This window comes from Pagrus pagrus, assembly GCF_965226575.1.
Source record: "Pagrus pagrus genome assembly, chromosome: 20".
Classification (NCBI taxonomy): domain Eukaryota; kingdom Metazoa; phylum Chordata; class Actinopteri; order Spariformes; family Sparidae; genus Pagrus; species Pagrus pagrus.
The window spans coordinates 1780129-1921498 of record NC_140207.1 but is presented as its reverse complement, the minus strand read 5'-3'; the positions used below and the strand labels follow the sequence as shown (position 1 = coordinate 1921498).

The 141370-nt window shown below is 41.7% G+C and overlaps 8 protein-coding genes across 24 annotated transcripts in view; 5 read left to right on the top strand and 3 right to left on the bottom strand.

Annotated features, from left to right (window-relative positions):
• The window catches only part of LOC311249235 (sodium channel protein type 3 subunit alpha-like), a 170476-nt gene extending 155405 nt beyond the window's left edge, over positions 1-15071 (bottom strand). Inside the window, exon 1 of the mRNA XM_084340113.1 lies at positions 14449-15071. The gene's annotated coding sequence lies outside the window, so the exon portion shown is untranslated. The remainder of the gene's footprint in view (positions 1-14448) is intronic.
• A 4648-nt stretch (positions 15072-19719) lies between these two features.
• Positions 19720-52801, top strand: LOC311249195 (aspartyl/asparaginyl beta-hydroxylase-like). Of its 5 annotated transcripts, XM_084340053.1 has the most exons (26): positions 19720-19962; positions 25016-25216; positions 27347-27391; positions 30316-30384; positions 43182-43235; positions 43740-43850; positions 44188-44229; positions 45215-45250; positions 45663-45707; positions 45935-45964; positions 46055-46087; positions 46292-46327; positions 46569-46616; positions 46946-47032; positions 47464-47505; positions 47588-47685; positions 47847-47933; positions 48025-48175; positions 48765-48901; positions 48995-49093; positions 49186-49275; positions 50710-50847; positions 50934-51069; positions 51282-51373; positions 51641-51774; positions 52032-52801. In XM_084340053.1, the coding sequence occupies exons 1-26, from the start codon at positions 19923-19925 to the stop codon at positions 52180-52182; spliced, it is 2232 nt and encodes a 743-aa protein (XP_084196179.1). In that variant the 5' UTR covers positions 19720-19922; the 3' UTR covers positions 52183-52801. The 5 variants fall into 5 exon arrangements, with proteins under 5 accessions (XP_084196179.1, XP_084196180.1, XP_084196182.1 ...); XM_084340054.1 differs by lacking the exon at positions 45215-45250 and having other exon boundaries at positions 19721-19962; XM_084340055.1 differs by lacking the exon at positions 27347-27391 and having other exon boundaries at positions 19722-19962.
• LOC311249198 (uncharacterized protein) lies at positions 32569-42561 on the top strand. 3 transcript variants are annotated; one of them, XM_084340062.1, is made up of 5 exons: positions 32569-35878; positions 35970-36008; positions 37391-37438; positions 37672-37716; positions 38658-42561. In XM_084340062.1, the coding sequence occupies exon 5, from the start codon at positions 38726-38728 to the stop codon at positions 40379-40381; it is 1656 nt and encodes a 551-aa protein (XP_084196188.1). In that variant the 5' UTR covers positions 32569-35878; positions 35970-36008; positions 37391-37438; positions 37672-37716; positions 38658-38725; the 3' UTR covers positions 40382-42561. The 3 variants fall into 3 exon arrangements, with proteins under 3 accessions (XP_084196188.1, XP_084196187.1, XP_084196186.1); XM_084340061.1 differs by having other exon boundaries at positions 35970-37438; XM_084340060.1 differs by having other exon boundaries at positions 32569-37438.
• A 1114-nt stretch (positions 52802-53915) lies between the features above and the next one.
• On the bottom strand, positions 53916-61935 carry LOC311249216 (clavesin-1-like). 2 transcript variants are annotated; one of them, XM_084340088.1, is made up of 8 exons: positions 61520-61935; positions 59555-60381; positions 58290-58460; positions 58091-58209; positions 57487-57661; positions 57282-57392; positions 56356-56585; positions 53916-56196 (listed from the first exon to the last, which is right to left on the bottom strand). In XM_084340088.1, the coding sequence occupies exons 2-8, from the start codon at positions 59654-59656 to the stop codon at positions 56118-56120; spliced, it is 987 nt and encodes a 328-aa protein (XP_084196214.1). In that variant the 5' UTR covers positions 59657-60381; positions 61520-61935; the 3' UTR covers positions 53916-56117. The 2 variants fall into 2 exon arrangements, with proteins under 2 accessions (XP_084196214.1, XP_084196215.1); XM_084340089.1 differs by having other exon boundaries at positions 61621-61935.
• Positions 61936-63855: 1920 nt separating this feature from the next.
• riok3 (RIO kinase 3 (yeast)) lies at positions 63856-72923 on the top strand. Its single transcript, XM_084340068.1, has 13 exons — positions 63856-64186; positions 65771-65886; positions 66302-66447; positions 66566-66673; positions 66935-67044; positions 67127-67270; positions 67361-67488; positions 67640-67822; positions 68092-68251; positions 68357-68437; positions 70067-70156; positions 70821-70934; positions 71286-72923. The coding sequence occupies exons 1-13, from the start codon at positions 64151-64153 to the stop codon at positions 71397-71399; spliced, it is 1530 nt and encodes a 509-aa protein (XP_084196194.1). The 5' UTR covers positions 63856-64150; the 3' UTR covers positions 71400-72923.
• A 2277-nt stretch (positions 72924-75200) lies between these two features.
• On the top strand, positions 75201-114266 carry LOC311249799 (uncharacterized protein). The gene is made up of 19 exons (XM_084341115.1): positions 75201-75610; positions 75705-75824; positions 76821-76900; positions 77005-78859; positions 80260-80433; positions 81681-81854; positions 85388-85561; positions 86240-86413; positions 92421-92562; positions 94320-94453; positions 95450-95529; positions 95642-97514; positions 98409-98582; positions 100969-101142; positions 103231-103404; positions 106475-106648; positions 110600-110773; positions 111950-112123; positions 112993-114266. The coding sequence occupies exons 1-19, from the start codon at positions 75438-75440 to the stop codon at positions 113000-113002; spliced, it is 6207 nt and encodes a 2068-aa protein (XP_084197241.1). The 5' UTR covers positions 75201-75437; the 3' UTR covers positions 113003-114266.
• Positions 114267-125964: 11698 nt separating this feature from the next.
• On the top strand, positions 125965-135642 carry rmc1 (regulator of MON1-CCZ1). Its single transcript, XM_084340059.1, has 21 exons — positions 125965-126149; positions 126517-126593; positions 127138-127222; positions 127420-127476; positions 127575-127661; positions 129303-129443; positions 129709-129812; positions 130255-130344; positions 130792-130897; positions 131347-131455; positions 131543-131587; positions 131686-131739; positions 131850-131978; positions 132313-132419; positions 132639-132758; positions 133307-133384; positions 133551-133655; positions 133864-133932; positions 134008-134095; positions 134275-134412; positions 135125-135642. Exons 1-21 carry the CDS (start codon positions 126051-126053, stop codon positions 135202-135204), a joined length of 1968 nt encoding a protein of 655 aa, XP_084196185.1. The 5' UTR covers positions 125965-126050; the 3' UTR covers positions 135205-135642.
• Positions 135405-141370, bottom strand: part of LOC311249185 (NACHT, LRR and PYD domains-containing protein 12-like) — a 22684-nt gene continuing 16718 nt past the window's right edge. For 4 of the 10 annotated variants that reach the window (XM_084340027.1, XM_084340029.1, XM_084340025.1 and 1 more), the window contains 3 exons: positions 140118-140291; positions 139922-140016; positions 137176-138606 (listed from right to left, as the gene is read on the bottom strand). In XM_084340027.1, the coding sequence (XP_084196153.1) occupies positions 138527-138606; positions 139922-140016; positions 140118-140291 (349 nt within the window). In that variant the 3' untranslated portion in view covers positions 137176-138526. Of the gene's footprint in view, positions 135494-135779; positions 136791-136905; positions 136973-137175; positions 138607-139921; positions 140022-140117; positions 140292-140880; positions 140924-141370 lie in introns of those variants that run through there. The other 6 variants (XR_014621134.1, XR_014621135.1, XM_084340031.1 and 3 more) reach the window with 6 other exon arrangements.

Genomic DNA, 141370 nt, shown 5'->3' with positions numbered 1-141370 from the left:
TTTTATGAGCGCTTCTTCTTCATGACTGTTGCTGTGATCACAGGGTTTATTGTTATGGCTTCTTCTGCTGCTCTTCCTGTATCTGCTCCATATGATTAGGCAACATAAATGCATTGATACGTGCTGTAATGGCAGCGTGAGAGAGGACAGCATGAACAGAAAGGTCAAACACCTGGAGAGCAGAGCTGACGGAGAGAGAGGAGATGGACTCGGATAGTTGGTGGTGGTTGTTATTGCCACTTTTACTGTGACTGTTACTGACGTCTGTGTTTCTTTATGGCACAAATTTACAGACGATGGAGCGTTTTTAAAAGTGAAGCAGAGACGGAGAAGAGGAGGAAGACACGACAAGAGGAAAGAAACAGTCCAAGAAAGTTTAACGTTCACTGAGAAAGAAAGTTGTCTTCTCTTTTTTTACAGAAAATTGACTTTTTCTACATTTGCAAACTTATCAACACTTATATCATTTGATTTCATGACATATTGATCAAATACACAATATCTTCTGACAGAATTATACAATGAAACTAAACTTATAAAAGCACTCTGATTATGTTGATTATTGCACTGTTTGATTGTATTTAAATGTAATTTCACTGTTTTTAAATGTGTAATTATCCTTAATTAAACGATTAAAGCCATCAAATGAACTTGATCTCATGTTAAATAAAGATAAAAACTGTCTGTTCCTATTCAATGTAGTCATCACGAGGAAAGAAAAATATTTTTTAGAAACCTTAAATACAGCAAAACACCTTTAACATTACAAAAATAGACTTTTTAATTTACATGTCTAATGTAAATCTGTAAGTTTGAAAAAACATAACATTTTAGACGATTGAAAATAACTTGTATCATTATTTTTCATTAAATATACGAGATTTTCTTTTATCCAACTAGTAACAGAACTCGGATTATTTTTATTTCAGCCGTGTTTGATTGTATTTAAATGTAATTTATTATGTACAATAAAGCTAACAGCTGTATTTTCTGTTGCTCTGCAGTGATTTTGGAGCCTGTGGCTGGAGTATAACTGTCCTCTGACAGTAAACTCATCAGAATGTCACTGAAATAAAAGTTGCATTAAAAAAAAATCTTAAACTTCTCAACAAACTGTGTTGAGTGTTTTTTTTTTTCGAGCTGCTTCAACTTTGGAAAATAAATGAGGAGCAACATCCAGAAGTCTCTGTTGCATGAAATTAATTTCACTTTAACTCGTCTCCAATAAATCCTCCACCCCCGCTTTGTGTTTCTGGACTGAAAATCCACTTCTACTATTTCATGTGTTTCAGATTTTTATTAAATGATTCATTTAGTTTGTTTACAATGTGTAAGAAAACAACTCGTGCACGGCAGGTTTGAGTGTAGCAGGTTAAACTCACACAGCACCTCAACATCTCAACTGAAATCGAAGAGTGAATCCTCCACAGCTTCAGATGAGAGTCAGTTTCACGACTAGAACAACATTTAGTGAATATTTTCTCTCATCAGCTGATTTCTCTCTCTGTTGAGTGGATTCGGCCACAGATGAAAATAAATGTATGTAAATGTGAGGCGACTTTCAGAAACATGTCAGACCAGAGTGATCCGATCGAACGGGACAGCTCCATCATTCACACCTGCTCTGTATGCAGATCAACATCACCGAGACAAACAGACTCCATGTTTCTACTCAAAGACAGAAAGAAGTCCATGTAGAACATTTGCTGAATTCACAAGAAGGAACAAATAAGTCAGAATCAGTCAGAGACAGAGTTTCACACAGTTTATAAAGTGTCTCCAACTCAACAACTCACTAAACTGACACATTTGTTAAGGGAGTCTGGGGACAAAGAAGTAGCCTATACTGGTTACTGGTTAGTGTGTTTGTAAAATGTGACATGTTTAGATCAATAAAATGTTTCTTCTTTCATAAATTGAGTGTAAATGGTGAAATCAGTGTAAACAGTGTGTTCAAACAGCTGCTAAATGTTGGCAGGTAAGACTTTAGCACTTTAGACACAGAAGCAGACAGGCTGGTACAGCCATGCTGCCACAAACTGACACTTTTTACAAGGAAACAAACAACTTACTGTTTTCATTTAATGCTGAATTTACAACAAGGAGACAATGATTCACAATCTGTCAGAGACAGAGTTTCACTACGTTACAAAATTTGTTTTAACTCAACAACTCTTAAAATCACCACATTTGTTAAGGGAGTCTGGTGGTGAAGGGAGTGTGGTTCCTTCTCCTCTTCCCAGGTCACATGTGGTCCAGACCACCTCTGAATGTGGTCTGAGTGAGCAGATCTCACATGTAGTCAACACCTGAGCTTCGTGTTGAGTGATGGAGCGAGGACGAAGACATGAAGGACATGAAAATACAGAGACGCAGAAAAGCACAAAGACGGGAAATGAAGAGACAGGTGAGGACGATGAGACGGAGGACAGAGAGGGAGACGGAGGTCTTTGACATGGCCGCCCGTTGTCAAAATAAATCACCGGCTGCAGAGTGTTTTAAAATGCCGGCCTGCTGCTGAGAGGAGAGCAGCGCTGATTTACTGCAACAAGCCTCGATTTTAATCATCAGCAGATCTGAGTCACATTTAATGTTTCAGCTGTGGACTGATGATGATGACGACGACTGGAAACCCACAGAGACCAGCGGCCTCCTCCACATTAAGACCACATTTCCCATCAGCCCTGCTGCTTCCTGCCTCATAAAGATTTTTTTAAAATGATTTTTATTTGTTTACATCAGTCAGCTGCCTCCACAGAAACATGTGCTGATTTTTATAATGTTGTATTTTTTCTTTTCACAAAAACAAATGATAGATTTATGTAAATGATAAATAATGTTCGTGAATATTATTATTGAATTATTACTGAAGCTTGGTTTTCTTTAATTCACACTAATCATGATGTCAGACTGAGTGTGTTGAGCACAGATCACAGATGTATACGCCACATACAGCCGGCCCAGAATGCATTGTGTCTCGTTCAAGCGCCACACTGTAGTTTCATTTTCATGCTATTTCATCACTACGTCTCCTCTGACAACATTTTATTCAACGATTCATCTAAGACTCTGTGATAAATATATTTTTAGCAGCTAAGCTAACACAGCTCAAAGTTCATCCTCATTATTTCTAATTGTTGCTAAAATACCAACCTGATCTCCAGAATAAATGTTTGCCAAGTGCGTTTCTGCAAAACCACAGATGAGTTCAGTCTGAGCGTTTCTGTCCTGTTTGGGTTGAACCTTCTGTTTCTCCCTCGTCAGCGCTCTGTGCTGCTGCTCCGGTTAGTTTTAGACACACTAACCACCTGGTGAGGGTCAGAAAACATCACGGTTTGGATTAAAATACTCTTCCTGTGGAAAGAAGGCGGTTTGGTCTCCACAAAAACATCTGGAAATGTCTCCAGGTGTCCTTAAAGATATGCACTGGTGTGTTTGGCGGCCATGTTGTCTTGTGATATTGTTAATTTTGTTCTCCTGAACCTCTTTTTGCTCATCGTCACATTTTATTTTTGATCTGGTCTGTGGTCTTCCTCCTGGGCGTGGTCTGCAGGGGCGTGGTCTGTGTGGGGGCGTGGTCTGTGTGGGGGCGTGGTCTGCAGAGTCAGCTGGACCAGAGGGGAAACGGAGGGAGCAGGTGTGGGAGGTTGAACAGGTGGAGGAGGAGCGGCAGAGTCAACAGGAGGTGGAGTGACTTCATGTGTCTCTGATAAATCATGAGACCTCCACGCAGACGAACCGTCTCCAAGGTCGGCAGAGTGTGTGTGTGTGTGTGTGTGTGTGTGTGTGTGTGTGTGTGTGTGTGTGTCTTCAGCCCTCAGCGACAGTAAATCTGTCGCTTCACTGTAAATTCTGTGAGTTCAGAAAGTAAAAATGACATAAAATCCAGTTTATTTGTTGTTTGGAAGTTAAAGTTGAACTCTGCTCCTCCTCAGCCGCTGTTCATGTTGCAGACAAGAGACTTCAACCATCCATCCGTCCCTCTGTCTGTCCGTCCCTCTGTCTGTCTGCAGGTGATACACAAATGTAAAGATCTTGTTCTTGATGCTGAGGACCAGAGACGAGCTCATGTGATGTCATGGGGAAGCAGACGTAAACAGAACAGGCTGCCAAACAGGCGACCGCAGTTTGTGTTTGACATTTCTAAGTGTGACACCACCGGATGTTTTTTATGGACACATGGGGACATTCTCAACGTTTCTGACGTCACAAACTGGCTATATTTTTTTTTTGTACAGGAAGTCGGATCATCTCCAGCCGTTTCTGTTGATCCAAACTGGCTTTTGTCACGTGAGGCCAGCAACAAAAACCAGATTTGTGCCGTGTGAAATCAGGCCATCTCCAGCCGTGTCTTTGACAACTTAAACCACCTGTTTTTCATCGGCCCTCTCCAGTCATGGATTTGGAGACCAAAACTGGAAATATTTCATGGAAAGTCAAAACATCTCCAGCCATGTTTTGGTTGACAAAATCTGGCGTATTGAAGGAGACCTGGGGAAATCTGCAGCTGTGTTCATGGTGTCCAAAACAGGCATCTTAATCCAGACCCTGATGTTTTCTAACCCTGACCGGAGCAGCAGCGCCGTGACCAGAGAGAAATACAAAAGTCAACCTAAACAGGAAAGAAACGTCCAGTTTGAACTCATCTATGGTTCTGCAGGTTCTGGTGAGTGGACTGAAAGTACCGATGTAATATCAAACATGTCTGAGGAGTCTGAGCAGGTCATCTGTAAACCCGTCACATTACAAGATAATCAAATAAATCAAATACAACAACAATCATCGTCCGCAGCCTCTGATTGGACGGACAGCTCTGGCTGTGGAGGAGCAGCTGAGTGCAGCCTCATCTCTTTAAGTTCAGCCCGTCTGATTTGGACCCGACAGGATTAGAGAGTGAAGTTACTGAAGTGACTGAACTTCATTTAAAGTGAAGAAAACCCCAAAGTCTCCACTGTAATCAAAACAAACATGGTCGACTTCCCCGCCGCCTCCGCCGCCGCCGCCGCCGCCACGCTCATCCCAAATTATCCACCAGGGCTCCCAGACTGAAGACAGAGTCCACCGGGCCCGCCGACGGTGGTGACACTGGTCGCTATGGTTCTGCTGTTGCTATGGTTACCGCTGAGAGTTCTGGTCCCAAAGCACAGGTTGGTGATCCTGACGAACAGGTGTGTGTGTGTGTGTGTGTGTGTGTGTGTGTGTGTGTGTGTGTGTGTGTGTGTGTGTGTTCTACATTTCAATGATTTTGTGATGATTGAGAAGCAGACACATCCACAGAGTGTGATTGATAACGCTGCCCTGCACCTCCGAGGCAATAAACCATAACATGCACGCACACACACACACACACACGCACACACACACACACACACGCACACACACACACACACACACACACACACACACACACCCTAATGAAAAGATGGAGGAATTTTCTGTCAGCAGTCTCTCCTTCACTCCAGACAAACAGACTGTTACATATGTACAGACCAACACACACACACACACACACACACACACACACACACACACACGCCGGCCAATCGTCTCGCAGACGTTTGAGGCATGTGAGCGACTCGAGGTGTGTTTGATTTACGCTCACAGACACTCGAAGTGGACGTGGAGGTAAATCAGCTGAAAAACTTCCACAACACCTCTCCATCACACACCTGATGACATCACGCCGTGACCCCTGACCTCTGACCTTCATGCCATCGGCTGCTTGTAGTGTTGGAGGTGGAGAAGTTAAATGTGCTGCTGCTGAAGGATGTTTCTGACAGTTCACTGGTCGGTTTAAGTTACTCTGAGTCTCAGTTATAATATATTCATGTAAATTAATCAGTAAATTATTTTCTTTATTACTAAAAAAGTTATTTAAATAACTAGTAAATAATTTTTTTCTTAAAGACCAAAACAAACAAAATTTCATTTTTTTTTCCTTGAAATAAATCGATTACTCAAATTATCACTGTAGCTCTAAATTTTATTGTTTCTGGCGACAGAAACCGTATTTTTCACAGAAAGTCGCGCCATCTTCAGACGTGTGTGCTGACAAAATAAGTGTTTTTATGAAGAACTGGGGACATTTCCAGTCGTGTTTTTGCAGACGAAAACTAGATTTATTTAACAGGAATCAGTTCGTCTCTTGCTGTATCTGTGGCGACAAAATCAGGTTTTTCAAGGAGATCTGGGACATCTCCAGCTGTGTTTTTGGCAACTTCAAACACCTCTTCTTCGTGGGGCCTCGGACGTCTCCAGACGTGTCCGTGACGACAGTATCTGGTGTTTTAAAGGAGAACTGGGGACACTTCCAGCCTTGTTTGAGGAGACCACATCCAGATGTATACGTCAGCTCTCCCACTGTGTGGAGAAGCACCGACAGGGAAGCAGAGCACCGCACAGCGAACAACAGGAGCTTAAAGGTGTGACGCACCTGAAACATGTGGCAGAAACATAATCAGGGAGGTGCTGTGTCGTTCCTTCCTCTCACTGTTCGACAGGAATCATCTGATTTCTCTGAGATTTTATAATTTCGCCGCTCTCCGGCCTCTTTGTTCCTCTGTCAGCGGCCTGACGTCGCCTCCAACACTCACTTAAGTGAAGCGTTGACCGTCAGACTTCTATTAAAGCTGACACATGCTGCTCTTTGGTATTTCACTTCACATGACTCACCGCTGCAGCTGCCTTCAGAGCTGCTGCTGAACAGAAATCACTGTTTGTTTGTTTGTTTAAAGCCCGCTGCCGTAAAGAAGTCTGATATTTAACAAAAGCACTTTTCACTGGAGTTCACGGGACTGTCGGTGTTTAAGGTAACAAAAAGATGACTCAACAAATTCATGGTAATGTAAAGAAACACAGGAAGCAGCTCCTTCATGTGAGTTTGATATGAAATACACTGAAAACTACGACTTTTAAATGAAACTGAGTCCAAAGTGTTCAAAATAATTTACATTTTTACATTTTGTGTAGTATCTGTACTGCAGTATCTGTACTGCAGTATCTGTACTGCAGTATCTGTAGTATCTGTACTGCAGTATCTGTACTTTATTTTCAGCCTCATCATAAAAACTTGATTTTATGTTATTTGTTTAACACAGGGTCGTCAAGCTGCCTTCAACAAAGACAACAACAGGCCTGTAGACCACACACACACACACACACACACACACACACACACCAAACCAACATCAAAGAACTGCACATGAACACACCACGAAGAAGAAGAAGAAGAAGAAGAAGAAGAAGAAGAAGAAGAAGAAGAGAAAGAAAGAAGGAAGAAGGAGGAAGAAGGAAGAAGAAGAAGAAGAAGAAGAAGAAGTTGACTCCACAGATATCGAATCGAACTTTCCAAACAGTCCCTGTGAAGCTGAGCGGGTCGATAGCAGCAGGATGAAGCGAGTCCTAACTCCTGACACTCTGCTGACTGCGGCGTCTCTCCAGTAAGATGGTGGACGCGTCGCTGTAAGAGTCTTTCTGCGAGCTGCTTTAACAGAATAACAGATAATTAAAGTGTCAGCGCTGCGGCTCCGTGTGAGAGGATCACTGAGATTAAAGCAGATCTGTCCGTCCTGACTCAGCCACGACGTGGAGAGGAGCCGTGTGACGACGCTGAGTCACCGCCCTCCGCCTGAAGCTCCCGTCCGGAGCTCAGGTGGTCCTGCTTGGTAAACTGGACCGGGTCACGCTGGACCACTGGCTCTCAGAAACTAATCTCCAAGCTGCTTTTCTCTCTTTCACAGCTCCACATGAGGATGACCACATGCTGCAGCCTGTGGTGCAATGTAACTGGGGATATTTACTCGAGTACTTGTACTTTTTATGCAACTTTATCCTCCTTCTTCTTCTTCTTCTATAGATATTTCAGTGGATTTTAGGGTTTCTCCTGCATTTTGGAGATCAGGAAGTGGCAGCCATTTTGTTTTCGTCTTATTTTCCTCTCTCCTGTCGTGTTTCCCCTCCTCCTACCTCGTTTACTCTCTTTGTTTCAGGCTTTTTGTGACGAGCAAGACGTATTCTAGCCGCCTAAAAATATATACATCTGTTTAACGTTAAACAGCCTTTTCTTGTGGCACTGTATTCCCTAAAATGTCCGTATTCCTACGCACAGGCGGATTATAGTGCCACAAGAAAAGGCTGTTTAACGTTAAACAGATGTTGCTGCTGACGGTCATCTACTGCAGGTGACACATGACGACCTGTGTATGTGTGTGTGTGTGTGTGTGTGTGTGTGTGTGTCAGGTAGCATTGTAAACGTTGTATTGAGTTTTATTAATCTGATCGTTCTCTCAGTAATCACGCTGAATGGATTTATATCTAATGAAGCACGGACGCTCTGAAAAGATCACCGAGCTGACAGACAGACGCTTTTTCAACACGGTAAAAGTGGGCGGGACTTGTCCGACCTTCATATAATGGCTGCGACGGCCACGTTTATTTCACAGGACACGAACAAGAGCGTCTGAGTCTTTCATGGGAGTTAATGGCCGTGACAACAAACCCAAGAACCACAAAGACGACATGAATGCAAAGCAAACGGCGGGCGGCGGACTGTCGGCGCTCGGGAGGGTTTGTTTCGGGCTCCGTGATAAAAAGCTACGGAGCGGCTCTCAGGTTTCATACGGTGCCTTCACTGCACAAAGGTTGTAGATAATAAGCAGGAAGCTGGTTTCAGCCTGCAGGACTGATGTCAGAGCGCAGAGCCACCGCGCTGCCTCGTCCGTCAAACAGCAGCTCGTGTTGTCTCAGCGCCCGGCACAGGAAAGGTCAGGCCTGCTGCTCCAACACTGAACAAACAGCACAACACCGTGTGGGGCGCGCACACACACACACGCACACACACACACACACACACACACACACACTCTGAGATGCATCCAGGCACACACACACATCATTACCTACACACAAGCAGACACACAGACACACCAAATATGGGTTTGGACACCCATGGGCTCACGTAGGCACGCACACACACACACACACACACACACACACACACACACACACACACACACACACACACACACACTCACACAAATGTAATGCATGCGAGGCAGGCGGTGCACCTGTTGTAGGGCTGTGTGAGCGGTGTGGAGGTGTTGACACAGCAGCTCCTGCAGAGCTTCAGCCTACTGACAATCACGTCACACTCGTCTCTTCTGACTGAACGTTTGTCGACCTGTAGCCACGCCCATCTGTGATGTCAGAGCGTGCCGTCACACCCCGTCACACCTTTACATCACCGCAGTGAGGTGACAACAATTTTGACGCCTGATCAACGGTTTCTGTCATTGCCTACTGGACAACAAACATCTTTGAGGAAGTCGGAGGATTGGTCGAGCGAGCCGAGTGTTGGCGTTTGCTCCACCTGCTTTCATCACACAATCAGTGGAGGACGACACAAGCTATCACACCAAACCGCCAGGAAGAGCGTGAACACAAGCATCAGGATAAATGTTGAAGTGCGTTTCTGCAAAAACACGTGGAAGTTAATACTTTATGTTCCACATGTCACAACGCTGTGCATGAGCTCTGGTTAGGTTTAGACTCAAACAACACTTCAGACAAAAAAAAACAAAAAAAAAGACAGCGTGATAATCTCCACTGTTTATAAAATAAATGTACCTGGAGCCCTGAACTCTGCACAAACCTGTGTTTTTTGTATTTATTTACAGATATAGTAAACTGTAAAATCTGACAAATTGAGAAAACCGATCACCTCAAAATCAACAAGTTAAAGTTAAAGTTAAAGTTAGTCATCTACTTTACTTGGTTATTCAGATTCTGGACTTTATTTAAAGTAAAAGGTAAAAGAAGATAAATACAGATGAAAAGTTTTGCCGACTCTGCGTCTGTAAATGCAACAAAGAATAAATAAAAGTCAACACACTGACACAAGATTAGAGCTTAGAAAGTGTATTTTTCACATCTTTGCGTCTTTGTGAACTTAGTTTGTCTTTTATCTTTTAATATTAGAGTATTTCTCTCCTTGCAGCAGAAGCTACATCACAAATCCTTCTCCTTTGTGTTTCCTAAATGTCCTTTCAGCGTGTCGGGAGCAGCAGAGTCCGGACGATCGGCTGTTAACCTGTTTTTATATGAAACATAAAGCCGCTCATCAGCTCGGCTCAGACGTCTCTACGAGCTGCACAAACGGCTCCTTTGTTCGTCTGAAGCTTCTCCTCGGCGTCGAGGCTGAAGGTGCAGCCTGACGTCTGACAGCGAGCCGAGACCCTTTCTTTCAACACGTTTCAGTCTCTTTCACTGGACGCAGAGGATCGGAGGAGGCAGGACGCTTGGCCGCTGACAGGAACTCTCCGAAGGTTGTAAACATGCCACCGAACCCACAGCCAATAGAATCGCAGGGTCAAGGATGCTGTTGACCTCCCATCCTCCTGATCGCTCCTCCACCCTCCAGTCATTCATCCTCAGTCTGTTTAGCTTCTTTACAATCCAACCGAACCAAACTGTCTTCCACCGCTCGTCTTTTTCACCTTCCAACCAACCATCCTCATGTCCGTCCTTCCTTTCTTCCTTCCTTCCTTCCTTCCTTGTCTCCTACCCTATCTTGCTGTCAAACCTCTTGCTGTTGCAGGTGATGCGTTCAGGTGTAAACGCAGCAAACGCATCATCACAATATTTCTACTGAGACGTTCACACTCCCCTCAGAGGAGGTCGTCAACATGAAGCCGCTGTGGGTCATTTTCTAACATGAATTATCAGAACAATCCTTGATGCACAGATGTCTGTTAAGTTTTTACCGTAATGTCACGAGTGTAAGAGGACGATGATTATAAGAAACTCACAAAAATACACAAACTACATGTTTAAATGATGTAAATGTAAAAAAGTTTATGACGTCATCGTTCTCTCTCTTATTTTACAAACTTTAATCACGTGAAGCTCGCCCGGGTTTCTGATTCCTGTAAAAAAAAAAACACCCATAACCGATATAAAACTGATCTGGATCGACCGGGAAGTAGAGCTGCAGCGATTAATCGATTAATTATCTAATATTAAGTTAATCACCAACTATTTCTTCTACATGTGTATATTTATTTTTTATTTGTCCTTGAATTATTCGTCTGTTCTGATTTAATAACCTTCCTGTTTGCTCCCTGAAATGTTTTTCGACACATCTACACGTTCAGTACATGAAATATACTGTAGGATTAAACCTGTTTTTCACTATGGATAATATTATAATAATATTATTATTATAATAATATTATTATAATGTCTGTAACTTGCTGAGGAAAGGTCAGATGTTGATTAAATTATACAGAAGTCCAAAAAAAAAACAAGAAAACTAAACTTGTCTCATCTTACGGGAAAAAAATGACTGGTGTTTTTTTTCTTCTGGTAAATTGATCCATTCTCAGACAAATCAAATGAGCCAGACTGAAACTTAAAGGGTAACTCCACCAATTTTACACATTTAACACGCTCAGTGGTTTAGTTGCATTGTGGGTAATGTAGGCAGCAGGTTTTAAGAAGGAAGAAGAACGTGAGATATCTCTGTTCTGCTGTATCGATCCATAATGAGTCCAACAGTGTGATGAGAGTGCAATGTTAGATCAGTGGACTGCCTTTAAAATCTGCCGCCTACATTACCCACAATGCAACAAGCCACTGAGTGACGGCAACTTCCTCTGGAGCCACAAAAGTCTTTATACTACCGATTTCACGTACGCAGCAGATCCGTGAACACACTTTAATGTGGAAAACTGGCGGAGTTACCCTTTAATGTTCTCAAAGGTCACCTGATGCTGACGGACAGAAAAGAGAAGGGAAAATAAAATAAATACAGGCTACAGACGATTTCAGATAAAAGTGAATATTTTCTGTTTTCTTTCCTCCTCGACGAAATAAACTGAATATTTCTGGTTCTGAGAAACACTGACGGACATTTTATAAACTGAGAAACTAATCGAGTTACCAGGGACTAAAACAGTCGGCGCTTTAGTTAGAAGTCATGTGTCGCTGTCAGGTGAGTGTGTGTGTGTGTGTGTGTGTGTGTGTGTGTGTGTGTGTGTGTGTGGGAAAGGTCAAAGGTCATCAGGTAACTCCAGTCAGCTACAGCCTCAATATTTCTACATTAACAGTCTGAAACTGACAAAACATTACGACCCAAAGCCGCAATGGATTCAGTTCTCCAGCAAAGCACACACACACGCACACACACACACACACACACACACACATGTTACAGACACTGTGGTGACGTCAGAAGACTCGAAGGAAAAACCATATTTAGTCGTTTCGATACTAAAATATCGACCAAGCTCACGAATATTACAGGAGATACGGAGGAAACAGGTACCTTCAAGTCATTAGCAGATATGTGTCACAGTAATTTAGGACAAATAATCTTTAAATAGAAACCTTTCAGTATTTTTTATGCAGTTTTCCTGGATGTTACATGAATATTACAGTTGTACCAAAGTCACAAACAGCCAAAGAGTCACTTCTTTGTATAATCGTCACTTTAAACACAACGGTAACACTGTTGTGGGATGTCACAGGAGATCATCACCAAACACACAGGGACCGAATAAATATTACATATAAATATCACAGTGATCTCAGAAGATGTGATGGACGATATTTACAGCAAGCTCGACCAAACGTCTTATAAAATTAATTAAATTCATTAGCAGATCGCTGTGAAAGCAGAATTACTGTAATTTTACGACAAATAATCATAAAAAATACTGAAAGGTTTCTTTTTATATACTTTTCCTGGATATTATGTGAATATGACATTTGTGCCAGTGAAGCAAACAGGCCAAAATCTATCTCCTCTTATATAATCAGACCTGGTTGATTAATATGAAGTGAGTCATTTCCTTCTGTTAACCTGAAGACATGAAGTAAAGACGACGTTTAGCAGTTTTGTTGCTGTGAGTGACTAAAATCATGAATATTACAGGAGATGAGGAGGATACAGGTACATCAGGGTCATTAGCAGATGTGTGTCACAGCAGAATTATTGTTATTTAGGATGAAATATCCCAGAAAACTCAACCAGCAGCACCAAATCCATCTTCTCTTGTATAATCAGACCTGGTTAACTAATGTAAAGTGTCGTCAGAGTCATTCTGTAAACCTGAAGAAGTAAACACGACGTTTAGTAGTTTTGTTACTGAACGTTCGACCAAAAATGTAAATTCATCAGCAGATATGTGTGATTACAGAATTACTGTAATTAAGAACATTAAAAATACTGAAATGTCCCTTTTAACACGATTTACTGAAGCATTATGTGATAATAAAATGTATAAACGTGTATGATTCACTGAAAACACACAGCTGTGTATCACACACACACAACACTGCCGGACATGAAGGAAAGACAACATGTTGTACTTTTGTTACTATTCAACCAGAACCATGAATATTACAGGAGATGAAGACGACACGGACACATTTAAGTGGTAAAGAGATGATTTAGGACAAAAATTCATAGAAAAAATATTAATTAATAATTTTATGTCCTTGTTCTCAACATTATTTGAATATTACAGTTTTGCCAAAGAAGCAAACAGGCCAGAGTGTATGAGAGACATTTCTTTGTGTTGACTCACTGCACCACAGAAACACTCCAGCTCCTCCAAACATACAGAAATATCAGAAAACATGAAGGAAGGACGATGTTCAGCAGCTTTGTTGCCAGAATCGACCAGCATCATGAATATTACAGGAGATAAAGAGGACGCAGACACAGTCAAGTCACCATCAGATGTGTCACAGCAGAATTATTGTAATTTAATATAAATATTAATAACAATATTAAAAAGGTTCCTACAGACGTGCTCCTCCTGAACATTGTGTGAATGTTGTGCCAGAGACGCAAACAGGCCACAGTGTGCCAGCCCCACATGTATCACGCCTTACATAAACAGACCCGGTTAATTAATGGAAAGTGGTGGCACGGCACGGCTCGGCTCGGCTCAGCTGATCAGGAGCGGAGGTTGCATAGGAACAGAGGAAACTGAGTCTCTGGAGGGAGAAAGTAGCTGAAAACAGGGACGGAGGGGAGGCTGGCGGACTTTAAAGTGCCGGAGTGTTTTTAGGAGCCTGCGTCATCTGAAAATCACTCGGACTGATCAGAGACACTCAGACTGGACACATGACGGCGGCTCCATCCGAAAATTAGTCATTTTTATCATTGAGTCTGGTGTGAGCTGGGCACAAACTGGAGTTTTAACACATTTTAACGTGTTTTCACCTCATGTGGACCACACACGCGCCTTCACCTGGTGCCAAACTAACACAACTCGTGCCGCGTTCATGTGTCCGGTTAAATTAAATCTCCTCTCGGGCTGAAGTGAGTCTCGCTGCGTGTCGCAGGTGTTTTGCTGAAAGGTCAGAGTTCAGCCCCGCACAGACACACAGCGGGGTTAACCTTCACACAGTCACAACACAGAGATGAAACCATGTACTCACATGTGAAACTCCTGCGTTAAAAACTGCGGGTCGGTCGTTGTGTCGCTGTCACACCATCACCGCTCCACCGCGCCCCGCTCACAGCTGCCAGAGCCCATCCGGAGAGGAGGCGCACAGCGGCGGATCCATGAGCGGCAAACTCCGCGCAGAGAACAAAAGTGTGTGGAAGGAAGGAGAAGGCGAAGAGGATGAAGAAGGTGATGATGGAGGTTTTGTTTTTACATCCAGCAGAGTGACACTGATGAAGTGTCCCCTCCAGCAGCAGGAGCGGACTGTCGCGCGTCAGTCCAGCCGGGGAGGGAAAGTGCGCACCGGGCTGCCTCAGTCCGTCCGCCCCGCGTCCTCCCGCATCTCCACAACTTCAGCCGCTTTAATCCTGCGGGAGCGGCTCCAGCGTCCGGTAATCCCGAGAAACACGCTCCTCCACCTCCGGGGGACAGATGTTCAGCTTCTTCTCATCCTGCTCAGGTGTGATAATTAACCAGAACAACGCGCTCCTCCAAAATAAAAGTCCTCCTCGGCTCCAGCTGTTGCTTTTATTTTTATTTTCGGGGGAAATTCACTCGTGAAGGCGGGAAAAGTGGGAAGTTTGTGCCGTCACGCCGGAGTGTTGTGCTGCGGCTCGGCGCGTCTGCAGGTCGGTGGGCTGGTGACTGACCGGCCGGACTCCCATCATCCCCGCCGCTTGATCGCCCCCTGGACGCGGAGAGAGAGAGAGAGAGAGAGAGAGAGGAGGGGGAGTATCGCGAGGTTACGCCCTAATTCACGTTTGTCTCGCGCACACACACCAGAGTGGAGACACACATTAATGAAGGATACACATTTTAAACATTTACCTCTACACACACACACACACACACACACACAGCTGACGTGTATTGATCACCTTTAACTCACTGTAAAGCTGTTTGTTTGCTCTCAGGCTCTTTGTATTGTATTTCATCATGCTCAGTACTACAGTAGTACTACAGTAGTACTACAGTACCAGTACTCCTCTACACACTCAGTATGTGGAGCGTTTAAAGGAACAGTTCACCCAAAACAATGTAACTCAGTCATCATCTCCTCCATGCTGATGAAAGTCACCTCTAAAGAACTGAAGTGGCTGGAGACTTGATTTAAAATGTAAAAACAACCAAAAATACATCAAATGTCTCCACACAGCTCGTCTGCTGCATCACAGTCTCACAAACAGACTCCATGTTTCTACTCAAAGACAGAAAGAAGTTCATGCAGAACATTTGCTGAATTCACAAGAAGGAACAAATCAGTCAGAATCAGTCAGAGACAGAGTTTCACACAGTTTATAAAGTGTCTCCAACTCAACAACTCACTAAACTGACACATTTGTTAAGGGAGTCTGGGGACAAAGAAGTCGCCTATACTGGTTACTGGTTAGTGTGTTTGTAAAATGTGACATGTTGAGATCAATAACATGTTTCTTCTTTCATAAATTGAGTGTAAATGGTGAAATCAGTGTAAACAGTGTGTTCAAACAGCTGCTAAATGTTGGCAGGTCAGACTTTAGCACTTTAGACACAGAAGCAGACAGGCTGGTACAGCCATGCTGCCACAAACTGACACTTTGTACAAGGAAACAAACAACTGACTGTTTTCATTTAATGCTGAATTTACAAGAAGGAGACAATGATTCAGAGTCTGTCAGAGACAGAGTTTCACTACGTTACAAAGTTTGTTTTAACTCAGCAACTCTTAAAATCACCACATTTGTTAAGGGAGTCTGGTGATGTGGTGGTTACTAGTGTGTGTGTGTGTGTGTGTGTGTGTGTGTTCACAAACATCTGCTGCTAACATTGGCAGGTTAACAGAGACCAAACATGTCAGTTACATCACAGTGAGTACTCTGCCTGTTGATGTGGCTTCTTCGTGGTCACACGAGGTGCAGACCACCTCTGAATGTGGTCTGAGTGGTGTCACATCACTCAGGACGGATGTGGGCACCAGCTCTGAACAGTCTCTCGGTTTAGTTTAGTTTAAGATGATTATCAATAATGAAAACAGAAATATGAATATTACATTTCTGGCTGTAGATCCTCCTAACTCCTGCTCACTGGAGCTTTAAGATGATCATTTCAGACAAAGAAAAGATCAGAATGAAAGAAACAACAAAGTATAATATTATTGCATTGAGACACGTAAGAAATGTAAACTTTCATCAAACCAATAAAACACTTCCTCAGCTGTCTGCCTCCGTCTCTGCTGTCCATCGACTGTTTCCCAGCATGCTGCTGTGTCCAGTGAGTGCACAGCATGAGGAGTACAAGAGTCTCCCCCTAGTGTTTGACATCTGTTAGTGTGATGTGACAGATCTTTATATTAATATATTATCATGTCATCTATATTTCATCTCTTCAGGTTTCTTATACACAGATTGAAAAATAATCTACACACCAGACTTGGTTTGGTTTTTATTCAATTTAAGGAACTATTCACACGTTAATGAGATTTTACAGTGTGTGTGTGTGTGTGTGTGTGTGTGTATTTGTGTGTGTTAAGGGGTTAATGCATGGATCATGGCTGGTATGTGACACATGATCTAACTGTCTGTGTGTGTATGTTCACTTCATGTCTTAGTGTGTAAAGACATCATGCATATGGACGTGTGTGTCTGTGTGTGTGTGTGTGTGTGTGTGTGTGTGTGTGTGTGTGTGTGTGTGTGTGTGCGTGCACCTGTCAGTCTGGCTGTAAAGCTTCGATCAGCTACATAAACTCAGACTGACAGCAGCAGTAAAAACAGGATGTTAACTGCGTGTTTTTCTAAGTTCTGCTCCACAAACCTTCATGTTCTCTTCCAAAGATCCGAAACACAAAATGATCCGACTGGTTAAAGTGGCTCGGTGGAAATTCTGTGTTGTTTTAACATTTAAAAGTTGTATAATCGTCCTCTGAAAGCCCAAAGTGTCATTGTGTTATTTCATTCGTTAGTGTTGTCAGAAGAGATTTGATGAACTTGTTTGATGGCGTCTGTCTCAGTTTCCTGTTTTGGTCCAGTGATGCTCTGAATGCTGCGGCAGAAGATCTTTCTTCCCTGTTGAGGACGTTTTCTCAGAAGACAAAGACGTCAAAAGTTAGTTAAACGTACCACAAGGAAAATAAAACAGTCTCGATTTAATACCTATGTCTCTGTACGAGGCTACATGAGAAGCAAACGACCATCAGATGCAGATATGTTGTAATATTAACACTATTAACACAAAGCTTACTTTGTTTCACCCCGTCATCATTTGTCACCAGAGGAGGCGCCAGAAACAACAGAGATAGAAGTCCATTGTTGCAGCTTTAACTTGAAAGAGATAAAACTTGAATGTAAACATTTTGTTAAAGCTGCTGTAAGCATTATCGTCGTTAGCAATCCCCTCTTTTCTGTCTGCGTCACCACACATGGACGACTTCTTTCTTCGTGTCGAGGCCTCTTTCTTCTCTCCAAGCGTTTTCCTTCACTTGGTCTGTTTGGGTATATGAGCCGTCACAGGTAACTTTACTGACCACAAATCTAATTTATTACTTGTTTTAATAGGAAAATAACATTTTAAACATCAGTAGCTTAATGAGAAAGGATTAGTTGATTCGGCTAAATTTCCATATAGTTTGTCCATGGTCTATAATTAGTTATTTATTGAAACTAATTCTTAAAAATAATAATAATAAGTTTGCTTGTAGGAAAGAAATCTGGAACATTCAATGTATTTTCACCACAAGGTTAAAGAGGAAGAGTTGACTGATGTTCTGCTTCATCACTGCCGGTCTGACAAATGTTGTACTACAGCGCCCTCTGCAGGTCGAAGCAGTCGCCGCCTCAGATATCTGATATAAACCTTTATTATATTTCTGAATCTGTCTTCTGCTTCAGGCAGTGTTTTATAAAGTACTCAAAGTCATACTTACATAAAGATATGGTGTTAAAATATTAGTTTGGTAAAAGTGAAAGTCACACAGATGAATAGTACTCGAGTAAAAGTCTCACTTACAGTAGGTATTAACAGTATGAATAAAAGTAACTGATCTGTATATTTACATGTATGTATCGGAGTAAGAAGTACAATATTTTCCTCCAAAATGCAGCTGAGTGGAAGTGAGATGATTACAAAGCACTTCCACAGTATCTGACTACATTATCATCATTTATCAGTGTTTGTAGCCTGGAAAGTAACTGAGTACATTTACTCGGGTACTGTACAGGTACAAATTCAACGAGCTTTACTTGACTATCTCCATTTTATGCAGCTTAATACTTCTACTCCACTACATCACAGAGGTAAATCATGTACTTTTTACTCCACTACATTAGTCTGGCAGCTTTAGTTACTAGTTACTTTTCAGATTACATTTCTGTCCAGTGAAAACCACCTATCTCCAGATGTGTTAATGTTGAATGTGTGTGACAAACTGACATACTCAAGTAAAAGTAAAGTATCTGATATTAAATGTACTTGAGTATCAAAAATACAAGTAAAAGAAAATTATACATAAATGTAAACATGTATGTTTATAATGCACGCTGCTGTATGGGTCGACTGATTATCAGATCTGACATTCAACCTTTTTCTGTAATAAATAAATAAAATAAACTGTTTCATACGAGGCTGCACAGTGTTTATGTCAAACTGTGTGTGTCACTGAACCTGACTGAGACGAGTGCATGAACCAGAGCATTAAACACACACACACACACGCACACACACACACACACACACACACACACACACACACACACAGGCACATGTGGTGGAAGACAATAAGACTTAAAGACAATAGTCCAATACAAGCTGTTAATGTTACAGTACTGCAGGGGGAGCTGCTCACTTTACTCATCAGCTCATTACAGCTGATTACTCATTAAGAGGTGATGGTGAGGATGATGAAAGCTTGTGATAATGGCTTCATCCTCACAGTAAGTGAGGAGGGAGAGAAGCAAAGTTAGAGTTTATAGCAGAAGAAAATGTGTTTGCACAGTTATTTATTTTTCTACCTCATTATGTGATTCAGTGTGTTTTGCTTTTCATTCTGTCTTCTGTATTAAACCTTTACACTTATAAAGTTATATTAAATCAGTATTTGTGCTCATGTCACGTCTGCTCTCCGCCCCAGATGTTTAAACTCTCCTTCTGCTGCCACGTTTTTGCTCCTTTCCAACGACGAGGACGAGGCTGGGAAGCTGCGCTGCAACCTGATTGGTCCAAAATCACCAGAGCCCGCCTCTAGTCCCGCCCGTGAGCTGCTTCCGTGGCTCTGATTGGTGGAATGTGAGGTCAGTCACGGTTACTATGGACTTTGGCTTTGCTGGTATCCAAGTGAGGACGTGATTTCTCGGTGAAGTCGTCTCTTCATCAATGAGAGCAGAAAACACAGAGCAGCGTCCGCTCCGTCCGCGTTTCTGACACATTTACAGCTCAGCTAGCTTCTTAGTTCTCAGCTGCTTCACTGGAAATCTGCATTGGAGAAGTTACGAAGCAATGGTCCAGAGGAAGAACCCCAAAGCCCACTCCAAAAGAGGTCCGTGAGTTACCCTTTCCTCGCCAGATCCTCCGAGCCCGGGACGCGCCTCTGTGCATATTTCCATTTCATATCCAGATATTTGCGGTAGTTTTCCGGCCGGTTAAACCCGAACATGTTTTAGCTTGTGATCGTTTCAGATGCGTTTGTTCAGTGCGGCTGACATAGCGACACAGTATGCGGCGCAAACTACCGCTTTCAGCGCCGGACTGCCGGTGGTTCCCACGGTCTTCTTCTGGCGTGAAGTGCGTCCTGCTGGGCGTCTAGAAGCAGCGTTAACCCGCAGTGAGGCTTAAGATTTGACCAAAGTAAAGATATTTTGAGTATGTTATCCACGCCGAATTGAGAAGTGGATGCTTTACGTTTACGTCAATGGTTTTTTCTCGTGATTTCTCAGGCGTTTGCTCTTCCACTAAGCAAAAACACATTTAATTGGCAGATTTTTGAATAGAGTCTGGTTTGACGTTCTCGCGATACAAGAAAACTGGGCCATTTTAGCCACGTTTTGCTAGCTGTCAAAATACCCTGAATGTAGAGGACTCACTCTGTCTAATTTACCTGAGATTAAATAAAATGATGCTCTGTGTGGATGCCGGCGCTAGCATGGAGCCTGCCCTGTTAATGACGCGAAGCTAACCCAGCTACCGGCAGTGATAGCCTGCTATCATTAGCTAACAAGCTATTAACTTTTTAACAGGCAGCATCATGGTCGATGGCTGATGGTGGTCCAGGGATGGAGTCCACAGCCGCCTCACACAAACCCGCTGTCCTCAGCTTACTGACACGTTTATAAGCCCGACACAAACCTCTCAGGTTGTTCTACAATCATAACACCTTTTCACCTGGATTATTAATGAGTGCAGCAGGTAAAAAAAACACGTTTGTGGTACTGCGTCTAAGGCAGTGTTGAGTTCAATGACCTTCTGCACATTTGTTGACATTACAATCATTCCTGTGGTTGTCACAGTCGTGTTGTGATGTCTGAATAACATCCTAATTAAAGGAGCAGTCTGTAGTCTTGGGAAATACATTTTAATCAGAAGAGAAAGATCTTCTTTTCTGCCTAAACAAACTAAATAATTAAACTCTTTGTTTCCATGATGAACAAACTGACCGTAAAGGTCAACACAGTTTATACTGTTTTACTTTGTTTGTATGTGGCGGACCCTGCCACCTGTCTAGCTTTAAACAGTGTTCTGGGACTGCATTTTCCTCTGACAACCTCATTAATATTGTAACTATTAAAACTCTGAGTGTAGAGAAGTGTAGAGGGAATCTATAACCATAACTGTAAAAAAGCGTTCAAAACAAACAATTTTACTTAATAAATAAGGAAAAGGCAGCTGGGTGAACTGATAAACAAAACATCCACAAGGCCTCTCATGTATGTGTGTTATTATTTGTGTATTATTTATTATTTATTATTTACACAACATAATCATGTGTTTTAATAACATGATGTCAATATTTCATTTCTTTAATATCACGGTTATCGTCAATATCGGTGTATCGCAACATCTCGAAAAACTCATTTAAGTTTTCTGATGCAAAGAGAGAGACATTATTTGCTGTCTCCGTTGTTTTTGCTGTTGGTGTGTCTTTTCCCAATAATCAGTACGAGAGGATCAATAGTTGACATTACCTTTCTGTTTACCGCTTTATTACTTTACTTGTGCATCTTCTCAAACTTCTCAGTGCCTTTTGTTCCCAGCTATTTTAACCAAAGTACTAATAATGGATGTGCCAGTCATCGCATTAGTGCTCGGCGTTCACATCAGCAGTGTGTGTTAAGTGGGAAACGTGCACTCCGAGACAGAGATGCATTACTGTGCGCCTCTGCTCTGACCCACCATCAGTTAGTATGGGAACGCAAGTTACAGCAGAGCCAGGTACTGAAATCATGGTTATATTGGTTTAAATAATTGTATGTAGGGCTGGTCAATATATCAATGCTATATCGTCTTAGATTCTGGACATACAGTAAAGTGATGTTAATATAAAGTCTCAGGCAAATTATTTCCAACAGCTCTTCACCTGGTAATGATTCACCAGCGTTAAACTTCAACCCTGTGAGTTATAACGTGGTCCTCGTCTGCTGTGGGACATTACAACTTCATGTACTGTCCCTTCAGTTGTGGTGACATATCGACAGTGTGCCACATACAGCAGCCTGTGTGTGTGTGTGTGTGTGTGTGTGTGTGTGTGTGTGTGTGTGTGTGTGTGTGTGTGTGTGTGTGTATGTGTGAACAAACAAGTGTCAAGGTTATTCTGTGGGGTATTCTGTCCTCTCTGGCATCTCACACACACACACACACACACACACACACACACACACACACACACACAGTGTCCCTGGGCTTGTCAGCTCTAATAATAGTGGGGATCAGGTTCTGGATGGCCAGCAGACTGTAGCACTGCTGGGAGGAAGAGGAGGAGGAGGAGGAGCTCTTTCTTTCTCCTGCCTCGCTCGCTCAGTCACTTTCAGTCGTTCTCTCCGTGCGTTGCTTTCCGTTGACCTGTTGGCTGTTTGGATGATCACTGATTTGGATTATTTGTTCTTTCGGATTGTTTTTGTCGCCTTTCATCACCTCATTGATTTCTTGTGTACTTTTTAAACTGCTCTTTTCTTTAAGTGCTTTATCTTTCTGAAAAGTTTTTGTAGACAGATTTGTAAATACTCTTTCTTTACTTGAACATCGAAGGCCCATCACTTCATATTCTGAGATATTTTATTTATTCTGATGGAGGCTTAGCGTTTAGCCCACTGTGTATATCTGGTCAGGAGGGTTTGTCTGCACTGGTCCCTGTCCGGCCTGGTTCTGGTCTGGCTGAGACCTGAGACGGTCAATGCAGCGCTACCGCCAGTATGGCTCCTCCTACTCCTCCTCGCCCTCCTCAGTTCCTGTAGAGGAGGTCCACGCCGAGGCGGAGGAGGAGGAGGAGGAGGAGGTGTACACTGAAGAGGAGGTGTATGAGGAGGAGGCGGAGCCCCTGATACAGGAAGAGATGGAGCCCGTGGTCCAGGAGACAGGTAGGATCAGAGTGTGAATAGACCTGGTTTGGTCTGGGCTTGGTTCTTATCTGGCCTGGTTTGGTTCGGTTAGGAGGCGCTAATGAGGAGGAGGTCCCGCAGACGAAGGGGGAAGTGCAGCCTGTCGTAGAGGAGACAGGTAGGAAAGGTTTATGAGCTTGTTTTGGCATGGATTGGTTTGGTTTGGCATGGTAGGTTATGAGGAGTAGAGCTCAATGAGTCATTGGTGGACACATGTCAGAACAGATCTAATTAGGTTTAGTTTGTTTTGCAGCTCAGTCAGTTTGGTTCTTTGTGGGTTTATTGGTTTGGTTTGACCTTGCATGGTGAGCAGCATGCTTTCAATACAAACTCAACACCTACAGCAATTTGTTTCACAGTAAAAGCCCCCCAGCAGCAGAGCTGCGTTGGGCTTTTATTCATGCTAGCAGTTTGTGCCGCGTTGGAGGTCTGAATTTCCTTTTTGAAACGTACAGCTTCTGATTTCAAAGCGTTCCAGATGCAAGACGCCAGAAGTGAACATAAAACTTGGTCGACTGTAAAATAATGACATCCCCTTCCCATGACGCCATTGTTGTGTAACATCAGACGGCTACTCCCTCGTGAAGTCATGGTACAAAAATGTCCTAGTTCTGAGCTGCAGCAGTCTGGACCTTATCATGTATCCCCCTGGTTTTCTTGCAAGACCTTCACCACTCCACCTCCAACTGGTAACCCACAGTGTAGCTCTGGTTGGTGTGATGGTATATGGGCTGTAGTTTCCCTGGTAAACACTCCAACTTCTTCAGCCTCCCTCCTGATGCTCCCCTCAGGGTCACTACTGTTCATGAGCTGCTTGGGTGTAAATATCTATATATATCCCCTTGGGAGTCATAGTCATACCTCTTTTTGGGCTCATGTCAACAGGCTTTTCACTTTCCATCAAAGAACCAGATATTTTCCCACCCAGTGGTCCATTTTCTGCACTGATGATTCAACCAGGAGAGATCTATGTCCATCCAAGACGTGAAGAGCTCAACATTATGTATGAGAAAGTAAATAGGACCTTTACCTCTGATACCGTCTGAATACTTCTAAAATAGCTCCTCACACTGTGTAACTCCATCTCTTCTGTTAACACGTGTTGTATAACAGCCATTTGAACCCATGAAAATGTCTTTGAGACACTTGTCGCATCGCTGCTGTCCCCTCAGTCTCAGTGAAGACACCGTTCCCATTGCTTCAGTGCACTTTTGTACCACACTAAGAGTCTGATAAAACACCAGGCTATTTCTGGTTTCCATCTCGAGCACTGATTAGATGTGATTGTGATATAAAAGCAGACATCTGTTGTCATTAGCTACAGCCGTTTCAGCTCGCAGTGATGGAGGACAAACAGCTGTTGTCAGATCTCTCTCTGTCTCTGTCAGGGTCATGTTGACTCTGTGTCTCTCACTCTATTCCTGGGTCGATCTGCCCAGCGTCTGTCTCCTGCCAGGATCTGGTTATGTGCTTTCATGTTGGTTTGCATTATTTAGCATTTTATCTAATTATTTTCTTAATGCGTTCGATGACATTGTCTATTGCTGATACATATTGCTATCCTTTTATCGCCCAGGCCTAAAGAAGGGGAAATAAATATACTGTTAAGTTGTTTTTGCTTGAACAAACACTTTATTATAATTCCACAAAACACTGACAGATACAAAAATGTATTTAAACTTAAAATATATGTAGTTTTAATAACACTAATTTGAATTCTTCACAGTGTGTATGCAGTATATCATCATAACACACTTATCCGGTAGTTCTTGTTTTTTGCATTAAGGTCTCAGAGTTTCATGTTGTGTTTTCTGACCTGTAAAGTGAAGCCATAACCTGATGTGTGTAACATTGACTCCTCAATCATAGTGACAGACAGCAGTTAAACCAGGTAACCATAGCAACAGTCCTCATACTGCATGCAAAAAAAAGGTGACTTAAATGCAGTGGAGTAAGAAACATGATAAACAATTTTTAATGTGAACATTTTCATGTCCTCAGAGGGGAAGACGCCACCAGTAGAAAGCAAGAATGGAAAGAGGACGGAGAAGGGAGGAGGAGGAGGAGGAGGAGGAGGAGGAGACGCAGGAGGAGGTCCGAAGTACTCCATGTTTACCTGGTTTGTGGTCCTGGCTCTGCTGGGAGTCTGGAGCTCTGTGGCTGTGGTCTACTTCGAGATCGTGGACTACGATAGTGTCATCGGTACGTAAGAGCAGTTTGATCATCAGACACACATTGATTCAGCTTGTTGTGGCTTTTTTACCACCTGCACTGAGGTCAGCAGGGACTGTTCGTGCTGTTACGGCTTGCTTACAACTGCATTAAAGGATACGTTCACCCAAAAATGTAAATTCAGTCTTTATCTACTCGGGTGAAGTTTTGTAGTCCACAAAACATTTCTGGAGCTTCACAGTAAAACAGCGTTGCAGCATTCTCCCCCCCCAAAAAAAGAAGAACAAGATAAAATGGCTTCATACAGCTCGTCCAGCATAATCCAGGTCCACAGAATCAGTTAGCGTACACACCGTCTGAAGTGGGTGCACGAGCTCAACTGTGTGTCAAATCAATGTGGGATCTCGGGACCAGAAACGGTTTGTGGACTACAAAACTCCACCTGACTAAATTAGGTTGTTGTTTGACAAACATAAATATTAATGTCTGAAACAATGTGAAGAAATGAGACAAACTGAAACATGACAAGCGTGAGTGACTTTCATGCTTCAGCCGGAGCAAAAACAAATAATGCCGTGTTGTCACATTTGTTGGCCTCATTTCCAGTTCTCAACTGTGACTCTATGGTTCTCACACACACACACACACAGACACACACGCAGACGCACACGCAGACACACACACACAGACACACACACGCAGACATTGCGCTGAAAGTTTTAAAAAAATGTCGGTTTCACATTGGCGCCTGCTTCTATCTTCATGTGGTTATGACACTCATACACGGCTTTCACAACCTCTTCCTCTCAGACAGACATGCACGCACGCACGCACGCACACACACACACACACACACACACACACACACACACACACACACAGTCACATGAGCCATGTTCATCTTATCTCAAGCTTCATCTCCCATTTGACCGGTGATCTGCTGCATGTTTGACACTTTATTGATGCATCTCACACATTTCTCAGATGGAAACGAGAGATAAGAGCTACTGAGCTCAGGGAGTGTGAGGTGAAGGAGCACTGTGTCTGTTTTATATTCCTAGAGTTCAGGTTAATGACAACAATGTTAACCTACTTGTGATGTGTAAAGTGTTTCAGTGCTGCATTATATAAACCAGAGCTTGACGTGGGCCGGTAACCTGAATTTTACATTTTACTCTTTGGCTCGAGGGGACTTTTTCATGCGTACCCTTGCTACAAGTAGGGGTGTCACAATTCTGATCTTCAACTGAAAATCAGATGGAATGAGCTTTCAGTTTCGATCAGCAAAAATCAAAAGTAGGACCGGTGATTCTCCCAGTCTCTTTTTTCTCTCCATCACCGCCTTCTTGTGCACACTTGAAGAGGGGGAAGATGATTACCTGACTGGCACCAGAGGAAACCCCGACAGTGTCAGAGATGTTGAGTTTATCTTCTTTTACAGAGATCCTTTATTGATTTGTTTGGGAAGAGGGTTTGCTCTGACAGATTTGAGAAACTCTTTGGTGAATGTTATTTGAACTTGCCTAACCCTGACCTGCAAAAAGCAGATGCAGAAGTCTGGCGATGGCATATCGGTCAGTGCAGACAAAAATGTTTAAATATAAAATGGAATTGCATTGTGACCTTTTATTCGAAAGTCAACTCCAGTTGTGGATTTTGAGAATCGTGACACCGCTACTCTCAAGGGTGATGTCTGCTTCCAGCACTTCCCTGGATTCGTGTTTATTCATCTAATAAACATTCAATAATATTCTGTTCTGATTTGCTGCGACAAACAACACAAAAAGGCCCTTTTATGGCATAAAACTATCCAGGAAAGCACAAACATGTTTGTGAATGATCTGCGATGCTTTACAGTAAAAACTACCAAACAGTGCTTTTTCATTTTGGTCACATTTGCAGCAGCTAGATGACTTTTGTGAAGCAGCTGCAGTCTAAATGTAATTTTTGGCAGCTTTTAAAACACTTGTGTTGAAGTGACACATCTTGCAGTCCCGTGTCTTCCCTGTCATTCTGTGTTGCTTTATACTAATTCAGTCCTCTTTCACTGCAGACAGAGGTTGAGATTCAATCTGCAATGCTATAATCTCTTGTGGCTTCTGTCTTCTTCCTCCCGTCTTCTCTTCCTCTGTTCTCTCTGTGTGTTGTCTCTGCATGCAGCCAGAGCTAAGGAGTTTCATATGAACTTTTCTGAAGTTTTGCAAGGTATGGTTTCAAGATTTAAACATCCACCATTTTTACATTTCCATATTACACTGTGTGCTTCCATCAGAGCCATCTGTGTCATCAAACTACTCCAAGAAACATAGTGAGTTGGGTTCAAATAGGATAGATGTGGTTAAAAGAGTTAAAGTCAAAGCTAAGATGGTTCAGAAACTGGATAGAGTAAGAAAATGTACTGTAGGTTGATGAATACTTACCATTCAGGGGAAACAATACAGATGTAGGTCAGTAAGAAGAACTAAAGACAAACTAAGTACCGTCTAATAAAAGCCTTTCTGTCTGTAAATAGAGCATGGTTGATATGATTAGTAGCATCTATTTCATGCCATTGTTATATTTAGTGATAAGTTACCTGTTTCCCCAGACCAGAAACTATAATGGAAGTAGTACCTGACACATTCAACAAACTGGTTTAAGATCAGCAGCTCTGCTGTGAGTTTACACCGATCAGCCAACTTTAAAATCACTGACAGGTGAAGTGAACAACATTGATCATTTGTTTATAATGCAGTGTTCTGCTGGGAAACCTTTGGTCCTGCCATTCATGTGGGATGCCACTTGACACGCAGCACCCACCCAAACTACGTGACAAAGTACTGTATACCCCCTCTTCACAACGGCACTCCCCCGATTGCAGCGGCCTCCCTCAGCAGGACAATGCACCCTGCATCACTGCAAAAACTGATCAGCTTCATCAGGCGTCAATTTCGTCTCTAAATTCCCCAGATCCCAATCCGATTGAGCATCACGGGGACATGCGGGAACAAGTCTCATCCATGTAGGACCATCTCGCAATCCACATTACTCAAAGGATCCGCCAACAATGCCCTGATGAAAGACACCATGGGACAATCCCTGAGGGCTCTGCATCCATGCCTTGATGAGTAAGAACCTGATCCAATGTGGATTGGACCAACCTCCATGGATTGGACTTGTTCCATCACATCCCACGGAGGTCCAATCTGATTGCGATCTGGAGCATTTGGAGGTCAACACCTTTAGTTCTTTGTCACATTCCTCAGGCTTCTGCCAAGCAGTCTTTACAGGGTGGCGGGGTGCGCTGTCCTGCTGGAGGGAGTGCAGTTGTCATGAGGGGCTGAACTTCTGCAATGGTGCCCTGGTATCACACACCACAGAGGTCCTGTTTCCAAACTTCGAGGGGTCAGAACCAATTGTGATCCATAGTGGCTCCTCCATAGAATCGGACTTGTTCCGGGATGCCCAACAGATGCTCAATCGCATTGGGAATTTGGAGGCCGGGTCGAAGCATCCATTGGACGTGTCAGAGCAAGTCTGATCCATGGAGGCCCCACCTCCCAGCCCACAGGACCCAAAGGATCCGTAACCAACAACCCGAGCCACGAGCATGACAAATGGCTTCCAAATGAATTCCAGGACACAAGTTTTTTGAACATTTGATTGTAACGAGATCATCAATGTTATTTACTTCAATGTTGTTTAATTCACATTTACTGATGTCACCAACAAAAACCTCCACATGTTCACCTGAGTTTGTTACCCGGGGCAGTCTGACAAGTGCTTCAGACAGGAAAGGCGACGATGGTGGTGGTGGTAGCGCTGGTGTATCCGGCCACAGACCTATTATAAGAAGAGACAGACAGAGCAAGAGCGCAAGAGAGATGACTTAATGGAAACTGAAACGCATTTTGTTTGGTGCTAATTTCAATGTGGTTTCTTACTAAAGCCAAAATAAGCAAACGGAAAAAAAAGACACTCAGCAGGCAGAGAGGTGGCTGACCTGCGCAGACAACCTGAACCACACGACAGGATCTTTACCAGGGCTTGTTTGAGCTTTGAGCTGTAAAAATACTCTGTTTGCACCCACTTGCTTGAACACTATTTCGTTCCAGCCTCTACCTGCTGGTGGACAGTCAGCCACTCTGACATATTTCTGTTGTACCCCATGCCATTACACATTACATGCAGATCCTTCCAGACATAAACCCACTTGTAACTTATAAAAACAAATCTCATAAACTTGGATTATATGGCAACTGTAGACTGAACACTAAATGCATCAAGCTACCAACTTTAATCACACCATGCACTATAAACAACATCAAGCTCCAAAAACTCAAAGAAAGATAATGTGATGGTTGACAAAAAACCACAGAGACTCGTATTTGGAGTGAATTTAGATTTTGAAATAAGATTATGTGATGATTTCATAGATTGGTGAGTCAGAAAACAGAAGATGACAGACACTATGTGAAAAGTGACATCAGTTCAGACATCGTCGTCCTCCTCCACCACATCCTTCCTCTTCCTTTAGCTTCACTGTTTTAAATGAATACTTCATGCACTTTGACAAACTGCTGCTATTCATGAGCTGTGTTCCGTGTTCTCGTTAATAGTCCAACATGAAACCATTTTTAGGCTTTAGTTCAGGTGTGTTCAGAGTGTCATCTCTGTTTTTAACTCAATACAATACTACTACTAATACTACTACTACAATAAAATGTAGTATAAATATGGACTTGGGTACAGGCCAGGTCAGATCTCAGTTTTAGGTTTTTGCACAACCCCAGTCTCTACACAGGTTGATTTAGACAAGAAACATTTCTTTGTGGTTGAGCTTTTAATCTAAAGCTCCTTACAGCTCCATGTACACATGCAGTCTGTGTTGAGTCCGGGTGCTGTGTAGGTCAGGGGTCACGATAATATCACCATGTTTTATATTTTAGTTATTAGGTAATAAGACCCATATATGTCCTGATAATATCATTTCCATTTCCAATTATGTGCCTTATTACCTATATTATTCACAGCATATTCACCAACTGCATTTACACATTTAAAATATCCATGAGCGTGTTTGTGTCGATGATGGGATGCTGTATGTGTGTGTGTCGCTCAGCCTTCCTCTCCTCCTCTTCCTCCCTCAGGGAAGCTGACGGCCTACGACACAGACGGAGACGGAGACTTTGACGTGGAAGATGCTAAAGTTCTGCTCGGCAAGTCCACTTTAATTCTTTTGACTGTGCCTGTTTTCTCTGTGTGGTGCCTGAGAAGCTGATGTGGTTTACAGTCACGTGACAGTGCCTCAGTTTTAACATTAACCAGGTCGTCTCTGTGGTTTGAACCCTACTAAAGCAGTGAGTGAGCTCAGGCAGATCTGTATGTCAGTGGGTCTTGATTGTGTGTCAACTCACAGTCATGAATTTTCATGATTACCTGTTTTGTTACCAGAACAATCAGCGTCATGATGATGTTGAAGTTCACAGTTCAGTTGTTGTGAGTTTGTAGGAGGTGTAAAAAAAAGACTTGGCAGCCTGTAACTGATAATAATGCTTCACTTTCTGTTTGGTTTTCTTCTTATAGTCCTACTGAACACAAAATAATTCAACTTAACTGTGAATTAACCCATTGAAATGTGGTTGGACTGCACAAAAATATATAGATATATATAAAGTACGTGTCCGTAAAGTCATCAGGTGTGTTGTTTAAATTGGTGGTTTTAAATTCTAGTAAAAAAGCAGATAAAGCAGAGTGACGGTGGACAGCGAGGGTCATTCAACCAGAGGGTCTTTCTGACCTTTCTCACGATCACTGCAGTCATTTGGCATGGGAGTGAATACAAACTGTAACCACTCACATTAAAGACAAAATCCAAGCACACAGTAGCTCAGTTGGTAGAGCGTGTGTCCCATGTACAGAGGCATCGACCTCGATGCAGCGGCCCAGGGTTCGAGTCCGACCTGTGGCCCTTTGCTGTGTGTCATCCTCTCTTTCGCCCTGTTTCCTGTCAATCAAGCCATGAAATGGCCAAAAAAAGACAAAATCTGGATGTTAGTGGGTGTTTTGGGGTATTATTGATGGTCACATGTTGCTTGCCGCCATCAGTGTGCGCAGTTTGTAGTGGAGGAGGCCTGTTCCAGCTACCTGCCAGTGGCAGCTTTTACATTCACCTATTTTTACTCACATTTAACGAGTGTTGGGTTCAAATTTTGGGCCAACGAGTTCCTCTACTGTGTTAACGCTACTCCATGTGTTATTTCAACCTTTACAATACAGATACATCTTTGAAATATTGTTTCTCTCAGGACTAGATTATAAAAACTTACCAACATCAGGAAATACATAAAAACGGCAAGAAAAAATCACGTAAAGACAAACTGAGCAAACTGAACTATTTATAAACAGTGCAAGAAACAAATTGTAAAAGCTGGTGAATGGTTTTCTCGAGTTCTTGAAAGAACCACAGGCTGCTTTTTGTTTTGTTTTTTTCCTGTTCATCTTGTCTAGATTAACCGATATCTACATACCAACGTGAACTGAGTCATGTTTTTGATTTGTTATCTGTTCCTGATGGGTTCATCAGTGGATTCACGTCAGCCTTTGGATATCAGACCTGTAGTCAACTAGGAATTCATTCCAACCTGTATCTTCCTGTAAATGAGGAGCTGATAAAAGTCTGTCTCCTTAAGTTAAGACCCTGAAGAACTGGGCAGAGAAATAGAGCAAAGATGGCCACCTCAGCAGACAGGAAGTCAGAGGTTGCCTGACGAGACTGAGACAGGAAGTTATTTGTTGTTTATGGTCTGAATGCGACTTCTTTAACTCACTATCTCTCTCTTTCCCACATCATCATCCTTTGTTTTTGCCCTATTTTTGTTACGGTTGACCTCCGTTCCTTTGTACCATCCTCCCTCCTTCCTGCCCTGCATCCTTCTTTCTTACCCTCTATCTCTTATTATTTCTTCTCTCCTTCTCATTAAAAAATCCTCCTCCTCCTTCCACTCCTCCTCCTTCTTGTCCTATAATTCACTTCCTTTTGGACTCTCCCTCTTTTGCTTCACCCTCGTTTCTACCTTCCACTTTTTCATCTGCACCTCTGCTCCCATCCCGCCTTCCCTCCTTTTCTCTCTCGTCAGGCTTGTCCAAAGACGGCGGTGGTAGTGCGAATGCCGAGTCGCTTGAGGAGGTTCTTAATATTTTAGCTGAGGAGGGCTCTGATTGGATCTATGGCTTCTTCACCTTCCTTTATGACGTAGTGTCCTCGCCCGTAGAGCGGGGCGAGGAAGAGGAGGAGGGGAAGGAGGCGGCAGCTGAGATGCAGGAGGAGGGTGGCACGACCTCCTCTGATGACGGGGGGGTCGAAGGGGTCATACTGGACCTCCAGAACCAATAGGAGGACAGGAAGCAGAGCCACAGCCCGTAACAAGGCTCCCTGGTCCCACTGCCGACCACTGAGGACCAGACTGGGATGTAGCCCAGTCCAGCTGGAGGAGGATGGGAGTGTGTGTGTTGTGGTGCAGAGGACCTGATGGAGGACGGTCTGGTTTCCACTGCTGGGCCGTACTGGGCAGACTGGTCGTAGAGTCCTGGAAAAGAAACTGGAAATATCAGCCTGTACTGGCTCATGACATACTGTGTGTTAGTATTTTTTGGGGCTTCACAATAAGGTAAAACAAAGTCAAGTTGGGATTATTTTCACAGATAGTATGATTGTAATATGATTCACAGTTATTGGGAATGATAATTTTTGCACCACATTTTTCATTTTCATTTGTCTTTACGAGGAAATATACAATTAAAGATTTTACCACAGATTTACTCACAATAGGTTGATCATGGGGAATTCTCATCATCGGGATAATCGTGAATCAGAATAATTGTTAATGTCCTCACAAGAAAGACTTGAGAAGTCCAGCCCGCTGATGTACAGACGCGTTGTTTCCTGATTTGTTTTGACTGGCCTGAGCCTGTCGCTATGACTGAAGGCATGGCTTCCCCATTACCTCCCCCACAAGAACAACTTAAATTGGATGCGTGTAAATTAAGAGTAGACCGATGATCAGTACTGGTGAATCTTCTGTCAGATCTTTTTTTCAGTCTCCTTGATTTCTAATAATCGGTATCGGCCCGTAGTGTAAATACTACAGAGAGAACGAGATGAGGTTACTGTTGTTTACAAAATGTGGGGTTAAAATGATTCCAGTATGTTTTAATGCAATTTTAAGAGTTTCAAGAATATTTTAAAGATAATCGGGACAATATTGTGAATCACAATCATGGACAGGGTAATCGTGACATTGTCCCAAATGATTTGTTTTCTTATTTCTGTGGTGTCACAGTTCGATTCAATTTTCAATTTAAATAAATGTGTCACCACCGACGGCTCTGCTGTTGTTAGACTAAATGCCCTGACATCTGTCATTTACATGTTTTATGAGGTGCACCTGAATGCACCATGACACGTCGATACTCCATTCTTATGCCTACTTAAATTAATTTTACGACATGAAATATAAAGAAATAACCTTCCTGAACAATAACATTTCCAAATTTTTAGGTTTTAGGTTTCACTCCTCCTTTAGTTTGTATTAATTTCTGTAAAAACCAACTGGAAATACATCAGATCACAGTGAACATTTAGTCACCTTTGCTAAACATATTTTTACGTATAAATAAAAAGTTTTCAGTTACTTCAGTGAATGGCAAGATAATATATCCATATTATATTGCTATCATCATATGAGACTACTTTGATTATAGTTTTATGGTGATATATGCCGTCTTCTGGTTTTAAAGGCTGCACTACAGTAAAGTGATGTCATACTGTTCTACTTGTTCTAATACTTCTTTACCCATTTAGTCATTATATCAACATTACTGATGATTATTGATCAGAAATCTCATTGTGTTCATATTTTGTTAAAGTGCCGATGGTCATCTCTACAATATTGTCACAATATCGATATCGAGGTATTTGGTCAAAAATATTGTGATATTTTTTTTTTTTTTAATAGCCATCATTAATATATGGTAAGATTATCATTAATTAAACTTTAGTTTTCACTGTAAACAAATAATAAAATGCTTTATAAACCATTTATGAAGCAATGATTCATTGTTACGTGGCCATTATAACGTTGTAACTGATGTTTATAAACCTTAACAGTGGCTTAATAGATGACTTATTAGGCATTAATTTACCATTAATTTATGATTATTATAGTTTAAACCTTTGACTTTGTCACCCAGTCCTAGCATTTACTAATTGTAAAAATACTGGTAAACATATGGTGTGGGGTGATGTAGCCTGAAAGTATTGCAGTATCATTTTAAGGCCACATTGCTCAGCGTTACTAAAGTGTGCACTTTCATCACAAAATACACAAGAGATAAACTGTAATCTGTCACAAAATAAAACACACCAGAGCAGTAAAATCATTCATTAGCTGCCCTTTTCTCAAACTAAATAAACGACATAATAACACGCTGCCTGTGGTCTCAGACCGAACGCAGCACGTTTTATCACCTGTCAGGCTTCACACGGCCTCTAGTCTGTCAGCTGATGTTGGACGCTCTGTTGTGTTGGTGTCTCGGTCTTGTTTAAGTGTTTTAGGCTACTGTTAATACTGAAGTTCATAATAATATTCTCATACTGTGTAATGGAATTCACCCTGATGCTTAACAGTAATGTAATCCTGTAAGTAAAAGGTTGAACAGTTGGTTGTAAGGACACTAGAAGCTGCTTACAGAACCGTTTACAGTTGTGTTTATTATAGTCTGCTCAAGTTAACAGACAGTTGAATGAATGAGGTCTGTCAGTCTGTCGGAGTCGGCCGTGCATTCAAGGTGTTTCCTGAAAACACATGAATCTTCATACAGTTGTACAGTTTGGGACCCTGAACATTTCAGATATGGAGCCATCACAAAAAAGCATTGTGGTAACCATGGCGGCCATTTTAATTTCTACCATAACTGAACCGTTGAGATGAATCGTTCACCTTTTCATACAAACTTGACTTCTGGTAAAGTTTGGGACCCAGAACATTTCAGATATGGAGCCATCACAGCAAACCTTGTGGCCTTTTTGATGCCAAATACATAATCCAGTTATGGTGGAAAGTAAAATGGCCGCCATGGCAGCCAAGAGGCTTGTTGTGATGGCTCCATATCTGAAAATGTTCAGGGTCCCAAACTTCACAATTGTACTGAGTTTCATGCTTTAATGAAACATTTTTTTTCACATATCACTGTAGCATTGTTGTCTTCTCTCCTGTCCAACCATATACTCATTTTGTCCAAAATATCACAAAGTATCACTGAACAGGCATTTTGACGAGTCTGTCCAGTTCCAGGGTCATTTATATTGAGCACAATGGCTCCCATGCATGGTTTAAATAGACTGGAGCCATTGTTGGAGTCACAAGTCAAAATGTCTGCTGTGTGACAGGTCTACACTCATCCTCTGTTTGTCACTAACATGAGTAACAGATAACTCTGCTCGTGACAGAATAAACCGAGTGTCAGTGAAGTGAGTGAGTCATGTAAAACTGGATGCATTTCATGTCTGAAGGCAGCTGACGACCTTCCACAGTTAAATAACAGATTTGCGTGACACATGAAGCTGGTAGTTTTCATTAACTTGCTCTGCTGTTTGTTCAGATGAAAAGAAGTTAAAAGGTCCTGCTCTCAGGAGAGACAGGCTGAGAAAAGGTACTGTGCAAAAAGTTGTTTTATGCGTGGACATTTCATCTACTGATGCTCTGCTAAGAAGTCCTGATCTGTCTGTTTCTAAATCTTATAGAGGACAAGAAAGAGGCGAAGAAGAAGGGTAAAAGTAAAGGTACTGCCTCATGCTCCTGTGGTACTGCATGTTTGATCCTGAGTAACTGAATGAATCTGAAAGCATGTGTGACACTGCAGGGTTTCAGTGAGAGACAGTCGACACGTGTGAACATCAAAGTTAGTTCAGTTTCTAAAATTGCATGTTAGGGCTCAGACACACTTCAACGACACTAGCAGCGACCAAGGACAACTGTACAAACAGTCTCCTGGATGAAAGGCCTGTGATTCCTTACCCAGCCATCCATCCCCGTCACCCTCCCTATGTGGGCTTTGTTGCTCTTTATGCTACTCGCCTGACTACCTCCTTTGCTTCGACAGGCTCAAGGAGCCTTCCCTTTCTTCTTAAGTATCTCTTCTCTGAACATCCAATCAGGGTGACTTCTCTTCCAAGTTCAAAGGGAGTTCGTCAACAAAGATAACATTTAACATGTTTAATTTAAGTAAACAGTTCTTTCACAGGTCTTTTTGAAAGAACACAGACAACATAATCTGTTATCTAAACTAGTTGCTCCACTCCTACGTCGTGTTGTTGCTCATCTTTTTGGATAATAGTGGCTTGATCATCTTGTGCCGCATGTTATGTAGATTTAGTGACTGCTGAGCTGGACACAAGTGGAGTCTTCAGTTGGCTGCAGAGTGAAAATGGAGAGCAGTGATACTTGGGTTCATATTGTAGACAGTTCAGTTTCTTCAGTGGCTTGTCAGGCGGTTGAGCCACCTGTGTGATGAATCAGCAAACACTTCCCTTTGGGTTTAATTTCTTCCTCTTCTATGAGGAAGTAAAGTCAGTTGCATCTGTTTTTATTATGCTGCAGGGTCAAGTCAGGCAGACAGAGGCAATTATATGTATCAGTAGATTTCAATGATCTTCTATCCTTTTAGTGTCTCTGCTTGTAGTAGACATGTCAACAAGCAAGTCTGCTTGGATTGGATTTACCATATTTTTGCATGAAATTCGTAAGATATTAGTTCAACCATTTAATTAACCAAAGCTTTGCCTGATTACAGTAAACCTTGCCATTGAGATATGACAATACAAACGCCTCGATTGAACATGAAAACAAGAACAAGAAAAAGCAATCATCAGGATTGTTGACGCAGTCTCATTGACATAAATAAGATGAAGACATGACGGCTCCTCAAGAGTGAAGCCAACACATCACAGTCGCCCCCTGGTGGCTGGCTGCAGTATAGGTCATACATCTGGTCGCCTCCAGGTCTAAAAATTCAAAGTACAGATGATATTTGACTTATGTTTTCAAGTGTTTTGTGTTGAGTGTGTTGTGGTAGCGGTGTGCGTCGCCTGGTGTGATGGTTTGACCTTTGTTTTCTGCACATTGAGCTTCAGTATCAAACAGTTTGACGTGTGTGTCATCCTAGAAGACAAGACGTTAGAGGCCACAGATCAAGAGATAAAACTCCCAGAAGGTAGAGTTGTGTGTCTGTTTGTGTGTGACTTACTGTGTGTGTTAGCTTGTACTACAGATGAATCCTTTGTTGTATCATCTGACTGAAGAAAATAGGTAACGGGAGCTCACTGCGTGAATAAACGCTGTTATATTTGATATCCAGCTCGAGCTCTTTGTCACGACCGAGCTGTTTGTTAAACGCTGTGTGGAGATGAATCCGAGCTGACGGCTGTTTGTTCTCCTCTGTGGTAGACGACACAGCAGGAGAGACCGCTGCTAGAACCAACACAACCAGAGGTACTAGAACCTGCCGCCTGCACGTCTGAAAAAGACTTTTCTTTGGGTCTGACTTGGTATTTTAAGGCATGGCTTTGGTCTAATATCTTAAACTGAAGTGTCTAAAATGATCTAATCGTTTTTTTCACAAATTTTAAAAAACTGTCTTTCCATTATTGGATTTAACCCTTCCAATTTTTGTATTTCTTATTTTATATTGCTGAATGAGTCAAAAACAAGAATCTCTTGTTATTTTCACAGATATGTATTATATATATAAAATACATATATTGCATCTAGATTTCATCATTAGTTTAATGACATCATCACTTACATGTTCAAACTCTTCTTTCAAAAGAAATGGGTATTTTACAGCAACAGCTTGTGTGCTAATGCCTTTAGCTTAGCAGCTACAATGAAGGTTCGGGATTAAAAAGGATAATAAGTTTGGGACCTCGGGACTTCTGAAAGACCTAAAGTACGCTGGTTGAGCTGTGTGGAGTCATTCCGTGTTTTTTACGTTTTAAAACAAGCCTCCAGCTACTTCAGTTGTTTAGGAGAAACCAAAACTTCACCCGACTTTCTGTCAACATGGAGATAATGGCTGGAGTTACATTTCTGGTCGAGCTTATCATTTAAATGTGAACACTTTCTGGTTTCTGTTTTCCTTTATGACAGTAGACTGAACCTCTTTTATCACTTAAACATTATTCACAAATGCAACGTTATTAACATTTAGTTTTTCATGGAAAAACTACTTTGCTCGTTGGTGTGCTGTAACGAATATGTACTACCGTGTACTGGCTGATGATGTCATGCCCCCCTGACTGTGATGTCACATCCATATTTCTAACACTTCCATGTTTGCGGTGTGTTACCACGTTAACGAGTGAGTGTCAATGACCGTTGTGTTCGCTTCATGTGAATGATCCCACGATCATCACCTTCAATCCAAACCTCAGACCGTCCTGTCCGAGGGGTCACGCTGCGCTCCGCTCTGAAGGAAGAGCTGAGGACGATCCACAGGAAGATGGAGGCCAAGAGGATCGCTCGCATCGCTCTGGCCGAGATCAGGGCCTTCCTCGCCGAAGAGGAGGAGGAGAGGGAGGCGGCCTGGGTGCTGAAGGTGAAGACGCTGGAGGCTGGCCAGGAGCAACTAAAGAAGGAGAAGGAGAGGATGGCGAAGGAGGAGGCGGAGAAGGAGAGGATGGAAAAAGAGAAGGCGGAGAAGGAGAGGATGGAGAAGGAGAGGATGGAGAAGGAGAGGATAGAGAAGGAGAGGATGGAGAAGGAGAGGATAGAGAAGGAGAGGATCGAGAAGGAGAGGATGGAGAAGGAGAAAATGGAGAAGGAGAGGATAGAGAAGGAGAGGATGGAGAAGGAGAGGATAGAGAAGGAGAGGATCGAGAAGGAGAGGATGGAGAAGGAGAAAATGGAGAAGGAGAGGATAGAGAAGGAGAGGATGGAGAAGGAGAGGATAGAGAAGGCAGAGAAGGTGAGGATTGAGAAGGAGAAAATGGAGAAGGAGAAGGTGGAGAAAGAGAGGATGGAGAAGTTGGCTCGAGAGAGGGCAGAAAAAGAAAGACAAGAGATGGAGAGATTAGCCAAAGAAAAGGCAGCCAAGGAAGAAAGGGAGCGACTGGAGCGAGCGAGGGCGGAGAAGGAAAAGATGGAGAGAGAGCGCCGGGCCAGGGAAAAGGCAGAGAAGGAACAACAGGAGAAAGAAAGACTGGAAAGAGAGAGGGCTGAGAAGGAGAGGATAGAGAGGGAACGCATCGCAAAAGAAAGAGAAAGAATAGCCAGAGAGAAGGCAGAGAAGGAGAGGCTTGAGAAAGAAAGGATCGCCAAAGAGAAAGCAGAAAAAGAAAGGCTGGAGAGGGAACGCATCGCTAAGGAAAGAGAGCGAATAGCCAGAGAGAAGGAGCGTCAAGAAAAAGAACGACTGGCCAAAGAAAGAGCAGAAAAAGAAAGGCTGGAGAGGGAGCGCATCGCCAAAGAAAGAGAAAGACTTGAGAGAGAAAGAGTCGCAAGGGAGAAGATGGAGCGAGAGAGGGCTGAAAAAGAACGACTGGCCAAAGAAAGAGCAGAGAAGGAGAGGCTGGAGAGAGAACGCATCGCCAAGGAAAGAGAAAGAATCGCCAGAGAGAAGGAGAGAGCAGAAAAGGAAAGACTGGAGAAAGAAAGACTTGCCAGAGAGAAGGAAAAGATGGAGAGGGAACGCATCGCAAGGGAACGGGCAAGAGTTGCTCAGGAGAAGGAGAGACAAGAGAAAGCAGCTAAAGAGAAAGCAGAGCAAGAAAGGTTGGAGAAGGAAAGAGCAGCGAGACAGGAGAGAGAACGGATGGCGAAGGAAAGGGAGAGAATGGAACAGCTGAGAGCAGAGAAGGAGAGGCTGGAGAGAGCGAAAGCTGCGAGGGAAAAGTTTGAGCGAGAACGAGCCGAGAAGGAGAAAGCAGCCCGCGAGAAGGAGCTGATGGAGAGGCAGAGGCTCGCCAGAGACAAGGCTCTCCGGGATAAGATGGAGGCGGAGAGGCAACGCACCGCTGTGAAGGTGGACGTGAAGCAACAAGAGGGTCTGGAGAGGAAAGCAAACGCCTCGCAGCCGAAAGCTCCGGCAGCAGAGGAGAGAAGAGTGTCAGCGGTCAGGAGAGAGGAGAAGATGGCTGACGGCGGAAAGAAGAAATGACACTGAGACACAAAGTTACTGTCTCATTAATGGTGCTACAACTCTGAACTCTTCAATAAAATACTCTAAATCCTTTAACACCAGGTGACATCGTGATATGGGACTATACATGGAGTGATGTTGATGGGTTTACCATGTAGTAAGTCTCCAGGACCCACAGGTGGTTATTTCAGTGGGTCCCACGGAAATTGAGTGGGTGTCCGTTAGCCTGGGCTAAAAGTTTCATATCAGCCAATATCAATATCATTATAATATCATCATTATCATTTTTAAGACCAGGTCAAAAAAAAATAGGTCAAATTCAACAAGTTTATTTTGAAATCAACCACTTTATCATGGCACACAGGTTATAATTACATTAACACAACAATGAAAAACACACTGAAATAAAAATACTGCTGTACAGGCAAGTTGACCCACTCTTCTTAATTCACAGTTTCCTTCCCGTCGGCACTCATTTTCTCACTCTGCTGTTAACGGTTGTGTTTGTGTTTTTCTCCCGGTTGGTTTGTAAAATACTTTTGATCGTGGATTGTGAGTTGTAGTTGCCCCGGTGGTCACATCGACCACTTTGGCTGTCGCAGCTGCAGTGTCTCTGGGCTCGTAGGTAGAGCAAACAGACTGGGTGGTGGAGCAGCGGCGGACAGAACCAGCCTGTCCGCTCTACCTGACAAACCCAGAGACATTCGGGCACAGAGAGGAGCAGCAGAAGGCCGGGAGAGAGGCTGAAGAGGTCGCTGTGTTTACCAGGGCAACAACGGCTCATAATCTGCTGGATCAGACCACAAGAAAAGACATTACCAGAGCTACTGTGTGAGAAATGTTTTCAGATCACAGATGACTTAGAAAGACATTAAACGTGAGTCCGAGGCTACAGATAAAACATACTCGTGTAGGCTGATGTAGAAGTTTAGTGCTCTGAACTTAAAACTTGGCTGATAAAATAAAGTGCCTTCCCTGGATGCATTCATAGTTATTTTACTGCACTCTGCGTCTGCATACCAATCAACATCACTGATATTGTCTCAGATCTTGGATATCATTACTGTCTACAGTGAAGTGTCGTAAGTGTTGGCTGCATTACAGTGATGTCATTTTCTGAACCTACCAGACTTGTTCTAATACTCGTCTTTACCCACTTAGTCTTTATATCCACATCACTGATGATTATCATAAATCACATTGTGTTAATATTTTGCGTGCCAATAGTCATCCCTACGATATTGTCACCATATCGATATCGAGGTATTTGGTCATAAATATGGTGATATTCGATGTCACAGTTTCAGGTTCCAGCGTGTTTGAATTCTGACTTTACTTCAAACCTCTTCAGTGTTGAAAAGGACGAAGGAACTGAAAGATTCAGTTTTTTGTTGCATTGTGATTTCATGTTGTTGTTTTTCCTTTCTCATTTCTATGAGACTGTCTTTAATTCAGATTGTTTGTTTTTTTCTTGTTGTTGCCTCCACTTTTCTGGCCCATCTGGCTCTGATCTTTGCCTGATGAGTTCATCTTATTAAGTTAGTTTCTTCTGAGCGTTGGTTAAAGCTACGACTGGGGCTGCAACTAACTTTTATTGTCATTATTGATTAATCCGTCTCTTCGTGTTGATGAATGGATTAGTTGTTTGGTCTATTAAATGTTAGAAAATGGTGAAAAATCTGTCAAAATCAATGTTTCATCCTCAAATGTCTTGTTTTGTCCACAACTCAAAAATATTCAGTTTACTGTCACAGAGGAGGAAAGAAACCACAAAATATTCATATTTAAGAATCTGAAATCAGAGAATTTAGACTTTTTGGGGTTTTCCATTCATCCATCCATCCCCATCTCATGGAAATCAAGAATACCTTGAGGGAATTTCTTCAAATTTGACACTAATCAATTTATCGTTAGTTAAAACTTCTCGTCAGCTTCCTGGTAACATATGTGCAGTGGAGGCGTGTAGTACATTTTGTCAGCTTTTTTGAGTGCAGGACAGAAAATAAAATGTTGGAAAGTTTAGTTTAATAGTGACAATTTCAAAGATAGACGTCAATTTATGTTTTGCTTTGTGTGCTTTCGTGCCTTGAGCTCAGGGCTTCAGTCTTGCTCTACATTGCACCAACTATAAAATAATTGTGCTTTTCCTTCAAAATGTGAGAAAATCTCTGATAAATAAATCTTGGTTTTCAAATCGAGCTGTGCTTGTCTTCCTTCATGGTGTGTGGAGAGGTGCAGCGCTACATGTTAACCCCTTTTTTAAACATGTCTTGAAAGAGGTCCTGAGAATGAGTAACGAACATCACATCCTCCTCCGTCTACTCAATGCTATCTCTCTTCCTCCTCTGGTCGCTCTTGTCGGCTCCTGTTTCCTTTCCAGAGAACGTTATCAGGGTTTGTGACTCTGACCTCCTCACTGCTGCTTGTGTCGGGTTGTTCTCCTACATGAACTACAGTATATAATCGTAATATAACATGTTTTACTCTGTGAGTTGACTGAATTAGAACACAGCTGTTTTCTTCACGGCGCTGTTACACTTGACTGTAAACCAGCATCAGTTGTGAATATTTTTTGCATGTTGTAATTTTCCTCCTCAAACTGTTTTTGTGTCTCGTCTTCTTGATGAGATCCACAGACTCAGTAGAAAATGTCCTCGGCATCGTCAGAGTTTTGATACTCAGGTTTAAGAAGATGAGAAGATATTGTAGTTGTAATGTCGAGTAAATGGAAAACAAACAAAGAAATCATGAACGACCTCATGAACGTGTGTGCACAGTGTGTCTGATTTCTACACCTGAACTTCTGATCACTGAACAGGGCTGAAAGAGCCGAACGCACCACATGTGAGCGGTTCACCTGAGGGGAAAACAGGTGAGGACACACACACACACACACACACACACACACACACACACACACACACACACACACACACACACACACACACACACACACAGTCACTAGTCCTCTGGGCCTGCTGTCTGTTGTCTCGCAGAGACACGAGCTCACTCTGACCTGATACCTGAGAAAACCATCTGGTAGGTGTTTCTCCTCCTTCCCACCTGTGCGTTCAGACCTGAGGGCGTGTCTGCCTCACCTGACCTCGCTCAACGTAACTCTGATCCCACGTCTGCGTCAGACGAGACTAAAGACTGTGTTACATCCACACAAAGAGTCACGGACAAGCTGAGGCTTCATATCAGCTCCGCCCTGCTTCACTTTCACTCCCGGAGCTAAAATTAAAATGATGACACGTCAAGACATTTAATAAGCATGAAGAGTTTTTACCTTTCTAAATACATCAGCGACTAAATATATCACACATGTGTCTTGTCTGCATGGTGTCCTCCGTCTCCAACGTTTTCAAAACCAAAGAAACTGCAGAAAAGTTGGTTAAAACAACGAATCAGCACACTGCAGAGCCGCAGGGGGCGGAGCCAACAGAGGCCACGCCATCCGAAACCCCAGCTGAGGAGACTGCATCAGGTGTGTGTGTGTGTGTGTGTGTGTGTGTGTGTGTGTGTGTGTACAGTATGTTATAATGTATATTCAAAGACTGTTTTACTGTCCATAAATTAACTAATAAAACTCAATTAAAGCAGATAAAATACTCTTTAGTAATAAATCATGAAGAGATTCAGAATTAATTAGTTGATGTCCGTCCCTCTCCTCGCCACCAAACTGCTTCATGATACAATGATAATATTTGAATAATTTATAATATAATGCTCGTCTGCTTTTAAACAGCAGAGGTTTAGTAAAACAAAAAAATAAAAGTTAAGTTCTGCTGTTTCGATTTCAAACTGTCAGTTTTGTTTTTCAGTTTCAGAGAGCGGGCCCTCACCTGTGCACGGCGATGATGAAGGTGTGTTTGTGCTTTTTCTTTGCATCTCAAGTCAGCACAGATCATCACAGGTTTCCTCTTTAACTGATAAAACAGAAGATGCGGCTGTTTGTGAGCTGCTGTCATGTTTGAACGCTACTTTTTCCTCTTTGTGCTGTTATTATTTACTTGTTTTGGCTTGTGTGTCTGCAACACTGTATGGCCAAAACTATGTGGACACCACTGTCCACGCACCTATGTTTTTTCATTGCATTATTTAAAGATGTATTTTGTGAAATATGGCCAGAAGTTAAAGGCAGGTGTCACACGGCGGCCATTTTCACACTCTGGGTGTGAAGCTCAAATGCTTGACTGCTGTGTTCCAGGTAGCATGACCTATAAATGTAGGAAATCTGACAAGTTCTGATTGATTGACAATGGACAGTGACAATCTGGAGGGACATCGGTCCATATTTCAACTTCCTAGCTGACGTTACAGTCTGATAGTGTTACGATACGTAACGTTACACGATACGTAATGCACATATTTTTTTTATGCCTTCGTGCCGGCAACTACCGAGGCCGTGGTTGGATGCTAACATTAGCTCAGGAATTATCAAATATGTTGCCTTACCCCAAAATATGCGTCGATGTCCTTCCAGGTTTTCACTCTCAGCATCTTTCCAGTTATTGACGATTTGTCAGATTCCCAAAGTTTATAAAACTTTCATCCTGGAAACCATCAGCACACGTTATCTCAGCTTTTGAAAATGGCCGTCGTGTGAATGTTGTCTACGAGCGGGCCAGTTCGAGTGTCCACATACTTCTGGCCATATTGTGTGTGTATAGCAGACACTTGGATTCGTTGCATCAGTCTTTCTAAATGCAAAGTAATCTGCCTGCTGTCTGCCCTCACTGTGAGCAACCTGTGTGATCAGCTGACTGATGATGTCACCAAGGTAACTTTATTACCTGTGTGTGTGTGTGTGTCTGTGTGTGTGCGTGTGTGTGTGTGTGTGTGATCCAGGCTCTAGATTTTATGATGTGGAGTCTGAAATCCAAGGTTGGTCCTGCTCTCACTGGCTTAGCGGCTGCTGCACTCTGTGTTTGGATGTTTGTCTGTGACGCTTCCTGCACGGCTGATGTTGCATGATTTCAGTCTATCGATAACGATTGATTATTTGTAATTAGGTGTTTTTAATAAAGACCAGGAGGGTGAAGGCTGGACTTTGAAGGGTGCTTACGCTGTGTCTGTCAAACTTATTCTTCTTGCTATTATTTTATCATAATTGATCGTTTCTAACCAGAACTGTCGATTGAACTTATCAGTCTTGACTTCTGATGGAAAGTTTCTGCCCCCACACATCCTGTTTATACACTAACAGGGCTGATTATCAGTGCCACACCCATCTGATCACATGTGTGTGTGTATGTGTGTGTATATCTGTATTTTAAGCGTGTTTTGGTGTCTCCAGCTGCCGTCCCTCTCCCGGCGTTGGTGGAAGATGACTTTGTGCCAGGTCGGTTGAACACGGTCTTTAATTGTTTTCTTCCTCTCTTCATAGTTAGACAAACGACTAATGATAATGAAGATGATGATAAAATTAGGATTACAAAAAGACCAATGAGTCTGTGTGAGGTGAAACACACAGTTTCTAGTTTCCCAGCCACAGTCCTCCAGAGGACTCGTGTTGTCAGCCTTCAAGCTGTCGTGAGGTTGAGATAAACTGTGATGTGTGTGTTACAGATGATCCTGGAGACAGTGAACATCCTCATGGTGAGGAAGCCTCTCTGTCTCCGTCCTCTGCTTTTACTACATGATCATAGTTTTCATATTAAATCACTCCTTTACTCTCTCTTATTTCAGAGGGTCGAGCCGACGGCATCGACACGACTGGAGGTGAGACATACAGGATGACATGTAATGTGTTGGCAGCAGCAGCAGCAGTCGTAGAGGCTGTGGTAGTCACTTTACAGCAGAGCAGTTAGAGCTGATCCAACGTTACGATACAGTCACTAGAAGTCGCTGGTCGAGCTTTCCGGATGTGGTGTTTTTGGTACCAAGAGAAGCAGTCGAGATAAACTGCTGATGTTTCTGTTGCAGTTCTGTTGGAGGAGCCGCCGCCAGAGGAGAGCGAAGGTGAGTCACAACAGAGTAAAACAGAGTTGCAGATCCCAGAAAACCAACATCTAACCTACTGTGATTATTTAACCTGCTTCAATGAGGCTTCAGTCATAGTTTCTTTTGACTGTCCCTCAGTACTCCAACATTGCTCCAGCGAGTTTCAATAGACCAAAGGAAAGACCTGGACTGTTGTGAAGTGTCTTGTGTGTGATCATGACTCTGACATGATTGTTTTTCTTTTCTGTTTGTCGTGTAGTGGAGTCGGGACAGTACTTAACAAGCTCCAAGTTCACGCAGGAAGCAGGTACAGTACGGATGGTTTCAGTTTAGTCTTATTGTCTTGTTTTTAGTATATTTGTGTGTTTTTTGTGTTTCTGTCTAAGGCTCTGAATACCCTGAAACATCCTGAGGAGTTTTTTCCAGACAGAAAAAGCTGGAGAGAAGTGGGGGAACATCAGTGACTGTTACTGAGTCACTTTGGAGGAATTTTTTGATTATTTTCTGGAAACATACCAGAAAACTTAGTAAACATGGAAAACAGAGCGTTTTATGTCCTGGAAATGCTCCAACTTTGTTCTGGAAGTCACTGAAATGTCATTAAACTCATAATGTGTGTTGTTCATCTCCCTTCAGAACCAGCTGTAGAAGCAGAGAACCAGCCCGAGCCAGCAGCAGAACCAGCACCTCAGAGTGAAACGGAGAGCGATCCAGCGGCTGATGGTGAGTGTTTGTCAAGATGTACGTGGTAAGAGGCACAGAATGAGAACGTTTCAACTTAAAAAGTAACTTGGCCCGTACGGGGATCGAACCCGCGACCTTGGCGTTATTAGCACCACGCTCTAACCAACTGAGCTAACCAGCCATGAGGTCACATGGTCAGTCATACAAACTCTGGTCTGATAAGTTGAGACTTTATATGGCTGCAGCTGCTGTAAATGCAGTGCTGCTGTTCAGCGCTGCTAAACAGAGTTACAAACAGAGACAGTCGCAGCTGAGCTGGTCTGTCAGCAGCAGTGAAACACCACCATCTAGTGGCCTGAAGGGAGATGACCGCTTTACCACCTTTCACCATCATTTGGCAGCTCGTCACTGGAGAAAATTCTTGAATATGGTAAATATTAGGTGTTGAAGTCTCTTCTGCTGTGTCACAGGAGCAACAGGGAAACAGGCCGAAGAGAAGCCCAAAGAAACAGGTAAAATCTGAAAAAGGAAAAGACGTTATGTTGCATTTTCACCCACGAAGCTTCTCACATTTTAATCTGTTGTCTTTTATAGTTTCTCCTCCAGCAAAGAAGAAGAAGCCAAAGTTACTGAATAAGTTTGATAAAACTATTAAAGCAGAAATCGACGCTGCAGAAAAGCTTCGCAAGAAGGTAAAGTCACGATATCCACTGTGCATTCAGCTGTGATACTTTAAATATTATGTGACATCATGTTGTAGCAGAAGGTGAAGGAAAAATCAGTGTTTCATTGAACTGTCCTGTTAGTTTGAGTTGAGATGATGCATGATGTTTGCTCTGTCCTCTTCTATCAGGGTAAGTTGGAGGAGGCGTTGAGAGCGTTTGAGACGTTGGTGCAGCTGCATCCACAGAGCCCCCGCGCTCGCTACGGACGAGCCCAGGTACTGCACAGTAAACCGGATCAGTACTGCAGCACAGTGAGGTGAAAGTGCTGTGATACGAGCGTTTAATATGTGTGTGTGTGTGTGGCAGACGGAGGACGACATGGCAGAGAAGATGCGTAGTAACGACATGCTGCAGAGAGCCATCAACAGCTACAGGGACGCTGCTGAGCTGCCGGACGTGACCCCCGACCTCCTGAGAGCTGCTCTGAAGAGACGAGCCGAGCGACAGCAGTTCCTCGGTACCGCTAATATTACAGCTACTTCACCCTGTCAGCTACAGGACGAGACAAGATAACATTTGTTTTGCATTCTGAGTTTCTGTACCTTTCACAGCGGTGAGTGATATTTCAAAAGTCAGTTGGCCCGTACGGGGATCGAACCCGCGACCTTGGCGTTATTAGCACCACGCTCTAACCAACTGAGCTAACCGGCCATGAAGTGGACGCATTTTTCCGGAAAGAGATTGCGCAATAGCTCGTTTTTTGTGCTGAACCAAGCAGTTAGGTAAAGGAGATAAAACACCACACCACAGACTGTGAGGTCAGGATTCTGTGTGGGAAATCTTAAATTTAAAATGGTGGTGAGTGATTTCCTAAAAGCAGCCTGGCCCGTACGGGGATCAGACCCACGACCTTGCTGTTATTACCTTCTAACCAGCTGAGATAACCAGCCATATCAACATATCATGAGCAAAATACCCAGATGATGATGATGATGATGAAGAGGACTACTGTCGGTCGTGTCAGATGAGGTCCAGATCTTTTCTGATTGAAACAGTTAAAGGTGAATTCACTCTTCTGACTCTCTCGTGTCTCTCGTGTCTCTCAGGTCGGATGCGTGGCTCTCTGGCGACGCTGGAGAGGCTGACTCAGATCTTTCCAGAAGACATCGGTCTGAAGAACGACCTGGGCGTCGCCCACCTGTTGCTAGGAGACAACAAGGGTGCCAAGAAGGTGTACGAAGAGGTGTGTGTACTGTATGCTGATAGATTCACCGGACCTCTTTCAAGTAGAGGTTTGTCTCTGATTGGTTGTCTGACGTCTGCACTTCTCCCACAGGTTCTGGCGGTTGCCCCCAGCAACGGCTTCGCCAAAGTTCACTACGGCTTCATCCTGAAGTCCGAGAACAAGATAGCAGAGAGTATCCCGTTCCTGAAGGTGAATACTCCACCTCATTATTGATTTTCAAGTTATTTTGAAACAACCTCCCCCCACATTTAACCCAACGCTGCCGTGTTGTGTCTCTGCAGGAGGGCTTGGAGTCCGGTGAGCCGGGGACGGATGACGGGCGTTTTTATTTCCACCTGGGCGACGCCCTGCAGCGGGTCGGAGACAACAGTGTGAGTAACACATAAAAACACACACACATGCAATACAATACACAAGTTATTACTGCTTACCTGCTACAGTCATCCATTATATCCAGACGTAGACGTTGAGCTGCAGTGCTGTCTGTTGACCACAAGATGGAGCCAGAAGCTCTAATTGAAAAGCCTCTCCTGAGTGATATGACCTTCTGCTGCACGGACAAAATAACAGAAACACCTGTGCATTATCATCCAGTCAGATACAACAGCATCACAAACTGCATCCCCAGTGACGATGGAAGACTTCACATCAGTCATAAACTCCTCAAAGACGTGACTCATGGTGCTGCATTGATTTAGATTATGTGGCTACTTCTGATGCTGAGCCACCTGAACCTGATAGTAATGTTTGTAGGTAGAAAGTAGAAATAGTAGATAGAAATACCAAAATAATGATTATTTCACTTGCAGTTGTGCATGTGGTTCGTCTGAGCCATCCCAGATGACAAACTGAACCAGCTTCATCCAGTAACATCTCTATCGTTGAGCCTTTAGATTCATAACGGATTCATGTTTGTTGCACAATTTGATAGTTTGATTCTTTGAGACTCCAGATTTTACACTGTGCTGTGTCTGCAAAAGGCAGTTGGCCCGTACGGGGATCGAACCCGCGACCTTGGCGTTATTAGCACCACGCTCTAACCAACTGAGCTAACCGGCAATGAAGAGCTGTTGTTGTGTCCACAGTCAGAGCTAATATGTTTTGGATGGTCAGTTTGTGGTTCACAGTCTTCAGTCTTCACATGTCCCTCCTGACTGTCCCTCCTGACTGTCCCTCAGACAGATGTTACTTTGTGTCGTGTGAAGAAACAAGAAGTGTCAGAATTTGATGAATGTTTGATTATTGGAAGAAGAAAATGGACATTTCTTCTCTGTGTGCACTGACTTTACTCCTGACATGAAAAGACTTGAGGCGTTTGTGAGAGTCAGGATTACGATCAGTTTAATTCAGCCCTGATGGGGACGTCTCCACATGTGTGATATCTTTATATAACTCTGCATTCAGATGTCGGTACGTTTGCTAAGGTCTCTGACTGAAGTTCACTGTATTAAAGAAGTTGGTGAGAGAGTGTTGCTTCAACAGCTGTTTGACCCGTACGGGGATTAAACCCTCGGTCACTGAAGTGACGTTCAAAGATATTTAACACATTTTCACACAAATTCAGGAAACATGAAAATCATTTGGCCCAAACAAGATTTAGAAAAACTCCCTAACTGTCTGCCTGCCTGTCTGTCTGTCTGTCTGCCTGTCTGTCTGCCTGTCTGTCTGCCTGTCTGTCTGTCTGTCTGTCTGTCTGTCTGCCTGTCTGTCTGCCTGTCTGTCTGCCTGTCTGTCTGTCTGCCTGTCTGTCTGCCTGTCTGTCTGTCTGCCTGTCTGCCTGTCTGTCTGCCTGTCTGTCTCTCCAGGCCTACCACTGGTACGAGCTGGGTCACCAACATGGACACTTCGCCTCGGTGTGGCAGAGGTCTCTGTACAACGTGGACGGACTGAAGGCTCAGCCGTGGTGGACGCCTAAAGAGACGGGATACACCGACCTGGTGAAGGTGAGGGCTCCCAGAGAGTCTGCATGAGCACGAGGCAGGTTTATTCTCAGCGAGACGTTTTAAAGCGGAGCCGTGTTTGTCTTCAGACGCTGGAGAGGAACTGGAAGACGATCAGGGACGAGGCTCTGGCTGTGATGGACCAGAGCACCAGATCGTTCGTACCTGAGGACGAGAACCTGAGAGAGAGGGGAGAGTGGGGCCAGTACACGCTCTGGCAACAAGGTACCACCGACACCGCACACGTGTTCGGACTTTGTTTTAATCCTGTGTTTGATTTATTTTAGTTTCAGGTAGTTTTCAGAGTGAATTTCCTCCCCCTCGTTAAGTGAAGCAGGCAGGACGGGTGGCGGCCACCAAATGTAAAGAATAAAATAATAACTGTCGATTGCAGCTCTGATGACGTTTGATCGGTTTTGTATTTTTGTGTGTTTTAGGGAAAAAAGTTGGAAATTCCTGTCAGGGAGTCCCGAAGACCTGCTCACTGCTGGAGAGATACTCTGAGGCTACAGGCTGCAAGAGAGGACAGGTACACACACACACACACACACACACACACACACACACACACACACACACACACACACGCTGCTGTTCGATGTGTCCGTCTGCTGATTTTTAAGGATTTTGTTGCTAAAAATATCCAGAAACTCTGCAGCTGAAGTTCAGATCAGATCTGAGCTTTTACCCTCTGAACCAGGAACAGAACCCACTGCAGTCCACTTAATCTGCTTATGTTTTTTAATGTGTGTGTGTGTGTGTGTGTGTGTGTGTGTGTGTGTGTGTGTGTGTTCAGATTAAGTTCTCCGTCATGCAGCCTGGTACTCATGTGTGGCCTCACACTGGTCCCACTAACTGCAGACTGAGGATGCACCTCGGCCTCGTCATCCCCAAACAGGGCTGCAGGATCCGCTGCACCGACCAGACCAGGTACCACCCTCCTCCTCATCCTCTTCATCCCCCTCATCTTTTTCATCCTCTTCATGGTCCTCATCCTCCTCCTCATCCTTCTCATCTCCTTATCGTATCTTCTCTCCTTTCCTTGTTCCTTCTCCTCTCTTCTCCTCTTTCTGTCCTTTCCCCTCCTTGCTTCCTCTCCTCTCCCTGTTCCCTCCCATCTCTTGTCCTTACTTCCTTTCCTTTCCCTCTCTCCCTGCTCACCTCTCGTTGTCCTCCGTGTGTCTCAGGGAGTGGGAGGAGGGTAAAGTCCTCATCTTCGACGACTCCTTTGAGCACGAGGTTTGGCAGGAAGCCGACAGTTACCGCCTCATCTTCATCGTGGACGTGTGGCACCCGGAGCTGACGGCGTACCAGCGGCAGACTCTGAGCCCCATTTAGATGAAAGCGAGCGCGGCGAGGACGGAGCCGGTCGTCAGCCGGGTAAGAACAGAGCGACACGTCTAACGGACCGGCTGATTCTTCTCCTGCGGACAAACTGATAAAAACCCTGAGGAGAGTCACGAGGACAGTTTGACCGACGGTGATCATTTTTATGTTTTTGTGGATAAACTACTAAAGTTGTCGAAGAGCGACGAAGGATGTTACCATCGGACTGAAGGTGGGAATGAAAAACAGAGTTACTACTGACTTTACTACCAGACACAACACACGGTACTCGTTACAGCCTGTCTGGACCGGCGCACGGTTCAGTCAGTGCTGGAAATCTTGTGATGGACTTCAAAATGTATTTTCTCGATCTGGAGATGATTCCAGATGTTACAAACCAGCTCTCTGGTGTTTCTTGCCTTCATGTCACTGATTGAAATGTTGAAACACTAAACTTAGAACAGGCTGAAGGAATCTGTTAATGAAACGAAGCCTTAATTTGACCCGACCACTATGCATCACCTCAGTTTATCCAGCCGGGTTTTTAGTTCACTTTTTCATCACTTTTGCACAGTAACAAGGAAACATGTTATCAAAGATGATTTATATTTATATTAAAAATAAAAATGACTGAAAAAATCTCAAGTGTTTGTTTGTTTCTTCCAGACGATGTTTTGTGTTGAGCTGATGCTCCTCTGAAGAGTTTTATCACCAGACCCCTTTAACAATTCAAGTGATTTAAGAGTTGTTGAATGAGGAGAAACTTTATATTTTATTTCCAGGTCATGTGACGCATCGAGTCAAAATAAATGCTCATCCTCTTTTTTTCCCTTTCCTCTTCTTGTTTCCTCCCATCTCCTCTCCTGTCCTTATTTCCTTTCCTTACTTCTCCTCCTCTCCTCTCTTTGCTTCCTTGCATTTACTTATTTTCTGTTTCTTCCCTTCTCCCCTTTGCTCCTCCTGTCCTGTTTGTCTCCTGTTTCCTTTCCTATCTTTTTTTCATTTCCTTTCCTTGTCTCCTCTCCTCTCTTCTTTCCTTTCTCCTCCTCTCCAAGATGTTTTCCTGTACTGGTTGAACGAGACACACCTTTTTTTTTTTTGCTTCTTCTATTTTATATTAATCATTTTATTTTTATTTTTTAATATATATATTTTATGAACCCATTGAGTCAAAATCAAAGCTGACATGTCGTCCTAGACTCTTTTTATATTGGATTTGAGTGCTTCTTTTTTTTTTATAACAAAAATGTTCACATTATTACATAGAAAATGAAATAAAATACTATTTGAAATGAAAAAACTTATTTATTTCAGTAGCTTCCATGTCAGGAAAAAAATATTAATAATAAAAAAAGAATCACCAAAATTGAATCAGTGCAGGAAGACATTTCAGTAAAATCCATTAATCACACATTAGCAACAAAAAAGGTGAATTATTTGAAACCGATTAACATTTTTTGCTACAATTTTCACTAATAAGTGTGAGACAGCATGAAGCTGCTGAACACACCTGTGGTTCAGAGGTGAGCTAACGTCCTCGTACCGCCAACATCAGCTCAAACTGACGAACTGTCGAATATCCAACATGAAACTAACTTCACCGCGGTCGACATCAGGATATTCATGTGCTGCCGTCGCCATAGCAACAGCCATCTCTCTATATAAAGTTTATTATTGTTATTTCAACTGTTCCTTCAATGTTTCCCTTCAAAATAAAATCCCAGCAGTGGAATGAAACAACGGGCTCACGTTGGTGTAAATGTTTACTTCTATACATTCATTGAAAGGAAATACATTACATTACAGTCGCGTGGAGATCAGATCACTGCTCAGTGTAGCCCTGATGATGAGTCAAACACACTGCAAAAGATCATGACAGACTTGGCTTCTATATATTACAAATAATCCACATTATATCAAGATATGTGAAGTGAGAATTATCGGCCTGCACGTGTTCTTGCTCTCCTCACAGACATAATGTCCGACCAGTCGCCTCCGTTGATTTCAGACAGAAATGAAAAAGTCCACCTCGATGCAGAAACTGAAGATAACTCCACTTTAAATATCTCAGGATAAAACTGGCCAAGTGTTACAGTTTTTTGCAGTGTAATAATACTTGTAACAATATTATACAATCTTCAAATAAGTTAAATTCAATAAAAACAATCTTTGCCTTCACTGTCGAGGTTAAAGGTGATCATTTGGCATCCTGCGGTCTCTTCACAGCACCACACGTCTTCAGAAACGTGTCACTCTGGTAGAACAGCTCTTAAACATCTTCATGCACGTGAGCCGGTTATAATATCTGGCCATTTTGCCTGGTGCTTTTATTTTTAAATGCTTGTGCAGAGTTGGTCTAACTTGACGTGATTTTTTTTTTTTTGTTTCACATGAAAGAAAAAAGGTGAAATTATTCTACCGAAGTGAAGTTTCTTCACGCGTCCTTTCTCCGTTCGTTTGACAAGTGATTTGTTGAATTTCGGGACATTCGGGTGAATTAAGTTAAAGTGTTTTGATTCAGTAATTTAAATTCTCCAGCGACGAGATAAAGACCTCAGAGTCCTGATGAACCGCCGCGTCAGCTACCTGAAAGTTTGGATTTCCATTTTTTAGATTCACAGCTTTAAAAAAGTTCTTCAAACATTCACGGCTGAGTTTCACCAACAAGGATCATCTCTGACCTTTTAATTAAATCACAGCTCGTCAGCTGTACCTCTAATTTAAACCTGAATTAAACAAGATAATGTGAAACTGTATTTTAAAGCTGCATTCATAGATTTCCAGCCGCTTGAGGGAAGCAGAAACAAGCAGTAAACATCATAATCACCTCGTTTCAACCATTAAACGTTTTTCCACTAAAAACGCAGCATTCAGCGTTTAATTTGGAAATAATATTTAGATTTTAAAGTCTTCAAATGTCAACAAACATTCAGTTTACAGGAGATCAAACTGAGAAAAGTGGAACATTTCTTAATTAAGTTCATTTTTGGTGCTTTACAGCAATTTATTGTTTATCAATGTTGTCTCTAATTCATGTTCTGTCACATTTTGACAAACACCTCCTTCCTCGCTCTGACTCTCTTCTCAAGTTGTAGCGACAGGTGACCAAATGAAACGCACCCTTACCTGATGATGTAAACACGCAGGTGAAGGTCTCATCTTTAAATATCTTTAAATCTGGTTTCATCATTTTAAACTGAAAGTAAATAAACATGATTTAAGTTAAGAGATGTTCAGATGGATCCTTGCTGGTGCAGCCCGCTCTACATGTTCCTTAGTTCTGATTGTACGCGTCAGCTTTCTTCAGTGACGTGACCCGGCGTTAGTCTGTCGCTCTCTGAGGTTTAAATAAAGTTTCAGCACATCCTCACATCGTGTTCTGACCCACAGAAACAGAACGGCATCACGGATTAAATGTGATCACGGTGTTACATTCCTGCTCGACAGAATCAACAAGAACTCGAAGCACGCGGCCGTGCAGCACAAACACAAACACCTCGGAGCGTGTCGTCGTGGACCGGGACAGCAGGACGGGCCGCTGGCTGGAGGGAGGCTCAGCTGGGAGGCATTAGACGGCTCAGAGACAGGACAGACTGTGTGTGTGTGTGTGTGTGTGTGTGTGTGTGTGTGTGTGTGTGTGTGTGTGTGTGTGTCGTTCAGGAAGTTCAGTCGCTGTCAAAGTTCAGGTCAACAAGACGAGAGGACGCAAGTTCAAATCCACCAGCTTAATACACAGCTGCTGGTGTGTGTGAGTGTGTGTGCGTGTGTGTGTGATGCGATGCTGTGATGTATTTGTGTCTCTAAACGTGTGTTTTAAGTCTGTACATGTGTGTAAATACAGTGTGTGTGATGGCTCTACAGTGAGTGTGTTACCGTCTATGGGTACACTGTGTGTGTGTGTGTGTGTGTGTGTGTGTGTGTGTGTGTGTGTGTGTGTGTGTGTGTGTTCAGTCCAGGGCCAGTAGTGGTGTGCTGGTGTCTCTGTCTGTTTGTCGGAGAGTTCCTGGTTCCACCGCCGACTGAGACCTGAAACACACACACACACACACACACACACACACACACCAAAGACAGTTTCAGTTTGGTTCAGTATTTATTAAACGTTGGAACTGAAACTCTGTAAAAACAAGGATCTAGGAAAGGAAATAAAACAGGAGAGGAAACGAGGAAACCCTTCCTCCTCACCTCTTCATCATGTCCTTGTCTCCTCCTCCTCCTCCTCCACAGTTCTCGCGGACGTGCAGGGCGTCGTAGGTCAGCGTGTACTCCGTCTCGTCGTTGTAGTCGGGGCCCAGCAGCGTTCGGGCCCAGATGCCCATATCGTACGGCGGCAGCGTCCCGCCGAACTCTGACGGCAAACACTCGGGCTGGATGAGCTGGTGGAGCGAGTTCAGGTTGTTACCGTGGAGGAAGATCTGAGGAGGAGACGAGGAGAGGAGATGAGAGGAGGAGAGGAGGAGATGAAAAGGAAAGGAGGAGAGGAAGAGGGAGAGGAGGAAACGAGGAGACGAGGAGAAGAGGTGAGAGAAGGAGACGAGGAGAGGAGATGAGAGGGGAGGAGATGAGAGGAGAGGAGGAGAGGAAGAGGGAGAGGAGGAAACGAGGAGACGAGGAGAAGAGGTGAGAGAAGGAGACGAGAGGAGATGAAGAGAGGTAAAGGAGAGGAGAGATGAGGACAGGAGAGGAGAGAAAAAGGGACACAAGGAGATGGGATGACAGGAGAGGACATAAGGAGACAGGACAAGGAGAGGGGGAAGGAGGAGAGTAGAGGAAACGAGGAGAGAAAGTTGGAGAGGAGATGAAAAAGAAAGCAAAGGAAACAAGGGAAGGAATAAAGAAACAGAAGAAAAGAGGAGAGAAGAGGAAACAAAGAGAAGATGAGAGGGAAAACAAGGGAGGAACAGAGAAGAGGAGGGTGTTAATGATCAAAAGAGAAGATGAGCGACGAAGGAGAAACCTAAGAGGAGAAAAGGTGACAATGAAAGGAGACGAGAGGCAGAAGCAGGAAGAAAAAGAGGAGATAAAGGAGGAGAGGTGAGGTGAAAGGAGGCAGGAGAGGAGCCCAGAGAAGGAGAGGAGGAAGAAAATAAAGAAAGAAGTGACGTGTTCACCCGTTTCCTGGTCTTGTCTTTGAGGAAAGGTTTGATGATGGTGTACATGGCGTGAATGTACCACGGCTGATTCACAAAATGGATTCCTCCGAACCGAGCGGGAAAACTGTCCTGAGGAGACGAGGAGAGGAGACAAGGAAAGGATTAACGGATCAGTCCTGAGGAGCTGTGCAGCTACAGGAGCTCAGTGTTCACTGTGTCTCACCTGGAGGCCTTCGATGGCCAGCTTCAGGATGTTGGGGGTGAGCTTGGAGGCCTGTTTGAAGGAGAAGTTGCTCCAGTCGATGATGAGGATGAACCCGTTGATCTGGAGCTCCGGGTTCTCTATCAAAACCTCCAGAGACAGCAGGATCGCCCGCAGGATGTCGGTGAACGAGTTCCTGATGGAGGAGAAGGAGGACGAGATTACACACAACCCCAACACACCACACACACACACACTGCTGTAGCCGCACTGAGGCGTCTCACTGGAGTGTGTCCTGGTCCTCGTTGGGACGGAGGTAAGTGTTGAAATGGTTGTCTGTTTACAAAAACACCATCGACCACTACTGATAGAAACTGGAGATAGGGTGTGTGTGTGTGTGTGTGTGTGTGTGTGTGTGTGTGTGTGTATATCAACAGTTAATCAATAGTTAAAGGGAGTGTGACGGTCCTTCACGCTGTAAGTCTTAACTACAACTGGCTGTGTGTGTTCTGGTGTATTTTTAGTACAGAAATGACCCATTAGACAATCAATACAGAGACGTGTGTGTGTGTGTGTGTGCGTGTGCGTGTGTGTGTGTGTGTGTGTGTGTGTGTGTGTGTGTTACCTGCTCTGGTCCCAGTTGGAGGCGAACAGGATGAGGATTTTTCGGCCATGTTGGTCTGGAGTCTCCAGTACACCCGGGAAACCATCCATCAGTGCCCGCTTGATACCCGGGTCGTCCACCTGACACAGAAGAAGAAGAATGATGTGTGTTTGAAACCAGCGCCTCAGTGAGCAGCGTCCTGTTCAGTGTGGTAACGGACCTTGAAGCTCTGGAACATGTCCAGGTTCTGCTGTCTGAACTGGAAGTACTGGGCCAGCAGTCTGAAGGTCTCCACCTGGTCAAACTTCCTGGCTCTCAGGAAACGCAGGATGAAGTCGTCGTCCGTCCGCAGGAACCCGATGTCCGGCCGCGTCACGATCATGTCCCGCACCTCCAGAGACGGAAACACGAGGCATCGGTTAATTGTGTTCGTTTGTTTCTTGTTTGGTTCAACAGCAGGTTTTTCCTTGCATGGCTTTATTTGATAGGACAGCTGAGAGATGACTGAGTGTGGGGAAGACATGCAGCAAATGGCCACAGGTCGGACTCGAAACCTGTCTCCACCACATCTTTACAGAGACCTGTCTCCACCACATCTCTACAGAGATCTGTCTTCACCACATCTTTACACAGACCTGTCTCCACCACATCTTTACAGAGACCTGTCTCCACCATGTCTTTTAAGAGACCCGTCTCCACCACATCTTTACAGAGACCCGTCTCCACCACATCTTTACAGAGACCTGTCTCCACCACTTCTTTACAGACACCCGTCTCAACCACATCCTTACAGAGACCCGTCTCCACCACGTCTTTACAGAGACCTGTCTCCACCACATCTTTACAAAGACCTGTCTCCACCACATCTTTACAAAGACCTGTCTCCACCACATCTTTACACAGACCTGTCTCCACCACATCGTTACACAGATCTGTCTCCACCACATCTTTACAGAGATCTGTCTTCACCACATCTTTACAAAGACCTGTCTCCACCACGTCTTTACAGAGACCTGTCTCCACCACATCTTTACAGAGACCTGTCTCCACCACATCTTTACACAGACCTGTCTCCACCACATCTTTACACAGACCTGTCTCCACCACATCTTTACAGACACACGTCTCAACCACATCCTTACAGAGACCTGTCTCCACCACGTCTTTAAAGAGACCCATCTCCACCCCATCTTTAAAGAGACCCATCTCCACCACGTCTTTACGGAGACCCATTTCCACCACAACATCTCAGATCAAGCTGTTGCACTCAACAGACGGACCATGTTCTGAGCCGACAGAGCGAGGTGGACTCTGTGTTTATAACGTCGATGCTTGGTGCTCACACAGTCAAACTTGAACGCAGCATAACACACTGATGGTTTGTGAAGATACCAGAACAGCAGCAGTCTAGTACTTTAAAAACCTGTCATCATTTGAGCTGACTGCCATGAACAAGCTAACGTTAGCTAAGCATGGTGGATATACCTGCTGGATGTCCTGATGCAGAGTGTCCGGGTTCTCGTTCAGCTCTAGACGAGCCTTCTCCGTCGTCTCTGAGCTCAGACCGGCGTGTAGATGCGTCATCATGGTGACTCACTCCGGTTTGGTTCCTACAAATGTGTTTCTGCACAAACTGAAGTCCTTTAGATCAACAGACGGATCCGTTCTTTCCACCTGTGATGTCTCAAGTTTCAGAGTTCTGTTCCAACTTTCTCCACAGTTTGGTTCAGATGTACAATCTTCTGTGGCTCAGTTGTGAATTTGGTTGTTGAAGAAGTAAATGGAGTCTTTGCCCTTTTATCTGTAACACAATCTTATTTGCTGTCTGTGTTTTTTATTTTAAATTCCATATTTATAAAAACAGCATGTGGGACAGTGTTTCAATCAGAGTCGCCAGTAGGAGACAATCGTGCTCGTCTGTCAACAATCGTCTCTGCGCTCGTCTTCTACATCGTTGGTTCGTAGGAAGCTGAAGGTTTTTGGTTGTTGATGCTGGAGTGAAACGCTGACTCGATTTCAGGTTTTGGTTTGACGTTCAGACAGTTCTGCGCTGGCTTCACATCCTTTTTGTCCCGAGTTTCTTCCCGTTCGGCGTCTCACAGCTCCCTCCTCCTCCTGCTCTCTGTCATCTTTCAGGTTTCAGGTTTTATCAGACCTCGTCGACTCTCCGCTGCGTCATGACGAGAAGTTTGTAGATGGACGATTGGTGACGAGTCCTGCTGTTCTGCACTGAGGTCGTGACCTCAGTTGGGTTGTCGGAGAAAGGTCAAAGGTCAGTAAAGGCAACTGGGTCTGATCGGGGCGTCCTCAACCTGCAGGAGAGAGAAGAGACAAACGTTTAGAGAACAGGAAATGTTTGTTGGTTGGATGGAGGACGGTCTCGGCCCAGAATAGACCATGTTGACTGTGCAGGGACTGCAGGGATTTTTCTCACTTTATCCAACAGTTTTTTAAATTTCTCCGGGAGTGCATGAAGCTGGTGGCTGGTAACTATTGGGCCTCGGTGGAAGTCTAGTTTCAAACATTTATTGTTTTTTTTTCCTTTAAAAGAACAAAAAGTCGTGTTTGACGCAACAATAAAATATATTTGATGAGGGGACGTCTCCAGCCGTGCTCGTGGCACAAAATCTAGTTTCATTGACCCAGATGTTGGAACATCTGCAGCCACGTTTGAGATGGCAAAAAACATGTTGACGATGATGAGAGGTTCGGACACTTCCAGCCGTGTTTGTGGCGACAATAACTGAATAATTTTGACAAGAACTTCAGACATCTCATGTCACGTTTGAGACGACAAAAAACAATATGTTTTAACGAGATGTCGGGACAAGAACTCAGGACATCTCTCGCCGTGTTTGGTGCAACAAAAACAGATATTTCTGATATAAAGTCTGGACACTGCAGCCAATGTTTGAGGGGACCAGAACAGGTATTTTAGGCCAAAACAGGATCTTTTCTAAACCCTAACCAAGTGTTTGTGTGTCTGTAACCTCACCTAAAGAACTTGAAGGTTGCAATAGAAGTAAAGTTAATTTATTGTGGCGATTGGTTGGTTTTGAGCTGCGGTCCAGTCTCAATCCTTGGGATCAATAAAGCCTGATCTGTGTTTTATCTCCATCTGGGGGTCGGTGCTTCAGATGACCTCCTGCCCAGCCTCCACACACCCCCGGGCCCCCCGCTCGTCCCCATCTGCCGCTCACATTAACTGTGTCAGATGTGTCCCGTCCACTGACACAGCACCGTGAGACAACAGACACTCAAAGGTCCCACTGGGCTCAGTGCTACATTTACACCAGAGTCCAACACCGAGACAATGAGCACATCTGAGCTGATCGATGGAGACGAGCAGCGATTAATGATAGAAGTGACCCTGTGTGTGTGTGCGTGTGTGTGTGTGTGTGTGTGTGTGTGTGTGTGTGCGTGTGTGTGTGTGCGCGCGTGCATCCTCACCAAATGGTAAAATGTGAGAGCATCCTCCACAAGTGAGCTCGTGTCTGTGTGATCAGCTTCTTCTTCGTGTCTCTCACAGAGGGACGTGATGAAATACTCACGGAGAAGCGACCTGCTAGGTGTGCTGGTTGAATCCCGGCCGTCCTGGCTGGCCCGACGGCCCTCCGGTGCTGCTGCTGCTGCTGATGCTGGGGACGGTGGCGGTGGTGGCCATCGGTATCCCGCGGACAAAAGAGGTTTCGGTCCAAATGAAAGATGAGACGGAGGGCAGATGGATACAGAGCGAGAGTCCCTGAAGGCGTCAGAGGAGATTAAAGTGCGTCCTTGCGGGTCCGTGCGGGCATCGTAGCGTGAGAGGACGGAGCATCACACTGAGATGCGTTTTCACTTTGTGCTCCGAGAAGACGTCAGGATGCTCCGGGAGCGTCAGCTTTTCAGAATAAGCAGCGCCACTTCCGGTCACCACTTTCAAAATTAAATACTTTTTTTTTTTTCTTTTCAATTCAGGTTTTTTTCTCTGAACCAAAATAAATAATTTAATCTGACTGGAAATAACCTACACATCACTGAAATTTTGTTTATTGTGCAAAAAGGCTTTTATTTTTTATTTTTTTATTCTATTCTACTTGTGATTGTTTATACACTGTTTGTTCTCATGTGATGCTGAGTCACATTTCTCCTATGGGGGATCAATAAAGGTACATCTTAGCTTAGCTTAGCTTACCTTAGCTTATTCACATGGTACATTCACCACATACACAAATGAAAAAACACAGAAAAAACTTTCATTTGCTTTCTTTTTTCTTTTCTTTTTTTTGAAAATTAGTTTGTTGTTTATCTTTTAATCAACATAATAATGTAATAGTGTATGGATACTTGTCTAATTACCACTGGATCATTAAAAATAACTCAGTCTCACTTGAGCACAGCTCTGTGTAGAAGAGCAGTGACATCAGTTATATTGTTTTCTTTCAGTCAATAAGCCTTTAAACTGTTAGAAAACTGTTATAATATTTCAAAGTCTAATGTCTGACTGACAAACACAGACAGTGATTTAGACGACTGCCTATAAAACATAAAACACTGCTCAGGTGGCTGTGCATCCGACTTCATGAGAATAATTATCAAAACTTATTTTACCAGACTGATTTTATACTAGATTCAATATCGTTACTCAACATATACAGTACAACATCCTCGGTGCATCCAGGTCACCTCAACAACTCGTTTGTTAGTGACAAACTCCATGCTTTAATTTTGAAGGCCCACTCTGTCGGTTTCCGGCCTCGCTCTCGCTAACCCGGTCTGACTTCACGCACCTGGACGCTGTGACAGCAGCTGACGGCCATGCGCGTTCACGAGTCAACCTGGACAGATTGTAGGTTGTACGTGCACACGCACTGGGCTGGTGCGCGCACACGAGCGCACGCATATATACATAAAAGGCGACAGGAAGTCGACACAAAATAAAATCTATGATGCAGTATTTTTAATTACATTTTTACATCAGATTTATTCTTTATCATTTATTTATTTATTTATTTATTTATTGTAACCTCCTTTCTAATATGTGTAGTTGTCTGTTTCTTTTTCTGTTGTCACCTGACAGGAACTTTAATATTTCATAACCCCAGTCTATTAATTTTTATCTTATATATATTAAGTGTTTATTATTATTAACATTACTGAACCTAACAACAGTATCTGAGAAGAATATTAATGATAGTAATAATAAGAACATTTCTCAATGACACTGTTGTTTTTGTTTTTACTTTATTAGTTTGATTTTGAATTTTAAAAAATTAATGCGAGAAAAATAAATATTCAAACTCCTGTAGATTAAGTCCAGAAGCACAAGCATTATCATAATAATAATAATCCACAATTTTTATAAATGCAGGTTTTATTAGTGGTTTTATTTTGTATAAGTGCTCTCTTTGTGCCTTAAAGGACAAACTAATTAAAACTTCATTAGCTTGATCAATCATTATTGATTAATGTCTTTATTATTCTCATGACTAATCAATTTAATAATTTCCTCCAAAATTGACAGGAAGTTGTGAGGATTTTATTTAAAGTTTAAGATTTTAATCCAAACATATTTACAGTTTTTATAGGAAACAGAGAAACGCAGCAAATTCTCACATTGGAGGAGCTGAATTTGGAGAATGGTTGTCAATTTTCTTTAAATATATATATAATAAATTAATGATTAAAACTGAAGAAGAAAAAACTAATAGATTATTCACTTCAGCTCTGGCGATAACGCTCAACAAAATAAAAGACCTCGGGAGGGCTTTTATTGTGAAGGCGTAATGTAGCCTCTGTGACGCAGTTCCTGTTGTGCTAAAGTCCACTCGGCTGTGAAACACCTCAGTGAGAGCGTCTCTACCTCGTTTATCCTCTCCGTTACTTAAAAACCTTCGTCACTGACCCGTTAATCATCTTTTTGTACCCTCTGAAGTTTATACAACACTTTTCTGTACGTGTCACATCGCGAGACTTTGTTGTTGGTCTCGTTTTTAGGACGTTTCTGTCGCCAGATCTGCCCCCGCAGCGCGCTAACGTTAGCTCAGCGGCTAGCCACCATTCACTCTCCAAGGAAACAATCGATTAATCGTTTTTGTAATCATGGATCAAACAGGAGGCACAGCAGTAACACCAAAGGTAAATATGTCTCCTGGCTGGTCGTCTTCTCCTGGTGTGTCACGTATTTATGTGTGTTGTTCGACTTCACGAAGTCAAACCAGTTAGCTAGCTTCTGTTAGCTTCTGTTAGCCTTCTGATCCAACATGGCCTCTGACAGTCTGCTCCTTAAAAGGCTGAATGTAGCTCGCTGTGAGCGGACACATCCTCAGCAGCTGGGTGCCATGATTGGAGATACTTTGGCACAAGTTACACATTCAAATCAACTCTTTATCTGTCTCAGACACGAGAATGATGACCACAGTGCTACTGACCTTAAATTAAACCCCTCATGTCTAAATCTCAAAGTGCTCTTAATAGTTGTTTTTATTCAAAACTAAATATTCTCTCTGGAAACAAATAGCACAGCTAGCAGCTAACAGTTAGCAGCTAACAGTTAGCAAGATATACAATTCAGTGTCTCGTACAGAAATAGGTCAACTGACTGTCTTCAGCAGGTTTAAGGTTGTCTTTTTGCCATGCTGTGACATGAATCTTATTTTCAGACCATCATATTGTTGTTAAGTGTCTCGATGTAAACATCCTCAGTTTAAACAAATATATAAATATAGTAATTATGAATAATGTAGTTGTGGGCGTGACCCTACAGGCATGTCAGGACATGTCTGAGTGTCTCCTCTGAGTCACTTCTTTTATTGTCTCTGGTCAGTTATGACTCAGTTTATAGTTTAATAACAGTGTAGATTGTAATTAAGTAGATATAAACCTAGAAACATGAAGACAATAGTTATAAACACTCTACAACTTATTTTAACTCCGTACATATTTTTTTTTTAGAGTAGGAAGTCATTGTCTACAATCAAAATACAATGTTTCTTCAGTACATTGGTATTATTGGTTATTGTGATGGTTTTTCTCAGAGTATCTTCAAAAGTCAATAAAAAAAAGATTAAAGCATTGAAATATGTCATTAACATTTTTATCAAATTTGACTACATATAAACATAAAACACAGCGATCCATATGATGTTTAAATGCAGAAACATGAACACAATATTTCTCAACACTCCACAACTTATTTGAACGTGAAATCACGCTGGGACAACATGAGTCAGCAGGTTTTACACTTACTTGTGGAGTACATGCAGCTCGAGTGTGCATGCTGTCATTAAAGCAGAAGGAGGACAACAGAAAGGCAAAGATATTCTGACTTTCCTGGACGTTTTTCAAAGACTCAACTTTCCCTCATATTGTTAAGTTGATAGCAGCATTTATTTCAGTTAGTTTTATGTGACAGTAAACTGAATATTTGAGTTTGTAGGTTTGACACATCAGAAACTGTCACATAAGGCTTCAGGAAGAAGACATTGTTCAATATTTTTTCCAGTTCACTTCAGATCAAAACACAACCTGCAACTAACCAGGAAAATAATCTGCAGTTACATTCATTAATAACTTTACTGATACTAAACGGCCGCAGTGTCGCAGGGTTCACAGACTCAGTTATCAGCGTGTGAAACTTAAGAACCGTGGATGTTTTTCAGCAGTGAGCTGTGTGTTCAGAGTTAAAGGTGTTTCACGAGGTGGATGTGTGTTTTCCTCCAGAGCCCGTGGGGTTCGGCGGCCCCGGCGGCTCCGGCCTGCTCTCTGGCTGATGTGATGAGCGAGCAGCTGGCCACACAGCTGGACGAGGAGAACAACGCCTTCCCTGCGCTCACTGAGTAAGGTTCAAGTGTAACACTGATGCTTCACTTCACCATTTTGTTTTTGTACTCGGGTCTTCTGAATAACAGACTTCTTTTGGGAAACTACGAAGACTGTTGATGCTGATTAAACATACCACGTGGTACCAACACCGTTATTCTGTTAGCTGACACATTTCATACAAATGTTTTTAAGCAAAGGAGAGTCAGTTTTATTTATATATTCTCTTATCATTTAAATGTATGAACAGATTTTATTCTGCAACTTTCTACCAGCTCTGTAGATTAGGTCGGATAAAACAATGTTGGCCGACTAGCCAAGGAAGCTAAGCTACGGAAACTGTGTATAAAAACGACATGACTGAGAGAAACAGCAGCCCGGGGGAAGAGCGATAATGATAATGAAAAGTGATTTTTCCTCTCCGTCCTTCAGCCCTGCAGCAGATCTCTTGTTGTCAGACGAGGCTTCTGATACGACCAGTGACCTGATGCTCGCCAAGATGCTGCAGATGCAGTTCGACCGCGAGTTCGATGATCAGCTCCGCCGGGAGGAGAAGAAGTTCAACGGCGAGAGTAAAGGTACGGCCACAATACAATAAAGAGCAAAATACAAGATTCGATGAGCACAACAGATCAAAATAAATATTAGGAAGAGGAAGAATAACGTGTGAGGTTCTGTTCTGATGTTTGTGTTCAGTGTCCATCTCCTTTGAGAACTACCGGATGGTCCATCCGTATGAAGACAGCGACAGCTCCGAGGACGAGGTGGACTGGCAGGACACAAGACACGACCCCTACAGAGCAGGTAACATGCCTACAGTGGTTGGACAAAATAACAGGAATGCAGTAACACAGTAACATACAGCCCTGAGTAACAACTTCATGTTTTAAAATGCACATGTGGTTTTAGCATCCATCCTGAGTGATCGGATCTCAGATGTATTCACCCGTCTGAACAGCCTCTGTGATCGCTTTAAGTTTAAATCCAGCTCAAACAGACTCACAGCTCGTGTCCATGAGGTGATGATGACACAAACTGTAAATCTGTGTGTGATTGATCCATCAGATAAGCCCCAGACGACACCCAGGAGAGGCTTCACGGGGAAAGGCAAGAACATCACCACCAAACATGACGAGGTGACCTGCGGCCGCAAGAACACGGCGCGCATGGACAACGTAAGACGGCCTCGCGCCCTCTGATACTGACTGAGCATTTGTTTTTTGTCTCCTAAAACATATTGATTCCTCTCCTCCTCAGTTTGCTCCAGAGGTCCATGTCGGTGATGGGCTGGGGATGGACCTGAAGTTGTCCAATCAGGTGTTTAACTCTCTGAAGCAGCACTGCTACAGCGAGCAGAGACGCAGCGCCCGACTGCACGAGAAGAAGGAGCACTCCACCGCTGTACGTAATATACAGCACTCGCACACAACGTAGATGAAATGAGGAGTTCATCTGCTGCCTCACGCTCCAACTCTCTTTCTTTCTGCTCAGGAACAAGCAGTGGACCCTCGCACTCGTCTGCTGATGTATAAGATGGTGAACGCCGGTGTGTTGGAGAACATTAACGGCTGCATCAGCACAGGAAAAGAGTCCGTCGTCTTCCACGCAGACGGAGGGAGGTGAGTGGATCAGCAGGAGGTCAGAAACATGTCTGACAAGAAAATACCTCGAAAAAGGTCCTCAGGGAAAATCTACCAGCTGAAAGCAAACTGTGTGTGTGTGTGTGTGTGTGTGTGCGTGTGTGTGCGTGTGTGTGTGTGTGTGCCTCAGCCTGGAGGAGCAGCCTGTTCCAGATGAAGTGGTGCTGAAAGTGTTCAAGACGACGCTCAACGAGTTCAAGAACAGAGACCGCTACATCAAAGACGACTATCGCTTCAAGGAGCGCTTCAGCAAGCTGAACCCACGGAAGGTCATCAGGCTGTGGGCCGAGAAGGAGATGCACAACCTGGCCAGGTGAACACACACCTCCGCCTACTGGTGCTGCTGGTCTCACACATGCTGGTTCTACTTTTTTAAAGCTTTTTAAACATCCTGTGGAATAAAAACGTATAACTATAGCTATGATGCAAAGTTCATCCTGAGCTACTGCTACTGCTACACTCCTCACACTGTTTCTTCTGCTGCTGCCAGCTCTAAACTCTGTAGTTATTATAAATATACCATCATGTTAATGATACTGAAATCTGATGTGTGTGTGTGTGTGTGTGTGTGTGTGTGTTCAGGATGAAGAAGGCGGAGATTCCCTGTCCGGAGGTGGTGCTGCTTAAGAAACACATCCTGGTGATGTCGTTCATCGGTAAAGACCACGTTCCGGCTCCCAAACTGAAAGACGTGGTGTTGAGCTCCGAGGACATGAAGAACGCCTTCTACCAGGTCCTTCATGTACGTACACGGGACTGCAAGTACGACTCTGCGTACTCACGATGTGTAGTGATGCTACAGTACAAGTAGTAAACATCGTATCCCCTTTAATCTGTCTGTCTGCAGCTGATGCAGCTCTTGTATCAGGAGTGTAACCTGGTTCATGCTGATCTCAGTGAATACAACATGTTGTGGCACGAAGGGAAGGTACGTGTGTTTTAACCAGATCTCCCTGGTGAGGCTGGTTTCCTTCAGTTTCTCCCTGTTTCTGCCTCCTCCGTCCGATCCTTCTGAAACTCTTCCTTGTTTTTCTCTTCCCTTCCAGCTGTTCTCTCTCCTGCTTTTCCTTCCATATTTCACCCTGATTCTTCTTTTCCTCCTGGTATCTGTGCTCTTTTCTTCGTTTCTTTCTTTCTTTGTGTTTTTGCTCCTGAAGGTCTTTAATGAGGTTGTTAAACTGCTGCCAGTTGAACAGGTCTGATAGCATGTGGACCTGAGGTCTGGTGGGGAAAAACATTTTGCCAGGAAAATCTTTAGATTTATATTTTGTGTGAAACCAAAAAACAGAATTTGGCGGGTGATTTTTTTTTTTCACAAATAAAGAAAAATGTCCTGAAAACATTTTTCACTTTTTTAACTTTAACAAAAAAAAATTGATTCATTTTGTTTCAAGTTTTCTGAGAGAAAAAATGTCAAATAAATAAATAAATAATAAAATAAAAATTCACTTCATTTCTCAAATGAAAAAAAAAAACTCTGCAGTCTCATTTAGACGCTTGTTAGCAGCCGCCGTGTTAAAGGATAAGTACCGTTTTTTACAACCTGGACCTTATTTCTGGCAAAAGATATGGTCATTTACTCACCCAGATAACTTTGGTGTCATTCGGCGTCGTTCGGACGAAATTAGATCCAGTGTAGCGGCGATATATCCATATAATGGGAGAGACGGGGCAGCGACACACAGCCTCTATATAACGCATTATCTGCCACGAAACTAGTTAATTTCATCAATATTTTGTTACGATATGCTAGCGCTATTAGCCTCTGAGTCCGGGCTCGTCCGTTATCAACATCCGGGGTCAAACTAGCAGCAGCAGCTACAGGTAAACAAGGCGCGCTGTCGCGGGTGCGCGCGCAGCTCAGAGACGACATCTTCCAGGTCAGAGGTAGTAGATCAGCCTACAGACCCCGGATGTTGACAATAGACGAGCCCGGACTCAGAGGCTAATAGCGCTAGCATTTCATAACAAAATATTGATGAAATGAACTAGTTTCGTGGCAGATAATGCGTTATATAGAGGCTGTGTGTCGATGCCCCGTTACTCCCATTATATGGATATATCGCCGCTACACTGGATCTAATTTCGTCCGAACGACGCCGAATGACACCAAAGTTATCTGGGTGAGTAAATGACCATATCTTTTGCCAGAAATAAGGTCCAGGTTGTAAAAAACGGTACTTATCCTTTAAGACACGTTAAGCAATTTATAATTAAACTGTGGGAGGTTTGATGATGTGTTTTTATATTGGAGAACAAAACATGTAAACATGACGGCTGGTTTCAGAACTTATTTCAGGCTTTTAACCCAAAACCAACTCAAAAACTGAAGACAGAGACGAGGGGACAGGAAGTGCAAAGATGTGAACTGATTTCAAGGTTTTCAGACTTTGTTCCAGCCGTCGTCGTGCTGTAACTGTTCTGGGTTTAAAGGGTTAACTCGTCAATACTCTCCCTCTGTCATGAGTCAGTGCTGCTCTAATGTGTGTGTGTGTGTGTGTGTGTGTGTGTGTGTGTGTGTGTGTGTGTGTGTGTGTGTGTGTGTGTGTGTGTGTAGGTGTGGCTGATAGATGTCAGTCAGTCCATCGAGCCGACCCATCCTCACGGCCTGGAGTTCCTCTTCAGAGACTGCAGGAACGTTTCCACGGTAACGGCTAATTTAATCCTCATTGTGCGGCGCTGGTCGTTCACAAAGATCCAAAAGAAGAGTGGATTATTTCTTTTAAACATTTTTACACCGAGTTCAGTCTGATTTCTGTGACAGTTGTAGTGAAACAGGTTTATTTTAACATGTTTTAGTTTCTGTCTCTGTGGCTGGACATCATGTTTGAACAGTTGTTTTAATTCATCAGGAACATTAAAAGTCTTCACAGAAGTCAGAAAACATATTTAGTTAACTCAAGTTCAGATTGAAAAATTCAAGTTCAGAGAAAAGTGTTTTATTTTTTCAAATTTTTCTGAATAAAATTCACTGAACAAAAGATCTCCTGGAAACAAAAAAACATTTTCTCACTCTTTAAAAAAAAAAAAACATTTTCCTGGAAGATCTTTTTTTTTTATTTCACCCAGTTTGACAGAAAAATAAGAATTCCTTGGAAAAAATAAAATTATCTCCTGGGGAAAATTTGCTTTTTTTTTTAATAATTCATAATTTCTTGGTTTTAATTTTTTTTCACTCAATGTCACAAAAACATAACTAGACTAGAAAACTAAGAACCAGTTCTTCAGTCAAGTTTTCATGTTGGTTTGAGACAGCTGATTAAAATCCAACTGTGTGTGTGTGTCTCTGTGTGTGTGTGTGTGTGATGCAGTTCTTCCAGAAGAGAGGTGTGAGCGAGGCGATGAGCGTGTACGAGCTTTTCAATGCCGTCAGCGGACTGAACATCCCAGTCGGCGCCGAGGAGGAGGCCGAGTTCATGGCTGAGGTAACACACACACACACACACACACACACAAATTCAACAAGTTTCACACATTGAAGAAAATATATATTTTCTTCAATGTGTGAAACTTGTTAAAAAAAAATTCTTCCAGATTTTTTTCCACAAAAAAGACATTTTAGGAAATTTAGGAGAAAAACTTTTTTTTCACTTTTTTTCTCAGTGTGAAACTGAGCTTGACGATGTAGGAGAATTTTCTTTCCCCTTTTGTGTGAAACAGTAATTTTAAAAAATGTCAGGAGATTTTCTTTTTTTTTTTTCAATGTGTGAAACTTGGCAGAAACTTTGATTTGTGGGTGAACTGTTCCTTTAAACGCTCCCTGTGCTCTCTGACAGATCGTGGCGTTGGAGAAGAGGAACGAGGATCACGTGCAGAAGCGAGGAAAGAAAACGTTCCCCGTGGCCGCTGAGGACGGCGATCCTCCTTTAGAACCCGACGCTGACGACTAACGCCGCCCGGCTCGCTCTCTCTTCACGTTCCCACCGTGATGAAAACGCTGTAAAGAGGAGATAAACGGAGGAGGACCCCGGCGCCTCCCCCTCCGACCCGCCACCACCCTCTGACCCACCCACCGACTGCCTCCTTTACTCAGGCAGGACGGAGCGCCTCCTCCTGGCTGCAGGAGGAACGAGTTTCACCGTGTTGGATGTTGAAGTCGGAGCGTCCTGAGCTGCTCAGAGGCACCAGCAGGGTTTTCTGAAGCTGAGGCCTCATTTCAGATCCTCCTGCTGACACGGGCCCTCACTGATGTTTGTCTTTTAGTCCAGCGGCCTCTCACACAGGACCGCTTCTCATTAAAGTTCTAGTTGTTGAGGTTCTGAAGATGCCTCCAGAGTCGGGCTTAAATTTGGGGAAATGAGGGTTAAATGATGATGAAGACTAAACACTGGTCAATGTGATGGTGAGGAAAGATTAATGAGTTAAAATAATTAAGATTAAAGGGTTAATGGGTCTTCTTGCAACAACTCACCTCTGGAGAGATTTCAGGTGCTGCATAAATCAATCAAACGTTTCAGGACGACATTATGGAGGACTAAAACTGCCCAGATAAATAAAGCATTAAGTAAATGTCTCAATACATTATGATGCCGTCAAATGCACCAAGAAATAAATAATAACTCGTCTACTGCTGCTTTAAAAATGTAAAATAAATTATGAATAAGTAAATAAGTAAATGAATTCATACAAAAGTAAACGCTTGCAGTAAATACCTACATTTATTTTGAGTATTATTCTGGTTCATGTGTTGACATGATATTTATGATATATTGTATTTATGTTTGGTTTTGGCAGCATCAGTCCTCCATATAATGAGGCACAAAACACAAAATACATCAAAAACACTGAAAAACAACAGTAATAACGATAATTAAACAGATTAAACTAGTTTGAAATAATATAAAGATTTGATCCTGAACTGTCTTCATCTGTGTTGCATCAGTCTGCTCTCATTTTTTATAATTAATATTAAATTAGTTATTAAAGAGTTTTTTCTCTCGTCTTTTCTCTGTGATTCACCACTGATGTCATTTATTCTGCTCAGATCTGTTGAAGGGAACAATGTGTATGTAGCGAACAGTCGAAGAGAAGAAACTGTTAGAAAACACCTGAAGGTTTGTTTGTTTCTGTGCTCGGGGTCACCTGTGAGGGGCGGAGTCAGAGGTCACAGTGCAGCGGGGGGTTATGAAATGTTTGGTAACTCTTGAAAATGAAGCGCAGAGAGATTTCATCACTGTCGGATTAAAGTCGTTAAATGTGGACGATGGAAACTGTTTGTGTGTTTGCAGTGAAGCGATGATCAGGAAGCTGTTAGTGTGACGTGCTGCGGGACGTCGGCGTAGGTTGTGTGATTTTCATCTTAATGGATAAAACATGAAGGTTTCTCTTCACATCATGTTGATTTTAATGAAATGTGTGTGTGTGACTCGGTCTGCGGACCAGCGGTGACAATAAAGACTGAAGATTAAAAAACATTTGTATGAGACAAATATTTGGACCTGATTCCTCCTGAACCTGAGCGTGGACAGTAAATAAAGACATGTTTGTGTTTCATCCACAGACACAAGACAAGTGTGATGAAATCCATGTGCACTGGCCAGAGTGAGCTTCCTCTCAGTGAGCTGTACATGCAACATGAGTGTGTCTGCTGTAAGACTGTCCAACACATGGACACAGGAAGTGGGGGTGCTGAGGGGCCTGCAGCACGCCCTCAACAAGGCCTTATAAAACCATCAGCTGAGTGATGAACGTGTGCTGTGTGACTGGATCTCACTATATGCAAAGAAACACGTCCACGTGCCAAATTTACAAGAAGGCCCAAATCTTTAAGAAGTCGTCCCAGTCAGAGTTTCTTCAGACTCATCAATGATCCAAACTGAGCAGTTTTCAAAGGGAGTCTGGTGAATTTCTCTCCTCTTCATCTCCTGGCTGTTGCTGCCTGCAGCTGCTGCGGCTGCTCTGACCTGTATATACGTCCTGTATCGCTGTTACAGTCTGAGTCTGCACAAACTTCTCAAATGTTGTCAGATGTTAGAAACTATTTGCTTGAAGTTATTTTGTAGTGAGTAGAAACGTCCAGCTTCCCTGGTCACAGCTACAATAAGACACACAGCAGTGGACATGAAGGAGGTCTGATGGGAGATTCAACAGCAGATACAGAGCAGACGTGACCTCAGCTGCTAGTTTGTTGCTTTGGACAGCAGGCGGCGCTGCTGCATCAACAATGAGCTGAGACTCAAACACAACAGTGTGTTTTTCACACAGTCACACAGGGACACGAGCTGGACTCAAACCTGTGACACGGACACATGTGATAGTGGCACTCACACATTTACACAGAATTTAAGGGGAAACATGATTCTCCTGCATGCTTCTGCTACTTTTCAGCGCAGCCATCAGGATTATATCTAAGAAATAATATCAGACGGCACATTCACCACTTTACCTTTTACATGAAGGTGATGTGACTGTTGCAGTGAACACACTTTAAATACACAGCAGGCTGCACAACTAAACACACAACAGACTCACATATTTTACTCGCCACTACATTTGCTCCAGAGCTGAAGTTTGTCTGACAGTGATCTGAACTCAGTTTGCTGTGTTTGGTTTATCTGTTAGTTTGAGCTGTTCCAGCAGAGGGAGGTCATCATGGAGACACCTGAACAGAAAAAAGTACACATGTGATTTCCATTAAATGACAAGAGGAGGAGCAACACCTGAGAACAGGGCGGGGACATGAAAGTGAAAGTGTTCAGACTCCATTTTGAGTCAACAGAGCAGCAGGTGGAGGAAAAGACGTCTGAGGCAGGGTGAGTTTTATTTCTACATTATTGTTTTACAGTCAAAGTCTCTGATTCATCTGTGAGTACAGTGGGATTGGCTACAACATTCACATTGAACAAGAGACAACAAGCTCATATTTAAAGAAAACTGAGCAGAGGCAGGATGTTTTTTACTGTGTGCGTGTGCGTGTGTCTGTGTCTGTGTCTGTGTGTGTGTGTGTGTGTGTGCGTGTGTGTGTGTGTGTGTGTGTGTGTGTGTGTGTGTGTGTGTGTGTGTGTGTGTGTGTGTTACTTCCTCCTTCCTCAGTCTGGGTTGAGCCTCTTCAACAGACTTTTCTCGTGACTCTTGTGCTCTGAGCTCAGTCAGTGTTGTGTTGCTTATTTCTCAGACTGACTCAAGTCCAGAAGACGACAGCAGTTTTGTTTTATGAATTTTATTGTCAATATTTTGTCTGCCACTTCAGCTTCACCTGACAAAATAGTTCAACAGTAAAAGTTTTCACTAATAAAGCCTCGATTAAAGTCTGTGTTATGGACTTGGACTTCACTGTTCGCTCATTGAAGATATTGTGTTGTGCCAAAGTAGATCCTGTACTGTCCTGTTGGTCAGAAGGATCCAGATTGCTGTTTCAGTATTAACATATTTTGTTATAACTTAACACTAAGAACTAGATTCTTTCAGACATTTAACCTCCGATATTTAAAAGATGAAACCCAGTTGCAAAGACACAAAATGTTTTCTGTAGAAATTTCAAGTGAAAGATTCCAGAACAATCATTTGATTAGATTTTATTTACATCATTTCCAATTTAACATGAGTTGTTATAAAACTTGTTTGTATTTAAAACGTATTAAAAGCTGTTATTTATTGTACGACTATTCAACACATTTAAAGTAGACAAAACAATTGTTGTCAAAGTGACCTCACTAAAAACCTGAGCAGTGATCCAGGTACATGACAACAATAAAGACATAACGTCTGCAGGCAGGAAGTGGAGACTTTGAGTGGACAGAGCAGGACATCACACTGAGGGACGTCCCTTTAATTAGACAGAGACATGGCCGATCTTTGTAAATGTCACTTTTGTTTAGCATCACATTGGGTGATGAGTCTGCAGGCTTCACCATCTCCATTTTACACCCTCCTCCTCTGCATCTTGTTTCACCTGTTTGTCCTCCTTGTCTTCATGTTGTTCTCCTTCCATGTGCTACATATTTACCTCAGTGCTTTCTGAGGTGCAGAAGATGAGTGATTGTGTGGAGGAAGAGGAGGACGGAGCAGAGTCTCCAGTCTCCAGCTGTCCGTCTATGAAGAGTGACCCGTCCAAAGAACCACCTCAGAACTTCAGTGATGAACCTGGACCCTCAGACACACAGTAAGAAGACTGCCATGTTTTTAATCACCAAACTGTCAGTAACAGCAATTTGTGTATTGACATGAAATAAATACAAGCATGTTGGTGTTTCCAGAAGTCAGTACCACAGACGGAGAGAAGAGTCTCCAGTCTCCAGCTGCCTGTCTATGAAGAGTGACTGGTCCAAAGGTTTTCCTCCAAACTTCAGTACTGAACCTGGACCCTCAGACACACAGTAAGAGAACTGATACTAACTTCAGTTTATATAATTAAATCATTACCATTATATGACTGTAGTTGCCCAAATATAGGACAAAATCCTTTTTCTGTAAATTACATTTTAAAACTTTGTGACTTGTATTATACGTAGGGACGAGACAATTATGTGTCAACATCAGATATTCTTCTTGAGTACACCGGAGTGTTGCATCATGGGGTGTAGCCTAAATATTGTTGGCTAGTGAGATACTTCAAGTTCATTCATTGTTTGTCTGTTAGAGAAATTTAGTCTTAAAAGTGTTTAGTTTGCTCAGTTAAACCTTCAGGAGTTTGATGGCTGATGCAACGTGTTTTGCTGCGATGGAAGAATTACTGATGAATGAAAACGAGCAGAAGTCGTCCCAATGTCTTTACTGCAGATGATCAAATGATCTGTTAAAAAGACAAGAATCACAAGTTTCACTGAATGTCAGGATGAGGAGCACCAAGTATTTTACAGATAGATAAATGACACAAATGAGGGATTTATGTTCTGCTTTAATCACAAGTGAGGATTTCTTCTATATCTTTGCAAAGGAAAAGGCTCCATTGATGAGGGCTGGAAGTATCTCATGGAAACTGTCCCAAAATCTTCACTCTGACATTGTTTTTATCTTCATAAAACCTTTTTTATCAAACACAGTTGTTGAAAAAGGAGGAGGGTATATTGTACTAAGCGTGGCCATGTACTTTGTCCAGTATGGTTTAAGTTTTTAATAGCTGCTAATGAGGTCATGTTTTGTGCTCCTTTTTGTTTGTGTAATAAAATTTCCCATTAAAATAAGTTTGTTCACTAAAATGAAATGATGCAAACTGCTCCACTGTGACTCAGACAAAAACAAACTGTTAGTGATTGGGAGTTCAGTCCAGATTCAGAGCTTGGAGAAGACATACTTATGTTTACAGTCTGTCTTCTCTTTTGTCAGACTGATCTGTGATTTCTAATCTGAGGGATTTTCCTTTATCTCTTCAGGAAGACAGAGGGAAGTGTTTCTGTGGAGGAGCAGCTGTCCTGCTGTCCAGTGTTAGTCAGTCAGACCAACACTGTACAAAGTAAGACTGTCTGCTGATGTCTTCATGTCTGAAAACAGGAACTTTTTGATTTAATCAAGAGTCTTGCTCTCAATTTAAACCCAGAATATTTTCTTCTCTTTCAGCTGATAGTGTTCTGCAGGAGGCTTCAGATGAACATAAGATCAGTCTGAGGAAGAGATGTGAACATGTGACTGAAGGAACTGAAACAGGAAGTGATGAAACAGGAAGTGGAACCCTCCTCAACAGGATCTACACTGAGCTCTACATCACAGAGGGACAGAGTGAAGAGGTTAATACCCAACATGAGGTGAGACAGCTAGAGACAGCTTCCAAGATGGAGGCCCTCCATGACACTCCAATCAAGTGCAGCGACATCTTTAAAGCCTCACCTGACCAACAGAGACACATCAGAGTGGTTCTGACCAACGGCGTCGCTGGAGTTGGAAAAACCTTCTCAGTGCAGAAGTTCACTCTGGACTGGGCCGAGGGCTCCGAAAACCAAGATGTCAGTCTGCTGGTTCTGTTCTCGTTCAGGGAGCTGAACCTGGTCAGAGATGAGCAGTACAGTCTTCTCAGGCTGCTCCATGTTTTCCATCCAACATTACAGAAGGTGACAGCAGAGAAGCTCGCTGTCTGTAAACTTGTGTTCATCTTTGACGGCCTGGATGAAAGCAGACTTTCACTGGATTTCAAGAACCATGAGGTCGTGTCTGATGTCACACAGAAGTCATCAGTCAGCGTGCTGCTGACAAACCTCATCGAGGGGAAGCTGCTTCCCTCGGCTCTCGTCTGGATAACTTCCCGACCTGCAGCAGCCAATCAGATCCCTCCTTCATGTGTTGACAGGGTAACAGAAGTACGAGGCTTCACTGACGCCCAGAAGGAGGAGTACTTCAGGAGGAGGTTCAGTGATGAAGATCTGTCCAGCAGAATCATCTCACACATCAAGACCTCCAGGAGCCTCCACATCATGTGTCTGATCCCAGTCTTCTGCTGGATCACTGCTACAGTTCTGGACCACATGTTGACCACAGACCAGAGAGGAGAGCTGCCCAAGACCCTGACTGACATGTACTCACACTTCCTGCTGGTTCAGACAAAGAGGAAGAAGCAGAAGTACAATGAGGGACGTGAGACGAGTCCACAGGAGCTGACGGAGGCTGACAGGGAAGTTCTTCTGAAGCTGGGGAGGCTGGCGTTTGAACATCTGGAGACAGGAAACATCATGTTCTACCAAGAAGACCTGGAACGCTGTGGTCTTAATGTCACAGAGGCCTCGGTGTACTCAGGAGTTTGTACAGAGATCTTCAGAAGAGAGAGTGTGATCTTCCAGAAAACAGTCTACTGCTTTGTTCATCTGAGCGTTCAGGAGTTTCTGGCTGCAGTCTACATGTTCCACTGTTACACCAACAGCAACACAGAGGTCCTGGAGGCTTTCCTAAAAGACTTCACACTCAGGGACTCAAAACCACAGTCTGTTTTTGAGAAGATTTCTAGGTTTTTTTCTGGCCCATCCCTGGATGACTTCCTGAGGAGCGCCATGAAGAAATCCCTTGAAAGTAAAAATGGCCACCTGGACCTGTTTGTCCGCTTCCTTCATGGCCTCTCTCTGAAGTCCAACCAGAGACTCTTAGGAGGTCTGCTGGGTCAGACAGGCAACAGGCCAGAAATCATCCAGAGAGCCATCAACAACCTGAAGAAGATGAACAGAGATGATGTCTCTCCTGACAGAAGCATCAACATCTTCCACTGTCTGATGGAGATGAACGACCACTCAGTTCATCAGGAGATCGAGGAGTTCCTGAAGTCAGAGAACAGATCAGAGAAGGAACTCTCTGTGATCCACTGCTCAGCTCTGGCCTACATGCTGCAGATGTCAGAGGAGGTTCTGGATGTGTTGGACCTGAAGAAGTACAACACATCAAAGGAGGGACGACTGAGACTGATTCCAGCTGTGAGGAACTGCAGGAAGGCTCGGTGAGTCCAGATGTGATTATCAACATTATAAATCAGTGTAGATTAGCAGTTTAATTCTTCAGATATACAAACTATAAAATAATTAATTTTGAAATAGCGGTTACATTTTTAAATACAATTGTGATTATTTTTAAAAAATGTTTCACTTACCATGAGTGCAACAATGTAGATGTTTCAGTTGGATGTGTTTATAGCTGTCAGGTTGTTGAACTCAGTTATTCCATTTATTTCTAATGATCATTAAATTTGACAGTTTTTCTTCTATTAATCGTTCTTTGGGTGATAGAAGAAACCCTGGTGAAACTAATGAAAGAGGTTTTTTAACCACTATACTGAAGAGTTTAAAATAAGATCTGTATCATTTTTCATGTGATGTTTCTAAAGTCCTTGAGAATTTCTTTCATGCAGTTATTGTTCTCATTATGTCGGTTTAGAGACATTTCACAGTGAGCAAATGGACCAAAAAGTTCCAGCTCAAATTAAAGCTTCTACTTTACCTTTTATACATGACATGAGGTTTCTGTCTGAATTGACTCTTATTTAGTTTTAATCTTTATGTATTTTTGTTCTGTAGAATCAGAATCAGCCTTATTTGTCCAAATATGTGTTGACATACAAGGAATCTGACTCCAGTTCATCATTGCTCTCAGTGTAGTTACACAGAAGAGACATACAGCTGAAAGGAATACACCAAAACTGAACCAACAACTAGATGAAACGTGAAGAATAAAGAAGTGTATGTGGTCAGGACTGCAATGTCCAATAGCATCTGAAAAGACAGTAGGTGTATAAATCAAAATCACCAATGGCAACACCATAAAAGTGTAAATCATATAAGTCTTTATAGAAGTCAACTGTTCTGAATCACATCTGTATTAGCTGGCAAAATATTAATCATGTAAATGTAGATTTCTAAGATGGTTTTTCAAACTTCAAACTCATCCATGTTGAATTCAGGAGGTGCACGATCATTCATCACCATGATTTGTGGAGCCCACATGCTCGACACAAGACGTGCGATGATGTTAATTGTGGCACTCTCAGCCTCATACTAACACTGTGTTGGCATAAACTAATATAACTTTTTGGCCAAAGACATAGGATCAGATCACACTGACACTGTGGACATCATGGAAACCCAAATGTAACTACAGTTTCTCTTCCTTCATCTGCAAGATTAAAATAAAACAAAGATTTAAAGTCTGCAGGTTTTAGAGAGTGATCAGAATAACTGTTTCATGTCAAACACGGATAAGATGAAGGTTTGCTGAACCACTGATGTAAATAACAAATGTCAATCAGAACAGAATGTTTCAAACTGTTTTAACATCAAATGCATGAAGTAAATATAAAGTGTCCTCTTTCATAATAACATTTTTCTAATATCTGTGTCATGACAGACTGTCTGACTGTGGACTCTCAGAGACTCACTGTGAAGTTGTGGCCTCAGCTCTGAAGTCCAACCCCTCCCATCTGAGACAGCTGGACCTGAGTAACAACAGCCTGAATGATTCAGGAGTGAAGCTCCTGTCTGTTGGACTGGAGAGTCAAAACTGTGCTCTAGAGATTCTGAGGTCAGTTCATTGTCTTGTTTTTCCATATATTCAATTCAAACCCTTCACTGAGACTTTAAAAGTTTAGTTAATTAACTCTAAAGATTAGCAGCAGCATAAATCTGAAGAAATGTCAGTTCTTTGAGACATTTTCTGTGAATCTAAATGGCTCCATCCTGTGGTGTTCAGAGGAGGCTGCACTGAATGACTTTATTCAGTGTTTTTATTTTATTTCTTTATTTCATTCAGTTTATTTCTGTACTGTGTGTGTGTGTGTGTGTGTGTGTGTGTGTGTGTGTGTGTTGGAGTAGTCAAAAGCATTCAATTAAATCAAAACTGTATTTAAATTTGATTTTTTCATTACATTTATTTTCTCCAAATGAACAAACCTCTTGGCCTTGATCTGGCTCCATATCCTTTCAGCATCTGTCCTATTTTGTCAGGATTCTGTGAGTGAATCTGACAAAACACTGGTAATTTACTAGAAATAGTGTCGCTGCTGTTTGTGATTGTGTTTTTCTGTATTTGTTCCTCAGAGATGTGCAGCAAACACACACAGGCACAGACCACAGGCTTAAGAAAACCCCTCCCCACATATAATCACACAAGTCTATGGTCCTTTTAACTTCATTGTTACAGAAGAAGCAGCGTCCTGCTTATCACATAAAAGGCTTCATGTTATCAGTTCATGATCTTTATTATAAAGATGCTCTACGTGTACGTCTGATTAGAAAAGAGCCGAGGAGCAGAATTTAAGCGAAAGACATTTTATGTGCTTGAAATGTTACATGTTGACTTTTGACCACTTTTGTGGACTTAGTTTGACTTTTTTGACTTGAAGACTTACATGAAGTCTTTTTACTCACTCTGACGTGTCAGGATATAACCTTTTTGATTAAAACTGCATTAAAATATCATGTGATCTGCTACTTCAGTGCACGCTAACAACAAATATTACTGGGACCATAATACAAATTTGCACACCAGCTTTTTTAATATCCAAGAATTCAAATCATAAACTCTACCACTGACTTCCTCAGTAATGAACTGGACACATTTAGGCACCTTGAGTAACCATATACTTGTTTTGTCACTTTGTGTATTTTAAGTGTTGAACCTGCATCCTGTTGGGTTCAGGTGTTTGGAGTTTCCATTTTCTAAACTTCTTCATTCTGAACCTTCTTCAGCTCTGAACAGATTATTAAACACTGAATGATTTCAAGCAGGAACATTGTCTTCTAAACTTACATCATTTATTCTTTATTCAGATTGAGTCTCTGCAGTTTGTCAGAGATCAGCTGTGCTTCTCTGGTCTCAGCTCTGAAGTCCAACCCCTCCCATCTGAGAGAGCTGAACCTGAGTCACAACAAGCTGAAGGATTCAGGAGTGAAGCTGCTGTGTGATTTTCTACAGAGTCCAAACTGTAGACTGGAGACTCTGAGGTCAGTTCACTGACGCTGTTACTACTAACTAATATTTGAGTTTCCATTCATACATAACTTACATTGATAAAGTTATAGATTTCCTTTGGTTCATATTTTCAATTTTCTTGAACTAAATTTCTTCTTCAGTCACAAAAGACTTCTGTTTCTTCAAGAAACTGTAGAAAATGTTCAGTTAGTTGTTAAAGTTAATTAATGTTTGTAATTTAATCTGTTAACAGAAGAACTGAACTAACATTTGATTTAAATTGATAAAGTTGAGAAGCTGAAGTAGAAATATTTAGATTTCTGTTGATGTCAGTGTGTTTTCACAAATAATGTCTAATCATTGATACTGATCCTACAGAACACACACAGATCAAAGCATATTTTCAAAAGAAGATGTTTAAAAGAAAATTCAGTTTTTTCTCCTCTAATAACAGACCTGACTGAGATCAGCAGCATGTTAATAATCTGTGTTGACATTAACAGCTGTATGAATGTTGTGCTGACATGTGGATGATGTCTGTAGAAGGCGGATGATGATCCACAATAACACAATGACAAAGTTACTCTACTCATTTTAGAGAAAAGCTCATTGATGAGGACACAGTAATGTTGAGCTACACATTTAAAACCTGAACACATCTGATTGGATTATAAATTAATTTCTCCTGTTAATATCTCAGGGTGTGACGAGATCTCATGTTATTAAAACGTGTTTGACATTGAACTCGAAATTAACATAGAAGATGCCCCGCCACTTTTAAATCGTTTGTGTGGCAGCATTTTGGTACCTGATGGGAACAATAAATGGCCACAGACTGACAGACAAGACACAAACAATATGTAAGAACTGTAAGAAAATAGTGCCGTCTTACAAGATTTATTGCATACGCTGTATGTGTGAATTGTTGTTGTATGTGAACAAAAAACCGAATAAAAAGATTTATATAAAAAAGAAAATAGTGCCGTACACCGCGGCTAACACGAGCACTATGCAAAGACACCTACAGAACCACCACAGCTCTCTACTAAAATCAACTGTGCCTGTGAAGAAAACACTTAAAGGCCGGACAACACTGACAAATGCTTTTACATCTCAACTTCCACAGTCAAGTGCTCGAGCCACAGCAATAACCAAAGACATCAGTGTTTTCATTGCAGCTGACATGAGGCCATTTCCCACGGTGGAAAACTGGCGACTCCTCCACACATTGGAATCAAAGTCCACCATCCCAGTGGTCCTGAACCTCTACACAGATAGCATACCTTTCCATCCCTGCTACCTCCGCTCCAAGTGAGCGTGTCTTTTCAACTGCAGGAGACATAGTTAGTGTCCAAAGGTCTCAACTGCTGCCAGAAAACGTAGACATGCTCATATTCTTGAACAAGAACGTGACCATATCTTAGGCTGGGCAGTGTAGTTGTAGCCAGCTCTCAGCTCTGTATCATGCTTGGAGGGAAATCATGTCAGTCTCTGATTGCACTTTAAGTATTGAGAGAGAACTACTTTGATTATTGTTTGCACTTAAAACAAGAAGACTAAGAAAAACTTAGTGTTATTCATTTTTGTTATTTATACTGTTTTTATTTTTGACTTTCAGTTTGTGGAGAGGAGTTCAGTTAGAAGGTCACACAGCTTCAGTTAGAAGTTAGAAGCTCACACATAGTTCATGCACAGTTATAAGGTCTGAAGAGACTCATGAGAAATCCTACAGGAGAGAAGCCAGTCAGTTGAGTTTGTGGTGAAACCTTTTACAGTTCTTACATATTGTTTGTGTCTTTTACTGCATATGATAATTCATACTCAGTCACAAAGTAGAGCTGGAGTCACATTCATTACAAGATGATTACTAGTTAAAACAGTTCAAAATGGACCTGCATTGTTTTGCATTTTGTGACTTATTTTAAAAAAATATTGCTAAAATCTCGTCTCGTTCTCATGAACCCAATATCGTGTATCGTCTCATCTCGTGAGCTTAGTGTATCGTCACGCCTCTATTAATCTCCCATTGTCATAGTGATACAAATCAAAAAGGTCTTGTCAGGTTCTGTGTGGGGGTATGTGTCGTGGCACCTGGCAACCCAACTCAGAGGGAGAGTTGAGCATGTGCAAACAACCCTGCCTGACGTTTGCCACTCGTCCCTGTGTCACTAATGCTCTGCTCCACTCACTTTGTCCCTGAAAATGGGTGAAACAGGTGCCAAAAAGAAAACATTGCTTCCAAAATTCACATAACTTTGTGTGAAACTTTCCCCTTTATTGATAATTGTCTCCTCTCTCACTTGTGTGGGACACGCAGGAGGCTGACGTGCTGCCAAGTGCTACCTGCTTGTTTTAGGTGTCCAACTGGGCTGTCCAGACAGAGCGCCCCCTGCTGTGGTCCTCCATGGCCAGCTTATGATTTCTACTGATCCTTTTATGGAGCCAGATGAAAAAAATAAAACCTCAAATATGAAATGATAGAAGTGAAAACTGAAAAGAAATAATTTATTCAACAGAAAATCAGAATTAAATCCAAATCATATTTAAATTGAAATGAACCTTTTCCTTCACTTATTTTTATTTTGAAAATGTTTTTGATTTTTTTATGATTCAAGATCAAAACTTGAACTTTCAAGTTCAAATGTTATTTTTCAATACATTTATTTTTTCCAAATGAACAAACCTTTTGGCCTTGATCTGGCTCCATATCCTTTCAGCATCTGTCCTATTTTGGCAGGATTCTGTGAGTGAATCTGACAAAACACTGGTAATTTACTAGAAATAGTGTCGCTGCTGTTTGTGATTGTGTTTTTCTGTATTTGTTGCTCAGAGATGTGCAGCAAACACACACAGGCGCAGACCACAGGCTTAAGAAAACCCCTCCCCACATATAATCACACAAGTCTATGGTCCTTTTAACTTCATTGTTACAGAAGAAGCAGCAGCGTCCTGCTTATCACATAAAAGGCTTCATGTTATCAGTTCATGATCTTTATTATAAAGATGCTCTACGTGTACGTCTAATTAGAAAAGAGCCGAGGAGCAGAATTTAAGTGAAAGACATTTTATGTGCTTGAAATGTTACATGTTGACTTTTGATCACTTTTGTGGACTTAGTTTGACTTTTTTGACTTGAAGACTTACATGAAGTCTTTTTATTCAGTCTGACGTGTCAGGATATAACCTTTTTGATTAAAACTGCATTAAAATATCATGTGATCTCCTACTTCAGTGCACGCTAACAACAAATATTACTGGGACCATAATAAAAATTTGCACACCAGCTTTTTTATTATCCAAGAATTCAAATCATTAACTCTACCACTGACTTCCTCAGTGATGAACTGGACACATTTAGGCACCTTGAGTAACCATATACTTGTTTTGTCACTTTGTGTATTTTAAGTGTTGAACCTGCATCCTGTTGGGTTCAGGTGTTTGGAGTTTCCATTTTCTAAACTTCTTCATTCTGAACCTTCTTCAGCTCTGAACAGATTATTAAACACTGAATGATTTCAAGCAGGAACATTGTCTTCTAAACTTACATCATTTATTCTTTATTCAGATTGTGGAGCTGCAGTTTGTCAGAGATCAGCTGTGCTTCTCTGGCCTCAGCTCTGAAGTCCAACCCCTCCCATCTGAGAGAGCTGTGGCTGGGCTACAACAAGCTGCAGGATTCAGGAGTGAAGCTGCTGTGTGATTTTCTACAGAGTCCAAACTGTAGACTGGAGGCTCTGAGGTCAGTTCACTGACTCTGTTACTGCTAACTAATATTTGAGTTTACATTCATACATAACTTACATTGATAAAGTTATAGATTTCCTTCGGTTCATATTTTCAATTTTCTTGAACTAAATTTCTTCTTCAGACACAAAAGACTTCTCTTTCTTCAAGAAACAGTAGAAAATGTTCAGTTAGTTGTTAAAGTTAATTAATGTTTATAATTTAATCTGTTAACCGAAGAACTGAACTAACATTTGATTTAAATTGATAAAGTTGAGAAGCTGAAGTAGAAATATTTAGATTTCTGTTGATGTCAATGTGTTTTCACAAATAATGTCTGATCATTGATATTGATCCTACAGAACACACACAGATCAAAGCATATTTTCAAAAGAAGATGTTTAAAAGAAAATTCAGTTTTTTCTCCTCTAATAACAGACCTGACTGAGATCAGCAGCATGTTATTAATCTGTGTTGACATGAACAGCTGTATGAATGTTGTGCTGACATGTGGATGATGTCTGTAGAAGGCTGATGATGATCCACAATAACACAATGACAAAGTTACTTTACTCATTTTAGAGAAAAGCTCATTGATGAGGACACAGTAATGTTGAGCTACACATTTAAAACAAGAACACATCTGATTGGATTATAAATTGATTTTTATCTCCATCATTTATTCTCTATTCAGATTGGAGAGCTGCAGTTTGTCAGAGATCAGCTGTGCTTCTCTGGCCTCAGCTCTGAAGTCCAACCCCTCCCATCTGAGAGAGCTGGAGCTGAGTTACAACAACCTGAAGGATTCAGACATGAAGCTGCTGTGTGATCTGAAGGAGAGTCCAGACTGTAGACTGGAGACTCTGAGGTCAGTAGAGGGTTGGAGTCAGTTCATGCTGGTTTCAGCAGTATTGTACTAAACACAGTATCAAAGTAAAGATCCAGTATTTCCTGCTTTCCTCAGTGAAGCTGTGAGAGGAGAACGGTGACAGGCTTCATGATTGGACAGAAAGACAGAGAGAGAGCAGTCAGCCAATCAGACGAGCCAGAAGCTTGTTGTGATCGTGTGTTTGAGTTGATGTGAAGACGACTGTTGTTGTTGTTGTGTTCATGTCTACAGGAAATACAGCTGGATCACAGCTGACAGCATCACAGGATGTATAGAGACAGTGTCCTCATTCATCAAACTGTCGGAGCATCAAATCTGATCTCAAAGTGTTTGTTCTCTCATTTCAACACTGAACAACTGATCAGTTCATCTTTGTCACAGCTCTCAGATCAGTCTGACTGAAGCCTGCAAATCACTGGCTCTTATGTCAGAGAACCATCATTACATTTAGTAACCATGTGGTCTGTATACGGACCAGAACCTCTGCTGAAGTCCACAAACCACAGCTGATGTTTTACTGTTCAGTGTAGGACCTTTAACGTTATATTTATATCTGCCCATGTGTCATTTGATTTGTCCAGATATTTTTATAACAGACTCCATATTTACATATTTGTCATGTGATGTTTCCAAAGTAGATGAAATATTTAAATGTGAGTGAGACTCTGGTTTTTAACAGCAGTAAATCATCATTAAAGTGAGCTGTGAGTATTCTCTGTTTCTGCAGTCATGATGCGTTCAGGGACTGTCAGCAGTTTATTTCCACTGTGTCCTTCAGTGAAACCTGCAGAGTAAACACACTTGATGTCCAAAGTGTCTGCAGGTCTGTGAGCTTCACTCCAACACGTTAACATGAGAGCTGACAGGAAGCTGGCTACGCTACACAGCCGCTCCACTTGTGGTCTGAACACGACTGAAGTCCTGCTGGTCTTTATATCACTGACTGACAGCTGATGGAGGGAGTCTCTGTAAACACTCATTTATCACTTTACTGTCTCTCTGCTTCTCTCATCAGATGGAGGTCTTATCCAACGTGAGAAAGGTGGAGGTGTTGAGAGGATCAGCTGTGTCCTGATGATCCAGAGAGGTTGAAGCAGCACCATCAGCTGGTGGGTGGAGAGGCTCTGACTGGGCCGTGTTACTGGGAGGTGGAGTGGAGAGGAGAGCTTCATCCAGCAGTGACTGACAGACCAATCACAACAAGTGGAGATGACTGTCAGTGCTGCAGTGTGAACTGCTCTGAGATCAGCTCCATTGTCACACACAATGTCCAGTCCAGCATCGTCCCTGTGTTCCTGTGGATGTGACAGAGTATCATCAGTGTATCTGGACTGCTCTGCTGCTGCTCTGTCCTTCTACACAACAAAAAGTGGGGGGAAAATCTGATAGGAGGAAAAAAATGTTTTTCTTCTAGAAGATGTTTTTCCTCCTATTGGATTTTCCCCCACTCAGGACACCGCAGTCTCACACATGAAAATGAAATCTATAAAAAACAATTTGAATTTTAAGATAAAAAATCTGATTCATTTTCCAAAAATTCAGATTCTTTCCCTCTAAAATTTCTAATTTGTTATTTTATAGATTTACTTTCAGTTTAATATGTGAAACTGGGGCTGAGTGGGGAAACAATCTGATAGGAGGAAAAACATCTCCTAGAAGAAAAGTAATTCAAATTGTCTTTCCTAAAAATTCCTTTTTTTTTTTTTCCCGGGATGAAGAAAATCTGAAAAAAACTACTTTTTTATATATTTTCATTCCATGTGTGAAACTGGAACTACAAAGTGAAATCGGAAGTTTGAGGGGGAAAAATTTTTTTTTAGAAAAAAATCTAATTCATTTATTCTTCTAGATGTTTTTCCTCCTATCAGATTGTTTCCCCACTCAGCCCCAGTTTCACACATGACACTGGATAAAAAAAAAAGATCCGAAATTTTAGGGAACAAAATCTTCTTCTTTTTTAAAAAAAAAAAAAAAAAAAGGAAATCTAAAAAAAATCTGAATCTGAATTTTTTTTCAGATCTTCTTCATCCTAGAAAAATATTTCATGTGTGAAACTCGTAGAGTGGAAAACAACTTTCTAGAAAAGAAATTCTGATTTTCTTTTCTTGGAGGAAAAACTGGAGAAATAACTTGATTTGCAGTGAAGCGATGATCAGATAGCTGTTAGTGTGACGTGCTGCGGGACGTCGTCGTAGGTTGTGTGATTTTCATCTTAATGGATAAAACATGAAGGTTTCTCTTCACATCATGTTGATTTTAATGAAATGTGTGTGTGTGACTCGGTCTGCAGACCAGCGGTGACAATAAAGACTGAAGATTAAAAAACTCTTGTTTGTGTTTTTATTTATTGTTTTAATATAAAATCTAAATGTTAATTATGAGTCAAACACTTGAAGGTTTGTTTGTAGCACCAACTCTTTGGTTCACTTCCTGCTTCTCTGTTTATCTCTGAGCACGTGACGTCAGACTGTCATGTGACTCAGCTGAAAAAACAAGAAGACTTCCGACCAGACTCCTTCAGAATAAAAGCATTCTCCATAAATATGAGCTGGCACCAAACTTAAAACTTGTACATCATTAAAATGAGCTGCTGCTGGTGAAGTATTCATTTTAATGTTTTTATATAATTTTAAATTAAAGTTGAAGTCAAATCTATAAATGAGCGCTGCCCCAATCAGTGATCCAATGTAACTAAGTACATTTACTCAAGTAAAGTAAGGAGTCACAATGTTGAGGTAAAATCTGAATTATTTTTCTTCTAGATCTTTTCTTGCTATTAGATTTTTTCCCCACTCAGCAGCAGTTTCACACATGAAAAGGAACTCTATAACAAAACAACCTGAATTTTTAGACACAGTCAGCAAAGTGTCCAGATGTTACAGTCAAAACCTCCAAGAAACGAGCTGCAGATGTTCTGACTGAGTAGCTCAGTGTGTCGAGATGCTGCCTCTGAGATTTGAGGTTGTGGGTTTGATCCTTGAGGTGCTCTGGTTCCGAAAACTGATGTGGGTTCAATTTTGAAGCCTGAAGTCCAAAAGAAAGATTGAAAAGTTCTGAGAGACACAGTTCACCTGTCTGATCGGACAGCTCAGGCTGTTAGAGGACTGCTCTGAACTTCAGAGGTTGATGGTTCAATTCTTAGGAGACTCAGTCAGTTGAAAAGTGCGCAGAGAAGAAGGCGTGGTGGTTTTGTTCTCTTGTTTATGGTAATAAAACCTTAAGCTTGATTTGGGGCTTGTTTTATTTTGTAATGTGTTTCTCCCCACAGTCGACTCCCTAGACCTCCCAGGGGACGTCACACTGGAAGTTCACAGTAGAAGTTGATGTTGCAGAGTGAACTTCTGCTTATTACCACTAATATCAGCTGTTTGTCATTTTATAATAAATGAAGTGGATCAAATCTGAACACAGTCTGATTCAATCGAGGCTTTACTGAATCTTCTGGACTGACTTGTGTCTGGATTTTGGTGCAAAGTCAGCAGCTTCATATTTCATCTTTCTATAATGTTTGATATTAAAAAGATGTGTTTAACATGCTGATTCTACACTTTATATTCATTAATCATGTCTGTAAAACAATTAGAAGTACACAGAAATATAAAACTATCTTGATTTTGACAGAAAACCAACAAATCCTGTGTTTGACTTTAAAGTCTGTGAAGTTTATCAGAGTTTTATGTGAGAGCCTGCTGGTTTTCACATCACATGATCAACACAGACACATGACGTCAACCTGTGGAGCTTTTTCTCACACACATCATTGTTGAAGCTGACGTCATCAGCACCGTTCATGTTCTGGTGGTCCTGCTGGAGCTGCTTTCTGCCAGCAGATGTCACCATTTCCACTGTTTGGACCCAGACTGGTTTGTGTGAATGGATCCAGGTTCTGTGTGCAGTGAGAACTGAACTGGTGACGTCAGTACTTTCTTTCTGACTGACGTCATTTTACAAACATCTCAAGTGTCATTATAATTTAATTGAACTTGATTTGAAATGATTTTTTCCGTCTTTTGATACAGATTGTTTTGGTGAGCTTGTGCTGGTTTCAGTGTTTGTTTGACATATTTTTATTATATTTTGATGTATTTTATGTTCACGTCTGTTTGTGTTGAGTGCTTCTTCAGGCTTTTTCCCTTCACAACAACAACAAAGTTAAAGTCCCAGTTGAAATGATCAGTATGGAGCCGTGATCACTACATGCAGTTACATGAGAATTGAAATCAAGTGTAAAGTGTTGCTGCTGTTTTTATGAACTACTGAGTCTTTGTTAATGTTATAAAGAGTCCAGTTCAGACCTGCTCTGTATGAAAAGAGCCCTGAGAAAACTTCTGTTATCATTTGTCTCTATAGAAATAAAAGTGACTGGACTATTCTCTGGGTTTGTTCTGACTTTTAATAGAACTTGAGCAGGCTCAGTCTGACTTTGCTAAATCCACATGAAAAATCAGTTTGTGTCAAATAAAAGCAGCTGGACTGTCATTTTGAGCTCAATCCAACATGAGAGTAAAAGTGTGGAGCAACAGCTGACACTAAACTGTGTTTAGAGAAACTAAAGATTTAAAGAAATGTTTCACATGAATCTTGTTCAGACACCAGAACACTCAGCAGGAATTAGTCTCATGGACATTTGTGGTATCTTAAAATAATATTTCTCTCTCCTGTTTGTTTCTTAAATACAAAACATGTTGATGTTTTCTCTGGTTCCTCAGTTTTCATTCTGTCTCCACAACAATATCCATGTTTGCTTGCTGCCAGTCGTCTTCTTCACTGTTTCCTGACACATCGCTGCATCTGTTGGTGTGTTTCCACCAGGAAGTGTCAGTCAGCACACGTGTATTTACTTCAAATGACTGATGTGTGTTACCAACACCATGAAGAACATCAAGGGAGACAAAAAACTAAATGGATGTCGTCCTCTTTTATAATTTCTCAGAGGATCTGTCAGTGGATAAAGAGGCACCGGACCGGAACCAGGGTTCAGGAATGTGGTCGAGGCTTTGTTGGAGTGTGAACCAGCAAAGTCCAACAAAGCAACAAGCAGCAGTTTGAAGGATTGTTACTGTAACAATCCTTCAAACTGCTGCTTGTTGCCACAGTGGCTGCTGCCTTCATCGCCTCAGTCATGAGGCCGTTTTAACACATAAATCCTTTCCTCAAACAATCAGCACACACTGAAAATAATACAGACTCTATTAAAATAAAGTAAAAATTATCAAAAGAAATATTGAGTCAACAGAAAGACTTTTCATTTTATTTAGTAATTATTACTTCCTGTTCCTGCAGGTGGCAGTTGACGCGCATGCGCAGCTCCTCTCCCCCGCTGTCTAGACTGAAAAGAAAAGATGAGAGAAAACTTCAACATTTGAAGCTTCGTGCTGACAGAAAGAAACGAGGCTGGTGTGAGTGAGCTGCTGTTTTATTCTATTAAAGCTGAGTTCAGTGTGACTCGGAGGAAAACTCATTCAGGACTGTATTCGTGACTCGCTGCCGGCAGGATGAGACGGGACTTAACGGGCGGCTGCGGCCAAGATGGCGGCCAAGCGGGCTGAAATAACCGCAGTAACATTCGCCGAGTGCCAACAAACTCTGGTCGCTTCTTAGATAAACTTGTAGTTTTTGTAAAATATTAACAGAATTGAAGACTCAAGCTCAAAACATATAGTTAGATAGCATCAACGGAGCTAGCTAGCAACAGCTGCTGGTAGCTAGCTATTCTTGGCTTTAGCTAGCTACCGTTAGCTCATTAGCTCAGTTGGCCGTTACTGCCTGGACCGCGGATCACGAGGGGAGTCGCTGCGGGCAACGGGGCTCAGTTCAACCGGGCTCAACCACCTCCCAGTGAACACCGGACCGGGACCAGACACAACCTCTGAGGCCGACAGAGGTCAGTGTGAAGACAGCGGGGACGGTATGGATCCGATTAGGACTCTGACTCCGGGGACGAGAAGACACGACAGGCGGGGACAGGAGAGACATGAAGCGGCAGAGGAGAGAGGACGAGTCGGGCATCAGTGGCGGGAGAAACGAAAACGGCGTGGAGCCTGAATATTTCCACATTTTTACTCTGTGAGCTGATGATTGATTTTCACCAAAGCAGACGTGATTGTGCAACGACAAAGCGAGACTTGGTGAGTCTGATTTCATGTCTGTGGAGTCTGAATGAGTGTTTTAACAGAGTTAACAAGGTGATGAAGCTCGTCTCAGTTCTGTCACAGAGAAACTTGAACCCAGAAGCTGGACGGGTGAATTGTTCTGTTCAGGAAAGAAAATAAGTGTCAGGATTTTTCCTTTCGTGAGATTTTTTGAGTTTATTTAGTTCAGTTATCTGAGTGAAAACGTGAAGAGATGTCCTGAAACGTAGCTTCCATCTTCCAGATGAGTTTGTGATGATGTGTGTTTTTATGGAAAGAGTTGATCAGGAAAGTGACAAAGTTGTTGTGGTGTTACAAAGACGACTGCAGCAGCAACATGTCTGTGAAGAAGCTGTTCCAGGACAAAGCTCACGTTGAAGAGCTGAACGTTACCAAATACTTCTTCAGCTGATCCACAACCACAAACATTGTTCAAGGAGGTAAACTCAGCCGACTAGAGGAAGTTTGTCTGACAGTGATCTTAACTCAGTTTGCTGTGTTTGGTTTATCTATGTTACTTATGAGGGAGATGGTCATGGAGAAACTTTGATTAAAGTCCACAATGATTTCCAGTAAATGACGAGAGGAGGAGCAACACTGAGCAGGTGGTTCAGGTTCAGTGTATGAAAACAGGACAGGGACAATAAAACAATAAAAGTGAATGTGTTCAGTCAGTCAGAGTTCATTTTGAGTCGACAGCAGCAGCAGCAGGAAAAGAAGTCAGAGACAGGGTGAGTTTTATTTCTACATGAATATTGTTCTGTGGTCAAAGTCTCTGATCCGGATCAGTACTTCTGACTGTATGTGGTGTATATGTGATACTTTCCTCTTCTCAGTCTTGGTTGAGACTCTTGAACAGACTTGTTTGATTCTCATGTTCTGAGCTCACTGTCAGTGTTACTGGTTACCTCTCAGACCGACTCAAGTCCAGAAGACGACAGTGGTTTTGTTTTACTGGATTGAATTTTACATTCAATATTTTGTCCACCACTTCGGGTACAGCTGACAAAATGGTTTAATAGTTACACAGTGAATCATTATCAGCAGGTTCAGCCTTAATTAAACATCTAACGGTCAAAGGTCTTATAGACTTGATCAAACTGAACAGGCATTCAAGATATTGTGTTGTAGCAATATTAACATAATGTGTAATATTTAACACTGAGGACTATGAGCCTCTAACGTTTGAGGTTGAAACCATATTGCAAAGCTTTTTTTGTTAGTTTTGCTAATTTCAAACAAAAGATTTCAAAATAATCAATCATTGTATTTGATAAACACCAATTTAAATGAGATATCACAAAACATGTATGTATTTGAGAAGCTTATGAAAACATGTCATCTATTGCAGGACTATTCAGTGAAGTTACATTTTATAGAGCAAAGAATAACAGAGAGAAGCTGATAAGTTGATCACACCACAAACCTGAGCAGGTGATCCGGGTACATGAAAAATGGAGGAAGCAACCAACAACTGACAGAGAAAGTGTGCAGGCAGTTAGTTGAGTCTCTGTTTTGAGTGGACAGAGCAGGACATCATACTGAGGGACGTCCCTTAATTAGACAGAGACATGGCCGATCTTTGTAAATGTCACTTTTGTTTAGCATCACATTGGGTGATGAGTCTGCAGGCTTCACCATCTCCATTTTACACCCTCCTCCTCTGCATCTTGTTTCACCTGTTTGTCTTCCTTGGTTCATGTTGTTCTCCTTCCATGTGCTACATATTTACCTCAGTGCTTTCTGAAGTGCAGAAGATGAGTGATTGTGTGGAGGAAGAGGAGGGCGGAGCAGAGTCTCCAGTCTCCAGCTGTCTGTCTATGAAGAGTGACCCGTCCAAAGGACCACCTCAGAACTTCAGCGATGAACCTGGACCCTCAGACACACAGTAAGAGAACTGATACTAACTTCAGTTTATATAATTAAATCATTACCATTACATGACTGTAGTTGCCCAAATATAGGACAAAATCCTTTTTCTGTAAATTACATTTTAAAACTTTGTGACTTGTATTATACGTAGGGACAAGACAATTATGTGTCAACATCAGATATTCTTCTTGAATACACCGGAGTGTTGCATCATGGGGTGTAGCCTAAATATTGTTGGCTAGTGAGATACTTCAAGTTCATTCATTGTTTGTTTGTTAGAGAAATTTAGTCTTAAAAGTGTTTAGTTTGCTCAGTTAAACCTTCAGGAGTTTGATGGCTGATGCAACGTGTTTTGCTGCGATGGAAGAATTACTGATGAATGAAAACGAGCAGAAGTCGTCCCAATGTCTTTACTGCAGATGATCAAATGATCTGTTAAAAAGACAAGAATTACAACTTTCACTGAATGTCAGGATGAGGAGCACCAAGTATTTTACAGATAGATAAATGACACAAATGAGGGATTTATGTTCTGCTTTAATTACAAGTGAGGATTTCTTCTATATCTTTGCAAAGGAAAAGGCTCCATTGATGAGGGCTGGAAGTATCTCATGGAAACTTTCCCAAAATCTTCACTCTGACATTGTTTTTATCTTCATAAAACCTTTTTTATCAAACACAGTTGTTGTAAAAAGAGGAGGGTATATTGTACTAAGCGTGGCCATGTACTTTGTCCAGTATGGTTTAAGTTTTTAATATCTGCTAATGAGGTCATGTTTTGTGGTCCTTTTTGTTTGAGTAATAAAATTTCCCATTAAAATAAGTTTGTTCACTAAAATGAAATGATGCAAACTGCTCCACTGTGACTCAGACAAAAACAAACTGTTAGTGATTGGGAGTTCAGTCCAGATTCAGAGCTTGGAGAAGACATACTTATGTTTACAGTCTGTCTTCTCTTTTGTCAGACTGATCTGTGATTTCTAATCTGAGGGATTTTCCTTTATCTCTTCAGAAAGACAGAGGGAAGTGTTTCTGTGGAGGAGCAGCTGTCCTGCTGTCCAGTGTTAGTCAGTCAGACCAACACTGTACAAAGTAAGACTGTACATCTGTCTGCTGATGTCTTCATGTCTGAAAACAGGAACTTTTTGATTTAATCAAGATTCTTGCTCTCAATTTAATCCCAGAATATTTTCTTCTCTTTCAGCTGATAGTGTTCTGCAGGAGGTTTCAGATGAACATAAAATCAGTCTGAGGAGGAGATGTGAACGTGTGACTGAAGGAAGTGATGAAACAGGAAGTGATGAAACAGGAAGTGGAACCCTCCTCAACAGGATCTACACTGAGCTCTACATCACAGAGGGACAGAGTGAAGAGGTTAATACCCAACATGAGGTGAGACAGCTAGAGACAGCTTCCAAGATGGAGACCCTCCATGACACTCCAATCAAGTGCAGCGACATCTTTAAAGCCTCACCTGACCAACAGAGACGCATCAGAGTGGTTCTGACCAACGGCGTCGCTGGAGTTGGAAAAACCTTCTCGGTGCAGAAGTTCACTCTGGACTGGGCCGAGGGCTCCGAAAACCAAGATGTCCGTCTGCTGGTTCTGCTCTCGTTCAGGGAGCTGAACCTGATCAGAGATGAGCAGTACAGTCTTCTCAGGCTGCTCCATGTTTTCCATCCAACATTACAGAAGGTGACAGCAGAGAAGCTCGCTGTCTGTAAACTTCTGTTCATCTTTGACGGCCTGGATGAAAGCAGACTTTCACTGGATTTCAAGAACCATGAGGTCGTGTCTGATGTCACACAGAAGTCATCAGTCAGCGTGCTGCTGACAAACCTCATCGAGGGGAAGCTGCTTCCCTCGGCTCTCGTCTGGATCACTTCCCGACCTGCAGCAGCCAATCAGATCCCTCCTTCACGTGTTGACAGGGTAACAGAAGTACGAGGCTTCACTGACGCCCAGAAGGAGGAGTACTTCAGGAGGAGGTTCAGTGATGAAGATCTGTCCAGCAGAATCATCTCACGCATCAAGACCTCCAGGAGCCTCCACATCATGTGTCTGATCCCAGTCTTCTGCTGGATCACTGCTACAGTTCTGGAGCACATGTTGACTACAGACCAGAGAGGAGAGCTGCCCAAGACCCTGACTGACATGTACTCACACTTCCTGCTGGTTCAGACAAAGAGGAAGAAGCACAAGTACGATGAGGGACGTGAGACGAGTCCACAGGAGCTGACGGAGGCTGACAGGGAAGTTCTTCTGAAGCTGGGGAGGCTGGCGTTTGAACATCTGGAGACAGGAAACATCATGTTTTACCAAGAAGACCTGGAGCGGTGTGGTCTTAATGTCACAGAGGCCTCGGTGTATTCAGGAGTTTGTACAGAGTTCTTCAGAAGAGAGAGTGTGATCTTCCAGAAAACAGTCTACTGCTTTGTTCATCTGAGCATTCAGGAGGTTCTGGCTGCAGTCTACATGTTCCGCTGTTACACCAACAGGAACACAGAGGTCCTGGAGGCTTTCCTAAAAGACTTCAAACTAAAAGACTCAAAACCAAAGTCTGTTTTTGAGAAGATTTCTAAGTTTTTTTCTAGCCATGAGGCCCGTTACCCATCCCTGGATGATTTCCTGAGGAGAGTCATGGAGAAATCCCTTGAAAGTAAAAATGGTCACCTGGACCTGTTTGTTCGCTTCCTTCATGGCCTCTCTCTGAAGTCCAACCAGAGACTCTTAGGAGGTCTGCTGGGTCAGACAGACAACAGTCCAGAAATCATCCAGAGAGCCATCAACAACCTGAAGGAGATGAACAGAGATAATGTCTCTCCTGACAGAAGCATCAACATCTTCCACTGTCTGATGGAGATGAACGACCACTCAGTCCATCAGGAGATCCAAGAGTTCCTGAACTCAGAGAACAGATCTGAGAAGGAACTCTCTGTGATCCACTGCTCAGCTCTGGCCTACATGCTGCAGATGTCAGAGGAGGTTCTGGATGAGTTTTCCTTGTGGAGGTACAGAACATCAGAGGAGGGACGACTGAGACTGATTCCAGCTGTGAGGAACTGCAGTATGGCTCTGTGAGTCCAGATGTGATTATCAACATTATAAATCAGTGTAGATTAGCATTTTAATTCTTCAGATATACAAACTATAAAATCATTTATTTTGAAATAGCGGTTACATTTTTAAACACAATTGTGATTATTTAAAAAATGTTTCACTTACCATGAGTGCAACAATGTAGATGTTTCAGTTGGATGTGTTTATAGCTGTCAGGCTGTTGAACTCAGTTATTCCATTTATTTCTAATGATCATTAAATTTGACAGTTTTTCTTCTATTAATCGTTCTTTGGCTGATAGAAGAAACCCTGGTGAAACTAATGAAAGAGGTTTTTTTAACCACTATACTGAAGAGTTTAAAATAAGATCTGTATCATTTTTCATGTGATGTTTCTAAAGTCCTTGAGAATTTCTTTCATGCAGTTATTGTTCTCATTATGTCGGTTTAGAGACATTTCACAGTGAGCAAATGGCACGATCATTCAGCACCATGATTTGTGGAGCCCACATGCTCGGCACAAGACGTGCGATGATGTTAATTTTGGCACTCTCACCCTCATGCTAACACTGTGTTGGGCATAAACTAATCTAACTTTTTGGCAAAAGACATAGGATCAGATCACACTGACAGACTGTGGACATCATGGAAACCCAAATGTAACTACATTTTCTCTTCCTTCATCTGAAGGATTAAAATAAAACAAAGATTTAAAGTCTGCAGGTTTTAGAGAGTGATGAGAATAACTGTTTCATGTCAAACACAGATAAGATGGTTTGCTGAACCACTGATGTAAATAGCAAATGTTAATCAGAACAGAATGTTTCAAACTGTTTTGACATCAAATGCATGAAGTAAATATAAAGTGTCCTCTTTCATAATAACATTTTTGTAATATCTTTGTCATGACAGACTTTATAACTGTGGACTCTCAGAGACTCACTGTGAAGTTGTGGCCTCAGCTCTGAAGTCCAACCCCTCCCATCTGAGAGTGCTGGACCTGAGTGGAAGCAGCCTGAAGGATTCAGGAGTGAAGCTCCTGTCTGTTGGACTGGAGAGTCAAAACTGTGCTCTAGAGATTCTGAGGTCGGTTCATTGTCTTGTTTTTCCATATATTCAATTCAAACCCTTCACTGAGACTTAAACAGTTTAGTTAATTAACTCTGAAGATTAGCAGCAGCATAAATCTGAAGAAATGTCAGTTCTTTGAGACATTTTCTGTGAATCTAAATGGCTCCATTCTGTGGTGTTCAGAGGAGGCTGCACTGAAGGACTCTATTCAGTGTTTTTATTTTTTTCATTCAGTTTATTTCTAACTTGTAAGTGTTAGCATCCAGCTGATGCCAGTCCCACTCATTTTAGAAACAAGATCATTAATTTAGAACGGACAGTTTCACTGGAACTACTCGAGTACTTCCAGAGGTGTTGGTATACCAAAAGTTTATGGACAGCCTGCAGCCAATCAGGATCCAGTTTTCACCCAGACCATGGTATATAAATATATTGTTTCCTCTTACCTGTGGTGGTATTTATCCATCTGCTGTAGATCAGCTGGACCACTGATGTAAATAGCAAATGTTGTTCCGAACAGAATGTTTCAAACTGTTTTGACTTCATCATTTGACAAACATTATCAGTATTATACTCATAGTTTGACCAAAACAATAGAAAAGTTTATAAAATGACATTCAGTAACACTTTACAACGTTCTACACAAAATGAGAGTAATTACTACTATATTTAATAGATAATGATGAGTTTCTGAACAACAGACTGGGAGATACTGTATTAATAAAAATGATGTCATGATAAGTTCATTAATATCCATGAATCAACATACTGACCACTTTCTTCATGAGTCGTTCCTGATAAACCAGCTGCTTAGAGGACAAACACTAGTGATGATTCATTCGTACTAATTACTTAATGCTAAGTTACTTTCTGAGTTCCCCAACAAGTGAAGTGAAACATCAGACTGACATCAGTCACTGTCTGTTCAGTGTTGAGGAGTTTTGAGTGTGTAGGGAGGGTCGAGCCCGTTCTCATGCATATATTTAAATACTCATAAAAACACACAAAATCCACAAAACAAAGGACATTTCTTTCAGGTATCTTTCTAATTGCTCACATTATTTATACACATTACTTGCAAGTCTCCAAGGCTGAATAATTTAGTTGACTCTGAATTACTGCTGGTTGATTTCGTTCTCATGAATATCCACCAACACCTCACAGGAATCTTTCCCTATTTTTTTAGCCTTTCACCCGATGTGCTCCCATTTGGTAATTTCTAGATGTGTGATGAGATTTTTTAGCACGAGATCTCACAATATTAATACGTGACGATATTTCTCGTCGGGGTGAAAAGCTGTCTTGCAATATTAGTACATAACAGACAGAGCAGCTGCCAGCATGATGGAGTCTGACATTAAACTCAAAATTAACATAGAAGATGCCCCCGCCACTTTTAAATCGTTCGCGTGGCAGCATTTTGGTACCTGATGGAAACAATAAACAGCGACAGACTGACAGACGAGACACAAACAATATGTAAGAACTGTATGAAAATAGTGCCGTACACCGCGGCTAACACAAGCACTATGCAAAGACACCTACAGAACCACCACAGCTCTGTACTAAAATCAACCGTGCCTGTGAAGAAAACACTGAAAGGCTGGACAACACTGACAAATGCTTTTACATCTCAACTTCCACAGTCAAGTGCTCGAGCCACAGCAATAACTAAAGACATCAGTGTTTTCATTGCAGCTGACATGAGGCCATTTCCCATGGTGGAAAACTGGCGACTCCTCCACACATTGGAATCAAAGTCCACCATCCCAGTGGTCCTGAACCTCTACACAGATAGCATACCTTTCCATCCCTGCTACCTCCGCTCCAAGTGAGCGTGTCTTTTCAACTGCAGGAGACATAGTTGGTGCCCAAAGGTCTCAACTGCTGCCAGAAAACGTAGATACATTTACATGTTACATGTTGACTTTTGATCACTTTTGTGTACTTAGTTTGACTTTTTTGACTTGAAGACTTACATGAAGTCTTTTTACTCAATCTGACGTGTCAGGATATAACCTTTTTGATTAAAACTGCATTAAAATTTCATGTGATCTGCTACTTCAGTGCACGCTAACAACAAATATTACTGGGACCATAATAAACATTTGCACACCAGCTTTTTTAATATCCAAGAATTCAAATAATAAACTCTACCACTGACTTCCTCAGTAATGAACTGGACACATTTAGGCACCTTGAGTAACCATATACTTGGTTTGTCACTTTGTGTATTTGACAGTGTTGAACCTGCATCCTGTTGGGTTCAGGTGTTTGGAGTTTCCATTTTCTAAACTTCTTCATTCTGAACCTTCTTCAGCTCTGAACAGATTATTAAACACTGAATGATTTCAAGCAGGAACATTGTCTTCTAAACGTACATCATTTATTCTTTATTCAGATTGAGGAGCTGCAGTTTGTCAGAGATCAGCTGTGCTTCTCTGGCCTCAGCTCTGAAGTCCAACCCCTCCCATCTGAGAGAGCTGGACCTGGACAACAACGAGCTGCAGGATTCAGGAGTGAAGCTGCTGTGTGATTTTCTGCAGAGTCCAAACTGTAGACTGGAGTCTCTGAGGTCAGTTCACTGACTCTGTTACTGCTAACTAATATTTGAGTTTACATTCATACATAACTTACATTGATAAAGTTATAGATTTCCTTTGGTTCATATTTTCAGTTTTCTTGAGCTAAAATTCTTCTTCAGTCACAAAAGACTTCTGTTTCTTCAAGAAACTGTAGAAAATGTTCAGTTAGTTGTTAAAGTTAATTATTACACGGCTCTATTGAATGCTGCTCTCTGATTGGTCCATCGCTGCGTTCTATGGTCTGTTATTTCTGTATAATGACCATCGTCAAGTATAACAGACCATTGCTAGGGACGGCGCTTTGATCCGCCCTGGCAAATAGCAACATAAGCAAGACAGCACCGCTGTCCAGCTCCTCTCTCAGGCCGGCCTTGAAAGTCGTCAGATCATGTCTGTGACTGGACACATGAGAGCAGCTAGGGACAGCGCTCTGATCCGCCCTGGCAACATATAGCAACATAAGCCAGACAGCTGGACTTTCAACGCGTTACACCAACCACAGCACGCTGTCCAGCTCCTCTCTTAGGCCGGCCCCGAAAGTGAAAGTTAAAACTTTACCGAGCGATCCATGTCGCTGCTGAATCATTGTGGGTGATTATTTATGATATATTTCACTCGTAAGGCCGTGTAATAAGCGGGATAATGTATAGTTAGTTGGTTGTTATGGAGAAATAAACCCCTTCAGGTCGTATGGAATCATATGGTTCCATACGACCTGAAGGGGTTTATTTCTCCATAACAACCTCCGAACTATACATTATCCCTTACATACAGCCCTACATGTCTTATTTAATGATGATCCTCTAGTTCCAGACCTGACTGAGATCCGCAGCATGTTATTAATCTGTGTTGACATGAACAGCTGTATGAATGTTGTGCTGACATGTGTAAATGCTTTTACATCTCAACTTCCACAGTCAAGTGCTCGAGCCACAGCAATAACCAAAGACATCAGTGTTTTCATTGCAGCTGACATGAGGCCATTTCCCACGGTGGAAAACTGGCGACTCCTCCACACATTGGAATCAAAGAAAATCATTTCAGTCTCTGTTTGCAGAGTTTGCATCCAGGCTCAGCTGATAACGTAGCAGCGCGACGAGTCCCTGCTAGCTAAGCAGCTAAACTTTAGCACCGCTCCGTGTTGAGATCCCGCCCCGTGTGGGTCACTGCACTGTCATTGGTCAGGCGAGCACACGCTGTTAACGATACTATTGGCTGTAGAGTGTAACAATCTGAGCAAGATATTTATCTAGTTAACCTCAGCACTCGCGACACCCGACACAGTGCAGGACTCTGCTGTGAGACATGATGCGGCGGTGATGTATTTGCGACAATTAAAAAGAAGAAAAAAAAAACTAAATTCGAAGGAGCGGCGGCTAGGATTTAGGAATGGCGGCCCGCCACTCCTAAATGAATGTAGAGGAAACACTGAACCTTTTCTTTCACCTACTTTTATTTTGAAAATGTTTTTGATTTTTTTTATGATTCAAGATCAAAACTTGAACTTTCAAGTTCAAATTTTATTTTTTAAATACATTTATTTTTGTGATGAACAAACCTTTTGGCCTTGATCTGGCTCCATATCCTTTCACCATCTGTCCTATTTTGGCAGGATTCTGTGAGTGAATCTGACAAAACACTGGTAATTTACTATAAATAGTGTCACTGCTGTTTGTGGTTGTGTTTTTCTGTATTTGTTCCTCAGAGATGTGCAGCAAACACACACAGGCACAGACCACAGGCTTAAGAAAACCCCTCCCCACATATAATCACACAAGTCTATGGTCCTTTTAACTTCATTGTTATAGAAGAAGCAGCGTCCTGCTTATCACATAAAAGGCTTCATGGTATCAGTTCATGATAACCACTGACTTCCTCAGTAATGAACTGGACACATTTAGGCACCTTGAGTAACCATATACTTGTTTTGTCACTTTGTGTATCTGACAGTGTTGAACCTGCATCCTGTTGGGTTCAGGATGCAGGTTCAACACATAATCTGAACAGATTATTAAACACTGAATGATTTCAAGCAGGAACATTGTCTTCTAAACTTGCATCATTTATTCTTTATTCAGATTGTGGAACTGCAATTTGTCAGAGATCAGCTGTGCTTCTCTGGCCTCAGCTCTGAAGTCCAACCCCTCCCATCTGAGAGAGCTGCAGCTGAGTAACAACAAACTGCAGGATTCAGGAGTGAAGCTGCTGTGTGATTTTCTACAGAATCCAAACTGTAGACTGAAGACTCTGAGGTCAGTTCACTGACTCTGTTACTGCTAACTAATATTTGAGTTTACATTCATACTAGGGCCGGGACTTTAAAAAAAATGTACACATTTTAATCACACTTATTTTTGCACCGCGGAACGTTTCTCACTGGATGAGTTTCAGGCGTACCGATTATACTGGAGCACAATTATTTAACGAGTTAAAAAGCCGCCGACACTGATCACTGCCCATGGATCTATAAAGTTTTAATGTTGCCTGAACGCAGCTCAAACCCCCGGTGCCCAGTTTACAGTATCCTCCCGTAGTTTAGCCGGTTGCTACTGTTTAAAACGCGCTCGTCGCAGTGGCGCTGAGAACAGCGGAGTTCCCTTTCAGTCGATTCACTCGGTACAACACATATAGTATGGGATATCACGCCCCTGCGTGGCCTGACTGAAGACATCTCTATGCACGCCTTCACGGCAGATGACCTGCGGTGACGTATGTGAGGCTCCGCCTACACCTATATATGTGCACCGCCACAGTCATCCTTCAGTTCTTATGCTCTTCACCTCGCTGAGAACACCTCCACCGAGTCAGGCTAACTAGCTGCTGCTAGGTGGCTTGGTCTTGTTTTAGCTACTGCCGGTTTGAAATCAGCTTAACTGCCCCTGTTGGTGTTAGCCGCTGGCTACCCGCGGAGCGCTGATTTTGTCTGCTATATCTGCTATATCTGCTTGTGTGTCTCGTTATGAGCACGGTGCCTAAGCGAGCGAAGGGAAGGTCTTCTGTTCGCCCCGGTCCTCAGGGGTGCGGCTTCTCCCTTCATGAGAAAGACTTCCACGAAGCGTGTCCCGTCTGCCTGGGAATTTTCACGCCAGGAGGGCGTTGACTGAGCCCGAGTCCTGTGAGTCCTGTCTCCAGCTCCGGAGCTCAACCCTGGATAGACGGGTCAGGTTCGTGGAGAGAGTGCTGGGAAAGACAGCCATCGCACTGCACGATCCCCTCCTCTCCGAGTCGAGGGACCCGGCTTCATCCGAGTCCGGCGGTGAGGAGCTCTTGAGCGAAGCCCCCGTGGGAAGCTGGGCAGACCAGATGGAGTGTGCTGACAGGCTAGCTGGGTTTGAGCCGCCCCCCTCCGAGGGTGCTAGCCAGCCGCTCCCCGGGCTAGCCTCTTACCTCGAGGACGATGATGCGCTGGACATCGGCCTGGACGTGCATGGCTTGTCGGAGGATGAACGGGAGCCGCTGTTGTCGGGTCAGTACGCCGCCGCTGCTGCGCCGGTTGACCAGGCCGACACATCCTTCCTCTCGCTGTGCCGCCGTGCAGCTGAGAAACTGGAAGTAGACTGGCCACCTCCTCCACCGGCTCAAAAGCCGTCGCGGTTCTCGGGGTTTTTTCTTCCTCCCGAACCGACGACTGTCAGGAACAGCCTGCCCATGTTTCCTGATTTCGTTGCGGAGCTTACATCATCATGGTCCAAACCGCTGTCTACCCGCGTCAGGGTGCCCGGCTATGGACAGTTTTTGGACCTGGATGGAGCCGGACGAGCTGGTCTGGTCAACCTGCCACCGATGGAGGCGTCCCTGACGGCATATCTGGCCCCGGCCCAGAACCATGGTGTCGGCGGCCCCACCACGCCCCCCTCCAAGCACTGCCGATTCTCCGCGTCCCAGCTGGAGAAGATCTACCGGACACAGGCGAGCGCACGGCCCGTGCACTCAGCTCCGTCACCATGCTCCAGACATATCAGGCTCTGTGTCTGGCGGAACTCGGGTCAGGTTTTCCTCCGGACAGTCCACTGTCCCCTCTCCTTAACGAGGCTAGAGTCGCTACGGATTACATCCTCCGAGTGTCCCGCTGAGCAGCGCTCTCCCTGGGAAGAGGGATGGCTTCCACTTCCATGGTTTGTTTGGACAGTCGCTCAACGCCATCCAGGCTAAGTTCGAGCTGAGAAAAAAACAAACCAAGGCTCTGAGCAGCATCATCCCCAGGCGTGATGCTAAGCCCAGGCGGCCGGCCAATCTGCACAGACCGGCACCGCCGCCTGCTCCCAAGAGGACTGCGATGCCCGCGGGTTCGGGACCCCAGCCGGTGAAGCAGCGAACACCCGGTCAGAACCCACGCCCCTCAGCTTGGAGCAAGGGTCCGCCACCGGGCCTCCAAAGGGACTCAGCGCCCAGGTGGAGGAAGCATCAGTCGTCCTTGCATCGGGTTCGGCTCCAGCAGCAGGGAGACCCTGCTGCCCCTCGGCTGTTGCCGCCAAAACGGCCGTGTTTGTGTTTTTTTTCAGGGGTCCAGTCCCAAGAGGCGCTGCACTCCCCTAACACAGTCTCCCAAGCACACCCCCCCCCTCACACACAGCTGCCCCAAAACTGGTGCCCCTTCACGGTGTGAATGTGGTAAATGTGCATGTATTGGACTCAATAAAGATTTCGTTTTGTTCTCACATTGCAAATCAAATGACTCCAGTGTTGCGTTTTCCCCCCGCCATGCCAGAAGGCGACAGCCCCCCCACAGTGCTGCAGGTCAGTCGGCTGGCTGTTCACCTTCCTCGGTGGCGCGCATGCGCAGTCTCACCTTGGGTAGAGAGAACCGTTGCTATGGGTTACCGTTTACAGTTCGGGGCCCGGCCGCCTCGCTTCCACTCTGTCATAAACACAGTTGTAGGAAACGAAGCCGCAGCAGTTCTGAGTGAGGAGATATGCACCTTGTTGAACAGGAAAGCAATACGGGTGGTTCCGGCTTCGGAAACGAACAAGGGTTGGTACAGCCGTTACTTCATTATTCCGAAGAAAGGCGGAGGGCTCCGTCCTATTCTGGACCTGCGTGGGCTAAACAAATACCTACGAACTTACAGGTTCAAAATGCTTACACTCAGACAGCTGCTGAGTGCAATCGGGCCGGGGGATTGGTTTACAACTATCGATCTGATAGACGCTTACTTTCATGTAGCGATTCACCCGGACCACAGACAACCTGCATCCTGTTGGGTTCAGGTGTTTTGAGTTTACATTCTGAACCTTCTTCAGCTCTGAACAGATTTTTAAACACTGAATGATTTCAAGCAGGAACATTGTCTTCTAAACTTACATCATTTATCCTTCATTCAGTTTGTGGGACTGCAGTTTGTCAGAGATCAGCTGTGCTTCTCTGGTCTCAGCTCTGAAGTCCAACCCCTCCCATCTGAGAGAGCTCAGCCTGGACAACAATGAGCTGCAGGATTCAGGAGTGAAGCTGCTGTGTGATTTTCTACAGAGTCCAAACTGTAGACTGGAGGCTCTGAGGTCAGTTCACTGACTCTGTTACTGCTAACTAATATTTGAGTTTACATTCATACATAACTTACATTGATAAAGTTATAGATTTCCTTTTGTTCATATTTTCAATTTTCTTGAACTAAATTTCTTCTTCAGTCACAAAAGACTTCTGTTTCTTCAAGAAACTGTAGAAAATGTTCAGTTGTTAAAGTTACTGAATGTTTATAATTTAATCTGTTAACAGAAGAACTGAACTAACATTTGATTTAAATTGATAAAGTTGAGAAGCTGAAGTAGAAATATTTAGATTTCTGTTGATGTCGATGTGTTTTCACAAATAATGTCTGATCATTGATATTGATCCTACAGAACACACACAGATCAAAGCATATTTTCAAAAGATGTTTAAAAGAAAATTCATTTTTTTCTCCTCTAATAACAGACCTGACTGAGATCAGCAGCATGTTATTAATCTGTGTTGACATGAACAGCTGTATGAATGTTGTGCTGACATGTGGATGATGTCTGTAGAAGGCTGATGATGATCCACAATAACACAATGACAAAGTTACTCTACTCATTTTAGAGAAAAGCTCATTGATGAGGACACAGTAATGTTGAGCTACACATTTAAAACCTGAACACATCTGATTGGATTATAAATTAATTTTCATCTACATAATTTATTCTTTATACAGATTGAGGGGCTGCAGTTCGTCAGTGTTGAGGCAGTGTTGACCAAATATGAATCAAGTTCCTAGTTCTCTCAGAAATATATTTTCACTGTTTAGCTGTAATATGATAAAGTTTGTGTCCCTGCCACCATGTTAACAAAGTACCAGGGACGACAGAGAGGCGTTATTATGGATCCTACTGCTGTTGCCTTTGTTGGTTCAGACATGAGGAGTGAGACTGGTTTGGGTTAGGGTAAGAATATCAGGGTGAGATAATCAGAGGCAGACTAGGGCCAATCTTGGCAAGATAAGCAGTGGGATCCAAAATGAGGCGACAGGGAGGCACTCACATGCACTAACATGCACACACTGAGAGTGTGACGTCATTCTGGGTTCAGGACACCGTGACTCCACTATATCTTTACATAACTAATAGTTGTATTTTAACTTCCATCTTGTTGTGGTCAGGTGTCTACGTCCTGTCTACCAGGAAGTGAGACAGGAGTCTTTCCCTATTTTTAAGCCTTTCAGCTGCTGTGCTCCCGTTTGGTAATTTCTCCTGTTAATATCTCGGGGTGTGACGAGATCTTGTAGCACGAGATCTCATTTTATGAAAACGTGTTTGACATTGAACTCGAAATTAACATAGAAGATGCTCCCGCCACTTTTAAATCGTTTGTGTGGCAGCATTTTGGTACCTGATGGAAACAATAAACGGCGACAGACTGACAGACAAGACACAAACAATATGTAAGAACTGTATGAAAATAGTGCCGTACACCGCGGCTAACACAAGCACTATGCAAAGACACCTACAGAACCACCACAGCTCTCTACTAAAATCAACCGTGCCTGTGAAGAAAACACTGAAAGGCCGGACAACACTGACAAATGCTTTGACATCTCAACTTCCACAGTCAAGTGCTCGAGCCACAGCAATAACCAAAGACATCAGTGTTTTCATTGCAGCCGACATGAGGCCATTTCCCATGGTGGAAAACTGGCGACTCCTCCACACATTGGAATCAAAGTCCACCATCCCAGTGGTCCTGAACCTCTACACAGATAGCATACCTTTGCATCCCTGCTACCTCCGCTCCAAGTGAGCGTGTCTTTTTTAACTGCAGGAGACATAGTTAGTGTCCAAAGGTCCCAACTGCTGCCAGAAAACGTAGACATGCTTATATTCTTGAACAAGAAGGTGACCATATCTTAGGCTGGGCAGTGTAGTTGTAGCCAGCTCTCAGCTCTGTATCATGCTTGGAGGGAAATCATGTCAGTCTCTGTTTGCACTTTAAGTATTGAGAGAGAACTACTTTGATTATTGTTTGCACTTAAAACAAGAAGACTAAGAAAAACTTAGTGTTATTCATTTTTGTTATTTATACTGTTTTTATTTTTCACTTTCAATTTGTGGAGAGGAGTTCAGTTAGAAGGTCACACAGCTTCAGTTAGAAGTTAGAAGCTCACACATAGTTCATGCACAGTTATAAGGTCTGAAGAGACTCATGAGAAATCATACAGGAGAGAAGCCAGTCAGTTGAGTTTGTGGTGAAACCTTTTACAGTTCTTACATATTGTTTGTGTCTTTTACTGCATATGATAATTCATACTCAGTCACAAAGTAGAGCTGAAGTCACATTCATTACAAGATGATTACTAGTTAAAACATTTCAAAATGGACCTGCATTGTTTTGCATTTTGTGACTTTTGATCAAATAAAGTTTTTCAGAAGTTTTTAAAAAAATGGTGTTAAAATCTTGTCTCGTTCTCATGAACTCAATATCGTGTATCGTCTCATCTGGTGAGCTGAGTGTATCTTCATGCCTCTATTAATCTCCCATTTTCATAGTGATACAAATCAAAAAGGTCTTCTCAGTTTCCTGTGTGGGGGTATATGTCGTGGTACCTGGCAACCCAATTCAGAGGGAGAGTTGAGCATGTGCAAACAACCCTGCCTGACGTTTGCCACTCGTCCCTGTGTCACTAATGCTCTGCTCCACTCACTTTGCCCCTGAAAATGGGTGAAACAGGTGCCAAAAAGAAAACATTGCTTCCAAAATTCACATAACTTTGTGTGAAACTTTCCCCTTTATTGATAATTGTCTCCTCTCTCACTTGTGTGGGACATGCAGGAGGCTGACGTGCTGCCAAGTGCTACCTGCTTGTTTCAGGTGTCCAACTGGGCTGTCCAGACAGAGCGCCCCCTGCTGTGGTCCTCCATGGCCAGCTTATGATTTCTACTGATCCTTTTATGGAGCCAGATGAAAAAAATAAAACCTCAAATATGAAATGATAGAAGTGAAAACTGAAAAGAAATAATTTATTCAAAAGAAAATCAGAAGTAAATCCAAATCATATTTAAATTGAAATGAACCGTTTCCTTCACTTATTTTTATTTTGAATATGTTTTTGATTTTTTTATGATTCAAGATCAAAACTTGAACTTTTTGAACAGTTCAAATGTTATTTTTTCAATACATTTATTTTCTCCAAACTAACAAACCTCTTGGCCTTGATCTGGCTCCATATCCTTTCACCATCTCTCCTATTTTGGCAGGATTCTGTGAGTGAATCTGACAAAACACTGGTAATTTACTATAAATATTGTCACTGCTGTTTGTGGTTGTGTTTTTCTGTATTTGTTCCTCAGAGATGTGCAGCAAACACGCACAGGCACAGACCACAGGCTTAAGAAAACCCCTCCCCACATATAATCACACAAGTCTATGGTCCTTTTAACTTCATTGTTACAGAAGAAGCAGCGTCCTGCTGATCACATAAAAGGCTTCATGTTATCAGTTCATGATCTTTATCATAAAGATGCTCTACGTGTACGTCTAATTAGAAAAGAGCCGAGGAGCAGAATTTAAGTGAAAGACATTTTATGTGCTTGAAATGTTACATGTTGACTTTTGATCACTTTTGTGGACTTAGTTTGACTTTTTTGACTTGAAGACTTACATGAAGTCTTTTTACTCACTCTGACGTCTCAGGATATAACCTTTTTGATTAAAACAGCATTAAATCATGTGATCTGCTACTTCAGTGCACGCTGACCACTGACTTCCTCAGTGATGAACTGGACACATTTAGGCACCTTGAGTAACCATATACTTGTTTTGTCACTTTGTGTATTAGACAGTGTTGAACCTGCATCCTGTTGGGTTCAGGTGTTTGGAGTTTCCATTTTCTAAACTTCTACATTCTGAACCTTCTTCAGCTCTGAACAGATTATTAAACACTGAATGATTTCAAGCAGGAACATTGTCTTCTAAACTTACATCATTTATTCTTTATTCAGATTGATGAGCTGCAGTTTGTCAGAGATCAGCTGTGCTTTTCTGGTCTCAGCTCTGAAGTCCAACCCCTCCCATCTGAGAGAGCTGGACCTGAGTGACAGCGAGCTGCAGGATTCAGGAGTGAAGCTGCTGTGTGATTTTCTACGGAGTCCAAACTGTAGACTGGAGTCTCTGAGGTCAGTTCACTGACTCTGTGACTGCTAACTAATATTTAAGTTTACATTCATACATAACTTACATTGATAAAGTTATAGATTTCCTTTGGTTCATATTTTCAATTTTCTTGAACTAAATTTCTTCTTCAGTCACAAAAGACTTTCTTCAAGAAACTGTAGAAAATGTTCAGTTAGTTGTTAAAGTTAATTAATGTTTATGATTTAATCTGTTAACAGAAGAACTGAACTAACATTTGATTTAAATTGATAAAGTTGAGAAGCTGAAGTAGAAATATTTTAATTTCTGTGGATGTCAATGTGTTTTCACAAATAATGTCTGATCATTGATATTGATCCTACAGAACACACACAGATCAAAGCATATTTTCAAAAGAAGATGTTTAAAAGAAAATTCAGTTTTTTCTCCTGACTGAGATCAGCAGCATGTTATTAATCTGTGTTGACATGAACAGCTGTATGAATGTTGTGCTGACATGTGGATTGTAGGTGCCATATTAGTTGTTAAGTAGTTCATGGTCATTTCAGTTCATGGTACAGTACATTTTGGATTCATATTAGTTTCATAATTTAATTGTATTAAAAAATGTTAATTTAAGTTGTAATTATATTTTTATTAATATTTGCATTATTGATGTTGCAGACGAACGTTGATATTTCATGTTATGATCTCATAATTATTTGTGTGGTGGATAAAAATAAGAGCCTGTAGTTTTAAGGAGTAAGTTTCATTTTTGAGGCTCGGGGATTTTTAGGAGCGAAGCGAGGTGGATGACTTGTGTGAGAGGAGCTCACGGTTTTTCTGACCATGTTAGGACCGTGTACGAACAGTGTTTTTTGGATCGTGGAATTTCGTGTGGAACATGTGCTAGTCTTCTTTTTATTTTGGTGAATAAATATAAAAAGAGAAACCACTGTGGAGGACACATTTTTTTTTAAACACGCGTCAGCCATAAGCTCCGGTGGACAGAGAGAGGTTTTATTGGAAAACCTACATGGATGATGTCTGTAGAAGGCTGATGATGATCCACAATAACACAATGACAAAGTTACTCTACTCATTTTAGAGAAAAGCTCATTGATGAGGACACAGTAATGTTGAGCTACACATTTAAAACCTGAACACTTCTGATTGGATTATAAATTGATTTTTGTCTCCATCATTTATTCTTTATTCAGATTGAGTGGCTGCAGTTTGTCAGAGATCAGCTGTGCTTCTCTGGCCTCAGCTCTGAAGTCCAACCCCTCCCATCTGAGAGAGCTGGACCTGAGTTACAACAACCTGCAGGATTCAGACGTGAAGCTGCTGTGTGATCTGCAGAAGAGTCCAGACTGTAGACTGGAGTATCTGAGGTCAGTAGAGGGTTGGAGTCAGTTCATGCTGGTTTCAGCAGTATTGTACTAAACACAGTATCAAAGTTGTGTTCATGTCTACAGGACATAAAGCTGGATCACAGCTGACAGCATCACAGGATGTATAGAGACAGTGTCCTCATTCATCAAACTGTCGGAGCATCAAATCTGATCTCAAAGTGTTTGTTCTCTCATTTCAACACTGAACAACTGATCAGTTCATCTTTGTCACAGCTCTCAGATCAGTCTGACTGAAGCCTGCAAATCACTGGCTCTTATTTCAGAGAACCATCATTACATTTAGTAACCATGTGGTCTGTATACGGACCAGAACCTCTGCTGAAGTCCACAAACCACAGCTGATGTTTTACTGTTCAGTGTAGGACCTTTAACGTTATATTTATATCTGCCCATGTGTCATTTGATTTGTCCAAATATTTTTATAACAGACTCCATATTTACATATTTGTCATGTGATGTTTCCAAAGTAGATGAAATATTTAAATGTGAGTGAGACTCTGGTTTTTAACAGCAGTAAATCATCATTAAAGTGAGCTGTGAGTCTCTCTCTGTTTCTGCAGTCATGATGCGTTCAGGGACTGTCAGCAGTTTATTTCCACTGTGTCCTTCAGTGAAACCTGCAGAGTAAACACACTTGATGTCCAAAGTGTCTGCAGGTCTGTGAGCTTCACTCCAACACGTTAACATGAGAGCTGAAAGGAAGCTGGCTACGCTACACAGCCGCTCCACTTGTGGTCTGAACAGGACTGAAGTCCTGCTGGTCTTTATATCACTGACTGACAGCTGATGGAGGGAGTCTCTGTAAACACTCATTTATCACTTTACTGTCTCTCTGCTTCTCTCATCAGGTGGAAGTGATCTCCGTCAGTGTGATGACGAAGGTGGAGGTGTTGAGAGGATCAGCTGTGTCCTGATGATCCAGAGAGGTTGAAGCAGCACCATCAGCTGGTGGGTGGAGAGGCTCTGACTGGGCCGTGTTACTGGGAGGTGGAGTGGAGAGGAGAGCTTCATCCAGCAGTGACTGACGGACCAATCACAACAACTGGAGATGACTGTCAGTGCTGCAGTGTGAACTGCTCTGAGATCAGCTCCACTGTCACACACAATGTCCAGTCCAGCATCATCCCTGTGTTCCTCTGGATGTGACAGAGTATCATCAGTGTATCTGGACTGCTCTGCTGCTGCTCTGTCCTTCTACACAACAAAAAGTGGGGGGGAAATCTGATAGGAGGAAAAAATGTTTTTCTTCTATTGGATTTCCCCCACTCAGGACACCCCAGTCTCACACATGAAAATGAAATCTATAAAAAACAATCTGAATTTTTAGATTTTAAAAAATCTGATTTATTTTCATAAAAATCTGATTCTTTCCCTCTAAAATTTCTGATTTGTTTTTTTTTTTTAAAGATTTACTTTCAGTTTAATATGTGAAACTGGGGCTGAGTGGGGAAACAATCTGATAGGAGGAAAAACATCTCCTAGATGAAAAGTAATTCAGAGTTTCTTTCCTAAAAATTCATTTATTTTTTTTCCCGGGATGAAAAAAATCTGAAAAAAAACAACTTTTTTATATATTTTCTTTACATGTGTGAAAATGGATCTAGAAAATGAAATCTGAAGTTTTAGGGGGGGGGGGGAATTTTTTTAGAAAAAAACCTAATTTATTTTTCTTCTAGATGTTTTTCCTCCTATCAGATTGTTTCCCCACTCAGCCCCAGTTTCACACATTACACTGGATAAAAAAAAAGATCTGAAATTTTAGGCGGGGAAAAAAAGGAAATCTAAAAAAAATCTGAATCTGAAGTTTTTTTTTCAGATCTTCTTCATCCTAGAAAAATATTTCATGTGTGAAACTCGTACTGAGTGGAAAACAACTTTCTAGAAGGAAAAACTTCAGATTTTCTTTTCTTGGAGGAAAAACTGGAGAAATAACTTGATTTGCAGTGAAGCGATGATCAGGAAGCTGTTAGTGTGACGTGCTGCGGGACGTCGTCGTAGGTTGTGTGATTTTCATCTTAATGGATAAAACATGAAGGTTTCTCTTCACATCATGTTGATTTTAATGAAATGTGTGTGTGTGACTCGGTCTGCAGACCAGCGGTGACAATAAAGACTGAAGATTAAAAAACTCTTGTTTGTGTTTTTATTTATTGTTTTAATATAGAATCTAAATGTTAATTCTGAGTCAAACACTTGAAGGTTTGTTTGTAGCACCAACTCTTTGGTTCACTTCCTGCTTCTCTGTTTATCTCTGAGCACGTGACGTCAGACTGTCATGTGACTCAGCTGAAAAAACAAGAAGACTTCCGACCAGACTCCTTCAGAATAAAAGCATTCTCCATAAATATGAGCTGGCACCAAACTTAAATCTTGTACAACATGAAAATGAGCTGCTGCTGGTGAAGTATTCATTTTAATGTTTTTATATAATTTTAAATTAAAGTTGAAGTCAAATCTATAAATGAGCGCGGCCCCAGTCAGTGATCCAATGTAACTAAGTACATTTACTCAAGTACAATACTGAGTCACAATGTTGAGGAACTTGTATTTCCATCTTCTGTTACATTAAACTTCACTCCACTACATTTTAGTGGATTTTACCAAAGTTATATTTTATTCTGAAGGATTAAAGTGTTGTGGAAGTTTAATGTATTATTAATATTAGTAGTAGTAATATTTTAAAGGAGCAGTCTGTAGTTTTGGTGGATAAATGTTAATGAGCAGAGAAGGATCCTCATTGGCTGATTTTTTTTCTGCCTAAACAAACTGAATAATCAAACTCTCTTTGTCTTCATGACTGAATAGACTGAACAAACAAACTGACCTTAAAGGACAACACAGTTTATACTGTTTTACTTTGTTTATATGTGGCGGACCCTGCCACCTTTCCAGCTTCAAACAGTGTTCTGGGACCTTATTATCCTCTGAGAACAGCCTGTTGATTCAGAGTTTGTAATATTATCTCATTAATATTGTAAATATTAAAATTCTGAGTTTGAACTTATTCTTTAAAACTGCAACAGTGCGACTTTCTGGCACTTTTCACAACACTGGTTCTAACTGGATGGTTGTCATGTGAACCGTTCGGCGACCATTACACTGTGAAATCAACATTTACTTCAAAATGTTACGCTGAAGCAGAAAACTTGTTGATTGCCTTTATAAAATATAATACAACAGCAAAAGTAAATACATTTTTGAGAAGTATACAATAGTTAATACATACAGAGGTAAATTACATCAGTTAAGGCCACATTTAGTAAATGGTCACCTACCAGTGAGGAACATTACCTGGAGCTGTGTGAGACCGAGAACACATTTTTCATAGATTTCCTTTTTATGTGTGAAAATGGAACTGAGTGGGAAAATAATTCTGATAGGAGGAGAAACATCTTCTAGAAGAAAAATTATTCGGATTGTTTTTTCTTAAAATTCAGATTTTTTTGTTTCTAGGATGAAGAAAATCAGAAAAAAAAGAATCCTGATTTTGTTTTTTTTAATACATTTTCTTTCCAAATGTGAAACTCGAACAAAAAAAGAAAATCTGAATAATTTTACTTCTAGAAGATGTTTCTCTTAAAATAAAATCTGAATTTTTATTTTGAAAAATCTGAATTTTTAGTCATTTTTAATCATTTAACTTCTTCCTATCAGATTTTTTTCCCCACTCAGTACCAGTTTCACACATGAAAAGAAAATCTATAAAGAAAGAAAATCTGAAATTGTGTCCAGTTTTTCCTTCTAGAAAAAAGATCTGAATTTCTAGTAGTCAGCAAAGTGTTCAAATGTTACAGTCAAAACCTCCCAGAAACAAGCTCCAGAAGTTCAGACTGAGTAGCTCAGTGTGTAGAGACGCTGCCTCTAAGATTTGAGGTTGTTGGTTTGATCCTTGAGTTTCTCTGGTTCAGGAAACTGATCTGGGTTGAATTTTGAAGGCTGAAGTCCAAAAGAAAGATTGAAAATCTCTGAGAGACACAGTTCACCTGTCTGATCAGACAGCTCAGGCTGATAGAGGACGGCTCTGAACTTCTCAGGTTGATGGTTCATTTCTTATGAGACTCAGTCAATTTTAAAGTCCAACACCCAAAGTGAGACTGAAAAGCACCCAGAGAAGAGGTCTCAATGTGAGGAGTCTTTGGTGGTGAGGTGGTTTTCTTCTTGGTTTTTAGTAACGGGAGCTTCTCACGGAGGTTCAAGTCTTGCTGCCTGCCAGCTGCTGCAGATCATGCTCCTGATTGTCCAGATGGTCCTGTAGTTTCTCAGTGATGCAAGCAGTCACATTTGTAATGTTGAATCATGAGATGTCCCTCCAGCAGCTGGCTCATATCTTTGATTCACACAACATTATGATCATAATGTATTTATGTGTTCAGCAGCAGTCAGTGTTCCTGGAGCCTCCAGGTGGTACGGCTCACTGTCAAACGCTAAATAAACTTCTTCAAACATTTGTTAGACATGTTAACGTGTGAAGTCCTGGTCAAACATCTCAGCTGAAAGTTAAGTAGCAGAACTTGACTTATTGGAAAAGCAGGAGAACATCGTGGGCCTGTAGTTCACGGTTTCCATCTATGAGACGCCACATTAGAGGACGCAGCCCAAAAACTGAGGCTGCAGGTTCTGGCAGGCAGCAGGATTAGAACCCGCGCAAGCTCCTCTGGTTACTACAAGCTGAGAACAAAACCACCTCACCACCATGTCCTCTTCACATTGAGACCTCTTCTCTGGGTGCTTTTCAGTCTCACTTTGGGTGTTGGACTTTGAAATTGACAGAGTCTCATAAGAATTGAACCATCAACCTCAGAAGTTCAGAGCAGCCCTCTATCAGCCTGAGCTGTCTGATCAGACAGGTGAACTGTGTCTCTCAGAGCTTCAAAATTCAAAATTCAACTCAGATCAGTTTCCTGAACCAGAGCGACTCAAGGATCAAACCCACAACCTCAAACCTTGGAGAGGTTGAGCTACGCTGAAATAGGGAAAAAAAGAAGTTTTAGAAAAAAAATCTGAATTTTTAAGAAAAAAATCTGAATCATTTAACTTCTAGAAGATGTTTTTCCTCCTATTAGATTGTTTCCCCACTCAGTACCGGTTTCACACATGAAAAGAAAATCTATAAAAAAAGAAAATTAGACTTTGCTGTTCCTCTAAGTGTTCCCTGGTGCAACTCGTTCCCTGGTGCAATTGTTTTTTGGAGTTTTTTAGAGGAAAATGTACACACTTAAAAAAAAAGTACACACTTAAGAGTATGCACTTAAAAGTATGTACTTAAAAGTATGCACTTAAAAGTACACACTTTTTGAGAAAAAAAAAAAACGGAGTAGGCTCTGTAGAGTTGCTGTTCATCTAAGTGTTGAAACTCGTACCCTGGAAGCTCCAATCTCCAATCTTTCTTGCCAAATTTTTTGAAAAAAAAATCTGAATTATTTTTCTTCTAGATGTCTTTCCTCCTACCAGATTGTTTCCCCGCCCAGCAACAGTTTCACACAAAAATATCTGAATTTCTAGGGGGAAAAAAAAAATCTGAATTTTTAGGGAAAAAATCTGAATTTTTGTGAAAAAAATCTGAATCATTTAACTTCTAGAAGATGTTTTCCTCCTATTAGATTGTTTCCCCACTCAGTACCAGTTTCACACATGAAAAGGAAATCTATAAAGATAAAGCAAATGTGAAAATTTTTCCAGATTTTTTTTCCTCCTAGGAAAAAGAAGTCAGAAGTTTTAGGGAAAAAAATCAGATTTTTTTGGGGAAAAAATCTGAATTTTTAAGAAAAATATCTCCACATTTTTGATTCTATGAGATATTTTCCTCCTATTAGATTGTTTCCCCACTCAGTACCAGTTTCACACAAAAAGAAATCAGAATTTTTAAGAAAAAAATCAGAATTTTAAGGGAAAAACATCTGAATTATTTTTCTTCTAGATGTCTTTCCTCCTACCATATTGTTTCCTCACCCAGCAACAGTTTCACACAAAAATATCTGAATTTCTAGGGGAAAAAATCAGAATTTTTAGGGAAAAAATCAGAATTTTGGGGAAAAAAATCTGAATCACTTAACTTCTAGAAGATGTTTTTCCTCCTATTAGATTGTTTCCCCACTCAGTACCAGTTTCACACATGAAAAGAAAATCTATAAAAAAAGAAAATTAGACTTTGCTGTTTCTCTAAGTGTTCCCTGGTGCAACTCGTTCCCTGGTGCAATTGTTTTTTGGAGTTTTTTAGAGGAAAAAGTACACACTTTAAAAAAGGGCATACTTAAAAAAAAAGTATGCACTTTAAAGTGTACACTTTAAAAAAGTACACACTTTTTTGAAGAAAGGGGGAGTAGTCTCCATAGAGTTGCTGTTCCTCTAAGTGTTGAAACTCGTTCCCTGGTAGCTCCAATCTCCAATCTTTTTTGCCAATTTTTTTGGAAAAAACATCTGAATTTTTGGGAAAAAATCTGAATTTTTAGGGAAAAAATCTGAATTTGTAAGAAAAAAATCCGAATCATTTAACTTCTAGAAGATGTTTTCCTCCTATTAGATTGTTTCCCCACTCAGTACCAGTTTCACACATGAAAAGGAAATCTTTAAAGATAAAACAAATGTGAAAATTTTTCCAGATTTTTTTTCCTCCTAGGAAAAAGAAGTCAGAAGTTTTAGGGAAAAAAATCAGATTTTTGGGGGGGAAAAAAAATGAATTTTTAGAAAAAAATCTGAATTTTTGGGGAAAAAATCTGAACATTTTTACTTCTAGTGTGCACTTAAAAATACGCACTTAAAAGTGCGTATTTTTTGAGGAAAAGGGGGAGTAGGCTCCGTAGAGTTGCTGTTCCTCTAAGTGTTAAACTCGTTCCCTGGTAGCTCCAATCTCCAATCTTTTTTGCCAAATGTTTTGAAAAAAAAAAAATCTGAATTTTAAGGGAAAAACATCTAAATTCTTTTTCTTCTAGATGTCTTTCCTCCTACCAGATTGTTTTCCCACCCAGCAACAGTTTCACACAAAAACATCTGAATTTCTAGGAAAAAAATCTGAATTTTTAGGAAAAAAACTCTGAATTTTTAGGAAAAAAAGTTTTTACTTCTAGAAGATGTTTTCCCTCCTATTAGATTGTTTCCCCACTCAGTACCAGTTTCACACAAAAATGTCTGAATTTTTAGGGAATAAATATGAATTATTTTTCTTCAATATGTTTTTCCTCCCATCAGATTTGTTTTACACTCAGCACCAGTTTCATACATGAAAAAGAAAATCTATAAAGAAAGAAAATCTGAAATTTTTTCCAGATTTTTTTTTCCTCCTAGAAAAAAAAATCTGAATTTTTAGACACAGTCAGCAAAGTGTCCAAATGTTACAGTCAAAACCTCCCAGAAACAAGCTGCAGATGTTCTGACTGAGTAGCTCAGTGTGTAGAGACGCTGCCTCTGAGATTTGAGGGTCATGGGTTTGATCCTTGAGTCGCTCTGGTTCAGGAAACTGATCTGGGTTGAATTTTGAAGGCTGAAGTCCAAAAGAAATAGTGAAAAGCTCTGAGAGACAGAGTTCACCTGTCTGATCAGACAGCTCAGGCTGATAGAGGGCTGCTCTGAACTTCTCAAGTTGATGGTTCAATTCTTATGAGACTCTGTCAACTTTAAAGTCCAACGCCCAAAGTGAGACTGAATAGCACCCAGAGAAGAGGTCTCAATGTGAAGAGGACATGGTGGTGTGGTGGTTTTGTTCTTGTTTGTTAGTAACCAGAGGATCTTACACAGGTTTGAATCCTGCTGGCAGCCAGTCTTTATTGTAGAATCATGAGATGTCCCTCCAGCAGCTGACTCACATCTTTGATTCTCACAACATTATGATCATAATGTATTTATGTGTTCAGCAGCAGTCAAGTGTTCCTGGAGCCTCCAGGTGGTACGGCTCACTGTCAAACGCTAAATAAACTTCTTCAAACATTTGTTAGACATGTTAACGTGTGAAGTCCTGGTCAAACATCTCAGCTCAAAGTTAAGAAGCTGAACCTGACTTATTGGAAAAGCAGGAGAACATTGTGGGCCCGTAGTTCACTGTTTCCATCTATGAGACACCACATTAGAGGACGCAGCCCAAAAACTGAGGCTGCAGGTTTGGAACCAGCGCAAGCTCCTCTGGTTACTACAAGCTGAGAACAAAACCACCGCACCACCATGTCCTCTTCACATTGAGACCTCTTCTCTGGGTGCTTTTCAGTCTCACTTTGGATGTTGGACTTTGAAATTGACAGAGTCTCATAAGAATTGAACCATCAATCTCAGAAGTTCAGAGCAGCCCTCTATCAGCCTGAGCTATCTGATCAGACAGGTGAACTGTGTCTCTCAGGGCTTTTCACTCTTTCTTTTGGACTTCAGCCTTCAAAATTCAACCAAGATGAGTTTCCTGAACCAGAGAGACTCATGGATCAAACCCACAACCTCAAATCTTGGAGGCAGCGTCTCTACACACTGAGCTACTCTGAGATAGGGAAAAAAAGAGAAAAAAAATCAGAAGTTTTAGAAAAAAATCTGAATTTTTAAGAAAAAAATCTGAATCACTTAACTTCTAGAAGATGTTTTTCCTCCTATTAGATTGTTTCCTCCACTCAGTACCAGTTTCACACATGAAAAGAAAATCTATAAAAAAAGAAAATTAGACTTTGCTGTTCCTCTAAGTGTTCCCTGGTGCAACTCGTTCCCTGGTGCAATTGTTTTTGGAGTTTTTTAGAGGAAAAAGTACACACTTAAAACAAGTGCATACTTAAAAAAAGTACACACTTAAGAGTATGCACTTAAAAGTATGTACTTAAAAGTATGTACTTAAAAGTATGCACTTAAAAGTACACACTTAAAAGTACACACTTTTTTGAGGAAAAGGGGAGTAGGCTCCATAGAGTTGCTGTTCCTCTAAGTGTTGAAACTCGTTCCCTGGTAGCTCCAATCTCCAATCTTTTTTGCCAAATTTTTTGAAAAAAAAATCTGAATTATTTTTCTTCTAGATGTCTTTCCTCCTACCAGATTGTTTCCCCGCCCAGCAACAGTTTCACACAAAAATATCTGAATTTCTAGGGGAAAAAAATCTGAATCATTTAACTTCTAGAAGATGTTTTCCTCCAACTAGATTGTTTCCCCACTCAGTACCAGTTTCACACATGAAAAGGAAATCTTTAAAGATAAAACAAATGTGAAAATGTTTCCAGATTTTTTTTCCTCCTAGGAAAAAGAAGTCAGAAGTTTTAGAAAAAAAAAATCTGAATTTTTTTGGGAAAAAAATCTGAATTTTTAAGAAAAAACTCTGAACATTTTTACTTCTATAAGCTGTTTTCCTCCTGTTAGATTGTTTCCCCACTCAGTACCAGTTTCACACAAAAATATCTGAATTTCTAGGGGAAAAATCTGAATTTTTAGGAAAAAAATCTGAATCATTTAACTTCTAGAAGATGTTTTTCCGCCTATTAGATTGTTTCCCCACTCAGTACCAGTTTCCCACATGAAAAGGAAATCTATAAAAACAAATGTGAACATTTTTACAGATTTTTTTTCCTCCTCGGAAAAAGAAGTCAGAAGTTAAAGGAAAAAAAATCTGAATTTTTCATTTAAAAAAATCAGATTTTTTTGGGAAAAAAATCTGAATTTTTTTGGGAAAAAAAATCTGAATTTTTTTGGGAAAAAAATCTGAATTTTTGGGAAAAAAATCTGAATTTTTGGGAAAAAAATCTGAATTTGTAAGAAAAATATCTGAATCATTTAACTTCTAGAAGATGTTTTTCCTCCTATTAGATTGTTTCCCCACTCAGTACCAGTTTCACACATGAAAAGAAAATCTATAAAAAAAAGAAAATTAGACCTTGCTGTTCCTCTAAGTGTTCCCTGGTGCAACTCGTTCCCTGGTGCAATTGTTTTTTTGAGTTTTTTAGACGAAAAAGTACACACTTTAAAAAAGGGCATACTTTTAAAAAAAAAGTACATACTTAAAAGTGTACACTTTAAAAAGAGTACACACTTTTTTGAAGAAAGGGGGAGTAGGCTCCGTAGAGTTGCTGTTCCTCTAAGTGTTGAAACTTGTTCCCTGGTAGCTCCAATCTCCAATCTTTTTTGCCAATTTTTTTTTAGAAAAAAATCTGAATTTTTGGAGAAAAATCTGAATTTTTAGGGAAAAAATCTGAATTTTTTGGGAAAAATCCGAATCATTTAACTTCTAGAAGATGTTTTCCTCCTATTAGATTGTTTCCCCACTCAGTGCCGGTTTCACACATGAAAAGCAAATCTTTAAAGATAAAACAAATGTGAAAATTTTTCCAGATTTTCTTCCTCCTAGGAAAAAGAAGTCAGAAGTTTTAGAAAAAAAAATCAGATTTTTCGGGGGGAAAAAATGAATTTTTTTGGAAAAAAATCTGAATTTTTATGGAAAAAAATCTGAACATTTTTACTTCTAGTGTGCACTTAAAAGTACACATTTTTTTGAGGAAAAGGGGAGTAGACTCCGTAGAGTTGCTGTTCCTCTAAGTGTTGAAACTCGTTCCCTGGTAGCTCCAATCTCCAATCTTTTTTGCCAAATGTTTTGAAAAAAAAAATCTGAATTTTAATAGAAAAACATCTGAATTCTTTTTCTTCTAGATGTCTTTACACCTACCAGAGTTTTCCCCACCCAGCAACAGTTTCACACAAAAAAATCTGAATTTCTAGGAAAAATATCTGAATTTTTTAGGGAAAAATCTGAATTTTTAAGAAAGAAATCTGAATCATTTAACTTCTAGAAGATGTTTTCCTCCTATTGGATTGTTTCCCCACTCAGTACCAGTTTCACACATGAAAACAAAACAAATGTGAACATTTTTTTCCTCCTAGGAAAAAAAAGTCTGAATTTTTGGGGAAAAAATCTGAATTTTTAGGGAAAACATCTGAACATTTTTACTTCTAGAAGATGTTTTCCCTCCTATTAGATTGTTTCCCCACTCAGTACCAGTTTCACACAAAAATGTCTGAATTTTTAGGGAATAAATATGAATTATTTTTCTTCAATATGTTTTTCCTCCCATCAGATTTGTTCTACACTCAGCACCAGTTTCATACATGAAAAAGAAAATCTATAAAGAAAGAAAATCTGAAATTTTTTCCAGATTTTTTTTTCCTCCTAGTAAAAAAGATTTGAATTTTTAGACACAGTCAGCAAAGTGTCCAAATCTTACAGTCAAAACCTCCCAGAAACAAGCTGCAGATGTTCTGACTGAGTAGCTCAGAGTGTAGAGACGCTGCCTCTGAGGTTAGAGGTTGTGGGTTTGATCCTTGAGTTTCTCTGGTTGTACAATCATGAGATGTTCCTCCAGCAGCTGACTCACATCTTTGATATTCACAACATTATGATCATAATGTATTTATGTGTTCAGCAGCAGTCAAGTGTTCCTGGAGCCTCCAGGTGGTACGGCTCGCTGTCAGACGCTAAATAAACTTCTTCAAACATTTGTTAGACATGTTAACGTGTGAAGTCCTGGTCAAACATCTCAGCTCAAAGTAAAGAAGCTGAACTTGACTTATTGGAAAAGCAGGAGAACATTGTGGGCCCGTAGTTCACTGTTTCCATCTATGAGACACCACATTAGAGGACGCAGCCCAAAAACTGAGGCTGCAGGTTTGGAACCAGCGCAAGCTCCTCTGGTTACTACAAGCTGAGAACAAAACCACCGCACCACCATGTCCTCTTCACATTGAGACCTCTTCTCTGGGTGCTTTTCAGTCTCACTTTGGATGTTGGACTTTGAAATTGACAGAGTCTCATAAGAATTGAACCATCAACCTCAGATGTTCAGAGCCATCCTCTATCAGCCTGAGCTGTCTGATCAGACAGGTGAACTGTGTCTCTCAGAGCTTTTAACGCTTTCTTTTGGACTTCAGCCTTCAAAATTCAACACAGATCAGTTTCCTGAACCAGAGAGACTCATGGATCAAACCCACAACCTCAAACCTTGGAGGCAGCGTCTCTACACACTGAGCTACTCTGAGATGGGGAAAAAAAGAGAAAATAAATCAGAAGTTTTAGAAAAAAAATCTGAATTTTTAAGAAAAAAATCTGAATCATTTAACTTCTAGAAGATGTTTTTCCTCCTATTAGATTGTTTCCTCCACTCAGTACCAGTTTCACACATGAAAAGGAAATCTATAAAAAAAGAAAATTAGACTTTGCTGTTCCTCTAAGTGTTCCCTGGTGCAACTCGTTCCCTGGTGCAATTGTTTTTTGGAGTTTTTTAGAGGAAAAAGTACACACTTAAAAAAAGTACACACTTAAAAAAAGTACACACTTTCAAAAAGTACACACTTTAAAAAAGTACACACTTAAAAGTATATACTTAAAAGTATGCACTTAAAAGTGCACACTTTAAAAAAGTACACACTTTTTTGAGGAAAGGGGGAGGTTCTGACTCTGTTATTTCGACACTTTGCTGACCGCGTCTAAAAATTCAGAATTTCTTTCTAGGATGAAGAAAATCTGAAAAAAGATTCTGATTTTATTTTTTATAGATTTCCTTTTGGAACTGAACTGAGTGGGAAAAAAATCTGATATATTTTTCCACATTTTTTCTTCTTTCTCCTCCTATCAGATTGTTTCCTCACTCAACATCAGTTTCACACATGAAACTTGAAGGAAATCTATAAAAAATAAACAGAATTTTGAGAAAAAAATCATAATTTTGAGAAAAAATCATAATTTTAGAAAAAAAATCATAATTTTAAGGGAAAGATATCTGCGCTTTTAGGGAAAAAAAAATCTGCATTTTTGAAAAAGAGATCTGAATTATTTTTCTTCTGGAAGATGTTTCTCCTCCTATAAGATTGTTTCCCCAATCAGCACCAGTTTCACACATGAAACTGGAAGGAAATCTATAAAAGAAATTCGGATTTTTTTTCTAGGAGAGAAAACTGGAGAGAAAAAAAAACAAGTATTTGCAGTGAAGCGATGATCAGGTAGCTGTTAGTGTGACGTGCTGCGGGACGTCGTCGTAGGTTGTGTGATTTTCATCTTAATGGATAAAACATGAAGGTTTCTCTTCACATGATGTTGATTTTAATGAAATGTGTGTGTGTGACTCGTCTGCAGACCAGCGGTGACAATAAAGACTGAAGATTAAAAAACTCTTGTTTGTCTTTTTATTTATTGTTTTAATATAAAATCTAAATGTTAATTATGAGTCAAACACTTGAAGGTTTGTTTGTAGCACCAACTCTTTGGTTCACTTCCTGCTTTCTCTGTTTATCTCTGAGCATGTGACGTCAGACTGTCATGTGACTCTCAGCTGAAAAAACAAGAAGACTTCCGACCAGACTCCTTCAGAATAAAAGCATTCTCCATAAATATGAACTGGCACCAGACTTGAATCGTGTACAACATGAAAATGAGCTGCTGCTGGTGAAGTATTCATTTTAAACCACTTTCATACGAACGAAACCAGTAAAAAAGAGGGAAAAATAAATTTATATTCATTATTGTTATTGTTCATTATTAAATTGTTTTCAAGAGCAATGCAGTAAATCAGTCAGGAAACATGAGGATAGCATGGAGACAAAGTACAAAAAATAATAAATGCCTTAAAATGGTTTAATAAAAGCAAAAGTAAATACATTTATTAATACAAAGGCAAATTACAACAGAAACAACAGATAATGTCACATTTCATAAATTCACACCTACATTTATTTTCAGTATTATTTATTATTTCAGACATATTTATTCATTCATATTTGATTTTGGCAGTATCAGTCCTCCGCAGTAATGAGGAAATATAATCAGATAATTAAATATATATATTGCTTTTATTCTGAAGAGCGTCACCGGAAGTGTGATGGCCGCCCGCTCAGCTGACTCTTCCCTCTGCTGCTGTCAGTGAAGCCGAGACTGAAGCCGGAGCAGAACAAAGTGTCCGGACCGAGTGTGAGGATGAGTGAGGAACACTACCTGGAGCTGTGCGAGAACCCGGTCCAGTTCGAAAATGCCTCGAGCGTCAACAACGTCTTCTTCGACGAGGCCAACAAGCAGGTGAGCGTCTGTTAGCAAGCATCGATGTGGCTAACAGCTGGCTAACTGACAGCTAATCACGAGTTTCACTTTACTTTCTGTAGATTTTAACACTTAACGTGGCGTTTTATTATTTGAGGAGACTTCAGGTTAAACATCATGAGCGGTTCAACAACTTAAGCTCAGTAAAATGCTGCATTTTATCAAATTAACCAACAAAATGACGCAGAGTTTGATCAGAGAAGAAGTAAACAGAAGCAGCCACTCACAGTCATGTACTCTATTACTTTAGCTGGATGCAAACACACACACTTCTCTCCAAAATCACACTTTGTCTGTATGTACTCAATATATTGATCTAAAAGAAGAGTTGTTGGTTTCTACACAGGTGTTTGCGGTGCGTTCAGGTGGAGCCACAGGGGTGGTGGTCAAAGGCCCAGATGACAAGAGCAGTGTTGCCTTCAGGTACATCAGCGTGTGCAGGAACATCCGGATGATGAGTCTGGTCTCTCTCTCTTAACCTGCAGATGTTTGTGAACGCACCATCTGTTCCAACTGAGCCAACTAGTAACCACAACATCACCAGACTCCCTTAACAAATTGCACAATTTTAGAAGTTGTCAATTAAGGAGAAACTTAACAAATGTTGGAACAGTGTGTGAGGACAGATTCTGAATCATTGTCTCCTTGTTGTAAATTCAGCATTAAATGAAAACAGTAAGTTGTGTGTTTCCTTGTAAAAAGTGTCAGTTTGTGGCAGCATGGCTGTACCAGCCTGTCTGCTTCTGTGTCTAAAGTGCCAAAGTCTTACCTGCCAACATTTAGCAGCTGTTTGAACACACTGTTTACACTGATTTCACCATTTACACTCAATTTATGAAAGAAGAAACATTTTATTGATCTCAACATGTCACATTTTACAAACACACTGAACAGTAACCAGTATAGGCTACTTCTGTGGAGAAAGTCAATAATCATTAATCATGTAAAATGTGCATTTCCTCCACAGAATGGACGATAAAGGAGAAGTGAAGTGCATCAAGTTCTCTATTGGAAATAAGATCCTGGCAGTTCAGCGGACTTTAAAGTCTGTGGTGAGTTTGAACCTCCACCACATGTCCAGTTTTCTTTATATTCCTTCAGCTAAGTTGACGCCTCAAGAGCTTTAAAACGAAGTAATCGAAGAATAAGTTCTTTTAAATTCAAAGGCAGTAGTTTTTATACATCGTGCAGCCACGTGGTCACCTCTGCAGCTCCGAGGGAAAAACTGCTTATTTTATCTCGTCTGCAGGATTTGATCAACTTCATCCCCGACTATCCTCACACAGAGTTCACCCAGGAATGCAAGGTATGCTACCTAATCCTTTCTTTTATGTCTCCTTTTTCCTGTTGGTTGTTGTGTGTCACGTAAATAAACTGTTCTTGTGTGTTGGTCTCATCCTGCAGACTAAGAACGCAAATGTTTTGGGTTTCTGTTGGACAAACTGGAATGAGATCGTCTTCATCACCGATCAGGGAATCGAGTTCTACCAGGTGATCCAACATCTCTCCCTCAGCAGATGTTGAGACCTGTGAGGCTGAGAGTTTAACTGGAGGCCAGGAGTCTGATTCTTGTTTGCTGGTGGTTTTGTGCTCTAAAATACAGACTTTTAGAGCTCTTTTACTTTAAAAGGTGAAGTTATATTCTCCAGCTGAGAGGAGCTGGTTTCATGTGAGATTTTTCAGTATTTGAAACCCCTGAGAGGCAAGTGAAGACATGTTTTGTACTTTCGGTGATCCATTTTCTAAGTCTGATCTGAATTAGTTTCCTCTCCTCACATGCATGAAAAGAAAATCTACTGGAAAAAAGCAAGATTTATTTTTTCCAGATTTCCTTTAATGTGTGAAACTGAGTGAAACAGTTCTGATCGGAGGAAAAACAGAGTTTACTAGAACCTGTGGATGTTTTTCCCCTATCAGAATTATTCTTTCCACTCAGCTCCAGTTTCACACATTCTGGATGTTTTTCCTCCTAGAAAAAATAAAATCTGATGTTAATTTTCTAAAAGAAATTTTGGCAAAAATCTATAAAATAAGGAGAGGCCAAAAAAAATTCAGATTAAAAAAAAAAAAAAAAATTATTGATTTCCTTTTTCATGTGTGGAACTGGTACTGAGTGGGTAAAACATTTGATAGGAGGAAAAACATCTAGAAGAAAAAATTCAGATTTTATTTCGAAAAATTCAGATTTTATTTCGAAAAATTCAGAATTGTTTCCCTAAAAAATCAGATTTTTTTTTCCAGGAGGAAAAAAAATGTTCTAGAAAAAAAAAATTCCCCAGAATTGTCTCATGTGTGAAACTAAAAATGAGTGAAAAAAAAAAATCATTTAGAAAAAAAAGATTTTTATTTTCTAGGAGGAAAAAAAACTGGAAAAAAGTTTCTAGAAAAAAAATCTGACTTTTTTCCCTAAACATTCAGAATTCATTTTTTCTAGGCAGAACATTTCCGAGAAAAAAAAAAGATTTTTCATGTGTGAAACTGAAAAAAAATGTAATTTTGAAAAAAATGTTTTTTTGTTTTCACAGTTTTTGTTTCACACATGAAAAAAATTATCCTGGAATTTTTTTTTTTTTTTTCTGTTTTTTAGATTAATGGAAAATTAATTAAGCAACTCAGAAAGATTATCCCGTTAAAACTTTTCTCCCACCTGTTCTCAAGTCTTTAACACAGAAGAGATACAAAGTTCAGACTCACCTGATGGATCACCAGATAAATAAAATGTCTTCCTCTGATTAATCAGCTGTAACGAAGTTGTTCTGTGTATAAAACACGTTGTGTCGCTGGTTTGTTAACGAGTCACTCAGTTATTTCTGTTCATCATTAAACCTGTATTGTTTAATTTTTCTGCAGTTCTGTTGAATAACGCGTCTTTTTCACGACACAGAACAGACGTATTATCATTATTGTCCTCTCGTTAACCTGTAATTTAATTATCTTAAAACAAACATCTGTATGTGACGTGTACAGATGCCAGCACGTTGTTGAGATCATGTTCAGCTGAAATCAGATCTGAAGCGTTTACACTTTCCTTCTCTGGACGATCTGTGTCCGGACACAGATCACATTTTAATACCAGGTGTTACTGAACATCCGGTCGATGGTCCGGTTACAGTGTTTGATGTCTCTGTTCAGGTGTTTCCAGACAAGCGCAGTCTGAAGCTGCTGAAGAGTCAGAGCATCAATGTGAACTGGTACCAGTACTGTCCCGAGACGTCCGTCATCCTGCTGTCCACCACCGTGCAGGGGAACATCCTGCAGCCCTTCGCCTTCAGGGTGAGGAGACACACAGCTCCTCGATTTGATTTCATATTTCCTAGTGTCTGTTTGTGATTTTGTAAGAGTTGATATTCTCGACTCACAGCTGGGCTACGTATTCAGATTGAGTGTTAGTCAAGTCTTTATCCAGCAAAGGAGAAACCGATCTGAGCAGGAAGATGTTCAGCTGAGGTGTAACACGCTCTCTGCAGCGTTCTGATGTTTTTTTGTTGGTTGATGTTTTAAACAGTTTTTGTTCTGTTGCTCATGTTTTATGTTTCAGAATGGGACCATGTCCAAGATGTCCAAGTTTGAGATCGAGCTGCCGGTCGTCCCCAAACCCGCCAAACTCAGTCTGTCGGAGAGAGACATCGCCATGGCAACCATGTAAGTTGTTGCCATGTTGTCCGTTCGTTGGTTTTCTGTAAATCTGTGATGTTTTGGTCCAAACAGCAGCTTTTTAGTAAAGCATAGGAACCGGACTCAGACGCAGTCGTTCAAGAATTTTAATGTTTGTCTCGATGATGTTCGTTTAAGTTTTTACACGTTTAGACCTCAGTGTTTTATTTCCTTATTTTTCATAGACTTCTTTATTTGTATTTTAATATTTTTCCAAAGACGATTATTATTGATTGTTGGTTTTCTTGTTGTGTAAAACTGCTTCTCTCTCATTTCCTGTTTCATCATCTCCGTTCTTCTCAAAGTGTTCATGTTATTTTGTCTCTTTCTGTAATTCTCTCCTGAATGTTTATTATCACCAAATATTATAGACCGATGATCGATGTCGCCCCCCACAGTCCAAATGTTGACGGTGTTTGTCTCTCTGTAGTTACGGTCAGCTGTTTGTGATGTACCTGAAGCACCACTCGAGGACAGCCAACAGTCCCAGTGCAGAGGTGGTGCTGTACCACTTACCAAGGTACACACACACACACACACACACAGACACACACACACAGACACACACACACACACACACACACACACACACACACACACACACACACACACACAGCAGGTGATATTAACCTTGAGAAACTTGACTTCAGACGGTGTTCAGTTGTATTTTTCTGTTTATAATGAAGATATGAGTCAAAATATTTCCTTTCTTCACATTCAGTGAGTTTATTTGTTGACTTGTTGACTCAGTAGTGAACTGGCTGCTTTTACATCTCCAGCTGAAACTACAGGCTGTCAGACCATCACCACAGTGCTGTTAGGAGGCTAGCTGGTTAGCATGCTAACATCAGTCTCTGTAACACAGGACATGGACGTAGACACCTTTAAACAGACGCAGTATCACTGAGGGAAAGTCCTGTGTGTGAACTGACGGACCACGCTGTCTTTGTTTCCTGTGTGTGTTCAGGGAGGGCGCGTGTAAGAAGAGTCACGTGTTGAAGCTGAACACGACGGGGAAGTTTGCTCTGAACATCGTGGACAACCTGGTGGTGGTTCATCACCAGAGCACTCAGGTTTGACCTCAGCGGTGCAAATAACTTACTGTTATAAATAATAACAAATAACTTTTATCTAGTATCTACAATACTACAAGTATTTAACAGCAGGAGCTGGAGAGGTCAGTCAACTGCTAGAAATTTAACGTTAACGTTAATGTGGAATACGTAAAAAATAAAATGAGAGAAAGACATCCTGGATCGTCTCTTCATCTGGATCCACACCAGAAGTTCATGGGTCTGTTCTGGACCGAGACTCGTCCTCCGTCCAAGTTTAGTGGAAATCAAACGGACACACTTTGAAAACACAACCTCGTGAGCAGAGATAATAATATACACTCTACACTCTAAGAGTACTTGTACTTCTACTGAAGTCAGCTGCTGGTGGTATTACTACATGTACAGAAGTAAAGGATCTGAATACTTCATGTATCACGGCCGTTACTCACTCTGTGTTTGTCTGTCAGACGTCTCTGATCTTCGACATCAAGCTGAAGGAACCAGACTGCGCCGTCAACACACACCAACCGGTCCTACCTGCCCGGTCCATACACCCCTACAGGATACCGCTGTCAGGTACACACACACACACACAGACACACACAGTCAGGTTATTCATTGTGTTTGTGTTCATTCTTCACTGAGTGTTTCTTCTTCTCTCAGGTCCAGCAGTCGTTCCCTCTCAGCCTCCGCCTCCCTGTCAGCTCTGTATCCTTTCACACCAACACAAGTTTTCCTGCGTTCACTAGAACGTTTGACTTCAGCAGTTTTTAATCATTCAAACTGACCTTTAACCGTCGCTGCAGACTCCTCCTCCTGGAGCGTCTTCCAACCCGACATCATCATCAGCGCCAGTGAAGGTGCAGAAAACACAGACTTAACACCTTTCATCAAGACCCATACATATTATTGTTATTATAATTATTATTCTGCCCTTACGTACGTATTAATACGTCTCTCTGTGTGTCAGGTTACCTGTGGTACCTGCAGGTGAAGTTGCCTCCAACTGTCAACCTGCTGCAGGACAAAGGCAAACTGATGGACTTCCTGTTACGACGGAGAGACTGCAAGATGGTCATCCTGTCCGTCTGCTCACAGAGTACGTCGCCGTCTTTTTATCCGACTGTGATGAAATAAATGATGTTACATTAAAATGATCAAAGCACCAAGATGAGAGTCAAAGAACTGAACTGAGGCAGTGTGAGCCTGATAACTGTCGCTACAACAGCAAAGCTTCTTGTGTTCAGTAACTCTTCTTCAGGTGATCTGTTGGAGTCTCTCGATTATATTCAGGGTCAGAAAAGTTCAGTCTGATCAGAAAACAGCGACACAAAGTAAAAGATGAAGAGGTTACAGCCGCTGTAAGGACGTCAAAACAAACATTAAGACTTGTGAAATGTGAAATGAAGCCGAGTTGTCCGTCTCGTTCTCAGTCCTGGAGGGCGGAGAGAAGGGGAGTCTTCCCGTCGTGGCGACTGTGTTCGACAAACTCAACCAGGTGTATAAAGAATACCTGGAGGCAGAGCAGAGCTACACTGTGGTGAGTGACGTCATCTCAGCACCACAGACTTTAACTCATCGCAGAATAAATGTGAAGCTCTACAGACGAGACGTCCATCATGTCAGCGATGGACTCATGTTTCTGTGTTGGATGAGCTGAACACAAACTACTTTGTCACAGAAACATTCATGAAGTTCGGTTCAGTGATTCATTGTTTGACTCAGTCCACTTTAATGTTTGTGTTTGTCCTGTTCGTAGGCGATGGAGTCCGGTCCGAGTCGAGGCAGCGCGGCCCAGAAGCGTCCGGTCAGAACTCAGGCGGTCATCGACCAGTCAGACATGTACACACACGTCCTGTCGTCGTTCACAGAGAGGAAGGTACGTAAACACACACACACACACTTACAGAAAAGGCAATTCATGTTTGCATTTCCTCTTTTCAAGAATCTGAAAACGTCTCTTTCTCTCAGAACTTTTGCTTTTTGTGACGATCCTCCAGGATCCACGTTAACATGACTCGGCTTGTTTAGATCAGTCAGAAGCTGTGTGGTCGTGAAGTTACGCTGTTTCACCACGACAGGAAGTTTACATCTTTATTTTTCTCCACGAGTTCTTCATGTCAGAATGTCGCAGAATAACAAATGTTGTTTTCTGGATTTATGAGAAAAACCAGCTTTGTTATCCCAAAATAACGAGATGAATTAACTCATCACAGACTTAAATGTCACTAAGGTGGTCAGACTCATTCATTTCCATTGAGCGGACTGGTTTAATTCATGTTGTGTTAAAACCTTTAACATTACCGACAGTAAAGTATCATCTTAATCATTTCAGCACGAATGTGACTGAAAGACTCACATTTATTTCTCTTAATGCATCAAATGTCCTGATCGTTGGCGAGCCTGACGGTTCTGTGTGTTCTGCAGGGCGTCTCTCATAAATTCGTCATTGCGGTGCTGATGGAGTACATCCGCTCTCTGAACCAGTTCCAGATCACTGTGCAGGTAAATCCCAGCAGAGTGACGCCTCCCTGCTCACACTGAAAATCTTTGCTTGTGATCTTGAGGATTTTCACTTGACGACGTCATCGTGAGCTTGTCCTCTGCTGCCCCCCTCAGGACAAACTTTACCCTCTCAGCTGCTCACACTGTGTTTCGTTGTGTTTGTCAGCATTACCTGTACGAGCTGGTGATCAAGACGCTGGTGCAGCACAACCTCTTCTACATGCTGCACCAGTTCCTGCAGTATCACGTCCTCAGCGACTCCAAACCGCTGGTGAGTTCACGCCTGAAGCTGTTCTCACTGAAACGAGGCGACAGGTCACCTCAAATTTACTGAAACAAACAACAGACGGACTGTTGACGTCATGAACCAAACTATCATACAAACAGAAAGTAGAGCTCAGTCTTCATCTCCTCCTGATGATGAAAAAACTGTGTCCAGTTTGTGTTGACGTCCTGTGTGTTTGTGTTTGTGTGTTCAGGCCTGTTTACTTCTGTCTCTGGAGAGTACGTACCCTCCTGCCCACCAGCTGTCACTGGACATGCTGAAGGTATCAAACACTCACACACGTTAAATAACAAAGCACTTGATTCAAATGTAATCATTTGACTTTGTGTGTTTTCAGCGTCTGTCCACAGCCAACGATGAGATTGTGGAGGTTCTGCTGTCCAAGCAGCAGGTTCTGGGCGCGCTCAGATTCATCCGCAGTGTCGGTACGTTGATGTTAAGTTTATCTACCATCTCATGGACTTTATATTGTTACTGTGACTCGTTAGAGATCAGCACTGGTGAGTCTCCATGAAGCTTCACAGCCAGCAGTAACTCTTCTGACAGACATAAAGAGTTCGGACGGACTTTAAGTGAACTAACTCACTGGTGTCACGGCGAGCAGGTGGCCACGACAACGTGTCGGCCAGGAAGTTTCTGGACGCAGCGCAGCAGACCGGAGACCAGATGTTGTTCTACACCGTGTTCAGGTCGTTCCAGCAGAGAAACCAGCGGCTGAGAGGAAGTCCCAGCTTCAACCCCGGTGAGAGAAAACACACACCTGAACGTTAAACAGCCGACGTGACATCATCTCAAGTCAGATCCACCAACAGTGTTCATCGTCTGAAACACGGAGTCATCTCCTGTCTCTCTGCTCAGCTCAGCACGAGGCTGCTTTATATCGTCCGGCACTTTAATCAGCTGCTTCTCACTAATGACAGTATTTATTACTAATAATAATAATAATAATATTTTTATATAGCAGCTTCCAAAACAAAGTGATTGTTTTAAATCCAACATGTAAAACAAGAGTTTAAAAAAACAGTAACAGTATCATGACTTGGTAAATCATGAGAAATGTTCCTATAATTATGTTTAACATATTAATTAGATAATTCCTCACAATTATTAAAAGGATAACAAACCTTTTGTTCGTCACAAACAGCCTTCTACAGACGACCGTTTTGGTTTTGTGTCCAAGTTTTAAGAGATTTTTCTGTTTCTGGTCTCAGAAACTGAAAGTTAAAAGTCTCATTCAGGCTGAAAACACACGTCAGTCTTTGATTGATCCAGTTTAACTTCAGCTGGAAAGAAACACATGAAATGTGATTTTACAAATATGATCCAGATGGTTAGTGGATCTATATTTCTCATGCTTCTGAATTAGAAAGCCACACGTGCAGACTGGTGATGTTAAGTTCATTTTTAAAGACGTCTAAAGGTCTGTGTGTCTGTGTGTCTGTGTGTGTGTCCAGGAGAGCACTGTGAGGAGCATGTGGTCCACTTCAAGCAGCTGTTCGGGGATCAGGCTCTGATGAAACCGTCCACCGTGTGAACCACCGGGACCAAAACACACCCCGACTGTGCCGGCTGGACAGAGTCTCCGTCAGCTTGGACACGCAGGACGTTCAGGAGACGAGCTGAGGGGGTGACGAACCAACACGGGGATCAGATGGTTACAGTTTAAATGGACGCTCGTATCCGTCTGTATCATTTCTGTCGTCCTGTTTGTTCTGCCTCCTGGTGTCTGCTGGACTGTGACATGTCAGCGCCTGATCCAGGTCTCTGCAGGCGGCTCTCCTTGACGTGAGGCGGGGCCAGAGGCTGTGAAGATGTCGGGACGCCTGAAGAATATTTTGTACATATGACATGAACGAAGTTAACAGTGAAACTAATGTTTATTTTGTAAAGAGTTAATGATTGTGTACTAAAGTGAGTAACAACAGAAACACGTTCAAACTGCAGATTAAAGTACAGTGTGTGTGTGTTTAAACGGCCTCTGTACAGCTGATTGACATCAAACTACAGGTGTGTGTGAGCGGCAGCTCTGTGCTGCGTTCAAGGGCTACTGCCAGAATTTGACATTAGGCCGTTCAGGGTTTTGAGGTCAGAAGGACCTTATAAATCAGAGAAGTGTGGTCACAAATGTTTTTAAATGAAAATGTAGGATTTCTTTCAACAGTTTCTGTAAAACGTGACCATGTGTTTGTAAATTATCAGCTTTTAGCACAGAGTGAAACTGAGGACATCACCAGTGGGTCTGGAGTAACGTCCAACACTTAAAAACTGACATCAAGAGTAAATAAATAGCTCAATGAATAAATTAATGTCATTAAATGCACCTAAAATGAAACTAAAAATAATGTAGGGCTTCATTGATTTATTAGAAAAATGATATAAATTGATATTTTAGTTTTAAAATGCTTCTGTAGTTATTTACCTTTTGTATTTATTCCTCTAGTTTTTGTTTTACTTTCCTATTTGTCATTTTATTTATTTTGAGTTTTCTTTTTGAAAAATAATACACATAAGATGTAAATATATAACTAAATAAATTAAAAAATGAATGAATTCATCATTTAAATGATAAAACACACGTGAAAGTAAATAAATAGAAGAATATATACAAAGATAAAAACACAGAAGTTAATTAAAACAGAAATATCAATTTGTCACATTTCACACATTAATGCCTTCATTTCATGTTTTGTACGATGTTTGTTGAATTTAATGACGTTTGTTTATGGAGCCATTTGTTTTTGTTGTATTTTGGTTGCGTCAGTCATTATTATTCACTTCAGCAACATTTAGCACATAAACATTCACAGCTGATGCGTTTACCAAGTGTGCAGAACTGAAAGCACGTTTCCTGCTTCACACTCAGTTTGCAGCTCAACAACAAACTCAACATCGTTTCTACTTTGCTACATTATTTTGCAGATTGTCTTTTCCACACTGACTCAGATGAAACACTGGAAGATGATGAGTTCACTTACATATCAGAGCTGGAGGAAACAGCCTCAGATCATCATCTGGGTTGGACGACAGTATTCACACTTCTAGTTTCAACGCTGCCGAGCTCAAGAGCACATCGATGAGTTGTAGACGAAGGCTTACAGGCAGAACCACAGCAGCTGGGAACTATGGGTAGACCGACCATCAGGCAGATATTCAGCATGTTTCTGATGAACGCTTCCTGAGTTTTTTGTGTCTAACTGCCAATAAAATAAATGAAATGAAAAGTGAGATACTTTACCTCTGATGCAGCGTTCTGTCTGCAGTCACCAGTCTGGTCTCGCTCCATGTCTCCCCCACAGCACTCTCTGATTGGTTACACATCACAGTTAAGAGCCTGTCAACACTGAACGATCTGAATCTGTTGAGTAACTGGTGAGGAAGTAGAGAGGAAGTAGAGGGGAAGTAGAGGGGAAGTAGAGAGGAAGTAGCAGGAAATGGAACGACTCAAGGAAAGTACCTCAGAATTGTACTCAAGTACAGTACTGGTGTAAATAGTAGTTACAGTCCATCACTGGTTATTCTCCACTTTCACATGAAGATGTTTATTTTCCTGCAGATTAATATCAGTTATCTACTTGATTACTAATAACAAACAATAAACACGTCAGTCGACCCGAAGAGGAAACATCAAATCCAGGTCATTTTTAGTGATTTGTCTTTTACAGAATCTGTTTTTCTTTATAAAAATAAAAAGCACAACACATATGGGATAAAAAACAAACACAAACATGTGAACATTAAATGAGACGGCGACATCGTCTCTCTGAATCAGGTCCAGATCAGCGGACACAGAACACCGAGCAGAGTGACGCCTCACTGTCTGGACTGAGAAATCATTTCTGATACTTTGGAGATTTCATTGACCAAATTTTAGGACAAAGACTTTCTTCAGTTTGTTTTTTGTAATTGTTTCCGTCACCTACAAATAAATATTGTTATAGAAAGAATCCAGAAGCTGATGAAAATGAGCAAAACTTTAATCTTCCTGAGTCAGAAATAAAACACTGAATCCAGAGAAGTCATTCAAAAAACGGACTTCATTTAAACACGCAGAACATTTATAATAATATAGACGGAGGAGATTTACATCACAAGAGATGAGATTTGAATCGTGGGATTAAATATAAAACCTTCATGTACATATTTCTTAATGACTGATAACGACACTCAAGCTAACAGTTAGAACATGTTTCTCACTTCACGTCTACATGAAGTGAAAATGTTCTGATGTTCAGTGTTTGAGCAAAGTTTAAGACAGAACTGACTTTACAACTAAATCTACAGATATTATAGCAAATAAAAGCAACTCTGATCAATATGTCTTTTTTTAACAACGGATCAAATGACGATGTAGAAATAAACTGCAATTCACCATCGTTCCACATGGTGGAGCTGCAACTGACAGCAACAAACAAATATCCAATTAAATTAAATGTTCATCTACAATGTTGTTGACAAACAGCTGTTGAGGCTCTTTGTGTTGAGAAGATGTGAGTGAATAAAAGAATAAAGATCCAGGTTCCAGGTGGAGGAGATGTCTGAGTGTGGAGCAGAAGGAGTGGAGGAGTGTCAGTGTGTCTGCAGAGACTGTGTAGAAGGACAGAGCAGCAGCAGAGCAGTCCAGATACACTGATGATACTCTGTCACATCCAGAGGAACACAGGGACGATGCTGGACTGGACATTGTGTGTGACAGTGGAGCTGATCTCAGAGCAGTTCACACTGCAGCAACTGACAGTCATCTCCACTTGTTGTGATTGGTCTGTCAGTCACTGCTGGATGAAGCTCTCCTCTCCACTCCACCTCCCAGTAACACGGCCCAGTCAGAGCCTCTCCACCCACCAGCTGATGGTGCTGCTTCAACCTCTCTGGATCATCAGGACACAGCTGATCCTCTCAACACCTCCACCTTTCTCACCACTCTGACAGAGATCACCATCTGATGAGAGAAGCAGAGAGACAGTAGAAGTGATAAATGAGTGTTTACAGAGACTCCCTCCATCAGCTGTCAGTCAGTGATATAAAGACCAGCAGGACTTCAGTCCTGTTCAGACCACAAGTGGAGCGGCTGTGTAGCGTAGCCAGCTTCCTTTCAGCTCTCATGTTAACGTGTTGGAGTGAAGCTCACAGACCTGCAGACACTTTGGACATCAAGTGTGTTTACTCTGCAGGTTTCACTGAAGGACACAGTGGAAATAAACTGCTGACAGTCCCTGAACGCATCATGATTGCAGAAACAGAGAGAGACTCACAGCTCACTTTAATGATGATTTACTGCTGTTAAAAACCAGAGTCTCACTCACATTTAAATATTTCATCTACTTTGGAAACATCACATGACAAATATGTAAATATGGAGTCTGTTATAAAAATATTTGGACAAATCAAATGACACATGGGCAGATATAAATATAACGTTAAAGGTCCTACACTGAACAGTAAAACATCAGCTGTGGTTTGTGGACTTCAGCAGAGGTTCTGGTCCGTATACAGACCACATGGTTACTAAATGTAATGATGGTTGGAGAGGAGGATGTTAGCCAAGCTGACATCAATTATGGACAACCCCTCTCACCCCCTACATGAGACTGTGGGGGCCTTAAGCAGCTCCTTCAGCAACAGACTGATCCACCCACGATGTAAAAAGGAACGCTACCGCAGGTCATTCATTCCAACTGCTGTCAGACTGTTCAACACTAGTAACACTTAATGTAGCACCATAAGCACCTACTTATCTTGCACTACTTACCACTTCTACCTCCGCCATCCTGTGCAATTACCCTGTGCAATAATACCATTTTTTTCCTTTTCTTTTTTTTTTCTTTTTACATATTTGTATTTTCTTCTCTTTCTCTTATTTAAATTTTTTTAGTATTTTTAAGTCTACTTGTTTAATGTCCCTTGTAATTATTGTATGTCTGTCTACCTGCTACTGTAACAATTAAATTTCCCAGATGTGGGATGAATAAAAGTAAAAGTCTAAAGTCGAAGTCATGGTTCTCTGAAATAAGAGCCAGTGATTTGCAGGCTTCAGTCAGACTGATCTGAGAGCTGTGACAAAGATGAACTGATCAGTTGTTCAGTGTTGAAATGAGAGAACAAACACTTTGAGATCAGATTTGATGCTCCGACAGTTTGATGAATGAGGACACTGTCTCTATACATCCTGTGATGCTGTCAGCTGTGATCCAGCTTTATGTCCTGTAGACATGAACACAACAACAACAGTCGTCTTCACATCGACTCAAACACACCATCACAACAAGCTTCTGGCTCTTCTGATTGGCTGACTGCTCTCTCTCTGTCTTTCTGTCCAATCATGAAGCCTGTCACCGTTCTCCTCTCACAGCTTCACTGAGGAAAGCAGGAAATACTGGATCTTTACTTTGATACTGTGTTTAGTACAATACTGCTGAAACCAGCATGAACTGACTCCAACCCTCTACTGACCTCAGAGTCTTCAGTCTACAGTCTGGACTCTTCTTCAGATCACACAGCAGCTTCACTCCTGAATCCTTCAGGTTGTTTCCTCTCAGCTCCAGTTCTCTCAGATGGGAGGGGTTGGACTTCAGAGCTGAGGCCAGAGAAGCACAGCTGATCTCTGACAAACTGCACCAACTCAATCTGAATAAAGAATAAATGATGGAGATAAAAATTAATTTATAATCCAATGTCTGTAAATCAAATGTTAGTTCAGTTCTTCTGTTAACAGATTAAATTATAAACATTCATTAAAGCTGGAGTTTGTAGAATATGTGAAAAACGCATGAGACTGGGATGGAAACAACTGCGCTCCCCCCTCCCCTCCCTGTTTCGACTCCGTAGCTCCTCACTTTCACTTCCCACTCTCGTGGACGCGCGCTAGCGCTAGGAATATTCACGTCGGAGCTTTTCTGTCATACACTTGCCATGGCCGAATTACAGGTAAGAAAGTACTTTACCTTTCTCTTGTGAACAAATTGAACGCATGAACAAACAAACATTACTTTTGCATTGTTTAGAGACCGACTACAATTACTTCTTGCTAACATCTCAGCATGACATAGCCTACATGTCTAAAGCCACGATATTTATCATACTGACATGATACTTATGTAGCATAATCTAATGACAACAGCAACACTTATATTACGGGAAAGAGGTGTGAATGCTAAGAATAATAAAACATATAATGCTAAAGTAAACAATTACCTCCACATGCACAGACTATCGGAGAGAACCACTGTATTCAGACACTTCTTTCTTTTCACTGCAACCTGAAAATAAAAAATTACTGTCACATCCATATCTACACGGCACACGTCCTCTGTATGTCGTGTATATATAACGCTACTGACAATACATGTGACGTCGACTTTGGCTCTGACTTGCTTGTAGCTGTCGTGAGCCTTTGGCTACGGTTAGCATAAAGCTAATCAACTCACAACATTACTCTCAATTGTGACCACAAACCACCCGCTTTATTAGATTCACGGTCATTTCAACTACACAGCCAATTACTACCACACATTTAGATTATCAGCTACATAAAACTTGCATTGGAGGCTCACCTGTCCAGGAGAAGAACAGCAAGCATAGTATCCAACTTCAGCCCGATGCTATCGCTAAGCTCTCTCCACCTCGGATATGCTTGTCCAACGTTTACACGCGATTTATTCCGTCTATTGTCACTCTCCCTCTTGGACTCTCGTTTCTCTACATCG

What these genes read in the sequence shown, in the direction of transcription:
- LOC311249195 (XM_084340053.1), top strand. Translation starts at nt 19,923, where the DNA reads ATGGTCCAGAGGAAGAACCCCAAAGCCCACTCCAAAAGAG. An exon ending in AGAGAAGCCCAAAGAAACAG is followed by an intron (nt 47,506 to 47,587) that starts GTAAAATCTGAA and finishes TGTCTTTTATAG; the next exon opens with TTTCTCCTCCAGCAAAGAAG. An exon ending in CAGGCTGCAAGAGAGGACAG is followed by an intron (nt 51,374 to 51,640) that starts GTACACACACAC and finishes GTGTGTGTTCAG; the next exon opens with ATTAAGTTCTCCGTCATGCA.
- LOC311249198 (XM_084340061.1), top strand. Translation starts at nt 37,249, where the DNA reads ATGATATTTGACTTATGTTTTCAAGTGTTTTGTGTTGAGTGTGTTGTG. An exon ending in AGAGATAAAACTCCCAGAAG is followed by an intron (nt 37,439 to 37,671) that starts GTAGAGTTGTGT and finishes CCTCTGTGGTAG; the next exon opens with ACGACACAGCAGGAGAGACC. An exon ending in TAGAACCAACACAACCAGAG is followed by an intron (nt 37,717 to 38,657) that starts GTACTAGAACCT and finishes TCCAAACCTCAG; the next exon opens with ACCGTCCTGTCCGAGGGGTC.
- LOC311249216 (XM_084340088.1), bottom strand. Translation starts at nt 59,656, where the DNA reads ATGATGACGCATCTACACGCCGGTCTGAGCTCAGAGACGACGGAGAAG. An exon ending in AAGACAAGACCAGGAAACGG is followed by an intron (nt 56,586 to 57,281) that starts GTGAACACGTCA and finishes TCTCCTCCTCAG; the next exon opens with ATCTTCCTCCACGGTAACAA. An exon ending in GACAAGGACATGATGAAGAG is followed by an intron (nt 56,197 to 56,355) that starts GTGAGGAGGAAG and finishes TGTGTGTTTCAG; the next exon opens with GTCTCAGTCGGCGGTGGAAC.
- riok3 (XM_084340068.1), top strand. Translation starts at nt 64,151, where the DNA reads ATGGATCAAACAGGAGGCACAGCAGTAACACCAAAG. An exon ending in ACACGGCGCGCATGGACAAC is followed by an intron (nt 67,045 to 67,126) that starts GTAAGACGGCCT and finishes TCTCCTCCTCAG; the next exon opens with TTTGCTCCAGAGGTCCATGT. An exon ending in GAGATGCACAACCTGGCCAG is followed by an intron (nt 67,823 to 68,091) that starts GTGAACACACAC and finishes GTGTGTGTTCAG; the next exon opens with GATGAAGAAGGCGGAGATTC.
- LOC311249799 (XM_084341115.1), top strand. Translation starts at nt 75,438, where the DNA reads ATGTGCTACATATTTACCTCAGTGCTTTCTGAGGTGCAGAAGATGAGT. An exon ending in CAACGACAAAGCGAGACTTG is followed by an intron (nt 92,563 to 94,319) that starts GTGAGTCTGATT and finishes TCTGAAGTGCAG; the next exon opens with AAGATGAGTGATTGTGTGGA. An exon ending in TGTAGACTGAAGACTCTGAG is followed by an intron (nt 103,405 to 106,474) that starts GTCAGTTCACTG and finishes TCCTTCATTCAG; the next exon opens with TTTGTGGGACTGCAGTTTGT.
- rmc1 (XM_084340059.1), top strand. Translation starts at nt 126,051, where the DNA reads ATGAGTGAGGAACACTACCTGGAGCTGTGCGAGAACCCGGTCCAGTTC. An exon ending in TGCAGCCCTTCGCCTTCAGG is followed by an intron (nt 129,444 to 129,708) that starts GTGAGGAGACAC and finishes TTTATGTTTCAG; the next exon opens with AATGGGACCATGTCCAAGAT. An exon ending in GACATCGCCATGGCAACCAT is followed by an intron (nt 129,813 to 130,254) that starts GTAAGTTGTTGC and finishes GTCTCTCTGTAG; the next exon opens with TTACGGTCAGCTGTTTGTGA.